The sequence below is a fragment of the Cervus canadensis genome, chromosome 3 (genome assembly GCF_019320065.1).
Source record: "Cervus canadensis isolate Bull #8, Minnesota chromosome 3, ASM1932006v1, whole genome shotgun sequence".
Classification (NCBI taxonomy): Eukaryota; Metazoa; Chordata; class Mammalia; order Artiodactyla; family Cervidae; genus Cervus; species Cervus canadensis.
In genome coordinates this window covers 72,286,005-72,424,938 of record NC_057388.1, presented here as the reverse complement: position 1 = coordinate 72,424,938, position 138,934 = coordinate 72,286,005, and the positions used below count along the sequence as shown (strand labels likewise).

At 50.9% G+C, this 138,934-nt stretch overlaps 4 protein-coding genes, 1 long non-coding RNA gene and 5 other non-coding genes across 20 annotated transcripts; 3 read left to right on the top strand and 7 right to left on the bottom strand.

The window, feature by feature from the left end:
- Positions 1–19,273: 19,273 nt before the first annotated feature.
- MYO1G (myosin IG) lies at positions 19,274–35,162 on the bottom strand. Its single transcript, XM_043463450.1, has 22 exons — positions 34,936–35,162; positions 33,260–33,468; positions 32,992–33,085; positions 32,027–32,192; positions 31,700–31,753; positions 30,976–31,071; positions 30,606–30,725; positions 29,252–29,476; positions 29,011–29,156; positions 28,200–28,314; positions 27,865–28,035; positions 27,596–27,666; positions 26,139–26,213; positions 25,821–25,953; positions 24,881–25,047; positions 24,265–24,472; positions 22,510–22,733; positions 21,789–21,933; positions 20,995–21,099; positions 20,677–20,790; positions 19,590–19,744; positions 19,274–19,508 (listed from the first exon to the last, which is right to left on the bottom strand). The coding sequence occupies exons 1-22, from the start codon at positions 35,028–35,030 to the stop codon at positions 19,352–19,354; spliced, it is 3,045 nt and encodes a 1,014-aa protein (XP_043319385.1). The 5' UTR covers positions 35,031–35,162; the 3' UTR covers positions 19,274–19,351.
- A 2,370-nt stretch (positions 35,163–37,532) lies between these two features.
- Positions 37,533–37,612, top strand: LOC122439012. The gene has a single exon (XR_006268753.1). It is a non-coding gene; the product is annotated as a small nucleolar RNA U2-19 (small nucleolar RNA).
- Positions 37,613–37,753: 141 nt separating this feature from the next.
- LOC122439011 lies at positions 37,754–37,825 on the top strand. Its single transcript, XR_006268752.1, has one exon. It is a non-coding gene; the product is annotated as a small nucleolar RNA U2-30 (small nucleolar RNA).
- Positions 37,826–38,226: 401 nt separating this feature from the next.
- On the bottom strand, positions 38,227–41,321 carry LOC122438520. 2 transcript variants are annotated; one of them, XR_006268582.1, is made up of 4 exons: positions 41,185–41,321; positions 39,259–39,348; positions 38,731–38,853; positions 38,227–38,417 (listed from the first exon to the last, which is right to left on the bottom strand). It is a non-coding gene; the product is annotated as an uncharacterized LOC122438520 (long non-coding RNA). The 2 variants fall into 2 exon arrangements; XR_006268581.1 differs by having other exon boundaries at positions 38,731–38,850.
- On the bottom strand, positions 40,259–40,390 carry LOC122439008. Its single transcript, XR_006268749.1, has one exon. It is a non-coding gene; the product is annotated as a small nucleolar RNA SNORA9 (small nucleolar RNA).
- A 7,700-nt stretch (positions 41,322–49,021) lies between the features above and the next one.
- CCM2 (CCM2 scaffold protein) lies at positions 49,022–100,490 on the top strand. Of its 8 annotated transcripts, XM_043463444.1 has the most exons (15): positions 49,076–49,212; positions 49,699–49,791; positions 50,332–50,388; positions 50,480–50,567; positions 51,616–51,679; positions 65,036–65,191; positions 70,938–71,111; positions 90,742–90,825; positions 91,318–91,501; positions 95,350–95,486; positions 96,332–96,467; positions 97,752–97,809; positions 98,134–98,272; positions 98,946–99,084; positions 99,977–100,490. In XM_043463444.1, the coding sequence occupies exons 6-15, from the start codon at positions 65,093–65,095 to the stop codon at positions 100,255–100,257; spliced, it is 1,431 nt and encodes a 476-aa protein (XP_043319379.1). In that variant the 5' UTR covers positions 49,076–49,212; positions 49,699–49,791; positions 50,332–50,388; positions 50,480–50,567; positions 51,616–51,679; positions 65,036–65,092; the 3' UTR covers positions 100,258–100,490. The 8 variants fall into 8 exon arrangements, with proteins under 8 accessions (XP_043319382.1, XP_043319384.1, XP_043319376.1 ...); XM_043463443.1 differs by lacking the exon at positions 50,480–50,567; XM_043463445.1 differs by lacking the exons at positions 50,332–50,388; positions 50,480–50,567.
- NACAD (NAC alpha domain containing) lies at positions 100,454–112,872 on the bottom strand. Of its 3 annotated transcripts, none has more exons than XM_043463439.1 (8): positions 111,968–112,872; positions 103,505–109,870; positions 103,248–103,372; positions 103,104–103,178; positions 102,557–102,703; positions 102,333–102,479; positions 102,101–102,223; positions 100,454–102,012 (listed from the first exon to the last, which is right to left on the bottom strand). In XM_043463439.1, exons 1-8 carry the CDS (start codon positions 112,032–112,034, stop codon positions 101,998–102,000), a joined length of 7,065 nt encoding a protein of 2,354 aa, XP_043319374.1. In that variant the 5' UTR covers positions 112,035–112,872; the 3' UTR covers positions 100,454–101,997. The 3 variants fall into 3 exon arrangements, with proteins under 3 accessions (XP_043319374.1, XP_043319373.1, XP_043319375.1); XM_043463438.1 differs by having other exon boundaries at positions 102,330–102,479; positions 111,968–112,871; XM_043463440.1 differs by having other exon boundaries at positions 102,330–102,479; positions 103,260–103,372; positions 111,968–112,871.
- A 2,549-nt stretch (positions 112,873–115,421) lies between these two features.
- TBRG4 (transforming growth factor beta regulator 4) lies at positions 115,422–126,590 on the bottom strand. The gene is made up of 11 exons (XM_043463437.1): positions 126,440–126,590; positions 124,438–124,902; positions 122,332–122,655; positions 121,555–121,726; positions 121,120–121,277; positions 120,410–120,520; positions 119,304–119,448; positions 118,700–118,948; positions 118,442–118,553; positions 118,213–118,327; positions 115,422–117,606 (listed from the first exon to the last, which is right to left on the bottom strand). The coding sequence occupies exons 2-11, from the start codon at positions 124,849–124,851 to the stop codon at positions 117,505–117,507; spliced, it is 1,902 nt and encodes a 633-aa protein (XP_043319372.1). The 5' UTR covers positions 124,852–124,902; positions 126,440–126,590; the 3' UTR covers positions 115,422–117,504.
- On the bottom strand, positions 121,372–121,506 carry LOC122439005. The gene has a single exon (XR_006268746.1). It is a non-coding gene; the product is annotated as a small nucleolar RNA SNORA5 (small nucleolar RNA).
- LOC122439006 lies at positions 121,894–122,029 on the bottom strand. Its single transcript, XR_006268747.1, has one exon. It is a non-coding gene; the product is annotated as a small nucleolar RNA SNORA5 (small nucleolar RNA).
- Positions 126,591–138,934: the final 12,344 nt, after the last annotated feature.

Sequence of the window (138,934 nt, the reverse complement as noted above, 5' to 3'; positions counted from 1 at the left end):
TGGAATCTTCCCAAACCAGGGATTGAACCTGTGTCTCCTGCATTGGCAGGTAGATTCTTCACTGTCTGAGCCACCAGGGAAAGTCCTTATTCAAGGGAACCCAAGTTTTTTTTTCTTAAGGCCTTCAACTGATTGGATGAGGCCAACCACATTATGGATAGTGATCTGCTTTATTCAAAGTTGACTATGTAAACATCAATCTCGCCTACACAATATCATCACAGAATCAAGACTGGTATTTGGCTCAGTGCTAAAGAATCTGCCTGCCAATGCAAGAGACATGGGTTCAATCCCTGGGTTGGAAAGATTGCCTGGAGAAGGAAATGGCAACCCACTCCAGTATCCTTGCCTGGGAAGTCCCATGGCCAGAGGAGCCTGACGGGCTACAGTCCATGAGGTGATAGAGTCAGACACAACTTAGCAACTAAAAAACAACAACAAATTTAACCAGGTATCTGGGTATTGTGCCCTGGCTAAGTTGACACATAAAATTAGCCATCACCTAAGTAGCCTCCTGGACTTCATCTTTTCCATAACACATCATGTTATAAAGATCTTTTGTTTTTTAAGCTGGTGTTGATTCATGTTCACTGCTAGAAAATGCCCCTACCCTGTTTCACCTTCTGCTGGTGGGCATCAGGATCATGGCTGCTGTCACAAATAGACTGGAGAACTCTCTGGAACTTGTTTCCTGGGGTAGGTGTTCAGGGCTTTGTCTTGGGTAATACACCAAGGGGCAGTTTCCTTTACAAGGAAAATCCAGGTGGTTGTTAACACTGGTTTGACTCTCCTTGGCTGTGTTTAAGAGGCTGCTGGTCCACAGTCTCTCTAGCTCTTGGCACTGTCAGATTCTTCATTTGTCATAGAGTGAATGAAAAATGCTTCTTTCTTGCTGCCTTGATTTATATTTCCCTGATTAACAAGGAGGCAAGCACTATGGAGAATAGTATGAAGGTTCCATAAGAAACTAAAAATAGAGCTACCATATGACCCTGCAATCCCATTCCTGGGCACCTACCCAGAGAAAAACATGATCTGAAAGGATACATGTACCCCAATGTTCATTGCAGCACTATTTGCAATGGCCAAGATGTGGAAGCAACTCCTTGATGTCCATCAACAGAGAAATGGATAAAAAAGATGTGGTACATATACACAATGAATATTACTCAGCCATTGAAAAGGATGAAATAATGCCATTTGCAGCAACATGGATGGACCTGGAGATTGTCAAACTGAGTGAAGTAAGTCAGACAGAGGAGAAATATCGTATGGCATCCCTTATATGTGGAATCTAAAAAGAAATGATACAAAGGAACTTACTTACAAAACAGAGACTCACAGACTTAGAGAACAAACTTAGGGTTGCCGGAGCAGGGGAAGGATGAGGAGGAGGGATAGTTAGGGAGTTTGGGATAGGTGTGTACTCACTGCTGTATTTAAAGTGGGTTACCAACAAGGACCTACTGTATAGCGCATGGAACTCTGCTCAATGTCATGTGGCAGCCTGGATGGGAGGGGAGTTTGGGGGAGAACGGATGCGTGTGTATGTGTGGCTGAGTCCCTTCTCTGTTCTCCTGAAACTGTCACAGCATTGTTAATCTGCTATATCCCAGTACAAAAGAAAAGTTTTAAAAACATACAAACAGCAACAACAGAAAAACAAGGAGGCCAGGCATCTCTTTTTGTGCTTGTTGGTGAGATGCCTGTTTGTGGTTTTTGTCTACATTTCCATTGGGCTAGGAGTTCTGTATACATTTTTAAAACAGTTATTTGTGCTCCTGCCCGGGTCACCTCCCACTGCCACCCCCCTGGGTCCCAGTGGCCCGTCACACCTTGTCCTTGAGTGCTGAGGGACTCTGAGCTCTCACTGCTTTCCAATGGGTCACGTCCTCACCAGAGCCCTTGACCTTCCGCCTGTGTTGGATTCTCTCACTCACTGGATAGAGCTGCCTGTCCTGCTTCCATCTCAGACTCTATGTGGCTGAGACCAACCCCTGTTTTTCTCTAGCCCTGGTCCTGGCTGTCCCCACTGTTGGAGCCTCTGCCTCACCATCTGCTCCCAAGCCACCGGCAGTAGCTGAATCTATCCCAAAATGGAACCTGACACCAAGAGGCAGAGCCATGGATCAGAGCCTTGAATGTGCTTTTATTTCCAAAGTCTGGCTTCTCCGGTCTTCAGAGTAAAAAAGGATAAACTTCAGGTCCAGGGAGGGGGTTATACTTTCTTTCTCTCTTTCCAAACAGTATTTTCCTGCCTGCTTTGTGGGTTTAGCAAATGAGACATCCCCCTTCTTATCCTTCTATTGAGTTGTTTCTTTGTTGAACACAAGCTTTAGTTCAGAGGATAAAAATATTTTTAAAGTGTCATCTATTAAAACTTTCATAAAACATTAAAGGAAGTTTAAAATGAAAACATTTTATACATAATCTTTCCTTTTAATTTTTCCAGTTCCCTTCTAGTTTCTATCAACATGCATATCTACTTTTATGTTGTAATTAGAGTGTGTAGTTATATATAGTATATTGATATGAATAGTTCCCCCCTTTACATAGCATATTTTTATTGTCACCATATTTTTATTGTTATTGTATGTGTGCGTGCGCTCATCACTCATTCGTGTCCACCTCTTTGTGATCCTGTGGACTGTGGCCCGCCAGGCTCCTCTGTCCATGGGATTTTCCAGGCAAGAATACTGGAGTGGGTTGCCATTTCTTCCTCCAGAGGATCTTCCCAACCCAGGGATCGAACCCTCATCTCCTGCATTGCAGGTGGATTCTTTACCCACTGAACCATCGGGGAAGCCCATTTAATGATCACCAATTTAAATGAGCTGGTAGCATTGAGTGTCTTGTGTCTGGGAATCCAGGTTGTTTCGTTTTGTGTTGGTTATAAACAATGCCCCAGTGCCCAGTTATTTTTACTTGGGAAATCTGCAGGCCTGGCCCACTGGGTCAGAGGTAGCGCTTGGACGTCTGCGTTTCCACCTCTGTGGCTCACAGTGTAGATTTATTTTCTTTTGTTTTAATTTGTGGGGTTTTTTTTGGGGGGCTGCACTTGGTCTTCACTGCTTTGCGCAAGCTTTTTCTAATTGTGGCTTGTGGGCTTACAGTGCAAGTGTTTTAGTAGTTTTGGCGCACGAACCTAGTTGCCCTGTGGCATGTGGAATCTTCCCAGACTAGGGATCGAACTGGGAATCTGCGTTGGCAAGCAGATTCTTATTCACTGTACCACCAGTAAAGTCCCAGTGTAGATTTCTAAGTCTGCTTCCCCACAGTCTGTTTTATCTTTTTCCCCTAAATGTGACTTTAAGAGATTGGAAACTAATAACTTTATGTGGGAAAACTTAAGATAAGTGCCCCGTGTCCCACATTCTGTGGCCAGGGAGTGTCCTCCACTTCTCCCAGGCTACTCCTCAATCCCCTAGATGGAACTTGAATCACCTCCTCCCTCTCGGCAGGATTACCCATGTCTGGTGGTTTAGGACCAGTCAGGACTTCCAGGAACATCAGTGCCTCTGAGAAACTGGGGTAGCAACTGGGGCTAGACACAAGTCAGAAGGCAGGGTCCACCTCCCATGGGAGTGTCAGGCAGTTTGAATGGAGGGTGGGCTGCTGGAAGTGTGTCTGCAGATCCCCAACCGTGGTACAAATGGGCTGATGTAGAACCTCTATCACAAGCTAGAAAGGGCAAAGAAGAGATGCATCCATGGATGCATGTGGGGGAAGGCAGAGGCCGCAGGGACCAGAGGGTGGCTGTGTGTTGGTCAACTCTGGTCACCATAACAAATACCACAGACTGGGGTAGGGAGGGGCGGGGTGGTGGGGTTAAACAACAGACTTTAATTGCCTCAGAATACTGAAGGCTGGGAGTCCAAGATCAAGGTGTCTACAGGACTGGTTTCTTCTGAGGCCTCTCGTTGGCATGGTGATAGAGGTCCTTGGTCTGTGTCCTCACAGTCATCCCTCTGTGCGAGTCTGTGTCCTCATCGCCTCTTCTGATGAGGACACTGGTCTTGTTGAATTAGGCCTCTTTTTACCTTCATCACCTCTTTGAAGACCCTATCTCCATATACTGTTAGGTTCTCAGGTCCTGGGGGTTAGGGCATCAACATGGGGATTTGGGGTCAGAGTTCAACTTACCAGCAGCTATAACTCTGGGAGCTCAGTACAGTTCTGAGTGTAGGCCCCCTAGGGCAGGGACTCCACTGGCTGCAGAACACACAAAGAAGCCTCCCACTAGCCAGGAGCTTCTGCCATTGGCTTTCACAGGTGGGGTGGTGGTTAGGGGCCTCCTCTGCCTATGTGTGTCCTAACTCACCTCTGCTTTGATCAGCCCCCCAAGCTCCCAGGTAGGATCACTGTTCCTTCCTTCACCTGGGAAGGCTCATCGTGGGTGAGACTCCCCACCCAGGGTTTCGGGGATGCGGGACAAGCCTCACCAAAGAGGTTTCCAACCAGGTTCCTGGGAAAAGCCAGGGCAGCACCTGCAGGAGTCTTGAAGTCATTGGAGCATGACTGCGTGGGGCTCACAGCAGTGACTTCCAGGATGCTCCAGTGGGTGGAAGGGTCGGCCTTCCCCTCTGCACACAACCCCCACCCCAGCCTTGGCCATGTTGGAGAGGAATGTTGGACCGGACACTCCACTTGTGTCCTGGAGTCACTCTGATTGGATTTAACCCCTATGGCCGGGCTGGCCTCTGTCCTCCAGGTACTGCTGACCTTCCAAGACAGAGCTCTGCTCTTCCTCTTGACAATCCTGCTCCAGAGCTCAATGTTTGACACACAGCAGCTTCTTAATAAATATTTGCTGAAGGAATGACTGAATGGGAGAAGTGGTGGTCTTGGTCGGGGGTAGCTAGTCTCTATGGGGGTAGCTCATCTCCCTTCCTGTCTCCCCAGGGTCCCCAGGAAGATAGATTCCCCATTTCCCTCAGCTGGGAAATGAGGGCATTCACTTTGAAGTTGGTTGAGAAGATTAGTTGAGTTGTGTGTTAAGTGCTTTGGAAATGTCAGAATAAGTGTCTTCAGTCTTGCCTTCCAGCCAGTTCTGCCCTTGTATTCAAATATTGACATTGAGCTTAACCTGGCAGATGTGAAAGAAAGAGTAGCCACCTGAATCTTTCCTTCACCCCACTAGAGCCTTGGATGACAATCATTCATTCATCCCATTTGGCCTCCCACTGAGCATGGCCTCCTGTTCAGTCAGTTCAGTTCAGTCAGTTCAGTTCAGTCATTCAGTCATGTCCGACTCTTTGCGACCCCATGAACTGCAGCATGCCAGACCTCCCTGTCCATCTCCCAGAGTTTAAACCAGCTCCCAGAATTTACCCAAACTCATGTCCATTGAGTCGGTGATACCATCCAACCATCTCATCCTCTGTCATCCCCTTCTCCTCCTGCCCTCAATCTTTCCCAGCATCAGGGTCTTTTCAAATGAGTCAGCTCTTCGCATCAGGTGGCCAAAGTATTGGAGTTTCAGCTTCAACATCAGTCCATCCAATGAACACTCAAGCCTTCTGTTAGGTTATGAGTATTTACCCACCACTTGCTGAGTGTGGCCTTCTGGAAAGGGCCTCAACTTTTAGAAGGGGAGTGCTGAGGGCGCAGACCACCTCCAAATCTCTGGGTGTTCTTTTTGGGTGAAGATGCTAGCAGGGTTTTTGCAAAAAATCCCCCCACCAGGGGCCAGAACGGATAGAGCAGAAACACGAGAAATCCGGCGGCCGCAGAGCGCCCGCGCCCCCTGCTGGCCATCGACTGCACCTCGCGCGGCGCTCCTCTTCCTGGACAAGATCCCTGGCGATTTAGCCTTGCTCTGGGTTCCTTGGTCCATTCACTGATTGGTCCTGAATGGTTTGCGGGCCTCCAGAGCTCTCCAGTTGTGTTGTGCGCTGGCAGCAACAGGGCTATGAACACTTGCAATCGGGCGAGTCCAAACTGAGATGTGCAGCCAGTGGAAAACACACACTGGGTGTCAAAGACAGTACCCCCCCCCCCAAAGTTAAATGTGGTATTAAATAATGTTTTATTGGTTCCAGGTTGAAATTATAATATTTTCAATAAATTGTGTTGAATAAAATATGATTAAAACGCAGCGTGGCTGCTAGAAAGCTTAACATTCCATATGTGGGCTGAATCCTATTTCTTTCCGTTGGATAGCGCTGTCTCTAGACCATCGATTCCCAGGCCCTGGGATTTCACGAATGAGCAAAAGTTCCCCATATGTAGCTACCAGTTTTCCACTTTGCCAAGTGACGATGTTTTAAAAAGTACTAACCTCGCTATTCCAGTGAGGATGGGCTTTCTGCTACCAGAGAGGCAGGATGCCAGGGTCAAGAGTAGAGAGCCCGCTGAACCACTCACTCAATGGCCCAAGGATTCTTTTTCTCACTGAACTGCGTCAGGCCCCGAATGCGGGGCAGCTCTCTAAAGGGCTTCGCTTGCCCTCTTCCTTCTCGGTGTCCCCACCAGTTGCAGCCCGATATCTGCAGGTGCCCCGTGAGGCTCTGGGACCCGGGAAAGCTGAGGAGGCAGGGAACCGCAGACCTTGGGTCTATGGATGTCACGTGGTCCTTGGAGCCACACCCATGGTGTGAAGCTGAGAGGAGATGGAGGCAGCTGTAATCCGTTCCCAGGAGAAAGGGCAGGCTCAGTCCCTAGACCCTAGGAATCCCATCACTGTCCCCTGATCCCTGCTGCCCACCCTGCTCTGCTCAGGGGTGGAGAGAAATATGCTAGGGAAGGCTGCATTCCAGACCCACATCCCCAGGCTCGCTGGCACAGTTCCTTGTCAAGGGTGTGATCTGGGCTCAGAATGTTTTTTTTTTTCTCTTACTGCCACATAAAATTTGTTCAGAGCATAAACTTCAGAGGATAGAGCTGAGTAAAAGGAAATAAAGACACAATGAGGTCATACAAAAGACAGCACCTTTAGCAGTAAGATCTCTTTCCTGTCCTGCCTCTTTAACACACAACCATATAATTTGCAAAACTGTGAGCTATAATTATTCTATACTTACTTATTTCATTTTGCTTAGGTTAACATCTTCCCATGTCATTAAATATTATTTCAACAGTCTTAATGGTAGCATTATGTTCCTTTCTATGCTCAACCACGGCTTACTGAACTCATTTTTGAACATTTACAAGTTTTCCAAGGTCTTAAGTTTAAATACAGTATTGACTTGATATTTCTGCTGTGTCAGTTTTGAAATGAATGTTGTCTTCCTAGACTACTTTTTAAGATGCATCCCTGCTTTTCATAAGCCACGTGAAAGTGTGAAAGTTGGTATCTCATGTTTTCATTCCCGTGTCTTACTCAGTTCAGTTCAGTTCAGTTCAGTTGCTCAGTCTTGTCTTATTACATTCAACATTTAATATTTTTTCATGAATTTATAGACCATTTGTATTTCTTCTCTATGCAAGTCCTATATGTGTACTTTTTTCAGTTTTCCGGAAGGCTGGCAATATTACAAGTGATTTTAAAAAAAATATTACAAGTGATTTGTAAGGACAATATATATGAATATAAAAACTTGACATATATGCTATGATTTTTTTATTTCATCATTTCTCATTTAATTTCATTTGTGGGTTTTTTTTTTCATTTGTGGGTTTTTTTGTGGATTAAAGAACTTTGCTTTTTACATGCTGCTGCTGCTGCTGCTGCTAAGTCGCTTCAGTCGTGTCTGACTCTGTTTGACCCCATAGACGGCAGCCCACCAGGCTCCCCCGTCCCTGGGATTCTCCAGGGAAGAACACTGGAGTGGGTTGCCATTTCCTTCTCCAATGCATGAAAGTGAAAAGTGAAAGTGGAGTCTCTCAGTCGTGTCCGACTCTTAGTGACCCCATGGACTGCAGCCTACCAGGCTCCTCCGTCCATGGGATTTTCCAGGCAAGAGTACTGGAGTGGGGCACCATTGCCTTCTCCATTGCTTTTCACATAGTTATATACATATATGCAACACATACATATGTGTATATATACACATATTTTGCTGTATTTTATGCCTTTATTTTTTAATATTTTATGTTTTGCTCTTATGTTTAAAAAGATTTCCCACTGCCAAGATAATATAAAATTTGATATATATTATTAATGGTTTTCTTTTACATTTAAAACTTTACTCAACCTATATTAATTTTAGAAAGCGATGATAAACCAAGACAGCATATTAAGAAGCAGAGATATCACTTTGCTCACAAAGGTCCATATAGTCGAAGCTATGTTTTTTCCAGTAGTTATGTACAGATGTGAGAGCTGAACCATAAAAAAGGCTGAGCGCCGAAGCATTGATGCTTTCGAACTGTGGTGTCGGAGAAGACTCTTGAGGGTCCCTTGGACTGGAAGGAGATCAAACCAGTCCATTCTAAAGGAAATCAACCCTGATTATTCATTGGAAAGACTGATACTGAAGCTGAAGCTCCAATACTTTGGCCACCTGATTTGAAGAGCCAACTCACTGGAAAAGACTCTGGTGCTGGGAAAGATGGAAGGCAAAAGGAGGAGATGGCAAAGGATGAGATAGATGGTTAGATAGTATCACCAACTCAATGGACATGAATCTGAGCAAACTCTGGGAGATGGTGGAGGCCAGAGGAGCCTGGTGTGCTGCAGTTCATGCGGTTGCAGAAAGTCAGACATGACTTAGCGACTGAACAACAAAAACATGTAGTGCAATAGAAACCATTTTCCAGATACCTAGCAGTTTTATCCTCAAAATGTTTATTAAGAAAGCAGCAATTCTTTGCAGCTGTATTTGTCATATTTCTTATCTTTATAATAGAATTCTGCTTTTGGACTTCCTAATTCATTTCATTGGTCTGTTCTTTATATTTGTCCTGGTGTCATGGAGCCTCAAAATTAGTACCAATATGTTAAAATTTGTAGGGTGTGTCCTCCTAATTTATCTTCTAACTTTGTACTTTTCTGGTTATTATCACATATTCATGCCTTCCAGATGAATTTAAAATATAATAATATAATTAATATAGTCAATATAATTCAAATAATATATGACAAGCCTCTCCATAGATACAGGACAGATAGTTGAACAAAATTCAACTGCATTGACAATTTAAAGTTACTCAATAGTGTAAGAAATGTTTTATTAATAACCTCAGGTCAAAGCCAAACCCACCATATGGCAGAACTATATAGGCATTCCCTTTAAATTCAAGGAGATAATGCCTTTTACTGCCTGCTTACTATTTAAGTTTTGTTTTCTACCACACTTTTCATGTTTCAGTGTTTGGTAGGGCTTGTGGCTTGTGATTTCCTGGCTATTGTATCCTGGTAATTTTTCCCTATAAACTTTCATATCAACTCATCCATGTTCACAAAAGATCTTGGTGTTTTTATGGGAATTGTGTTGAATTTATAAATTAACTTAGGGAAACTGACATCATAATAATATTGACTTGTTCTATCTAAGACTAAGAAATACATATCTTCCATTTATTCACATCTAGGCTTGTGTCTTACAGGAATGCTTTAATGTTTCCCTTCTACAGGTTTTGTACATTCCTTTTCAAGTTTCTTCCTAAGTAGTTTATTCTCTTTCGTGATATTGCATATCATTTGCTCTACCACTGTATATGAAGGCTGTTTGTGATTTGTGTATGTGAAGGCTATTATGCATTTCTCTGTGTTAATCTTATATCCTCTCACCATAGTGAATTCTTATATTGTCTCAGTTAAGATTTATCATTGCATCTCTAAACACAGTCTTGATCCTAAACTAACCTTAATTCTAATCCAACCTTCAACACTAAAACTCAATTTAACCCTAAATCTAACCTTAATTTTTTTAAAGGTACATTTTGTTGTTTTAAAAAATTTTTCTGTCTTTATTTATTTTAGCAGTGCTGGGTCTTTGCTGCTGCGCACTGGCTTTCTCTACCTATGGCAAACAGGGGCTACTCTTCACTGTGGTGCTCAGGGCACCTCTTGTTGCAGAGCACAAGCTCTAGGCACATGGGCTTCAGTGGTTTCATCACGCGGGCTTAGTAGCTGTGGCGCACAGGCTTAGTTGCTCCACAGCATATGGAATCTTCCCAGACCAGGGATCAAATCTGTGTCCCCTGCATTAGCAGGCAGATTCTTTTTTTTTTTTTTTTTTAGCAGGCAGATTCTTATCCACTTTACAACTAGGGAAGTCCTAACCTTAATTCTAAACCTAGCCCTAACCTGAAAGTGAAAGTCACTCAGTTGTGTCCGACTCTTTGCGACCCCAATGGACTATACAGTCTGTGGAATTCTCTAGGCCAGAATACTGGAGTGGGTAGCCTTTCCCTCCTCCAGGGTTTCTTCCCAACCCAGGGATCAAACCCAGGTCTCCCACATTGCAGGCGTATTCTTTACCAGCTGAGCCACAAGGGAAGCAACCTTAAACTTAACCCTAATGCTGAACCAAACTTCAACCCTAAACTTTTACCACCCTAGCACTAAGACTTACCCCGTACCTAATGGTAACTAGCATTAACCCAAAAGTTAAGGCTGTCATTAACTCTAAATTTCATTCCTACCCTTAATCATAAATCTAACTATAACTATGACCCTGATTCCAGCCTAATTTAACTCTGACTTGAACTCTAACCCTAATTCAGGCTTGGAACCTACCACTCACAGTAGATGAAACATTGCCTTCCTGGGACTTCCCTTTTCAATGAGGGCACATGAGTACTATCTCTGGTCAGAACTAAGATCCCACATGCTGCTGGGCCACTAAGCCTGTGGGCCACAACTAGAGAAAGCCCTCACTCTGCAACGAAGACCTAGGGCAGCCAAAAAAAAAGAGAAACATAACATTCCCTCAAACCGAGTCCTAATCCTAAAGCTCTCTCTAATCCCTGGCCTTAATAGGCCCTCCCCGCCCCTAAAATTACCTTAATCCTAACAGTAGCTTCCTCGCTCTTATGTGAGTCTAACATTACCTCTAGTACTGACCACAGCCCACCCCTAACCCTAACCCTAAGCAGTCAACCATTCCAAACCCTGAGACTAACTAAGGCTGAATGTTTGTGTGTCCCCCAAACCCACATGTTGAAGTGGCAGTTTCCACTGTGGCTGTATTTAGAGATGGGCCTTTACAAACGTAGTGAAGGTTAATAAAAGTAAAATGTTAGTCTTGTCTGACTCTTTGCGACCCCTTTAATTGTAGCCCACCAGGCTCCTCTGTCCATGGAATCCTCCAGTCAAGAATTCTGCAGTGGGTTGCCATGCCCTCCTCCAGGGGCTCTTCCTGACCCAGGGATCGAACCCATGCCCCCTGTATTGCAGGCAGATTCTTTACCGTCTGAGCCACCAGGGAAGCCCGAGGGTTAACAACGCTATAAATAAGTAAGTGTGGGCCCTGTTCCAGTAGAACTACAGCTAAAACAAACTCCAACCCTAAAGTTAAGTTAACCCCAAGCCCAGTGCCGCCTCTAGCACTAAATTTATCCTTAAACCTAATACTACTCCAACAGGAAACTTAACTCTTTTACTCTCAATTTTGATTTGAATAAATAATCCAACTCAAATCTCTGTCACTATGTTTATATTCCACTATGTCATAAGACGAAAAAACCATGCTGATAGGCACATTTCCCCCTAACCTTCTGTAAATGCTGAAATTCTAAGTAGAAGCCATGTGATGGTTTTCGGAGAGACTGGTGCTCCTTCCAGGAAGGCTCCCTGTCTGATACTCTGATCCCATTACCAGATCTTTGTGTGATCTTTCTTTGGAACCCCTGCCAGAGTGCACACAGAGGTGACTTGAGTTTTGGGGACTGATTCATACTAATAAAAATCTAACAGGTAAATGTATAAATCAAATCGCTGGCCTTTTAATTTACTAGGTTCCATTTTCCAGTGGGGTTGCCCATTTACTAGTGATTGGAATAGTCGTGGCTACCCTTCACGAGACCATTGCTAAAAAGTGTCTTTGGAAGACTGCTCTATGTGACCACTGCCCCACTGTTTTGATTCTTGTGTTCAGATGTCCCCTGGACTTGAGGCAAGGGTCCCCACAGCCGAGGAGATGCCGATTAGCACCAGCCAATGAGAGACTGAATATACAGACAATAGCCATGCTGTTTATAAAAACAGTCCTCTCACCCACAAGCCGCAGTGGTCAGCCAAGGGAGTCGGCTGCTGAGTCAGACTTGAAGGAAGCCAGCCTACTGTCTCTAGGGACAACCCAGGAAGCTAAACAATAACCCCTGTAATGATTGGCCCCAAATGGCCAGCACTTTGTCAATAACTGACAGCTTATTTCTGTCCCTATTTCCAACTCAGGACCAAGCAGAGAAAGCCAAGCATATGCCCCCTCCCCCAAACCAATCACATGAGATGTCCCCTTCCAGTGATGGTGCCTCTAGCTTCCCCAGGACCCCAGCTGCCACCGGGGCACACCTGCACCCCTTTCTCCCCCAGGAAGCGTGCCCACTCCCTTGCTGGCCCATGAGCCTCTGCCAGACCAAGTGATGAGGGCGACTTCCTCAGTACAGGCAGATCTGAACACACACCTCTGCCCTCCTCCTCTGGTTGGGCTTTGGGTATTTGCACCCCAATCAAGGTCTTGCCATCTTCCCAGCCAACAAGAGGCTCAGGCAATGGCACAAGCCCAGTCCCTGGCCAGGGGTTCCTGGGAGAGATTTTCTCCTTGACTAAAGGCTTCAGGGTGGGCACACCCTCACTCCCTGTGAGCACTGAGGCTTGAGTAATGCATCTTGGGGGCTGAATCAGACGCCCGTCAGACAGGCTGCCAGTACTGGGTTCTTGTTGCCGAAACTCTTCCAAGACTCTGGAAAGACTACGCCTCTCCTATGAACACTTACTTATTTCCAGACAAGACCTGAGTCACCCTGACGGCCTTGTGTCCCCAGGCCTCCGCTCCACTCTGGCCTCTAACTCCATCATCCTCTCTCCTGTCCCTTCCAGCCTGTGTTGCCCGTCACCAGCTTCAATCCCAACACTTATGGGGTTTTCAGATCCCTGAACTACTCCTTGCCCTGGCCTCTCCCCTCCATGTCCAGCCTGCCATTCAGACCAAGCCTCTCTCAGCTCTCTGGTCCCCTCGGTTCCACATGGGGTCATGACAGCCAGCTGGTGCGGCCCATGCTGCTTTGGGGAGGAATCCAGCCTGCCTGACTGCAGGGCGAGAGCAGGAGAGTGGAGGGTTTCTGTCCTGCTTTCTTCACTTGGGAACTGTATGGATTGCTTGATGGCATGTTTTTGACCCTGGGAAACTGAGGGCAGAGTGATGGGTGGAGTTGGGAAAGTGGGTTTGGGGCCGTGACTGCACAGTGCTGTGATGGGGACCTTTGCATCATGCCCTTTCTCCACCTGTAGCATCGTTCGACTGTTTGCTCAGCTCAGTGAAGATTTAAACAGAACAGATGGTCTGCTCGTTCAGATTTGGTTTCTGGAATATTCTGTCTTTTTGCAGGCCAGAAGGGTATTTTTCCCTCAAGCAAAAGTAAAAAGCATAGTCTGCCAACTAACCTTGGGGGAGAAAAGAACAGGGCACAGCTCTGGCAAACCAGACAGTGGAGTGCCTTCACATAGGGAGCTGCCCTCACCCCATCCTGCATCTCATCTCTGGGCTGCCTCCATCAAGACCCCGTGCTGAAACCCTGGGCATCTGCAAGAGGCTCTCAGGGAAGGTGTCAGGGGGTTGACAACACTGGCTTCGCTTCATGGATCTCATAGCAGCCTGCCCAGGGCCCTGCCAGTCAGGCCAGCTCAGGTTGGTGATATTTATTGTGGAAATCGGGAGAAAAATGAAAAGCACCTGCAAAAATAAGCTAGAAATCACCTATAATCCCAATAGCCAGACCCAAGCACCCTTAACGTTTTGGTATCTCCTCCCATCTTTTTCTACACAAGAGACACAAAGACAGCGCATATTATTCTATCATAACAAATGTGGACCACCCCCTCCCTGGCTCCGGCTCTACCATCTCTTACTATTCCTGATCCATCTCACTGGCCCAAGGCCTTGCCTGGGCTCCCGGGAGGGAAGCTGTGGGGGGTGCCTGCAGCGGCTGGAGGACTCTCAGAGATGGGATGGCAGACCTAGGAACACTAATCATCCTACCTGGGATCAAAACAGAGCTTCTAGAAGATACTGCTGCATTCTCAAGCATGGGGGCTGAGCACACTTCCTGGTGTGGGCAAAGTTTCATCCCTTCTGGGGCTCAGGAGGGGGCGGTAAGATCACCCATTACCTGTGCCCACCTGCAAGACCACATACACCTGCATGACCTACTGTCCAGACAGACCTCTGGGTTTCCACTCCACATGGCTGGCGAGGGGTCTTGGTGAACAGGGGCCAGACCCAGCTGCTCCTGGCTTGGAGAAGCACCGCAGTGACCACCAGGGAAGGGTCAACAGCCCACACATCATCTCACAGCACACACCTTTCTGAGATAAATGGTGCTCACATGAGTCCACCTCTCCCCGCAGACTCGTGAGGCAGAACACCAGCTCTCAATTTATTAGGGAAACACTCAGGTTAGGCATTCACCCAGAATCAGGATGAGGTTCATTGAATCAGATTGAGCTGAGAAGTTGGTCTCTCCTAGTACTTCAGACACACATTTGTTGATGTGCTCCCTCCCAATAGTCAGTGTAACTCTGGTTTTAGCCTATGCACAATATAAAACAGGGACTTGCCCAATGGCTCAGTGGGTAAAGAATCTGCCTGCAATGCAGGAGACACAGGAGACGTGGATTTGATCCCTGGGTCGGGAAGATCCCCTGGAGAAGAAAATGACAACCCACTCCAGTATTGTTGCCTGGAAAATCCCATAGACAGAGGAACCTGGTGGGTTATAGTCCATGAGGTTGCAAAGAGTCGGACATAACTGAGCACATAAACTCATTACTCATTAATATAAAACAATGAAACCTTATATTGTTGCTTATTTTAAAAGTGGCAGAGGGACTTCTCTGGTGGTACAGTGGATAAGAATCTGCCTGCCAATGCAGGGGGCACAGGTTTGATCCCTGGTCGAGGAAGATTCCACATGCCAAGGAACAACTAAGCCCATGTCCCACAACTACTGAGCCTGTGTGCTGCCACTGCTGAAGTCTGTGTCCACCAGAGCCCATGCTCTGCAACAAGAGAAGCCACCACAGTGAGAAACCTGTGCACCACAATGAACAGTAACTAGAGAAAGTCTGCATGCAACAACGAAGACCAATTAATTAATTTTTAAAAAGTAGCAGAGTATCTGGAATATATAAAGAACTCCTACAACTCAATAATCAAAGACAAGTAACTCAATTTAAAAATGGGCAAAAGGGACTTCCTGGTAGACCAGTAGTTAACACTGCACTCTTCTGCTGCAGGTGGTGCTGGTTTGATCCCTGTTAGGGGAACTACAATCCTGAATGTTATGTAGTACAGCCAAAAAAGAAAAGGACCAAAAACTTGAAGAAACATTTCTGCAAACAAAGTACACAAATGGCCATAAGCACATGAAAGTTGCCCGATATTATCAGTCACGAGGGAAATGCAAATGAAAACCTCAGTGAGACATCACTTCACACTCTTCATGATGGCTGTTAAACACAGAAAATAACAAATGTTGGGGTTTCCCTGGTGGTCCAGTGGTTAAGAATCTGCCTTGCAATGCAAGGGACACTGCTCTGGGTTTGATCACTGGTCTGGGAAGATCCCACATGCTGTGGGGCAACATGTGCGCATGTGCAACAACTAGTGAGTCTGCACTCTGAAGCCCTGAGCTGCAACTTCTGAGCCCACATGCCACAACTACTGAAGCCTATGTGCCTAGAGTCTGTACTCCACCAGAGAAACCACAGCAATGAGAGGCCCAAGCACTGCAACTAGAATAGCCCCGGCTCACCACAACTAGAGAAAGCCCGTGAGCAGCAAGATCTAAACACCAAAAATCAAATAAATGCATATTAAAAAAAAAATCTGGGACTTCCCTAGTGGTCCAGTGGCTAAGATTCTGAGCTCCCAATGCAGGGGACCCAGGTTTGACCCCTGGTCAGGAAACTAGATCCCACATGCAGCAACTAAGAACCAGTGCAGCCAAATAAATGAATAAATATTAAAAAAGAAAAATTCTCAAGTGTCTGAGCTACTTTGTTAAAAAAAAAAAAAAAGAAAATAACAGATGTTGACAAGGATGAGGAGAAACTAGAACCCTTATACTCATTGGTGGTGGGAATGTAAACTGGTGCAGTCACTTTGGAACCATTAGGGGTTCTTCAAGAATGTTAAACTTAGAGTTACTGTTTGACCCAGCAATCCCACGCCTAGGTACATATGAAGAGAACTGAAAACCTATATCCACACAAAAACTTGTGCACAATTACTCATAATAGACAACCAAATGTCCATCAACTGACTAACAGATGAACAAAATGCAGTATATACTAACAATAGAATATTATTTGTCTGTAAAAGAATAACGTACTGGAACTTCCCTGGTAGTCCAGTGGCTAAGACTTTGTGCTTCCAATATAGGGGGACTGGGTTCAATTCCTGGTCAGGGAAACAGATCCCACATGCAGCAGCTAAGACCCCATGCAGCCAAATAAATAAATATTTTTAATTAAAAAAAAAAAGAATGAAGTACTGACATGATACAATGTTACAATATGGCTGGATTTTGAAGACATTATGCTAAGTGAAAGAAACCAGACAAATGAGATTAGATATTGTACAATTCCACTTATGTGAACTGTCTAGAATAAACCAAATCTATAGACACAAAAAGTAGGTTAGTGGTTGCCAGAGGCTGGGGAGAAGGGAATGGGCATGACTGCTAGTGGGCGGCAGCTCCTGTTTGGCATGATGAGAAGTTCTAATATTAGATGACGGTGCTGGCTGGTTGCACAACCTTGTGAATATACTAAAAATCCCTGAATGCCCCAAATCAAAGTGGTGAGTTTTGTGGTGTGTGAATTATATGTCAATCGGAAAAAAAGTGGCAGAAGTGTATGCAAGGTTAATTGAAAGAATTAACTCTAAGCATTTTTTGAGGGGAGACCAATATAACTTCAAATTTTGAAAAAGAAAAGAAAAATGGCCACCTTAATGGTTCTGTTTCCTCGTCTGCCAAATGGAGATCACCTTTTCTGCTCCTGGGGTTGTGAAGGGGCCAGACACACTGAGGGAAGCCACTGATCGAGCCACGTACGAGATGTTCCTGTCCCTGCATCCGGATAAGGCTCACCCCTGCGTGCTGGGCATCTTCCCCACAGCCTCATGTAGTCCTCCAGACAACCTGAGAAGGAGGTTCTAGCAGACTCACTCTGATGACAGAAGATGTGAGGGCGGTATCCATGCCTGGGGAACACGATTCTAACAGAAAGAGCCGAACCTGATGCTGCTCTGTGGAACTTTGGGGTGGATGCTCCAGACCCTCACCTCAGCGTCTTCTCAGGGAATGGCCCTCAGAGCCAGCAGGTTTGTTTTGTGGGAACATGGCCCTTCTGGGCAACAAAACTCTTTTTCGTGAACATGTCCCATCCTCTGTGGGAAACCTCAGCAGGTCAAAACACAAAACTGCGAGAGCAGCCCCTTCTGTGGATGACGGCCCTCCTGAGACAGGAGGGGCTCAGGGGCTCTTGGGACTGACCCCCTCTTGGCAAACCCTCTCCAGACCCAAGCTTAGGTTTGTTTTCAATTTTTCACTGGTGGGGGCTTTCCCTGTCAGGATGCCACTCAGCAAACACCTCCTGTCGTTGGTCAGTGAGTGGTCCCTAAGTGCCCCACCATGACCAGCCCTGAGGACTGACTTGAGCAAACAACAATAAAACCAATGAAATGTTTGCAGGTGAGCGGGATGCTGCATGAGAGATGCACTGTGTGCATGACTATTTCATGACAAGGTGCTACGCAGAAGGGGGCCAAGGGGGTGGGGCAGGTGGGGTTCTCAAGGCATAGAGAACATGTAGGAGAGGACCTGAGGAATGAGGCTCAAGCAGGTGAAGAGAGGCAATGGGGACACTCTTCCCAGAGGTAAACGCATGTGCAAAGGTCCCAAGGAAGGAGGGGGCTGGGGTCCTGCTGCCTGAAAGGGCTTTGAGCTTGTGGTGGGGATAATTCTGGAAGTCCTATCTGATTAGGATTTGCCATCTTCCTAAGAGCAGTGAGAAGGGGGGCCTCAAACTAGGCAGCATTCTCCACAGACAGCTGGTGGCCACGGGGAATGAGACCACAGGTTAGAATTTGAGAGAAGGTGGAAGTCCAGGGTGATGGCTGATAAGTGTGCTGATCTCAATGTTACTTAAAGGTGGAGACAGTTCACCTTGATGGGGGCCCCAAATAATCAATGGAGGTGAAGGTAGGCTGCAGGTTTATGGTGTGAGCCTTGGGGCAGGTGCCTGCCCTAAGACAAGAATGCTGGAGGGAAGGAGCCAGCTTAGCCATCAGCACTGGGGAGAGACTCTGGAGTAGGCCATGTGGGGGCTTTGGGGGGCCTCAAGTCTGGGTTCCGAATCAAGCTGCTCTTCCAGGTCAGGAGCAGACAGACACAGACCTGCATGGCAGGGAGGTTACCCCACCCACCTCCAGGAGAGGAGAGGTGTGACAAGGGGAAGCCTTAGTAAGTTCTGAGCCCTTCCATGACACAGCCAGAGTCCACAGCAAACAGAGGTCAACCTCTGTCCACACCAGTGGATCACAATTAAACAAGGATGCCCCCCAAATCAGAGTGGCCCAGGAAGAGGAAGGGAGCAGCTGTGAGAGCAGAGAGGCCACCTATCGAGAGAGGAGAAGGTCTGGGGCTGGAGAAGGGCTGGAAGGGGAGGGGCTGGAGAACTGGGATGAAGGGCTGGGGGGCAGGAGGGTGGGGAGGACCCAAGGGGCTGGGGAGGGGATCTGCTGGTCAGAGCAGGTAGAGGTGTATCCACTCTAACCTTCCCTGGGTTGGCTTCCTGGAGAAGCCCGGGCACAGGGATGCCCTCCCAGACTCTGGAAGGTCCTGGCTCCCAGCATCCCAGATGTAGGGTTCTCAGGGCCTGGGATGGCCACACTCAGCACCGACACAGACAGCAGCTGGGACAGTGTGTTCTCTGCCCAAGCCCTGCCCCCAAGACAGCCCTGGGACCCTCAAGCTTCCCCAGTGGCCCAGTAGGAACAATGGGCCTACAGGAGTGGGGGAAAGAGAAAGAGACAAGGCTGTGGGGACAGTCAGAAACCCAAGAGGGGCAGCCTCAGATGTAGGGGTCAGCAGAGGACACGGGTGATATTTGCCACATTGGCGGCGGCTGGAGACTGTGTACCCATAGACACAAGCCATGCCCATCACAGACTCAGCATCCTTTATTGCACAGTGAGACTGCGATCTGTCACTGGTGTGGGCGCAGGTGGAGAACCTCTCAGCAACTCGGCCATAGGAGGGTGAAGGCACCACGGCTGCAGCGGAAATCCGGCTCTGGCTGCTCTGATCTGGGCTCCACAGAGACCAGGCGCCGGGCCCCGCGCTGGGTCAGGGGGATGCAATCGGACACACGGACCTCCAGGGCCCGTCCCTCCCTGAAGGAAGGAGGTCAGGGTCAGGATGGGCCAGGTTCCTCAGATAGGCAGCCACCGCCCTGCCCGTGCCCAGGGACTCACCCCTGGCAGTGCGCGGCCAGCACCCCCACCAGCTCCCCGATGCGGTTGTCCAGTGGCGGGTGGGAGCGGTGCAGACACACCACCAGATCATCATAGCCCCGCGCATGCAGCACCACCAGCTGGTCCCGCCCGCTGGTCACGCTCAGCCCAGTCACCTGAGGGGGGCAGGGTCTCAGGGTCAAGGGTGCGGCAGGCCCTCCACCCCAACCCTGCATTCTGGAGGGCCCAGCATCCCAGGAACACATGTCCGCCCTGGTGTCTTCCCCTGCCAGCACTCTGCTCTCTTCAGACAACCTCCTCTAGCTCCAGTCCTCCGTCCTCCCTGCAGACTCTACAGTCCTGCTGTAGAGTTGAGGTCCCCTTCCTCCCTTTCTGGTCCTGCCCATCAAGGAGAGGGTTGGGCAAGGTGCATCGCACAAGAGGACTTTTGCCGTGATGGAATATTCTAGATCTGCGAAGTCTAACATGGCACCATTGCTCACCTATAGCTTTCTAGCACCTGAATGTGCTGGTGCGACTAAGAAGCTAAACTTTCGGTTTTCTTTCCTTGTCAATTGCATTTAAATGATCACATTGGTAGTGGCCATGGTACTAGATGGTCCCTCACCTTGGGAGTTATAAAGACCTCCAGCCTCAATTTCTGCCCTGGGTTGTCCCTTGTCCTGAGGGAGTATGAGCTGTGACTCCAGGGAGTAGGTGGGCCATAGAGCTGGGCAGAGGGGTGAAGGGAAGGGACGGGGTCCCATGGGTGGAAGCCACACACTGCAGCCAGGACCATGTGGTCCAGGTAGGGAGGACCCCCAGGCAGGCTCAGGCGCAGACGTGGGGAAGTGGGGCCGTTTGGCTCTGCCCAAGAGTACAGTAGGAGGTGGGTGAGGAGGCTGAGCATGGAGTTTGAGGCCTTATACCCATGGGCAGGCTGTTCAGTGGCGGTTGAGGGGAAGCTGCCATCTTGAGCCGATGCTGAGTTCTAGATAGCTCTGGTCATCCCAGGGAGGCATGAGGGGAGGGGCCCAGCAGCAGTGCCCAGCGGGACACTGGGCCCGCTGGAGCCTGGCGAATGCCTCTGCCCTCCCACAGGGCTCACCGCATCCAGGGGCACGGCCCGCATCACCCGGTACTGCCGGCCTGGCTCCAGCTTGTAGAGGTGCCGATCTGTGAGCAACAGTGCCCGGTCCCGGCTTTTGTTGAAGCGATTCACCTGCAGGACAGGTGATTTCAGGGTCACTGCCTGGCCTGGGGGGCTCCCCAGTAGGTGTGGCTGGAGGTCTCCCCTCTGTGAAGCCATTCTCTCACTAACTGGGTTGGAGCTGAAGTTTTTGAAGTTCAAGAGTAGTTGTGAAACCTCTTAGCTGGGCCTGGCCCAGGGCTGTCATCAGCCAGCAGCCCTGAACCCACTGCTCACCTTTCGGACGTGGCTGGAGAAGAGCACGGCCCCAAAGCCGTCTTTCTCCCGAAGCGTCTTCAGTCGCTGAGCAAACAGGCCCGAGGCTGTGGGGTTGTCTGTGGCCTGGGGACAGTTGGGGGTTGCTTGGGGTGAGGTCGTGGAACCATGTGTGATTGACCGTGACTCCTGAAGAATCCGCACAGCTATCCTTGACCTCAGAAAACCTTATCAGGTCATGCACGATGACCCGGTGGGCCCAGCCACCACGCTGGGTTCCCTGAGGCCCGCCACACAGCCCTGCAGTCCTAAGGTTCTAGGCACACGTCTGAGTCCTTCACACCCACCCACCCACCTACTCAGGCCAGGCCTGGACGGACACTGAGATGTAAGGGGCTGGGCGGGAACTGGCTTCTTCATGCTACGCCATCCATTTAGGCCAACCTCACACCCCTGAGGCTTCAGTCCCTGCAGAACTGGGGTAGCGGGCCACTCACAGCGCCCGCGGTGGGCCAACGGGAGCCAGGGTGCCAGTCAGGGGGCTGTGCCTAACAAGGGGGCCTGTGCCTGAGAATGGGGGGCTGAGAACATAGGAAAGGGAGTGGGAGTAGGGTAGAGGAGGAGGCTCTCAGTAAAGCCTAGGTCAGCTTGTTCTGAGTGAAAACCCTTAAACTGTGGAGGGAAGGGGCAAGGACACGGGGACAGCCCACAGGACAGCCAGGCCCAGAGACAGGACAGCTAAGGTGGACACAGGCAAGGTCTCAGCCTGGAGCCCCTCCTTGGCAGCCAGCAGCCCCCGCAGCCCCAACACTTACGGAGGACAAGTAGTCCCGGGCCCAGGCCCGCCGGCAGCCCCAGTCCTGCCGTAGCTCCTGCAGGGACGCCATGGCAGCCACCTTGGCCTTGATCTGAGCCATGTCCGAAGGGGGGATGTTCTTCACCAGCTGCCGGGCCCGCCACCTGGAGAGGGCCAGGTAGTCAGATGGACCGCTGTGAAGGCCTTAACCCTGCCCACTCCTGGTTCTGCTCCCTTTCCTGAGAACACAGGTTAATGACTTTTCCCATCCTTTACACAATAGGAGAAGGCCAAGCCCCTCAGCCTGGCACTGGCTGCCCTCTGTGTCCCAGCCTCCCTGGTCTCAATGGAAGGTGGCCTCTCCTGCTCTGAGTACACTGGTTGCCCTTCACACCTTGTCCTAAAGAACTCCTACTCAGCCTTCAAAGCCTGGCTCAGTTGCAGAGTTTCCCCCATTTCTAGCTTCAACCCACCACCCACCCTGCAGGGCCCTAGGAAGGAGATAAAGGCCTGCAAGCCCTCTGGATGTCCAGAATGGTGCTGAAGACATTAGGAATCTTCTAGCGGTTGTGAGGTATAGGCTGTCAACTGATGCTCAAAGCCCTCTGTCTTCCTGTTTATCCAATGGGACTGTGTGTCTCTTGGTTGGCTCCGTGGGGTTCAGATGACCTGGTCCAGGTGTTCAATGGGCTCTAGCTGAGCGGAAAAGACCAACAGGGGTGGTGGCGGAGAGCAAGTACCTGGAGAAGAGGGCCTGGCAGATGTCCTGGAAAGGCTGCAGCACCGTGGGCGGTGGGGGCCAGACGAGGTCACGGCCATAGTGCGGGGGCTGCCGCGCGGCCTGGAATCGCCGCTGCAGCTCTGCCAGGTGAGCACGCACCTTGTGCCTCCGGAAGCAGCGCATGATGGTGTAGATGGCCCTGAGTCGCCGGCAGCGCCTCCTGGCCAGCGTGCCCCGCCATGCCTGGGGGGGCCAGTAGGGGGTGGTGCTCCGTTAGGCCGTGCCAGGCCCCTCCTCCCTCACACGTGCTGCTGCGCTCTGCTTAGTCTCCCAGTCGAGCCCCACTCTTTGCGACCCTACGGACCGTAGCCCTCCAAGCTCCTCTGTCCATGGGGATTCTCCAGGCAAGAATACTGGAGTGGGTTGCCGTGCCCTCCTCCAGGGGATCTTCCCAACCCAGGGATTAAACCCAGGTCTCCCACATTGCAGGTGGATTCTTTACTGTCTGAGCCACCAGGGAAGCCCCTCCCTCATATGGGGAGACCCCAAATTGGAGGAGTACCCTGAGAATGTGACCATCAAACCCAGACTGGAGACCCTACAAGGTAAGCAGCCCAATGAACTCACAGATTAAAACCTGACTCGAACAGACTGAGGACATGATTGGGGACATGTGGTTACTGACTGGACAGGACACAGGAAGTCAGTAGCAACTTTCTAAATCCTATTTCTGGGATGGTGTGGTATTGTGTCATGTTCTTAAAAATAACCCCTGTGTGTTAGAGGAGATATCAGAGGTAACAAAATGCAGTGTGTCATCATTCACTGGATTCTGGGTTTTTAAAAGACATAACGGGTCATAGTGGGACCCTTTCGGAAATTTGAATACGGCCTACATGTTAGATATTCAGCTATGTAGGTTATATTTTATCAGTGTTAGTTTTCTTGAATGGGCTAATGTCGGTGTGATTATAAAGGGGAATGTCCTTGTTCTCAGGATACACGCCTGATGAAGGATTTAGGGGTCATTACTTTATGTGGCTAGGGAAAAAATACAAATATATGGGTATCTTTATGTGGATGTGGAGAGAGATAAAGACAGACAGAGATGGGGTGGTGAGCAAGAACACATAACTGTAGCCATCCAGGTGAATGGTACATTGTACGAATCTTTCCAGTTTCTATAGGTTTGAAATGTTTAAAACGTTATGAGAAACAAACAAACAAAAAAAAAACGTTATGAGGAGAGGTGGGAGAGTCCTTATTCTTTGGAAAGGCATAATGAAATGATTATAAATGAAATGATTTGATTCAAAATAACAGGAATGAAGGTGAGGTGTCTACACAAAACCACAGGGGTCATGAGGCAGGGCAGTCAGAGTGTGGGAATTTAGTACACCATTCTGCCTGATTTTCTCCAGGTTTGAAATATTTCAGGATAAATGGAAGAAAGGAAGGGACAGGGAGGAAGTAAAGAAGCCAGATTCCTGATTCTCTTGTTCTGAGCACCTGGGCCTGAGGCTGGTGGCCACAGGACAGAGGTGACCTGAACACAAATCCAAACGTTTTGCTTGTCAGTTTCAATCTCCGTTTGTCACCTGTGAGCAGGGGACTTCTCTAGTACTTGGAACAGTGTCTGTGGTCCCCTCAGTGCACGCACCCCCCCCCCACCTCGGGTGGTGCACCCCCATCTCTCCCCTACCCCCAAGTAATGCTCAGAGCACTCTCCGGCCCCCCTCCACACCGGCCCTGGCGGGCGTTCAGCCGGCCGCACCTTCTGCAGCAGCAGCACGATGATGGGGATGAGACAGGCGCGGCTCTGCTCCAGCGTGACCAGCGTCCGGGGCGAACGGATGAAGAGCTTGCTGTGGCCAAAGGCCACGTCCCCCTGCAGACCGTGCTGCTCCAGGAGGGCGCCCACGGCCGCCTTATCGGAGCCCAGCAGGTGATTGGGCCACGTGTACTCACAGGTCATCTTGTACCTGTCGCGGCAGGACCGGGCTGTGGGCTCTGGGCCCTGGGGAGGGGCGTGGACCTAAACCCCAATCCTCCTCCCCTCTCCTCCCCCTGACCCTCTCCCCCTCCCCCCTCCTCCCTCCCACCCTTTCCCCCAAGCCACTCCCACTCCAACTCCTGCTCCCTGCCACGCCCACACCCTCAGTGCCACGCCCACATCCCTCCGTGCCACGCCCACATCAGTCCACCCTGCCCAGCCCCACCCCTTGTGTCATGCGAGGGGCCTCCAAGACTGGCAGTGTCCCTGCGCAGCAGCAGCGTGCAGGCTTCCGCACTGACGTCTGAAAAGCGCTCGTTGCTTTGGGCACCCCCTGCCGGCTGATGGAACTTCTCAAGGACCAGTCCCCCGCCACGGGAGAAGGGGCCGTCTGTACCTGAGCAGGAATCGAGGATAGGGCTGGCGCGAAGCGAAGCCTGCCCTGCGGACCCTCACGTTCTCCAGCAGCCCCAGGTATGCGACCTGGTGGCGACAGTGGCCCTCGTCCAGCTTCCCAGCCACCTTGTCCTCATTGGGCTTGATGCAGCGGACGTAGAAGGGCTCCTGTGGGGACAAAGGACGCTCGGAGAGGCCAGTGTCACAGCCCTACAGTTACCGGACAGAGGCAGCGAGGAGCTCAGGCCTGTCTCTGTCCCTCCCACGCTGCCATCCATAGAACAGAGGCTCTCTCAGGGGGACGGGGAGGCCAGGGGGCCAAGAGCAGGCAGAAGGGCAAGGCCAGCCAGGAGGAGAGTGGGGATGAGGGCATGGTGGGCAGAATGGGACCTGGGAGCTCCAGTGCTGGGTGTGGGCAGGGTGCTGGCCCACATTCAGGTTCTGACAGTGCAGCAGAGCCCCTCAGCCCTTCCTCTTGCCTTCCCAGAGGCCCTGCAGAGTCTCTGGACATTCCACTGTTAGGCTGGCCCTAGCATCCTCCCGCTGCCCTCTCTGACTTTGAGCCCCAATCTCTGCAAGATGTGAGTGCCACTTTCTCGTCTTGGTGGCTCCAGCTTCCAGAAAGCTAATCCTGACTCCAGGCATGACCAGAGCTGGGCCAACTCAAGTTCTGGGTGAGGTCTCCCCTGGCCCATCCCTGAGAAGCAATGGGGCCGGGGGAAGGCTACAAGCATCTTGTGTTTACTCAAGCCTTGGCTCAGCCCAGGGCATCTTAACCTGAGCAGTGGCAGGTCCCTTCCTGCTGGAGGAGGTATGGCTCACAGCAGACAGGAAAGGAACACCTCCTCATGATGCACGGATGCAGTGGGGGACCCAACGTGACATCCAGGCACAGACAGAAGGATCTGGAAGGATCCAGACTCAAGGTGGGGGGGACGTACCTTGGAGGCCAGGTTTTCCACCAGGGCCACCATGGAGTTCTTGAAGAGTGTGCCGGCTGTCAGGGGGCGCTTGGTCACCTCTGTGATGTCCTGCTGCCCATCTGGCCACATGGCCCGCAGGGTGGGATCCGTGCTGTGGACACAGGCCGCATGCCCAGATGCCCTCCAGGAGGATAGCCCCCACCCCAGCTCGTCCACGTGTAAACTTCATGACCTAGGGCTGTGAGGGTCAGACGGAGTGTCTGAAGGCCCTTCCAGCCAGAGTGCCTGGCCTTCACCGTCTGGCGCCCACACCCGTGCCCAGAGAGCCCCCCTCACCTGTTGTATAGCAGCCGCTTGAAGTCCTGAAAGAGGAAGTCTCTGTTCTTATCAATGAAGCCCTCCACAGAGTACCTGGGGGAGGGCCGGGGGAGGGCCAGTGAGGAGACCAGGGGCTTCTGACCCCCCTAGCCTGCCCCTCCCCCTCCCTCCACCTGGTCAGCCTCCCTTCCTTTCTCCTCATGTGCTCCTCTTCCTTCCCCTCTCCTGCCTGCTTTCCCTCTCGTCATATAAGACCTCTTCCCTCAGGAGTTTCTCTCTTGAAAGATGAGTTGCATTATGCCCACGGAGACAAATGTCACATCACTGAATCCTAGCTTTAGCACATACATGCTGTGTGACCTGGGACAAGTGACTTAAACTCTCTGTGCCTCAGTAGACATCACACCCTCAGAACAGTGCCTACTGAGTTTCCATAAATAAATGTCAGCGATTGCAGTTACAACCAGGAACTCCTGAGTCATTGGTCTGTTTGGCTCCTTGGCCTGGAGAACCTCAGATTCATCATTCTAGCCTTTGCTAGAAAGCTCAGTGCCAAAATCTTGGCTTCATTTGCAGTTCCTAGAAAGTCTCAGGGCCATAGGATCTGACTTCTGGCAGCTTTGTCTTTTCGATTCTATTTCTTCTCCTCATGAAGGATACGTGGGACACTTGTGCCTCTCTCTGTGAGTTACCTCAGATCCAATTCCGGGTGAGGTGTGTGACAGGGGAATTAATAAAAATCATGGTCACTTCTGGAAGACACTAGGGACTTTGGTGCTCAGTGTGTGGCCTGAGGACTGGCCATGTCCACCTGGCCTGGGAGCTCATTAGAAACACATCATCTGGCCTCTCTGCTCCTCCTCGCTGACAAAGGGTGACAAGAAATGGCCCCAGGGCTTCCCTGATGGCTCAGTGATAAAGAATCTGCCTGCCAATGCAGGGGACATCGGTTTAGTCCCTGGTCTGGGAAGATCCCACACGCCGCAGAGCAACTAAATCTGTGCTGCACAACTGTTGAGCCTGGGAGCCGCAGCTACTGAAGCCTGTGAGCCCTAGAGCCTGTGCTCTGCAACAAGAGAAGCCACCACAATGAGAAGCCCATGCACCGAAACTAGAGAGTATCCCCCGCTCTCTGCAACTAGAGAAACGTCCACCAAGCAATGAAAATCCAGCACAGCCAATAAATAAAGAAATAAATAATTTTTTTTAAAATAAAAGAACTGGCACTGGGCTCAGAACACAGGTCCCACCCTAGCTGCACCTCGGAATCTCCAGCCCCTCTACCAGAAATTGGCTTTTTCTTTTTTAAAGCTGCCCAGAAGATTCTAGGATGCAGCCAGGGCTAAGAATCACTATCTTAAAAGCCCCACTTGACACTTCTCATTTGTGAATCTGGTGAAGAGCATATTTCCAGTGTCTTAAAAAGGGGAGGGGCGGTGGGGGGGAAAACCAGATGCCCAGTGGGGGGCCCTTACGTGACATCCCCTGCATAGTGCTTGATCCGGAAGTCTCGGCCAAACTCCATGGTCTTGTCTGTGGGGCAGAGCTATGGATGGGGACAGCCAAGGTCAAGACCTAGAAGGTGTGGGGGGGATCTGGGGGAGAAGGGGGAGACATCCCTGCAGAGGAGGCTGAGCCACCACCAAGACCCCCCGCCCACCCAAGACAGGCAGTGTGGCACTGTGGGCCGCCTGCCAGTGCCAGGACCAGCTGGAGGGGCACAGGGTGGGGGCCGCAGGGGCACCTGGCGGCTGGTATAGTGGGGGTGGTGGCGGTGGTGTGTGTCCAGCGTCTGCAGGAAGATCCGGTCGGTGATGGGGCCCGCGGTGCTGCAGGCCTCATCCAGCACGGCCAGGATGCCGCGGTGGGGCCGCTCCACCAGGTCCACGATGGTGGCGTTGTTGAAGTACTCCACCTGCGGCAGGCAAGCAGGGCAGCTCCCGAGCCCCGTCCGCCAGCCTCCTGCCCGTGTTCCTGCCCGGTGTCCACATCTTGCAGCCCTCCTCCGCACACCCGCCGGCCCAGCACCACCGCCCCCGACCCCGGGACCCGCGGGTGCAGGGAGGGCCGGGCACCCACGGTCTGCCAGGCGATGCCCTCCCGCTCGTATTCCTCCTGCTCCTGCTTCAGGATGAGCTGGATGAAGAGCTGCTGCAGCTTCTCATTACAGTAATTGATGCAGAACTGCTCGAAGCTGGGGGAGGGGTGGGTGGAAGGGCCGTTCAGAGTCACGCCTCGACCACCCACTCTAAGGCTCTGGCTCGGTGGAGAGTGAGTGCAACCAATAGCAGCTGTGCTGTGCTGTGCTTAGTCGCTCAGTCCTGTCTGACTCTTTGTGACCCCGTGGACTGTAGCCTGCCAGGCTCCTCTGTCCATGGTATTCTCCAGGCAAGAATATTGGAGTGGGTTGCTATGCTCTCCTCCAGGGGATATTCCCAACCTAGGGATCAAACCCAGGTCTTCCACATTGGAGGAGGATTCTTTACCATCTGAGCCACCAGGGAAGCCCAGTGAATAACAGGGTTCCCCCCAAATAGATGCCCTGAAGATTGCCTGAGGGGTCTGGAACCAGGCACCCCAAGTGGCCTCCCAGTAGGGGTGCATCTCCCACTCTGGGCTGCTCTTTTACCTGGTTGCTACCCCCCAGCCCACCCAGCACACACACCCTGAAGTGGATTGGGGAGTCCTGTGAGGGGAAGTAAGCCAAGGTCTTGCCATCCCAGGCACCAGTGGGTGGTGGCACAGCTGAAGCAGGCTTGAAGACATGAGCCTAGGGGCCAAGGACCAACCATGATGGACACTGGGCATCCTGTTCCTCTGCCCGAGCTCCCCAGGACTAACAGTTGTGGTGAGGGGTCAGAGTGTGGGATGTGGTGGAGTGGCTACCCACCTATTGACAGGGAACACCTCAAAGCCATAGATGTCCAGCACACCGATGACCGTGTCCTTGCCGTCACGCCGTGGGTCCCGGTCCCGGGGTTCCATGACACGATTGATCCGGTCCACCACCCACTCAAATAGTCGCTGGTACACTGCCTGGGGAGAGGCAAAGAGCCAGCTGCTTCTGATTGCCTCTGGCCTTGTCTTCTCCGGGAAGGCCTCCGGGGTTCCCCACCCACCCCCTAGAATACCTTGGCACAGGCATCCCGGGCATAGCTGGCCTCGGCCGCAGTGTGGCCCTTCTCAATGACCTCCCTGCCTCCGGAGGCCACAGTGCGAGCTAGTAGGCAGCGCAGCACTAGCTCCCGGGGTGTGGCCGTCAGCTCAGCCACGTGGTCCACCAGCACTTCCTCAGTCACCGCCAGGCGCCCCTGCTCCAGGCTGTCCTCCTCCAGCTCCACGAACTCAATGTTTCCCTGGTGATGGTAAACCATCAAGAGTCAGGCTCTGTGTCTCAGAGGAGCCTGTACACTCATGTCCAGGAAAGGGAAGGCAGGGGCATGGGGAGCGGCTCCTGGAGCACACCCGAGCCTTCCCCAAGGCTTCCCACTGGAAATGTCATGTGAGTGGTCCCACCGTGTCCTCCTGTAGCTGGTTATGTGCTGCCCATATCTCATGTTTCCTCAGAGAGAGCAGAGGCTCAGAGTCACTGAGTAACCTGCCCAAAGTCACTCAACTCTTAGGTGACAGAAGCAAGAGCCAGGTCTGCATGTTTGTTGTCGGTCGCTAAGTTGTGTCTGACTCTTTGCAACGCCATGGACTGCAGCATGCCAGGCTTCCCTGTCCTTCTCCATCTCCCAGAGTTTACTCAAACTCATGTCCATTGAGTCGATGATGCCATCCAACTATCTCATCCTCTATTGTCCCCTTCTCCTCCTGCCCTCAGTCTTTGCCAGCATCAGGATCTTTTCCAACGAGTTGGCTCTTTGCATCAAGTGGCCAAATTATTGGAGCTTCAGCTTCAACATTAGTGCTTCCAATGAAAATTCAGAGTTGATTTCCTTTAGGATTGATTGGTTTGATCTCCTTGCAGTCCAAGGCACTCTCAAGACCAGCAGTTCAGTTTGAAAGCATCAGTTTTTTTGGTGCTTAGCCTTCTTTATGGTTCAGCTTTCACATCTGTATGTGGCTACTGGAAAAACTATAGCTTTGACTAGATAGACCTTTGTCGGCAAAGTGGTATCTCTGCTTTTTAATATGCTGTCTAGGTTTGTCATAGCTTTTCTTTCAAGGAGCAAGCATCTTTTAATTTCATGGCTGTAGTCACTGTCTGCAGTAATTTTGGAGCTCAAGAAAATAAAAATCTGCCACTGTTTCCATTTTACTGAGCCCAAACTGCCCTTACCTGCTAAGTACAGGCTAATCTACCAGACATGGACCAGGCATATTATGGGAACCCATAATCGAAACAATCTGGGTTTCAGCAGAGGGCGGAGTGGGCCAGTTACGCCACTGGGTTGCTAGAGGTCAGTCTTCCCCTGCAGGGGAGGTGCCCAGTCAGGCACCACATGGGTAAATGGCCACAGTGCCCACAGGCAGGCTCACCAGGTGCAGTATAGCGGCCAGGATCCGGTGCACAGAGGCCACCTCCTCAGGACTGAAGCCGATCACCTGCATGGCCTCCGTCACCGCCTGGTGGTGGCTCTTCTCGTCGATGTCCAGGACCTGGGGGAGAAAGGGCTCAGCACACCACTGCCACGCTGAACCTCAACTCCTCTGCCCCAGTGCACTTGCTCGCCATTGCACCCCTTCCCCACGCTGAGCCCTGATTCCTCCAACTGAAAGCCTGCAGAATCAGGCCCCACCAGTCCCGCTGAGCCATTCACACCACCCTGGGCCCAGCTGAAGCCACTGTTCACCAGCCCCAGAGTCCTGGGACTGGGAGTGAGAGCCTGGGCTCCCTGCCCCCACTCACATTGAGCCCCGCCCCTTGGCGGGTGAAATTATACAGTGCAGGGTTTCTCTGCAGGTGCAGTTCTTGCAGCTCCTTGTCCTCACAGCCCCGTAGCACCTGGAGGACCCAGACATCCCTCTGTTAGGCTCCTGAGCTCCAAAAGACTCCCCCCGCATACACCCTACCTGCAAACAGATGGCGTCCTTCAACCACTGCTGACCCAACGAATGCATGACATGAGTCAGCATGGTGATGGTGTGGACAGTGCCTGAGCCCAGGGAGAACCCACTCCTAGGTCAGACATGTAGATCCTGAACAAGTCTGATGAGAACCCACTCGATGTGGTGTAGACACCACTAGAATCCAGGGAGATCCCATTTTGGTGTCAGACACTGTGTAGAAACTGCCTGTGTCCTGGGAGGACCTACTTCAGTGATCAGACATCTGTAGGTATGGCCAGTGTCTAGGCACCCACTTTGTTGAGTCAGAAATGATGTAGATACCACCTCCAAGTCCAAGGAGATCCCACCTCAGTGGGTCAGACATGGTGTTAACATCACCTGAGTTCTCAGTGGGTCTCACCCAGTGTAGACACTACCAGTGCCCAGAAACCACCTCAGTGTCAGACACAGTGTAGACACTGCCCTGCCCAGGTCCAGGGAGACCCCACGTCAGGGTCAGATGAGATACACACACTGCCATATCCAGAGAATTCCCAGCCCAGTAGGGGTGGGGGATGGCTCACCTGGTAGAAAGCGTGGAAGTTCCTTTCACCTACGTGCTGCTTAAGGACCCGAGACTGTGGAGAAAGGAACAGCTGGACTCATGCCTGGGACTGGCCCCATCCCAGGGACCTGTCCCAGAGCCCCCAGGACAGGGCAGGTAGGGGGTGGTGGTGGACCTGGCTATGGAGGAGCCCTGCCCTGTGAACCTGAGACATCAGAGAAGGTATGTTCCTGCCTCCAGGGCGCCAGGGCTGGGAGACTCAGCAGGGTGGGACAGCTCTGCCGGGTCCCCCTGAGGGAGGCCAGTGTGCAGCCCACCTGCCTGGGGTCTTGGTAGCAGGGCCCACCTTCTCCAGCAGGTAGCTGTGGATGTGTCCCCCCACGGGGTCTCCTTTGAAGTCAAAGTTGATGTCCATGTACTTGCCAAAGCGGCTAGAGTTGTGATTGCGGTTGGTGCGAGCATTGCCGAAGGCCTCCAGCACGCATGTGGACTTGAGCAGCACGTCCTTGACCCTGTGTGGGGTGGATAGGTGGAGGGGCCAGGACTATAACATGAAGACCTTGCACTCGGGACTGTGTCCCCGTCCAGGATCACTGCCTGAGGCTTCCCAATCACAGGAGGAGAGGGAGTCTGAGGGCCTGGTCTCACCCTGCGCTGCCCCTTGCAGGTGCTTGACTCTGAGATGCTGGGAAAGGCACCTGCCAGGCACTCACGCTGGGTCTCCTGTAAAGCCTTGAGCCTTGAAAGGCGTTGGCCCTGCCTTCCCAGACCAAAGCTGTAGCCCGGTGAGGAGCTGGATCTGGACACTTGGCGCTGCCAGGCACGTGTGCTTGGGAATTTCCATTGCTGTTGCCACCCCACTCCTACCCCGAACCCCACCTTACCCCACCTTAACAGGAAGAGGCAGGGCTCTCACACAGGAAGCTGCTCCCACAGATCCCTGTTGGTGAGCTGCTGGCAGGTAGATGGGTCCTGGTTTCTGGGTTTCTGGTCCAGCCCTGACACTGGCCTGGCATCCAGGGCTTTTCTTATGGGCAGCCAACCTCTCTGCTTCCGTTGGGTCCCCGTGAGGGGCCAGTACCTGTCTGTTGGCCCTCTACACCTCCTCCCTTTCCCGTCCCTAGGGGAAGGGCACCCCCATGCTGGGCCTCGCCTCTCCTAGGGTAGAGAGGTCCTAGATGAGGGTCACTTGGAGTCTTACTGACAGCCTCTGAACTTGGCCTCAGCTGGGCTCCACTGTGTTTCTTGTCCTCCATCAGGCACAAGACACAGGCCAGCTCTTCCCTACCACCCCCGCCTCACTGCCCTCACCTCTCCACCTCGGCCCTCTGGCTTGGGTTGGTAACGGCTGCGATGTATTGCATGATGTGCTTACTGGCTTCTGTCTTCCCTGCCCCACTCTCTCCTGCCAACAACAGATGGACAGTCAGAATTTTTGGCTGCTCCCCCTTAGCCAGCAACCTGTGCCCACCCGTACTCCCAGGCACTCCAACTACCACACCATCATTGACAAATGAAAACACTGGGACCCAGGAAGGCTGTGAGCCTGCACCTGGGCCCCCGAATGCTAGGCAGGTACCTGAAATAACAATGCAGGTGTCCCTGGACCGCCGCTTCATCGCCCTGTAGGCGGCATTGGCCACAGCGTACAGGTGGGGTGGCCTCTCATAGAGCTCGCGGCCCTGGTACCTGGCGATGGCTTCCGGCCCGTACAGGGGCAGCTCCTGGTAGGGGTTCACAGACACCAGCACCTCACCGATGTATGTGTAGATGCGGCCTTTTTCGAACCTGGCACAGGCAGGGCAGGGCCTCAGTGTTCAGGGCCAAGGGGACACACACCTAGGTCCCGGGGCATTGGGCCAAGGTGGGAAGCCTTGGGGCCCTGGCCCACCCCCAGGACTGAGGGCAGAGAAGCGCGTGGCGGGGAAGTGGTGGGGTTGACTTGAGTCTGCCGGTGCCGTCTTGCTGGGAGCCCCACCCACACACAAGGTAGTGTTGGGATCTAAGCTGCTCTCCATGGGGTGGAGTCACAGGAATCCTGACTCTCTGTTTTATCAAGGGACTGACTTGCCCAAGGCCACACTGGGCCAGGCAGAACCGGCAGCTTAGGCGATGGGGTTGAGCTTGGGGAGGGGATGGGGGTGGGAGGAGGAGGGAGGGAGTTGTTTCCGTCTCAAGACCTGGGCGGGGACGGAGAAGCAGAAGCAGGACCCGCCCAGCCCCACCCAGGCGGCAGGGACTGGGAGGCCCTGGGTGGGTGCCTGGGGCAGCAGTGCCGCCAGCCTCCCCCTGCACTTCCTCAGACCTCTCGACCCTCGACGTGAACCGAGTCACCCACGAGGGTGCCTGTGTCTCCTGACCCTTCTGCCCTGGGAGGAGCCCTAGCCCGCCTGCTCCCCGTGGTGTCTGGGACCCGCCCTGCCCCTGACTGCCGGTCCCGGGTTCCCCTTCCTCCACTGCTTCGGACACAGGAGTTCTCCGGCTTGGCTCCTTGCACACCCAGGACCTGCTGGAGACAGACTCTCCATCTGCAAGCTCTGCGGCCCTGGGTTCAGGGTCCCAGTGTTAATATGGTGATGGTAGTACCTATCTCAGAAGCTGGTTTGTAATCTGCTTAGTTCTGTGCCTCATACAACAGAGAAGCTCATTTCCGGTCTGACTCTCCATCCCACAGCCCTGGCCTTGACTCAGGGCTGGTGGTGTCTGACTTCAGCCATCTGGGCTCAGAGGGACCTGTCCCTAGGCTCTGCACAGGGGGTTACCATCAGCTCCTCGTGGCTGTCCAGGGATGAAGCCAGCTCCTGCTGCCATCCCTCGTCACCACCAGCTCCTCCCTGCCCTCTGCCGTCCGGCAAATAGGGCCCCGTGTCACCTCTGCCAGCCACACCCTGAAGCACCCCACATGTCCCCTTGAGAGTGTCATCTCAGTTTGCCCACCTGCACCCCAGGGAGCTACCTGACCACTTCCCTTTGAGCCCCCAGGGCTCAGCACAGCCTCACCAGGAAGATGCAGTGGCCACTCAGCCCAGACGCCTGGCACCTGCCTGCCCCTGCCAAGAGGAAGGCTCAGGAGATACCTGGGCTGTGTGGGGGGCGCGGGCCTGGGGAGCTTGCTCTAGCATTGGCTGACTGTCCTGGTCCTGAGGGGACAGTCCTCCCAGCCCCGCATCTCCCTGCGGTCACCCAGATGGTGGGCTGATGGAGACCAGTTGGGGATGGGGACGGGGAGAAGGGGAGCCCATGCCCTGGGTCTACCTGAGTTTCAGATTCTCCATGAAGTCTTCCATGGTCACCTGGTCCAAAAGCACAAAGTCGGGCTTGCCGCACTCAGGGCCTTCATCGTCCTCCATCCTGCCGGCGCGAGAAGCACCCAGGCCAGGTTGCCCCAACCTTCCTGTGCAGAGCGGCTGAGGGGAGGGGTGCTCTCGCACAGGCCCAGCCCTCCCTGCCCGCAGCCTCCCCGCCTGCCGCCCCAGCAGTGTGGTGAAGTAGGAAGTGGGTTCTTCTGGCTCCGGGAAGGGGTTGCCCTCCCCACTTGCTGTCCCCTCCCAAGGGGCTCTGACCCCTGCTTCCTGGTTCCCTCCCCTCCGGGCGTGCCTAACGGTTGAGGTTGAGGCGGTCAAGGAAACTCCGACCCTCTGTGATCTCACCCTCACCCCAAGCAGAGGAGCCTCTGCAGTCCCCGGCCCTGCTGGTCACTTGTGGGACCCTGAGGAGAGATTTCTTGATGTGGTCCTGGCTACAAAACTCTTGTGTGTCTGTCAACTCGGACCTCAACTCTAGATGGATTTTAGGGTAGGCACATTGTACCTTGAGAAAAAGCCAAAGAATGCTGTGATACCCAGGCCTTCAGGGCAGAAACCTAGGCAGTAATCCTTCAACTTGTTTGAGACCACACCAGGATAAATGACAAATGACAAATGACAAAGCCAGCTTCACGACATACCCCGCCACGACCAGGGGCCTGATGTTTTGGGTTCATCATGCTGATACTCAGTCTTCCAGGCTTCTGGATGCTTCCTGGGAGGGTCCTGTGTCCTTGAGGCCCACCTGCCTGTCCCTCTAGTAGTAAGGACAGGAACTGCTCCAGGCCCCCCGTCCCACCTCGGTCCTCACCTCACAGAGGTGTGGCCTCACTTTGCTCTATAGACCACGCAGCACCTTTAGAAGTGGCCAGACTGGCCAGCTCAGATTTTGACCACATGGCGTCTGGATTAGGGTTGGGGAGGGGACAGTTCTCATCTCTCCCCTCACACGGGGAGGACGTTTCCCAAATTTCAGTCATCTCTCTACTACCTTTGGGATTCTGTACTCAAAGAACTAGTTTATTTTGAAATATTGCTTGATATGTAAGGCTTTTTTCTCTTCAAATACCTTAAAATGACTCAATAGATGTGAGTTTGAGTAGACTCCAGGAGATAGTGAAGGACAGGGAAGCCTGGTATGCTGCAGTCCATGGGGTCGCACAGTCAGACATGACTTAGTGACTGAATTAACAACATCAAAATTGTAAAGTGCTAATTTTCAAATGCCTGAAAAAACCAAGCCTCGCATTATTACACACCACTGTTCTGAGGGACCCTTCTGTTAGGATCAGGCTTTGATTCCACCCTGTGCCAGGCCTGGAGCTTCTTTTGAGCAAAGTCTCCTCAGGTTTTATCCTCCCAGTCTCTTAAAAACACCCTCTTCATCCCCTGCCTCTTGGGCTGGTGCTTTTGAAGGGTTTTCCAAACCGAAGTTCAGGAGTATCTGGGGAGTTCTCACAGAGCCTCAAGGTTTCACTTCCCCAAGTTTTGGGCCTCCCCAACCTCCTGGGCCAGGGTTTACATTAAATTAACACGCATAAAAAATGATATGGTTGTTCCAGTGAAACTCGAGACACTGAAACCTGAACTTGATAAAATTTTCATGTCACAGAATAGTTTTCCCATGTAAAGATGTCAAGATTGTTCTTAGGTTGGGGATTGGCCTGTGGGTGGAGCTTGCCAGATCCTACTGCTGTGACCCTGAACTGCAATCATGATTACTGTCTCCACTCTGACAACTCACAACCCACTCAGTAACTCGTTTATCTCACGAGGCTAATGACAGCACACCAAAACTCCTTTCCCCTCCTGAATCTGGCTGGACCTCCGGGTCTGCTGGCCCCTGCCTCTTCTCAGGCAGGGAAAGTGGCAGCCCTATTTGCCACTTCCCAGGGGAAGGGTGTGACAAGCTGGGGCAGTTGACTAGGTAACAGGTGGGTGAGGAAGGACAGCTGGGAGGGGCTCCTGGGGGCTGAGGGTTAACAGTTTCACTGGTTATCTAGGTCAATTTCAGGATGCCGCCCTCTATCCAGTCCCTTCAATGACCCCCACTCTGGCTCCCCTTACTGGTGCCATTGACCTATGTAGCAGGACTCCAGTTCCTGTTTCTTAGCTCTCCTACACAGCTGTACCCATTTTAGGATTTGCTTTTACTTTTGCCTTGTCTCAGAGCACACTAGTTTTGAGTTAGTTGCAGGGAAAGGTCCATCCAAGGGCCCTGGAACCGCCCACATCCGCAAAGGCCACATGACCCAGCCTGAGGGTGCTTGTGAGGAGTTGCTACCTCTCACCAGGGAGGATGTCAGCAGGGTTTCCCCTGGTATGCGGTTCTGAGGTGTGAGGCTTTCTGCCTCTGCCCTCCTCAGGCTGTAGCTGCAGTGACTCAGGGTGAAGGAATCTTTGGGTACTTTTCCATTCATGACATCAGTAACAAACTGAACGTAAACGTGGCTTACTTAACTTTTTCTGGCTCAATCAGCCTTGGCCTAACCTGCTGACATTCCTTGAAGAGATCACCATTCTCTGAGATCTGCTCTTACTAAAGTGGATCAGTGATGAAAGTAGCCAAATCTGAGCATCAGACGACCACCCGGTGTACCTGATGTATGATCTCTGTAGTTCTGAGAAGCAAAATAATTTAAAATAAGGGGTGTGTGTGTGTGTGTGTGTTTGGGTGTGTGTGTGTAAAGGTGACTGGATAATTAAGGGGCTTATTGGTGGGTAAGTGAGGGTTGTGGGTGTACATGTATGAAAGGCTGATCAGTTCTGAGCAATGATGAAAAGTTTTTACTGCAGAACTTTATATAACTATGAAGGTTTCTACACTTGATCTGAGCTCAAAAAAAAAAAAAAAAAGAGATCACCAAAAACAAGCTAAACAGGCTTCCATTACAAAACAGTTTATGAGATGAAAAAGATCTTGAGGATGGAGCAACTCATCCTAAAAGTATCAATCCACATGCTGGGGTCTCAATACTTCGGTGTGTAACCAAGTCTGACCCACACTGGTGTAGAGAACAAGAGCCAGAGAACCCTATTAAGTCAGTGGAACCCACTCTGGGATCTCAAGGTACAGCTCTTGATGACAGGTCCTAGTGCTCTATCAATCACTCTGCAGTCTCAAAAGCAATGGGAATGAGAGACACCTCAGGGGCTCCTCAAATTTGGCTGAAACTCCTTCAGGAAGGGCAGGGCCCTCCTCTTTGTATCTAACACACAAAAAAGAAACAGAGGCTGGGCGGAATTACAAATTTTAAACTGTTTTATTAAACATCGCTTTTTATTCAGGAGATGTCAGAGCGGCCTGGGTCCCAATGTATAGTGAAGATCCTTGTTCTGGAAGCAGACAATATGGCATCCAAACCTGGGGTCAGAGGAGGTCAGTCAGATGTACACATGTCAGCTGGGCCAAGAACCAGAAATTCCTGACTCCTGGAAGGGGAACAAGTGAGGATTTAAACTTCTTCAGAAAACTGGTGCAAAGGCCTGGGTTCAAATTCTGCTGCACCTTCACCAGGTGCATCAATGTGGGCAAGCCACCACCTCAGTTCCCACTTTTTCAACTGTTAAAACAAGCTGGAAACAGCATGGAGGCCTATTGTAAAAATACCTGTTGTAAAAATAAAGTGATATAAGGATATGGCCAGGGATTATTGAATTAAGTGGATGGTTTTGAACCTCTTGGCAGGGAGACCTACAGCAAATGAACAGAAATGATCTGCTAGGACAGACCCGGCATACTTACCACTGCGGATTCCCTGGAAGAATCTATCATCCACAGAAGGAATAACCTCTCAAGTCTCTTCTAGTTCTCTCATCCTGGGATGTCTGCTGCTGAAGCTGGAGCAGGAACACAGTGCAGAGCCTGCTGGGTTGGGGGGCAGTGCCTGTCAGGAACTGTGAAGGATCTGATATACCCACAACCAAAGGCAGGTGACAAAGTAGCCTGTCAGTTACACGGATGCTGGTAGGAGTTGCTTATTCACCACAGCAACATCTAGAGCGTCGGTGTTCTCCAACCGGCCCCATTTCCCACAGGTGACACAGGGGAGCCAGGAGGCACCTGCACATGCAGTGGGCTGCATCACAGAACAGGCTCTCTGAGCACAGGAAAGCCAAATCCTTTACGTCGGACAGAAAGCGTGCCTGCTCTCTGCCCTGGAGGCACTACGTCAGATGTCCCAAGGCTGGCTGTTACCTGAGTATCTTTGAAAATAAAGTCAAAAGGCAGCTAGAATCTCACTCTTGAGGACTGCAGAGACATGAGACTCACCTAGAAGTGCCTCAGACAGCAACTTCAGGAGACGGGCGTGTTCAACGTTTGCACTGAAGAGACGGATCCAAATTTGCTAGAAGCTTTGACCTTCAGGGGAGAAGGTGTGGTGTGATCTCACTGTCCAGGAGCACAGGAGCTCTGCTATGACCATGCTGGCCGCTCTCTCCATCCTGGTGTATCTGTGCCTGGACCCTACAGCCCTCACACCAATGGCATTTCCCTCCAGTCCAAACTTCCTACCCATTTCTGGATTTCATTCCTCTCTCCCTGTCTGGAATTCTGGAAAAGAGCAGACTGTAGGATTGGAGAGGCCTGACTTGCCATTTTCTGGCTAGGAAAGCCGGGCACACAATTCTGACCATGACTCCTTCATCTGCATTGGACCTAAAGCTACCTTATGGTGGTCCTCAAAGATTTAAATAGGATTTACAATTAAGTTGGGCACAAAACATAGTTCAACCAACATTTGTGCCCTCCTAGCCCACGAGGTCTTCCTTTACAATCAATGCATACTGACCTCACCCTCTGTAAGTTCCATGGGCACCCAGCACTGTTGCAGAACTTAGCCTTTGGTTCTATCTTGTTTACCAGCTAATAGTAACACCCTGTATGTCAGTCCCTCAGGGCAGGGCCTATCCCCATTATTTCTTTCTACTCTATATTCCCTGCTGCTGGGCTAACTCCACCTTTAGCACTCCCTCTGAGCTTCATTTTCTTCTGTGAGAGTTTTGTTGGAAAGATAGAATAAAATTTTCAAAGAGCCTGGAACACACCTAACACCCAAAGTCCAAAACAATTTCTGCAAAGATATCAATGTTCTCTAATCTGCATGGTTCAATATAGTAGTCGCTTGCCAAATGTGGCTACTGAGCACCTAAAATATAGGTAGTGTGAAGGAAAAACTGAGTTTTAAATGTAACCATATGTGTCGAGTGGTCACATCAAACAGTACAGGTCTGTGCGCTGCCCAGAATGCCAGATAGGGAAAGGAACAAGCAACTGTCTGAAATTTCTATAACCTTGCTCTGGATGGAGCAGGGCAAGGCCTCAAACCGTTTCGAAATTTTCTTGCAAGCACTGTAGGAATGCACAGGGTCACCGCAGACCCAAGCACGCTGGAGGCTTGCGGCCCACATTCCTTCAAGTTCCTAAAGCTCTGGGCAGACAGCAGTACTTTCACTTAGCACCAGCCTGCACCAGAACCTGGAAGAGATCATGAGGTTGAATTAAGCCTACTTGGGTTTCTACGGACACAAATAGACCCACAGTAGGGAAGAACAGACGAGGGACAACAATCTTTTCTGGCTCAGAGAGTGAGGGAAACGGTCCTGGGGGAGGCAACCTGACAGAACAGGGTTAACTTTAACTTCATTTCTTACGAGCCTATAAATATCCTCACCATCACATCATTAAACAAAATAGCTCTGTCTTCCATATTCTCGGTATTTTTCTTTTTTTTCTTTTTTCACTATTCAGAGAATACTTAGGAACTGCAGACCAAAAACAGGGACCCACTTCTGGGAGCGGGGGGCTGGGCCGGGGTAGCGTCACTTACCAGCACATCTTAGAGGAGCTCCGCTGCGGAGCAGCCGAGGGTCGTCCACCTGGAGGGGGCACACGGTCAGCTAGAGGCAGGTCTCGTATCGCCTCCCTAGTTCTCGCCCCTTGGGAGGTCATACCCAAAACCTTATTCCTCCCGGCGCCGCCCGCCAAGCCCGCACGTATACTCCGAACAAGACTCGAAGATCGGTTAGAGTCCCCCTGCAAACGCGGGATCGAACCGCCAGGGCCGAACACCCGGAATGCGCACCGGACCGACGGGCCCAAGCGCGGGACAACTTGGGGAGAGCGCGCCAGCTCCCACTGAGTCCAGCGCCCGGCAAGTCACACCCTAGCAGGGCCTCCAGCCTCCACGATCCTCACCTGTACTTAGCAGGTCGCAGGCACCACCTGGGACCCTCGATGGCAGTGGATGGTAACAACATCCAGGAGCACCCTTACCACCGCAATCACACTTGGCTGCAGTAGCGCACATTCTACTTGCGTCACCACGCTTCCCGCCCGCAGTGGTAGGTGCATCACGTGACCCGCGGTCCTGCGCGGCGCCAGGAGATGACGTCACGAGAGCGCCGGAGCGAGGCGGGGTGTGCTTTAGCTGCTCCTTTCGGCTGAATTGAGAAGTGGATGGGAGGCTCACCGCCTTACTGCTACCTCGGGGCGGGGACTGAGGGAAGCGGACTTCGTAAAGGAACAGGAGTACCAGAGCCGGCGGGGAGAGGGGCGCGGGCAGGCTGGTGCAGGCCAAAGGCAGCACACAACTCAAGATTATGTTTCAAAGGACCTGGGAACCCTCTTTCTGAAATATTGTCAAGGGACTGAAACTCTGATCTCCTTGTGTCTTGGAAGGTTAAGAGCCCACTTGTCGCCTGACTTCAAATTGCATAACCTGCCTAGGGTAACGGGTTATGTGCTGTTAGCTATATAGAAGAGTAGGATTTCTATGTTTGCATTTTTCTTCATTGTGATGCGCATCACATTCTGGTTTAATACTTACCCGATAATAAAATTGTTTTCTTTCTCTTCTAACTTTGTGGAGAGGTTCTCTGAGTTGAGAGGAAATTTTGTTTTTTGTGTGTGTATTTTTTGACTGTACTGCGCAGCTTGTGGGATCCTAGTTCCTCCACCAGGGACTGAACCCCGGCCCACAGCAGTGAAAGCACATGAGTCCTAACCACTGGACTGCTGGAGAATTCAGCAAGTATTTCTGCCACACTGGCTGAGAAAAGCACATTGGAAATTACTGAGACTAGCAAGGGCGTGGCTTGTTGGAGATACAGTAAGTACTAATGGGGTTTTAAGAGTCTTCTACATAAGGAGATGCATGAGAACTACATACTCAAGTCTTGAACATTAGGCTAGGAAAGCAAGAACTTGGTTCTGTAAAGAAAAGCAAGCAATACTGAAAACTCATATTTTATGTATGTCTGCATGCTAAGTAGATTCAGTTATGTCTGGCTTTTTTCGACCCCATGGACTGCAGCCCACCAGGCTCCTCTGTCCATGGGATTCTCCAGGCAAGAGTACTGGAGTGGGTTGCCATGCCTACCTCCAGGGGATCCTCCCAACGCAGGGTTCAAACCAGTGTCTCTTACAGCCCCTGCATTGGCAGGAGGGTTTGGGGGAGTGGGGGGGTGGGGTGAATCTTTACTGCTAAAGTTACCTGGGAAGCCCTTTTTTATGTCTAGTACCTAGTAAATATATTCAATTTGACTTGGAGAATTTTGAGCATTACTTTGCTAGCGTGTGAAATGAGTGCAATTGTGCGGTAGTTTGAGCATTCTTTGACATTGCCTTTCTTTGGGATTGGAATGAAAACTGACCTTTTCCAGGCCTGTGGCCACTGCTGAGTTTTCCAAATTTTCTGGCACATTGAGTGCAGCTCTCACAGCATCATCTTTTAGGATTTGAAATAGCTCAACTGGAATTCCATCACCTCCACTAGCTTTGTTCATAGTGATGCTTCGTAAGGCCCACCTGACTTTCACATTCCAGGATGTCTGGCTCTAGGTGAGTGATCACACCATCGCGATCATCTGGGTCATGAGATCTTTTTTGTATAGTTCTTCTGTGTATTCTTGCCACCTCTCCTTAGTATCTTCTGCTTCTGTTAAGTCCATAACATTTCTGTCCTTTATTGTGGCCATCTTTGCATGAAATGTTCCCTTGGTATCTCTAATTTTCTTGAAGAGATCTCTAGTCTTTCTTTTCCTCTATTTCTTTGCATTGATCGCTGAGGAAGGCTTTCTTATCTCTCCTTGCTATTCTTTGGAACTCTGCATTCAAATAGGTTTATCTTTCCTTTTCTCCTTTGCCTTTAGCTTCTTTTCTCAGCTATTTGTAAGGCCTCTTCAGACAACCATTTTGCCTTTTTGCATTACTTTTTCTTGGGGATGGTCTTGATCACTGCCTCCTGTACAATGTCACAAACCTCCATCCATAGTTCTTTAGGCACTCTATTTATCAGATCTAAGCCCTTGAATCTATTTGACACATCCACATCCACTGTATAATCACAATGGATTTGATTTAGGTCATACCTGAATGGTCTAGTGCTTTTCCCCACTTTCTTCAATTTAAGTCTAAATTTGGCAATAAGGAGTTCCTGATCTGAGCCACAGTCATCTCCCGGTTTTGAGCAAATGCTCAAAATTCTCCAAGCCAGGCTTCAACAGTATGTGAACTGTGAACTTCCAGATGCTCAAGCTGGATTTAGAAAAGGCAGAGGAACCAGAGATCAAATTGCCAACATCTGTTGGATCATCAAAAAAGTAAGAGAGTTCCAGAAAAACATCTACTTCTGCTTTATTGATGACACCAAAGCCTTTGACTGTGTGGATCACAACAAACTGGAAAATTCTTAAAGAGATGGGAATTACAGACCACCTTACCTGCCTCCTGAGAAATCTGTATGCAGGTCAAGAAGCAACAGTTGGAACTGGACATGGAACAAAAGACTGGTTCCAAATGGGAAAGGAGTACTTCAAGGCTATATATTGTCACCCTGCTTATTTAATTTATATGCAGAGTACATCATGTGAAAAGCCAGGCTGGATGAAGCACAAGCTAGAATCAAGATTGCCAGAAGAAACAGTAATAACCTCAGATTCACAGATGACACCACCCTTATGTCAGAAAGTGAAGAAGAACTAAAGAGCATCTTAATGAAAGTGAAAGAGGAGACTGAAAAAGCTGGCTTAAAATTCCACATTCAGAAAACTAAGATCATGGCATCCGGTCCCATCACTTCATGGCAAATAGAAACAATGGAAAACAATAGAGAAACAATGGAGAAACAATGGAAAAAGTGAGAGATTTATTTTTGAGGGCTCCAGAATCATTGCAGATGGTGACTGCAGCCATGAAATTAAAAGATGCTTGCTCCTTGGATAAAAAGCTATGACCAGCCTAGACAGCATACTAAAGAGCAGAGACATTATTTTGCTAACAAAGGTCCATCTAGTAAAAGCTATGGTTTTTCCAGTAGTCATGTATGGATGTGAGAGTTGGACTATAAAGAAAGCTGAGTGCCAAAAAATTGATGCTTTTGAAGTGTGGTGTTGGAGAACACTCTTGAGAGTCCCTTGGACTGCAAGGAGATCAAACCAGTCCATCCTAAAGGAAAACAGTCGTGAATGTTAATTGGAAGGACTGATGTTGAAGCTGAAACTCCAATATTTTGGCCACCTGATGTGAAGAACTGACTTATTGGTAAAGACTGTGATGCTGGGAAAGATTGAAGGTGGGAGGAGAAGGCGATGACACAGGATGAGATGGTTGGATGGCATCATTGACTCGATGGACATGAGTTTGAGTAAGCTCCGGGAGTTGGTGATGGACAGGGAAGCCTGGCATGTTGCAGTCCATGGGGTTGCAAAGAGTAGGGCACGACTGAGCAACTAAACTGAACTGATGATATTCAGTTTATAGTATTCAAATCCCATTATTTCGTTAAATGTCATGTGACAGAGTAGGAACAGTCTGCTAACATGGAAAGTAAGTGTGAAAAATGTGTAAGCATTAGTTGCTCTGTCATGTCTGATTCTGCGACCCCATGGACTGTAGCCTGCTGGGCTCCTCTGTCTGTGGACTTCTCCAGGCAAGAATTATGGAGTTCGTAGCCATTCCGTTCTCCAGAGGATATTCCTGACCAGGTGAGATCCAGGTCTCCTGCACTGCAGGCTGATTCTTTACTGTCTGAGCCACCAGGGAAGCCCCAACATGGAAATTAACCTACAGAAGTTAAATGGCTTGCTGAAGATCTCACAGAAGGCTAGGGCTTGATACAGGTTGTTTAAGCTCAGAATTTACTGCTCTCCATTCTCTCATTAGCTCCATGTTACTCTGCCATGAGATAATCAAAGAGAACCAGGGAAGTAAATGGTTATGAAGGGTCAAAGTATGGATGTGAGAGTGGGTGTGTTTGTGTGTGTGTGTGTGTGTGTACGTGTGTGTGTATGACCAAAAATGGTGGACTTGCCAAGGACTGAAATAATTTTTTTTTCTGAAATGATAACCAACAAAAGTCACTAGAAAGGGCAAGATGCTCCAAGTAATAAAAAATGATACCAAAACATTAAAAACCACACAATCAAAGCTCAACTTCCTTATACAAGGAGGCTGCATGAGACTGGCTCAAAGAGAGACAGACCTATGAGCAATATCTTAACTACTTCAAATATTGAAAAGAACTTTTTCTAAAACCACATCTCCAGACTTTCCCAACGGTCCAGTGGTTAAGAATCTGCTCGCCAATTCAGGAGACAGAAATTTGATCCCTGGTCCTGGAAGATTCCACATGCAGTGGGGCAACTAAACCTAAGCTGCACAGCCACTAAGCACACACACGAGGGCCCATGAGCCACAACTACTGAAGCCTTTGTGCCTTAGAGCCTGTGTTCCCCAACAAGAGAAGTCACCACAGTGAGAAGCCCAATTGCTGCAACTAGAGAGTAGGCCACACTCACGGCAACTAGAGAATGCTGGCACACAGCAACTAAGACCCAGCACATCCAAAAACAAATAAAAATAAAACCACATTTCCGAATAGTAACTTCTTTATTCTTCCAAATCAATTGGGATGTATGCCTGGAAATAAAGTTAGTGATTTGGCTCTGAAAGAATATATAGAGAGTAACAACCACCTGGAGACTTCACTGGTGGTCCAGTAGTTGACTCCACGCTTCCACTGCAGGAGGCCTGGGTTTGATCCCTGCTCAGGGAACTAAATCCCACATGCTGCAACTAAGACCTGGCACAGCCAAACTAACAACCCTGAAAAAACAATAAGGAATCTGTCTTCCTGAGTTTTGTGAGCCATTCTAACATTATTTGCATTCAAGGAGTGGATCCTGGGAACCTCCAATTTATAGCTGGTTGGTCAGAAGTACAAGTAACAATATGGATTTTTAATTGTCATCTGAAGTGGGATGCAGGGCAGTCTTGTGGAACTGAGCCCTTTACCAGTGAGATCCAATGGTATCTACAGGTTGCTATATCAGAATTGATTTAATATAGGACAGATAGCTGGTGTCAAAAAATTGGTGTGGGAAAAAAGCCCACACATCTGGTGTCAGAAGTGTGAGTATGGTAGTGTGAAAGCAAGGGAGAAATATAGGAATTGAGTGAGATTTTCCTAACATTAGGTTAAGGGAAGTTTTAGTAGGGTTATTGACAGCATTATAGCAGGATGAGTATGCAAAGGTACATTAGTGGAAGATCTAAAATATCAGGCCTCTTTTCAGTGAATGGTGGGGGAATAACCACTGAATGCATTGCATTATTTGTGTCTGTGAATGTGGGAAGCTAAATTATTGCCGGAGGGAGATTGAAAAGTCATTTCCCACACTTCGGCTTTATGTGCCAAAGGGACTGGAATACCTAATACCTTTAGGGAGTACTAGAGACCACTCATTTCTTTGGTATCTTTATCAAATAGGGTTCAATCAGGAGATAGAAACAGTGTAGGAAACATTTACTATAAAGAATTATTAAGTATAACAGAAAATTAGGGTAACAAGGGAATCGGTATTAAGCGTGAAAAGAACTCTGAATACAAGAATAGTAGATACAAGGAGCAACTACTGTACTGAAGGCTACTGCAGGGAACACAGGCTCTTCCTTCCCCTGGGGCTGAGGTCCAGACTTTGTCAGAGATAGGATAGCTACAGCTCACCGAATGGCAGAGAGGTGCTGGCAAAGCTTGCTGAAGTGTACCCTCTACTGCAGTGGCCCCCAACCTTTTTGGCACAGCACCAAGGACCAACTTCGTGGAAGGCAATTTTTCCACGGGCATGGTAGCTGGGATGGTTCAGGCAGTACTGTGAGCAATGCGGAGCCATGGGGAAGGTAGATGAAGCTTGGCTTGCTGGCCCGCTGGTCACCCCCTGATGTGTGATGGCTTCGTTGCTAACAGGCCTCCCAGAGGATTGGGGACCCCTGCTCTAGAGTGCAGGGAAAACTGTTCTTGGAGGGGGTCTTGCTGACCACTCCGGATATAAAACTTCTCAAGATGAGTGCTGAAGGAATCTGCCGGCTGCTGGGTGTTGCTGGCAGGCCCCCACTGCAGAGTCAAGTGCTTGGGAGAACCCAGAATAGGAGAAACTACCCCTGATGTAGGAAGGTGCACGCTTCAGAGGCCTCTTTAAGCATGTGCCTGCCAAGAAAACTCACTGAATCTAGGTAACAAAGCCCCTTCCCTCTCACACTGCCTCCAAGCAGTTTCTCCTGGCAAAGCTTCATACTGGGTTACTTGGCAAAGGACTAATGCTCAAAAGGCCAAACTCCATCCTGCGATGAGAATTGAGAGTGAATGTGAAGCTGAGAGATAATCTACTGACCGCTGCCACAGGAGGCAATACTCATAAAAAAGATCAGTTGAGGCAATTAGCGGTTTGTTTCGTGTGAGTTTACATGCTACCTGTGCTGCAAGGTTCTTACTGGCAGCTTAGTCGTGGCAAAAGAGTGGGCCTGCTGCAGCTAACTCCAATTTGCAGTGTACTTTTTGGCCAAACCAATCCGTCCGGATCTCATTGTAAAAGTACTTCTAGGTGACTGGTTAAAGTTCGAAGAACTGTGGTGTTGGAGAAGACTCTTGAGAGTCCCTTGGACTGCAAGGAGATCCAATCAGTCCATCCTGAAGGAGATCAGTCCTGGGTGTTCATTGGAAGGACTGATGCTGAAGCTGAAACTCCAATACTTTGGCCACCTCATGCGAAGAGTTGACTCATTGTAAAAGACCTTGATGCTGGGAGGGATTGGGGGCAGGAGGAGAAGGGGACGACAGAGGATGAGATGGCTGGATGGCATCACCGACTCGATGGGCATGAGTTTGAGTAAACTCCGGGAGTTTGTGACGGACTGGGAGGCCTGGCGTGCTGCAGTTCATGGGGTCGCAAAGAGTCGGATACGACTGAGCGACTGGAATGAATTGAACTGAACTGAACTTCTAGGTGACTGGTTAAAGTTCGAAGTTTTATTCTGTAGGGCCCGGACGTGTTCTGTTGCATTGAAACTTTCCTGACGGGTTTGTATAGGAAGTCTGGAACATAGGAAGTCTTCCTAGTGCCTGCAGGAATGGCAAGTAAAGGGAGAAAAGAAAAGGGAGAGGTCCTGCGCCCCTCGCCCAGGCCCGGCTCCTCCAGCAGGCCCAGCTTTTGGCTTCCCGCCTTCCCCGTTCCGCAAGCCCCGCCCTTCTATCCCCACCGCCCTCTCCGCCGGTCCCGCCCCTTCGTCAGCTCCGCCTTCCCCTCCCACAGGCCCCCTCCCATGGCCCCACGCCCTACCTTCTTCCTGCGCTTTACCTTCCCCACAGGTCCCACCCATCCCGCCAGCCCCGCCCTCCGTTTCCTGTCGGCCCGAGCTCCCGCTCCCTGAGCGCGAGGCAGGCTGGGAAGTTGGCTGCCGTAAAGATGGCGGCAGACTTGAAAAGCTGGAGGCGCTCCCGTAGCTCTGAGGGGCAGGAGGACGGGCTGAAGGCGGGGCAGGCGCGCTCCGGCCCTCCCAGACGGGCGTGGGGGGGTGGTGGGTAGGGGCGCGACAGACGCGCTCCCGCGTCCTGAAGGGGCGGGGAGGGCAGGCTAGTTCTCGGCGGCTCTGAAGGGTTGGAGGCGGGGCGTGTGGGCCGAAGGGGCGTGCGCGCACGGGGCGGGGCGTATTCGCGGGGGCGGGGCCGCTCCCTAGGCCCGGAAGTGCGGGGTGTGGGGTGCAGGGCGCGGACGGCCCCTGGCGGCCACGGGCGGCGACTGCGGCCGGGCGAGCGGCGCAGGACCGGCGGTGGCCGCCGGGCCAGGGCGAGCATGTAGCGGCAGCGGGCGGCGCGGCGCTCCCGGGGCGGGCCAGGCCGCGGGGGCCGCTCGCGGAGACATGGAGGAAGAGGGCAAGAAGGGCAAGAAGGTGAGCCTTCAGAGCGCGTCCGCCCGAAGGCTGAGCCGGGGGCGTGCTGGACCCCAGACCTAGGCAGGCGGAAGGCTGAGGGGCTGGGGCTAGGCGGGGAAGGGCTCGGGGGACATGGGAGGGTCCCTCGGGGCTGCCCGTCGGTCGGCCGGTATGGGGCGTGGGAAAGTCTGACTTGGGAGGTCCGTGGAGGGGAGTTCTGATTTAGGTTCGGTGTGGGGAGGTCTAGGACGGGAGTCCGGCGTGGGAAGGCCCGGCACGGGGAAGTCCGAGGTGGGAGTCCGGCGTGGGGAGGCCCCAGGTTGGAAGTCCGGCGTTGGGAGGCCCGGAGGCTCACTCTGTTGGAGGTGAGCGTGGTGGGCACGCCCGGGCCCCCAGGTGAACGGCGCACGGTCGGGCCCGGGACAGGGTCGCTGGAGTCAGTCTCCGCGCTGGAGTAGGAGACGAGCCCCTGGACAATGGGTTTAGGTGGTCTTTTGCCTGCAGGGCGCGCGGGGGAGGAAGGAGCCACGCCTTTCCGCCCCTTCCGGTCAGTGACTCTCCCCCAAACCTAGGCTCTCCACATGGCCTTCCCGGCGGGTGAGTGACCAGGGGCTGCAGAGCAGCTGGCCCCGGTTATGGGCCAGAAAGTTTTCTAGGGTCAGTGTCTTTGAGAAAATGGGGTGTAAGGTTAACGTAGAGACATTTGCTGCTTAGTTGACTTCATTATTGGCGTATCAAGTAAAAACAAAAACTGCTTCATGATACAGCCCGTTCACGCTTCTGCCGGCGCGGGCTGAGTTTTGCTCTACCTGGTACCAGCTGAGCGATTTCAGTTACATTTGGCAGTTGGATTTAGGACATAGTTCAAGAGGCTCCTTAGTCTGTGTACTTTTTAAACTGTCTTTAATTACAGGCTCGAGTAATTGATAAAGAAACTCAACATTTCAAGGAGACAAATAACCACATGGGATAAGCTATCATTGAAATGAAAAGTGGATTTCAATGAAATGTATCTTTCTTAAGTACAGGCTTTATAATCCCAAGTGTCTTACTTGTTATTTTCATTTTTACGTATGTGCACTTTATGCACAAGTTTAAAACAGACCTTTATAAATCTTTTGATTTTCTGCTCTTCAGAGCCAGCTGTGTCCTTCAGTTGAGGATTACTCATCACAAGGGGCCCCATTTCAAAAGGTATTTCAAATGAAGTGCAGCCAGATGGTCTTTAGGAGATTGTGTTCTGCTTCTCTCACTTTATTTACTCATTGTTTTGTTACGTTTTTAGCACACCTGTCTAAATTGAAGTGCGGTATCAGTTGCAGTTACCCGCAAAGTTGGCTTAAGTCTGGAAAACAACCCAAGAAAGTGATTCTGTAAGCAATTGACCACAGAGGGATGCTGCCCACCAAAAAGGGAAAAATCTGAATTTAATGTTTCTACCAAAGCTGGTAGAAGGCTCCGTAAGAAGTGCAGTCAGTTGCATCCTTCCCTGTCACAGATAGGCAGGTGGGCCAGGACCCTATAGGAGAAGGCCTGTCACCAGCACTCTTGGCTGCCAGCATTCTATAGATTAGCTGGCTCAGTTCTAGAAGAGGACCAATCCTAGCCACATGGTATCTTCCACAGTCAGTCCAAACGGTGTCTGCTAAGGAGAATTATTCCTTTCAAGTGGGTACTAGCCTGTCTGTGACAGGGAAGGATGAGAATGACTGAATTTTTTCTAGAACTTTCTACCAGCTCTGGAAGAAATATTTGAATATTCAGCATATTGAGAGAGACAGAAGTGGTAAGACACTCCTGAGTTTTAGGAATAGAAGTAAAAAAACCAGTGAAACTCACGAATTTTATCATTGGAGGCAATGGAAAGATTTAAGCCTAGAGAAGATTAATACATTACATTGTTTATTAAAGGAGATAGTCTGTTATTACATAGTTGCCTAAGCCAGGAGTTTTGTGTTTTCTCTGTATTTTGCCACTGCCCTAGCCCATTTTCCCACAGGCAGACTAGACAGAAGGCTCTGAGGCATAGATTCCTATCCAGGCCACGACTTAGCACACTTTATCTCTTACTCTCAGCCAATTGCAAGCCACCAGAACCTTCCTGCTCTCTCTCCCATTCAGTGTGAGGTCACATACAACTCAGTTTGATGCTTAAGTTATTCTCATTATGCTAAGTTAACCAGAGCGCTCTATTTTAAAGCTTCAACACAAATTCAAGCTAAAGCAGCAAATAAAGACTTAATAGTTTTATGAAAGTAGCATTTGGACATTTAAATTCTCTTTGCACGTTAGCTTCCTCAAAAAGTGCAGATTTAAACCTTAAAAAATGTGCACTGTAGGCTTTTCAGGTCTTCAGATGCTTGTCTCGGTGTTCTGTCGAGCAGTTATTCAGGCTTGTTCTAACGTGGCCTATTTCCTCAGGACAGGACTCATCGAGCTGCCAGAGAACCAGTAGACCAGAGTGGATTTCATATAAAGTGTGCAGGTACAGCCCTGTCCTTTCTCAGGCTACCCTGGCACATATGATGAGGATGACTTGAGCCAGTAATGCCCGGTAGAAGGCGCTGGGTGATGGGGTGTGGGAGGAGCTGGTGGGGAGTTGGGGAGGCCTGAGGGATAAGCATGTGGATAGAGAGGTCCACCAGCTGCCAGAGGCCTGGGACCCGGGGAGTGGGAGTGACCACGGAAGTCCCTCTCCTGCCTAAATGTCCCCAGAGTGACTGGTACCTTTCAGACCACAAGTCCTGCTTGAGGGTTTGGAGAATAAGGCTGCCTCCTTATAGAACAGACCCAAGATCCATGAATTTTGATACTATTCTGTCAAGATGTAATTCTTTTTTGTAGGAAACTTGGGTGTACATCTGAGTTGTATTGTGGGCCTTTTAATAAAAACACTTGACTCAGATGAGGATCACAGCCCTTGGGAAGACATAGTTGTGGAAAGTCACTGTTGGCCCTCAGCCATGTTCAGGTCCTGGTTTCTGCTGCTTCTGCTGCTGTTGGGTCTGAGGTCCCATGATTTCAGCCTGAATGACGTTAAATCTTTTTCCATTTATCCATTTTATTTGTATTCTTTAAAAAAAAAATTATAAAGTACCCTAGAAATATAGGACTTGGTGTAAGTGATAATGAAGGTACTATTAACTTTGTCAGGTGTAATGTTTGTATTATGTTTTATCAAGTTCTGAACTGATAGACGCATACACTGAGATACTTATAGGTGAAATAAGATGAATTCTGAGATTTGCTTTGCTCAGACTAGAGAGAAAAGAGGGGAGATAGCTGAATGCTTTGGCAGTGGGTATTCATTATTTGTTATTCTGCCTACTTCTGTGAATTTTTGAAGTTTCCGTATAAGAAGTGGGGAGAAAAAATTCCTCTCTGTTGTGGGTCCCTAGTTATCAGCTCATGTACTTGCCAAGTCATCCCCTGGCTAATGTCTATGAGGAACTCTGAGCTTGCGCTAGACTAGCCCTCAGGCAGCCGTATGTTCTCCACAGGTATGTGTGGGTATGTGTAAGTGTTTGTATGGCTGAAATGAAAGTTTAAAGAAACAATTCTAACTATAAGCAGTGCACTCTCGCTTTTTTTTGAACTGCTGGTCATGGCCTAGTAAATTGCTTTTATAACTAAATTGATTCTATAGGTGTCCCAGTGATAATATGGGTTAACAGAGTGACTTTGGGCCTCTATACCATGTTTTGTTTTCTCTCGAATAGTTGCCACAGGGATTCTTGGGTGGCATTTTGGCGCCCTGGGCTGAGGAGGCCAGAAGACCACTGCAGGAGGTATCTGGTGGGGACCAGATGTCAGGCCATCAGTAGATGAGTCCAGAATAACTGGCAAACATGGGTCTCATTCCTTTTCCAGTTTGGATAATTAACATTTATATAGTATCATGTATTTATTATTTTTTTGCATTAGGAACTTAGATTCCCTGTTCTTCTTCAGTCAGATTGATAATCCACTGACCGTGATAGTTTAGACTCAGAAAGCTCATCAGAATCTTAGTAGTACTTTTCTGTTTCTGCTCTGATCATCATTTGAGAGGAAGATAGTAAAGGAAGACATTTCTGTGACAAGTCTACAAAGGAACTGCTTTGGAATGAGAAGGGATGTCAGTATTCTACCCTGTGTAGTCAAGGACAAGTGCCTTCTGTCCCCTATAGGTTTGGTCACTGCAGTTACTGTGGTCTTTTGTTTCTTCATTTCTGTCAGCAGTAATAACCCAGCTGCCCCATCTTCATCACCACCCGGGTGTGACTCAGTTAAGTACTATAGATTTAGCTGATCTGTGTGAAATCATCCTGTTTATATATTTGAGTGCCTGTTTCATGCTTAGTGCAGTGAGAAGGGCTGAAGACATTGCATTTTGTTTGCAGAGTAAGCTCTTCACACCACGTTAGAGAATGAGAGAGGGCCAGTGCCATTATATCAGGAGAGACACAGGCATCTGCTAATTCCCCTGGGGGACCATGTATGTGATATGCAGAAGCAGGAGAGGTGCTGGGAGGGCTTGGCGCCCAGGGCATGGGAGGGTGGAGTTTGGTTTTGGTCCTAGGTACAGCTGAAGCCATTGGGGGTTTTCATTCATTCCTTTAAGAACTGTTCATTGCCATTGACTTTGCGCTGGGTGCAGATGCTAAGGAGACACAGGAGCTCTGTGGCCACAGAGCTTGAAGGGAAGCTCAGTGGACAGACGGGGACGGATTTTAACGAGTGTGATTTGATAAGAGTGAATAAGGAAACATTTTTGTTATGAAGACATCAAGTACAAGTATAGAGAAAGTCTTCTAACAGAGCCCCTGTCCCTCAATGTCAAGTATCATCAGTGCATGGGCAGCTTGTTTCAGGTACACTTTTTCCTCATCCACCCCTGCCCCCGAGCTGTTAGGGGCTGAACTGTATCCCCCCCCCCGCCCCCCCAGTTCATGTGGTGAAGCCCTGACCCCCAGTACCTCAGAATGGGTATGCATTTAGAGAAGGGCTTTTAAAGAGGTAATTAAAGGTAAATGAGGTCACTAGGATGGACCCTAATCCCATGTGACTGATATCTTTGTAAGAAGCAGCAGTTTGGACACAGGGACACCAGGGATGTGCATTCAGTAGAAAGATGACCTGAGGATCAGGGAGAAGATGAGCATGTCCAAGCTGAGAAAGAGGCCCCAGGAGAAACCAGCCCTGCTGACACCTTGGTCTCGGACGCGCAGCCTCCAGAACTGGGAGAAATATCTGTTGTTGAAGCCACCAGGTCTGTGGTGCTTTGTTCAGGCAGACTAAGACAGTGGGCTATTTTGAAGCTGACCCTGAACATCAGGTTGATGTGCTGAGTCTGGTGTAGTCAGTCCTGTGCTAGGGTGGTTTTGGTGGGGCCCTGTGTCAATCTAGCCCGGAGGTTCTGGGGACCTGGTCTCCACTGTAATCTTAGACATGGACGAGCTGCTTTAAGAAGCGGGATCACATAAAACAAAACAAAACAAAAGAAGCGGGATCACCTGCATGTGCTCTGGGCCACAAACTGCCCACTCTGTGGTCATGTGGCCTTGGGTCTACAGCAGGGCGTGGGCCTGAACCATGTTGCCCAGCCTCCACGCCATCATCCTGACTGGTGATTTTTGTGGGCCCTCTCACTACTCCTTTTGCTCTTTCTTATCTCTCAGTCCTAGGCCAGTGGCTCTTCTGCAAATGAGGCGCTCAGTTTTAACAGTTACGCAGTTGAGAGAGAGTTTAGATTTGGATTTGTCAATTTAGCAGGAATAAAAAGGACATTTTTTTCTTAGGTCTGTGCCAGTGCCAAAAATGTTGCAGTTTTTCCTCCTAAGTGTGCCTGAACAGTAGCAGTTTTCTGCTGGATTGTGTTAAGAGTTAGGTGATTTGATCACAGGCATTAGATGTGTACAGTGCCATGAAAATAATCCTCTTTAGTGAGTGCAGTAGGAAGTTGGAGTTTGGGCTTTTGTTCGAGGCTTAGGATGGTGAACTGCAGTGTGTATCTTGTAACCCAGGAGGTGGAATGAATAGTTGAATTCTGAAAGTGAGAAAAATGGTCAGTCTGACCCTGTTGTGTTACTGTTCTTCGGTAAAGCCTGTTGTGGGAGTCACCTGCTCGGGCTGGGGTATGTTGTTTCACCTGTGTTGTTACCTGTGACTCTGAGAGGAAGAGAGACTTTTATTTGAATCTTTTATTCTTCATTCTATGGTTTGAAATTACACACACTATTTTCCCCAGATATATAATATGCTTCCATGTGTTGTTACAGTAACTCTACAGTCAGGTGTGGTTTGGAATATTTCATTTTCCTTTTGCTGTTTACACGGGGGGGATACAGTTTTGTTAATTAAATGCCTTGGACAGACCTGTATGTTAGGTATGTTATCCTCCTTGTCACATGTCAGGAAATGTTCTGGGACCGACTGTGTCTTAAGTGTTTTATTACAGCTGGTGGACATGTCACTCTTCAGTTTTGTTCTGAGATATGCACAGTGTCTGAAGCAGACCTGCCCATGGTAATCTGATGTCAGACCTTTTTCAGCTCTGTTCTGAGGCTCCTTTTCCCAAATAATCGTGCATCTTCAGTCCCATTTCTCAAAAGGGAGTATGCAGCCATAGTCTGCTTCCTCCCCATGCCCCCCCGAAACATTTTAAAGGGTTTAAATTTTTATTATGTATTTATTTATTTGGCTACACTGAATCTGAAATCTTCACTATGGCATGTGAGATCTAGTTCCTTGACTAGTGATTGAACCCAGGCCCCCTGCATTGGGAGCATGAAACCTTAGCCACAGAATCACCAGGGAAGTCTCTACCCAAGCATTTTATTATGAAAAGTTTTGAATACACCAAAGTTGCAAGAATTTTATAGCAAATACGCATATATACACTGCCTAGATTCTGCCATTAATGTTGGCTGTATTTGTTTTATTCCATATCTACCCATCTTTTCATCCTTCTACCCATCCATCAACCCATTTTCTTTTTCTGATGCATTTCAAAGTAAATTGCAGACATCAGTTCACTATGATCTAAACACTTCAGTGTACATATCGTTAGAGTTCAATATTTGTTTACAATTTTCTTTTGCTGTAGAATTTATGTATGGTGAAGTGTAGACATCTTAAATGTACATTAGCTAGGGACTTCCCTGGTGGTCCAGTGGTTAAGAATCTGCCTTCCAATGCATGGGATACGTCTACTTCTGCTTCATTAACTGCTAAAACCTTTGACTGTATGGATCACAACAAATTGTGGAAAATTCTTAAAGAGATGGGAATTGCAGACCACCTTACCTGCCTCCTGAGAAACCTGTGTTCAGGTCAAGAAGCAACAGTAGGAACTGGACATGGAACAACAGACTGGTTCCAAATTGGGAAAGGAGTACATCAAGGCTGTATATTGTCACCTTGCTTATTTAACTTATATGCAGAGTACATCATGTGAAAAGCCAGGCTGGATGAAGCACAAGCTGGAATCAAGATTGCCTGGGAAAAACATCAGTAACCTCAGATATGCAGATGACACCATCATTATGGCAGAAAGTGAAGAGAACTAAAGAGCCTCCTGGTGAAAGTGAAAGAGGAGAGCGAAAAAGCTGGCTTAAAACTCGACATTCAAAAAACAAAGATCATGGCATCCGGTCCCATCACTTCATGGCAGATGGATGGGGAAACAATGGAAACAGTGACAGAATTTATTTTCTTGGGCTCCAAAATCATTGCGGATGGTGACTGCAGACTTGAAATTAAAAGACTCTTGCTCCTTCGAAGGAAAGCTGTGACAAACCTAGACATCATGTTAAAAACAGAGACATCACTTTGCCAGTAAAGGTCCGTCTAGTCAGAGCTATGGTTTTTCCAGTAGTCAGGTATAGATGTGAGAACTGGACCATAAAGAAGGTTGAGCACCAAAAATTGATTCTTTGGAACTGTGATACTGAAGAAGACAATTGAGGGTCCCTTGGACTGCAAGGAGATCAAACCAGTCCATCCTGAAGGAAATCTGTCCTGAATATTCATTGGAATATTGAATGGAATGCTGAAGCTGAAGCTGAAGCTCCAATATTGTGGCCATCTGATAAGAGAAGCTAACTCACTGGAAAAGACACTATACTGAGAAAGATTGGAGGCAAGAGGAGAAGGGTGAGACAAAGGATGAGATGATTGAATGGCATCACTGACTCAGTGGACATGAGTTGGAGCAAACTTCGAGATAGTGAAGGACAGGGAAGCCTGGTGTGCTGCAGTTCATGGGAGTTGCAAAGAGTCAGACACAACTTAATGACTGAACAACAACATCAGTATTCTATTTTACATATATACCACAATTTGATTCCTGTCACCTTTGGTGGACATTTAGGTTCTTTTTGGTTTTGTATTATAATGAAAAGCTTCTATGAACATCTGTGAATGACTCATTGTGTGGACGTATGTTGTCATTTCTCTTCCCCAGATAGCTAATAATGGACTTGCCCAGTTATATGGGAACTATATGTTTAACTTTATAAAACACTGCCAAGCCATTTCCTACTGAATTTTTGTCTGCTAATTCTGTCAGTTGTTGAGAGAAAGGAGAGAGGGGGTGTTAAAATCTCCAGTTACTGTTTTAGATTTGCTTGTTTCTCCCTGTAGTTCTGTTTATTTTAGCTTTGTGTATTTTTGAAACTCTTCTTATGTATATGCATATATAGGATTACTGTGTCTTGAAATGGTTTTTTTTTTCGTTATGAAATGACCATCTTTATTTCTGGTAATCCTTTTTTTGAAATCTCTTTGGTCTGATACTAATATAGCCACACTGGCTGCATGTTTGCACTCTGTGTCTTTCTCTGTTTAAATTTTCGGCTGCTCTGGGTCTCCTTCGCGGTGCGTGGGCTTTTCTAGTTGTGGTGCACAGGCTTAGTTGCCCCAGGACATGTGGGATCTTAGTTCCCCAGCTAGGAATCAGCCCGTGTCCCCTGCATGGCAAAGTGGATTCTTTTTTTTTTTTGCAAAGTGGATTCTTAACCACTGAACCATCAGAGAAGTCCCCCAGAGCTGTGTTTTTATCATAATTACCAGAGGCAGAAAAACCCATTGCTGCACATTCTGTTGGTGGTATTTTATCACCTGGAATACTCTGGGTAGAAGACATTCCATAGCCATGAATTTCCCAGAGTACAAAACACCTGCTTGGGAAATCCTTATTTCCAGAGACTCCCCGGTGCCACATCCCTCTTGGGTCTGCCGCCTCTGTCTGCCTCATCTCGTTGAACGCCCACTTTCAGCAGTGGAGTGTTGTGTTCTTGCCTCTCTGTCTTTTTCTTTCCATTTTTGGATCTCAGATACAGAGGAATAAGTTAATCATACATATGGTTGGTTCCTGCCAGGCCTATCTGGTGCTTTCTCTTGGTTTTATTTCTTCCCTTATTTGCTCTTTTTCTTTGAAACCCAGTCCTCACTCCTCTTTCATACCCCTCCTTTATTGGCAACCATCCTTACCTATTTTACTCGGGTCCTTTTGTTTGTGTGTGCCCTTGTAAAATGTGTGCTGTTTTGATGTGTGTTGTTTAAGAATCTCTTTATTTTGACATAATTTCAGAACTAAGGAAAACTGCAGAACTCGCTTGGGAACTCCTGTGAACCCTTACAGAGTTAGTGCTGCGGTGGCGGCTGTCGGTGTGCTATGACTCCCACAAGAATGAAGCTCCGGCGTCATTCCGCATGTGCTGGCTTTGGGTGGCTGATGGAGAGTTCAGACAGTAAAGACCTACTGCTCACTTTGCCAGGTGCAGGCAGACTGACTTTTGTTTTCTTCCTAGAGGGCACAGCTTTCTTCTGGAAGGCCCTGGTAGTGTCCGAGGCGGGAGTCAGGGAGCTACCTATTGTAGCAACACGTTCAGGCCTGGTTGCCATGCTGGGTCAAGTGGGTGCAGTGACCCTGCTGTTTGAGAGCTCCATAAACCAGAGGCTTCTGTTACCCTGACTGGGTGGAGCCTTGAGCCCAGACTTGGGATCAGTAGTGTGTCTTGGTCCTTTAGGGCTGCTAGCCACTCTTGCCATGCAGGGTCACCTACACCAATCTCCAGGCCCTCACATCAGCTTCTCTCTCAGTTACGTGGGTCATTGAAAACAGCTAGTGCAGCTCAAACGGATAAACCACAGTCAGTGTTCAGTTCAGCAACACAGGAATGTGTAGGCCATGGGGGATCAGGCTCCTCAACCTTGTCCTCCTCCCCGACAGACCTCCCCGACTAGGTCCCACATCCCAGCCTGGGCTCTTGTATCAGTAGCCATCTCCTCCCACCCAGTTGCTCCACAGCCTCCCTAGCCAGCTTGGCTTTTCTCTTTGTTCTGTTGGAACTCCAGCCTATAATAGAATGTCCTATTTATGATGACAAATACATACTTTAGGGTTAAAATTAACAAAAACATCCAGGGAATTCCTTGGTGGTCCAGTGACTAAGACTTCAGGCTTTCACTGCCAAGGGCACAGGTTCAGTCCCTGGTAGGGGAACTAAGATCTCTATAAGAGAAACTCCTGAAACATACAAACATGACCTTAAAGGAGTGGAAGACACTTTGTATTTGGGTAAATAACGGCGTCCTGACTGTATCAGCTCTCCTTGAGTTAATTTTTAATGTGATCCCAATAAATATACCTTTGGACTCTTTAATGGAGGGACATCACTTGACTTAAAGCTCATTTGTGTTATGAACAGGCAAGAACGATCTCTGAAAAAGAAGAAAAGCAAGGGAACAACCCCAGATTGGGTCATGCTGTCATCCCTCTGATTAAAGCTGTGGGGTTGTCTTGGAATAAGCTGCAGGAAGTGGAGAAAATACAGAAACAGACCTCACTCCGTGGGGAACCTAAGAGCACAGTAAAATGTCATTTTGAAGTGGTGGGGATATTGACTGATGGGTGGTACTAGGGTAACTGGTTGTATGGAAAGGGATAAAAGCAGATCCATCCTTCCTACACTAGAGTGAACAAAGGTGGTTCAGAGATTTAAGTAAAAGCAAAAATGATTAAGCCATAAAGGTACTAGGCAAAAAGATGGGTGAATTCTTCAGTGATGTGGGAGCTGTGGGACCTTTCATTATTCAAAATTCAGAGCAGTGAGGGGAAAACGCAGATCTGATAACATAAGCATAAAGTAAAAATGCTTCCCAGGTGACTCAGTGGTAAATAATCTGCAGGCAATGCAGGCGACCCAGGTTCCATCCCAGGTTGGGAAGATCCCCTGGAAAAGGAAATAGTCAACTCCCTCCAGTACTCTTGCCAGGAAAATCCCATGGACAGAGGAGCCTGGCGGGCTATGGCCCATGGGGTTGCAAACAAGTTGAATGTGACTTAGCGACTAAACAACAAGCAAAGTAAAAAGACAACAAATTAAGAAAAATATTTGCAACTTACAAAACAAAAAGTAATTACTCCCTGTGTAAGGTGCTTCTAAAAATAGGGAAGACAAAAACAGGACCTGATAAGAAAAAACAAGTCGAGAGAATAAAGACTGAAAAAGGAATGTAAATGGCTTTTAAATGTGTGAAAAGGCAACTGAGACTCTTGCATAATGAGAGAAATGTAAATTAAGACCAAAGAAAACAAAGAATGAGCTACTCCTTTTCACCTTTCAGGCCAGCAGAAATCCCTGCTTGGTCACGCATGAGGAACTGACCAGCACAGCCCTGACACCTTGTAAGGGGCAATGCCTGGCTGAACTAAGGTGCCCTGAATGACCCAGCATCTCACTCCCAGAAACCTCGAAGGAAGCATTGGCAAAAACATGAAGCAGTTTGTGTACCAAGCTGTTCCTTTTGGCCACTTCCCACCCCTGGGATACAGGCTCACGAAACTGTTACATCCTCATTGCAGGGTGGGAGGCAGCGTGGAGCCTTGTGCTTGGGTGTGGATCTGAATGCTCTGCTGCTTAGATGGTTATCTAGTGGGGAGGGGTTGGTCTCTTAGCGTGGGCCTTGTGAGTTTGAAACCATGTTATGTTTTACAATATTACAAGTTGAATCCAAACATTTTAAAAAATAAAGTCACTTAAAAAAATCAAAAGCGAAGTATAAAAATAGCAAAACCAAACAAGACGGAACCCCACAGAGAGGAATTATTTCACTTAATTAAATGATAGAAATTTGACAGCAGGCCGGCAGTGGGACATGCACTAAGGACGTAAAAAGTCACAAATTGTTTTCAGTAATCATTTTATTAGTAATAGTGGTGGTGGTGGTTTAGTCACTAAGTTGTGTTCGACTCTTGAGACCCTAGGCCCTGTTGTCTGCCAGGCTTCTCTCTGCATGGGATTTTCCAGGCAAGAATACTGGAGTGGGTTGCCATTTCCTTCTCCAGGCAATCTTCCCGACCCAGGGATTGAACCCCAGTCTCCTGCACTGCAGGCAGATTCTTACCCACTAAGCTACCAGGGAAATATAATACTGATATTGTTATTTTGCAGCTCTTAACAATTGTGTTAGGATTTGTGGAACATAGTTACATTAGCAACATTATTCTCTGACTTTCATCCTAGGAGGATTGGGTAGGTGCAGAGAATACCAAGGAAGACAATCAATAACCCTATAATCCTAAATTTGAATTCTATAAACTCTGGAAGTTTTTCTCTTAAACACAAGATGCTTATTTCCTCGCTCTCTCTGGCACAGAGCCCCGGGAGGCAGCAGCACCTTCAGTGAGTGGTGGTGGGCCTGAGGTAGCTCTTTGCTCTGGGAGCAGCAGTGCCCATCGGAATAGTGGCAGATTCCACTATGCCACTCATAGTGGCGGGAGAGGTCGCCACTGGCCTGGGGTGTCCTGGAGCATCCATGAGAAGATGACGAAAAAAGTTGGCTTAAAACTCAACATTCAGAAAACTAAGATCATGGCTTTCATTCCCATCACTTCATGGCAAATAGATGGGGAAACAATGGAAACAGTGAGAGACTAATTTTCTGGGCTCCAAAATCACTGCAGATGGTGACTGCAGCTAAGAAATTAACAGATACTTGCTCCTTGGAAGAAAAGCTATGAGCAACCTAGACAGCATATTAAAAAGCAGAGACAATACTTTGCCAGCAAAGGTCGAGGTAGTCAAAGCTATGATTTTTCCAGTAGTCATGTATGGATGTGAGAGTTGGACTATAAAGAAAGCTGAGTACCGAAGAATTGATGCTTTTGAAGTGTGGTGTTGGAGAAGACTCTTGAGAGTCCCTTGGACTGCAAGGAGATCCAACCAGTCCATCCTAAAGGAAATCAGTCCCGAATATTCATTGGAAGGACTGATGCTGAAGCTGAAACTCCAATACTTTGGCCACCTGATGCGAAGAACTGACTTATTGGTAAAGACTGTGATGCTGGGAAAGATTGAAGGTGGGAGGAGAAGGGGATGACAGAGGATGAGATGGTTGGATGGCATCACCAACTCGATGGACATAGGTTTGAGCAGTCTCTGGGAGTTGGTGATGGACAGGGAAGCCTGGCGTGCTGCAGTCCATGGGGTTGCAAAGAGGCAGACACGACTGAGTAACTGAACTGAACATACCGTTCACCTTGGGTGGTTCCAGGGAACCAGCATTGCTGTGAAAGCTACGGCCAAAGAGAAAGGATGATGCATTTAACTTTTCTGAATGATTGGTACCTTGGGGTGACCAAAAAGTCAAGGAGGGAAAAGGCATCTTTATGTAAATATTTCTGCTAATAGAGGAAGAAGGAATGGCGGAATTAGACTGTTGAAAAATATCATATCCAAATATGAGGCAAAGGGGCCAGTCCATGGCCATCTGAGGCAGGTCACTGCCCCGTATCATGTGCCCTCTGATGGAAGCGTTCTTGCAAAAAACATCACACTTGAGTTAGATAGAGCCTCGCAGTTTGTAGGAAATGCCCCTCCCTCTCCCTCAGCTGCATTTATGAATGCTCTTCTCCTCAAATGCCTCTAAACCCTCTAGAATTTAAGCGCCTGTCCAGGCTCTCATTTGCCCTCTGTGCTCCCTGGCCTTTCTCTTCTGTGTTCACCCTGGTGATCATTGCATCTGTGAGAGCAGAACAGGTAGGCTTACATGTGCAGCTGGTTGGTTTCCTTTAGTTTCCTCTGTTTCCCTAGGTGGGGCAGCTTTGGGGCCTCAGAAGGGTTGTGTGTGCATGCAGGGGGACCTCTTGGGGAGCAGGCAGCGGACTCAGGCCCCACAGTTAGCCGAGATGAGGCATGGGGACTGCTCTGCATCCTGAGGTCTTTGTATATCACTCTTGATTCCCTTCCCCTCAGGACCACCTGGTCCTGCTTTGTGGGGACAGCTTTTAGAAAGAAGGAGAAATCGGAGCCCAGATGGTACCTGCAGTGCCCTGTGTCTCTAAAGAGTATAGTACCAGACAGTACCAGATGTTTGCTCAAACAAATCTAGAGCGGTACTGCTTTCCCGGTTTACTGTATTTTCTACATCTGCAGCATGTGTGGTAGTAATTAAGACATGAAATGACTCTTCTGAACCAGTCTTTTCAGAATCTAGATATATTAAACTTTGTTGCAGTTTAAATTGAACCATATGAAATAGTCATTTTTATGGGCAGAAAACTACTGAAAATTAGCACTTTGACTTGATCAAATCTAATTTGGCCACCTGATGTGAAGAACTGACTCATTTTGAAAAGACTCTGATGCTGGGAAAGATTGAAGGCCAGAGAAGACGGCAGAGGATGAGATGGTTGGATGGCATCACTGACTCAATCGACATGTGTTTGAGTCAACTCTGGGAGTTGGTGATGGACAGGGAGGCCTGGCGTGCTGCAGTCCATGGGGTCACAATGAGTTGGACACGACTGAGTGACTGAACTGAACTGAACTGAATCTAATGTTAATAAATCTAATATTAGTAAAATTGTATTACATTTGTTATGTTTTGAGTTGTGATTATATGTGGTCACTCTAATTAACCAGAATGGTTAATTAAGTAGCTGCTTCTCTTTGCAGCCATTTTGGACTATACAGTGAGTGTAAGAATCTTCACCATCGACAAACCCAGTTTCCCCTTTTCAGGATCAGATTTGACCCTGAAGAAGTTAAAGTGAGCTTGCTCAGGGACATATTCTTTAGTTTCAGTTGTATCTTAAACTCAAGAGTCCTGGAAGCAGGTAGAGGCTTTTGTAGGCTGAGGGTCATGGAGGTGTGCTCTGTGCAGGCCCTGTGGACTGCTCTGCCCCAAAGCAGATGCCAGCCGGCCTGAAACAGGCAAGTTGGCCGCTCTCGCTGCGTCAGGGACACTGCGTGGTCAGGAGGGGGAGCCCCAACAGTGCTCTCAGCTTGCTCGCTCATTCTTTCTAACTCTGGTTTGGTTTTGCAGAATGGTCAAACTTCCAAAATAATGTCCTTTAGCTGATTATACCATATTGGCTGGAAATATGGGGAGGCCACCCATGGGCTCTACATGCTAGAGATAGTAGGGAAGGTGTGCTGGTTTTAGAAAGATGTATTTGGTTTAGTAAGACGATGTGCTGGTTAATTTAGAAGATGTGCTGGTTTAGCAAGAAGATGTAATGGTTTACTTAGACGGACTGGTTTAGTAAGATGGACTGGTTAAATTAGAAAAATCCACTGGTTTAGTTAGAAGATGTTCTGGTTTAGTAAGAAGATGCACTGGTTTAGTTAGAAGATGTGGTTCAGTAAGAAGGTGTGCAGCACTGGTTTATATGAAGATGTGTGGGTTTTCTTCGCATCTTTTTGTGCACGCAGCCTGTTTGGATTTTGTCAGCAGTTTCAGGGTGTTGCCTGCCTCTTAAACTTTTTCAAAAAACTAAACAGCTTCAGTGGGGTTTGCAGAAGGAAGCTGTGGTTTCTGGTCTTCCTGTTCATTCACATGTTTTTTTCAGAGGGAGGGCGAACATCTGACCATAGTTTTCAACCAGATCAGAAGTGAACAGAGGAGAATGCACAGTAACTGTCGGCAGAGGGGGAGGAACCAGAATCCCCCCAGAGAAATTCCTCCTCAGACAGACTTTCCGACAGGGTGTCCCATGGAGAACGAGGTAGGTGCAAACCCAGTGTGGAAAGAGCTATCTAGAATGACTATTGGGTCCTGTGACCTTCACTTTGGGAGCATGGGGTGGAGGGTTCCTGCTGGCTTCCGGGTCTGAGAACCGGTGGCTGGTGAGCGAGATGAGGAGCTTTTTGTAGGTGGTTGGGTTTGTCCGTCTTCGCCTAAGGAGTAAAAGATTGTGGGTGTCAGGTCTGCTGTGGATTTATAGTCAGTCAGGACCCAAGATCTGAGTTCGAAAATGATTTAGGGAAAAGGTCAGGAAAGACTGCAGTCACAGTCATGGACTCGTGCCTGAGTTTCATTTGTGACACCCAAGGGAGGACGAAGGGGCTGTGTGCCCAGTCGAAGTGGTTTTGGCCGCCCTTGGAGGGTCAGACGCTGGGTGTCAGTGGAGCCAGCCACCACAGTGGAGGGCAGGTTCACGCCCAGCCCTGAGATGGGGAACTTGAGTCTGTAAGGAGGTCCTGGGGCACTGGCTGTGTCCTGTTCTTTATTTGGGACTCCGAGGCACCTAAGAAAAGCTCTTTTTCTGTTGGTAGGTGCTGAAGTACTTAACTTTTTAAATTTGTTGATTTGTATTACAGGGAGTGGTAGAAGGTGGTTGGAGTTAAGATAGGCAATGTTGCGATGCAGTTTTAAACAGTGGTACTTATAGGAGAGGATTTGTGGGGGTGCCTTGTGCACCTAGGCAGGTCTGAACCTGGGTGGAGTAGCCGCTGCCTTGCCCAGCTGAACAGAACTGTGGCTCTGCCCAGCCCACCCTCTGGCCTTGGTGTCACCCCTGGCCTTGTCCTGTAGCCCTGTGGAGCCGGAGCCCTGCCGAGCCGCTGTCTTCTCTCTCCCTTAGCAGAAGGGGCCCTGGGGTGGGGACAGGGGTCCTTCAAGGTATAGCCCAAGTGTTGGGCACAGGCTCGATGCCCATTAGACATATGCTGAATGCCCAACTGAAGGACCCCAGGGCCTTGCTTGTGAAGCCTCTGTTCGGGGCAGTTCTGTGTTATATACTAAAGGGGTAAATAAGGCTTCCTGAGCACTGTGCTGGGGCATTCGAGGTTCTCAGCACGGGTTTCCTTCCTTCACTGCCACACACTTTCTCCAGAATGTGCTGAGTTGTGAGTTGTGCCTGAAGAGCAAGTTGGTAGGTGTTTTCACCTTATCATTCCTTTCGGTCCCCAAGTATAGGCCGCTGTTCCAGGAGTGGTTGTGCTGCTTCCTCAGCACATGCATTTCTTACTGTAAGTTAATAAACAGACGCCCTGACAGAGAACGTAGCCTCTGAGGATTTGTTTAGGAGATGCAGATACTAGAGCCTCGTCACCTCAAGTGAGATTCTAGGCCAGGCTTTAATCTAACAATACCCAAAGCCAGCCTGACCCTGGAGCCCTCCTCTAGGAAAGTACTAAGTGGACCAGAGTCAGTTGTGTGTGTTTAACTAAAAGCTACATTTGAGATTTCCAAGTTCAAAAGTTGTTTCAAGCATAAGATGGAAAATACTGCAAGAAAAGTTTAAAAAAAAAAAAACCTTAAAAAAAAAAAAACCTGTTTGTTTATTTGGCTGTACCAGATCTTCGTTGCAGTGTGTGGGATCTAGTTCCCTGACAAGGGATCGAACCCGGGCCCCATGCATGGGGAGCGTGGAGTCTTAGCCCCTAACCCCCAGGGAAGTCTTTGCAAAGAGTATTGTAAGGCTCAGGGATCACTTGGGAGCTAGTTCTGGGAAGCAGCGTGTGTTGCACGTGTGAAGTTTGCATGAAGCCTACGTCCCCTCCCTGGCTCTGTGCCTTGGACCCTTAGCCAGTTCCTTTCAACACTCAGGGCCCTGTTTCTTCACAAGAGACTCGGACACAGATGCACTCTGGGTGGCATCAGTGCTGGGGCACCATTCACCAAGAGAAGCTGCGCTTCGTGTTGTGCTCATTCCAGGGGCTCTTTCTTCCATCTTTTGGGTCGAAGATTATAAGATCGTTTTGGTGATGATGAACATGAGTGCTCAATAAAAATACCTGTTGAATGAAGAGTAAACAATTGCACAGGCTAAAACCATTTTTTAAAACTATATTGATTTGGAGGCCATTCCAATGAATTAAAGAATCCACAGTCATTTAATGGAGTCCTGATTCTGTGTGTCAAGAGTATTTTTAATTGTTTGTCAGTGTATTCTTTTTTTAAGCAACTTATTGACCAGAGATGTGTTAATATGTCTTTTGTTACCTGAATGTTATTGACCAGAGACATCTCAGCTTTCACTTACATAACAAATCACTGGCCACAGGTGTTAGTTTCTGCAAAAATCTCGTGGTCAATAATGTATTAACTGGAGCTTTCTTTTACATTTCATGTTTAAAAGCACCGTTAGTTCCAAAACCCTGAGGTGCCGTCTTGTTCACTCTGTTTCTGGAAAAGCTGAGGGGTCCCCACCATGCCTGCCATACCCCAACTCCCAGCCGGTTGTACTTTCTAGCTCCTGCAGTGGGAGCTGGGCACGCATCTCCTGCGTCACATGCCTGCTCTCTTTGGGTGGAGCAGCTGCCCCCATTCTGCGCTGAAATGGGGCGAGGCAGCAGAGGAACACTGCAGGTTTGCTAGGGTGTCTTGCTTTACATAATGGTTACAACATTCCACTTTCTAGGAAGGCTCAGCCACCGGTGAAACTTCTTTGGGACACTAAGAAGAAGCACATGGTGCCTTGTGTATGCAAGGCTAAGGACTCAGTTCGGGAAGCTGTGTCTGATTGCCAGTCAGTTAGGCCACGTTCACGCTCGGCCAGGTGGTCTGGTGTGTGGCTCCCTTTGCTAGCCTCTGCTAGCCTGTGAGCAGTGGAGGTCTGGCACCACGCTCCATCACAGGGTATGCCTTGTTGCCAGGGTAGCTCCTTTAAATACAGGACATTTTGGCACTGAAGCACACCTTTGAGGCACCTGCCTAGCAGTTCTCATCGTGGGTTTAGTCCCTGTTCATCTGCTGTGGGCTTGGTGGTGACTGCCTTGAGGGTGGGAATTCTGTCTCATGCCTCCACAGCACCTTTCCGATGCCTGGCTGGCAGAGGCACCAGACCCCTTCCTTAACCAGTTTTATTGCTCCCCTGTGGGGTGCTGGGTCCCAAGAGGTAAAGGCAGAGGAAGGCGGAGTGGGGCTCAGCATAGGGAGAGCTGATCCTCGAGCAGCAGGGGGCATCTGCGGTGGGCCGTCCTGGTTTCTTCGGCCGGCAGAGTGTCTCCTTAAGGTGGGTTGCAGGTCTTGGGCTCTGGGTCCTTTCCAACACAGACTGTGACTTTATGACCTGTCCCTCATTGTTAAAACAGCAGTGTGGGTTGCGTGTGGTGTGTGGCCCTGGTGGTGTGGCTGACCTTGGCAGAACCTCTCACCTCCGAATTGGTTTCCTGTTGCTCCCAGATGTAGAGGAGTAGTAAGGTGGAACATCAGATAGATTGAACTGAGCTGTTTTCACTTACCGTCAGATTCAGGATCAACCACGTCTGTGTCCCCACTGGTTAGGACCTGAGAGAGTGACTTCTGTGAGGTTAGCAGGCAGAAATGGTGTAGGGACAGATGTTTACTCTGGCCAGTTTCGGACATAGGTCATCTCTGTAACGTTGTGTTACATGCCTTGGTATTTCCACAGCCCTAGGGCAGTGCCTTGTACATCATAGGAGCTGGGAGGCTGTCAGCACATACACAGTCAGGCAGAACAGGATTGAAGCGTCATCTGTGTGGGATGCCAGCCAGAGATGGAATCACAGTTCAGTATGGCCTGGCCTGGCCTGCCACAGTCACGCTGGTGAAATGTGATATTTACATTACTCCATTCCCAGCTTGCCTTTCAATGTAAAGTTTACTATCAGTGCTTGAGTGGGAAATTGTGGGTGACCGTTTCCCACCATTTCCATGTGAGCCCTGCATGGCAACAACCTGATCCAGACCCTGCCTCCCACCCCTGAATTTCACCTGAAGGGCCCCACCTTCTTCTCTTCCACTCTCCTAAGTTGTGCTGGGGCTGACAGTGCCTGTGGAAGGGAGGAAAAAGAAACCTGAGAGGACCAGGAGGGCGGTCTGTCTGAGAGCTGGGGTCAGCCATCATGGGCTCCTCCAAGGGGCACCCTCTGTCCACTCTGCAGTTCTGAGACGGTGGAGATGATCCTGTCCATGTGATGATGGTATTGATTATCTTGTCCATGGCTTAAGTGTAAGCAGCTGTAGATGAGAACTATATCCTTAAAATAACATTTTGAACGATTTCACATGTAAACAAAAAGTAAATGAAGGCCCACATGTACGTTGTCATGATCATTACTAGCCCCGTGGGCCTCATATCAGCATTATTTTACACCCACCCCATCCCACACCCAGCATGAAGCGCTGAGGGGCTGCACTGGGGTGTGGAGCAGCAACTAGGCGGATATCCGGCACAAGGAAGGGGTACTCCAGGATTACTCCTGTGGTGGATCAGAGGAGTAAAAGGCAGATATCCAGAGGTCAAGTACTCACGGGTAATGAGCACAGACCAAGGAGCAGAGGAGAAAAGCCAGACTGGCTAGAAGAAGAATGCTGGGGTTCACTTTTTAGAGGATGTCTTTTATGTGGGGTGGCCTTTGTAGCTGAGTGTCTCAGTGGGTGTGGGGCAGGCCCTGCAGGATCTCCCGGGAGGCCCCCAAGGCCTCACCTGCTTTAGTGGGGGGAGTCACTGCCCCTCTCCACCCTCCATCTGTGAGACTGTCGGGTTGACGAGGCACCTCACAGAATCATTGGCAATGTGGCATTCTTTTGGGTGGGATATGGCGGGTGGCTGGTTTTCCCATGCAGAGGAGAAACGGAAACAAGAGCTTTTAGTGCATGTTTGGTGACATGTACATTGGTCAGAGGTACCCCTGCTGTGGGTCCCGCCCAGGCAGGCAAGCTGCAGCATCGTAGACAGGACAACGAAAGGTGACTTCTCCATCTGGGATGGGTCACCAGCTCTGGGTTTTGCTCCTGTGTTCAGTGACATTTCCCTGCCAGGTCTGCACGCTGGTGTGTTGTCTCTGCTTTCATGTTCCTTTGGGTGACTGGAAGTGGTCACCTCCCAAGAGCCCTTCGGAACTGCTGGGAGGGGCTCCAGGCCTTTTTCTGGGCCCGCAGGCGAGGCTGACTTCATTCTACCTGACCTCCCTGGTTCTTGCTCTGCAGGTTTACTTTGATTGCAAGATTGGCCTCCAGGCCGGTCTAGACACTGACTTGGGGGTGAAGTTGCTCACCCAGGTGTTGGTCAGCGTCCTGAGCCCCCGAGGCCCGGGCAGAGGTGGGGGACAGTGGAGCACAGGCCACACTTTCACAGGAGAGCGTAGAGCTGGCCTTGTGACTGTTGACTGCATTTTCTGTTGATGCCGCAGCCCTGGGCACACCTCCCCACCTTCTCCGAAGACTGCAGTGAAATGACCCAGCAGAGCCGGGATGGGTGGAGCAATGCGACATTTTTTGTCTTGTGGGGGAATCTCCCCTTCCTGCCCTCTTTTCGTCTCCTGAGTTTACTCGCCTTGAGAACTGTCCTTTGAATCTTCTAAGAGTCTGTGAACAGGTGAGGGACAAGCCCCTCTGTACCTGAGGCAGCCCTCAGCCCGGCCCACCCTGGCAGCAATGGCCAGCCCTTGCCTGCTCGGGGACTGTGGCAGTGGCTTGGGCCACTTCTGCTTGTTAGCCGTGGGTACACCACCAAGCCTTTGTGAATAATGAACTCCAACCATTGCCGTTTCTGCCTGCAGCCTGGAATTGTGTCGCCGTTTAAACGAGTATTCCTAAAAGGTGAAAAGAGTAGAGATAAGAAAGCCCATGAGAAGGTGACAGAGAGGCGCCCTCTGCACACTGTGGTGCTGTCCCTGCCCGAGCGCGTCGAGCCCGACAGACTGCTGAGCGACTATATCGAGAAGGAGGTGAAGGTAAGTCCACGGCCGCAGGACACACCTTGCCTGTCGCCAGCAAAGGCTCTCAGTGCACCACGCGCTGCGGTCTGGGACCCGTCCCCACGTGCACCTTGGCTGACCCCCACGCGGGGGTGCACCTGTTGCAGTATGTCTGATACCTGGGTGCCCAATCCCCAGATTGCTGTTTTCTGGCCTCATTTCTGGTTTTCTTTCCGGGAGCAAGCCGCCTCCTTACTCGTAAAGCCTGGCCGTGTGTTTCAGTTCCTTGGTAAAGGCTGAGAGCTGTCCCACGTGTCATTGTCACAGCCTAGGACACAGGCTTCTGAATCCTGTCAGAGACTGTGCCTGCTTGTGGATTAACATGACATGCACTGCTGTATTTTTAGTGCTTCCCCTAAACAGTGGAGTGAGAAGAAATGAATAAAAAGGTATAAAACTATGCGGGCAGAGAGGATGGGAAAGGGTGCAGCAGTAACGAGCGAGTCCTGTAAACTTGCAGGAGCTGATGAAGGTGGGCTAGTGAGTTCACAGAGCCCTCGGAGCTGGACTCTCGTCCCTCAGATGCAGAGCCGTCCAGCTGGTCTCGGGGGTGTGTGGGGATGTGGGGAGGCACCGAGCATGTTGTGAACGTGCGGAGGGATCTGCTTTCACCTGGCATGGTGGGAAGTGGGAGGTCTCCCTGGTGGAGACATAGCACTAGAGGGACTTTAGACATGGGGGCACCTGGCCCAGAGGAGGGTGGGGAGAGACCCAGTGTGAAGACGAGCAGATTGAGTCAAAACCTGTGTCTGGAACGGTGAGAATCACCAACCCCGTTTCCCTCAAGCTTTCAGAAGGCCTGCAGCCTTCAGAAGGGTGCTTTTATGTGGAAGCCATGCAGCCCACAGAAGTGTTTGCTCAAATGACCCTGCTGTGACCACCCCGCCAGCCTGAAAGAAGCCGACGCTCTGCAGCTCTGCCCGTGCTCATGGCTTCTGTCATGGGCAGCCAAGGAGAAGTACATGTTTGAGGAAAACATGTAACCTAGGGACAGAGCCCAGCACAAACACAAGATGTAAACGTGAATGCAGTGGCAACAATGCAGAAACTGGAGGAAAAAGAAAAGTATGTGATATTGTCAGAAAGATAAGAAATACTGTTAACTGTGAGATAATAGGAAAACAGATGGAGATAAGAGCTTTTGGAATTAATATCTTAATTATATATCATAAACAGTTCTTTAGAGGGGTCAAAAGGTAAAGCAAATCATCCAGAAAGGATAATCAAAAGACAAAGTAAACAAAAATGAGAGAGAGAAAAAAAAAAATTATAGAATCTATCCAGGAGGTTTAGCAGCTGACTCATGAGAAGAAGGAATGGAGGAGAGTGGGAGGAAGTTGTTAAGACAGCAAGGGCATTTTGCAGAATTCACCAACAGACGTGACTCTCAGATTGAAAGGGTCCCTTTCTGGTCGTAATAGCTAGACAAATCAGCACTCTAGAACATGAGCCTGCAGAACCCGTTCTGACGAGGTTCCTGGGGGATGTACTGCCTTAGTGCACAAGGATGCACCAGGAGAATGGAGAACACAGGTCCAGAACTGGAGTTTAGGCACAGGGAGGAGCAGAAGGAATTCTCAGGACAGGAATCTGGGAAACAGACCAGAGCAGCTTTGGGAGAACAGAGCGTGGATGGTTTTATATATTGGGGTAGAAGCTGCTGACGAATTGGGAACACAGACTGTGCATTGGAAACAAAGCAAGTGAAAGGGTAGGTGTATATTACACCATGAAAATTTAAAGTTTGGGGGACTTCCCTGGTGGTCCAGTGGTTAAGAATCCACGTGCCAGTCCAGAGGATATGGATTTGAACCCTAGTCCGGGAGGATTCCATGTGCAATGGAGCAACTAAGCTGATGTGCCGCAACTGCTGAAGCCTGAACTCCAGCACCTGTGCTCTGCAACAAGAGGAACCACCACAGTGAGAAGCCCAGGCACTGCAATGAAGAGTAGCCCCTGCTGACTGCAACTGGAGAAAGCCCTTGCAGCAACAAAGACCCACTGCAGCCATAAATAAATAAGCAAAATAATTTTTTGGAAAATAAAGTTTGGGGACTTCTGCTTCCAGGAAGATGGAGTCAACATTTTCCCATTAAGTACAACTAAAAATCCTGGACGTTGTGTATGTAACAACTATAAGAAGACTGAAAGGTAGAGAGATGGCAGAGCAGACCTCAGGACCCAAGCTGTGACCCAGTGGTGAGTTCCCCAGTTCTGTTTTCCCTCAAACTTGGAGCTGAAGAAGCTGGCAAACAAGAACCAACAAAATTCACTCCCTCTGGCCAAAAGACCAAGAAAGGGATGGCTTAGCAGGATAGAAAATGTTTAACAGTACCTGCTCAGTTCCAACCAAAGGTGACTAAAAAAACCTATGGCCCCACCACTGCTTCTGCTTGGAAAGGCCAGGTGGGGACCAGAACCCACCCCAGAGGAGGCTGAGTAAGGAGCAGAGACTTTTATCCCTGATGAATGCCTAGTGGAACTGAGGTGTCTGTGGAGACGCAGGGAGCCTGGAATTCTGCCCTCAGACAGCAGTGACACACCCCGCCCCTCCTGTCAGTGGGGGCCACTTGGGGAGCTGGAATGCCAACTGTGTCCAGCAGGGAAGACGAGCCCCCCACTCAGGTGGTAGCAGGGGCCAGTGGGGAGGCAGCCCTGCCACCTGTGCTCCTTCCTGCTGTGGAACAGAACAGATTTTCTGACATTTGTGTCATCAGACTCCTGGAGGGAGAAGAGATGGCTGGCTGGGGTGGGGTGGGGAGAGCTGGAAAATGATAAAAATAGTCATGGTTGAAATTTCTCTGATTTGGTAAAGAGACAGACAGAGATTCAAGAAGTTGAGTGAACCAACAGAATAAACCCAAAGCAGTGCACACTAAGACATGTCATAGTGAAATTTCTGAAAAGTGATGACAGAGTCATGAAAGCAGTGAGAAGGAACACTTTACCCATGGGGAAGACAAAGACAGCAGACTTCTCACCAGGGCCAGAAGGAGGTGACTGCCATCCTTCAAATGCTCGGAGACAAAGGCTGATGAGAGGGCTCTAAAGACGACTCTCACCCTCAAACAGCAGCCAAGAGATGGGCTGGTTTCTTGAAGGGCACAGACTACCACAGGTCACTAGTAAATAGGTCACTTGAAGAGCCCTATAACTATTAAAGTAGTTTAATATCTAATTTGAAAACACCCGTAAAAAACTTCGCCAGGCTCAGGTGGTTTCTGGAAAATTGTGTCAAGCGTTTAAAGAGTTAACAGGCTGCACAATCTTCCAGAAAAACAAGAACAGAGGGAACACTTTTTAGCTTGTTTTCGAAGGTTAAATAAATTGCAGATATGAATACAGTTACTTAGGTATAAATCTAATGAAACATGTTAGAGTTCGTATGCTGGAAGCTACACAACACTGATGAAAGAATCAAAGATCTGAATAGATGGAGAGATAGACCATGTTCATGGTTTGGGAGATTCAGCCTAGTTAGCATGTCAGTTTTCCCCAAACTGATATATAGGTTTGATACAATTCCTATCAAAATTCCAACAAGATATTTTACAGATATGGACAAGAGTATTCTAAAATTTATATAGGAAGGTTTAGAAAAAGAAGAGAAAAATGAGAGCAGTCAGTTCACCTGATTTCAGGATGTACTTTAGAGCTTCAGCAATGAAGACTGTGTGGTAGCATCAGAGGGATCAGCACAGTAATCAGTGGAACAGTAGCATGAACCCAGAAACAGACCCTCACAAATACACCCAACTGATTGTTGACAGAGGTGCAAAGGCAAGTCCGTGGAGGAAGGGCTGTCTTCTTAGCAAATGGTGCTGGAGCCAATGGACCCCCATGGGCAGAAAAATGAACTACACTCTAAACCCCACATCTTACACAAAAATTAACTCAAAGTGAATAATGGAATTAAAGGTAAAATGTAAAGCTATAACACTTTTAGGGGAGAACACACGAGGAAATCTTCAGGACCCAGAGTAGGCAGAGTCCTTAGACTTGACACCAAAAAGGGAACAATTGGTAAACTGGACTTCATAAAATTTAAAAACTTGTGTTCTGCCAAAGGATCCATCAGGAGAGTGAAAAGACGAGCTAAACACTGGGAGAAGATATTTGCAAGCCGCTTATCAGCTAAAGGTCTTTTATCTAGAATATGTAGAGAACTCTCAAAGCCTAATAATAGAAAAGCAAATAATCTGATTAGAACACGGGCAAAAGTCATGAAGAGATGTTTCATACAAAAGAAGGTATTCAGATGGCAATAAGCACATGAAGATGTTCAGCATCACTAGCCATTAGGGAAGTGCAAATTAAGATACAGCGAGACATCATTGCATACCTACCAGAATCACTAAAGTTAAAACATTAGTGAGAATACCAAGTGCTGGTGAGGGTGGGGAGGATCACTTTTGCTTGGCTGGTGGGGTGTAAAATGGTGCAGCTGTACTGGAAAACAGTTGGGCAGGTTCTTAAAGACTAAACAACTGCCATGTGACCTGGCAGTTGCACTCTGAGTATTTCTTCCAGAGAAATGAAAATTTAAGTCGACACAAAACGTGTACATGAATATTAAAAGCCACTTTATTCATAATAGCCAGAAACTGGAAATACCCAGATGTCCTTCAATAAGTAGATGGTTAAACAAGTGATGGACAGCCATACTGTGGGACCCTACTCAGCTGTAAAAAGGTGAGAATTACTGATTCCTTCAACAGATTCCAGGAATCTGCAGAGAATTAAGCTCAGTGGAAAAAAAGCCAATCCCCAAAGTTATATACTGTATGATTTCCTTTTATAACATTCTTGGTATGACAGTTATTGAAATGGAGAACAGAGAGGACTTGGTAGGGTTTAAGGAGGAGACCAGGTGGGTGGGAAGTGGGTATGCCTGCAAAAGAGAAATGGGAGGGACCTGGTGATGGAATGTTCTGTAAGTTGACCGTGTAGTCAGTATCCCGGTTGTGGTCCTGTGTGATCACAGGATGTTTACCTTAGGGTGTGACAAGGTGTGGTGTACAGTGGATCTCTGTGTATTCTTTCTTAGAACTGCATGTGATTTATAATTATCTTAAAGGTTTAAAAAAATGAAAGGTTATGCATAAAGGTGTGATTTCAGTATGTCTTGGCACAGTCATGAAGTAGAATTATACATAACAGAATGATATAAGCGCCAGGTAATGTTAGGTAGTAGATAATCTAAACTGTGAGAGGAAAGGAAGACGTGGGAGTGGTGGTAGACAAGAGGTGACTCTTTCTTTGCCATAACTGGAAATCCACCAGCTTCTGTCTTAAATTGACGAATCAGGCAGTAGCAACGTAAAACCTTTATTTAGAAAGTTAGTCCTAGATCCAGAAGACCCAGAGTTGCTGCCCCTAGGCAGTAGTGTATAGAGTTGCCTGGATTGGGGCCAGATTGTTTGTTAATAAACACTTTGGGGGACTGTGTAACCTTTTTTTAAACTTTGTAAATGTATTACTTTGATAAAGTAAAAGCCTTGACAGCAACACAACCTGCTAGTGGTGAGGAAACTTTTTCTCCCACATACTGGAGTGTGGTTCCTTATGGAAAGTATTTTGTATTTAGAATGAACATTACTAACATGAAAGTGAGAGGCACATAGTAGTAGCTTTCTCTGTGTTGAATGCTTACTGTGTACAGCCACACTGTTTACCATTTTAACTCTTTTTCTGCTTGAATCCCTACCCTGCCTTTTTAAAGCAGAAGCATCCTTCCTCTAGTTGCCATCCCAAGCTGACATTTGTCCTGGAGGAACACAGTGCAGTGCAGGCTTGGGCCTTGTGAACTCACACTCTGGCTTTGAATTCTTGGGCCAGCAGCGGGTACTCACATGTGTGATACCAAACCCAAACCCAGGATGCTTCCCGCACCCCACCCCGGGATGCTTCTTGATGAAGCATCTGGAAGCATCATCAAACATCTTGATTTCTTAATATGTCTTACTTATTGTATTTTTAAAAGTTAAATATATAAGTTGTGGACGTGATGCAAAATTTAGATGGTGAGGAGATTCCTGGTGAAAAGAGGTTCCCTAGTTTCCACCCCCACCCCCACCTCACCAGAAGGAATTCCTGGCATCAGTTTCTTGTGTGCCCCTTCAAGGGGGATTTGTCCGTACACAAGATCACATGTGTGTGTGTCCCCAAATGATTACCTAGTGGGTACTTTGCACCTTGTTGTTTACAGGCAACAATATATTGTGACATACCTTGGAAGGTTGGGGCACATAAAGCTGCCTTGTCCATTTCGCTGGCTGTGTAGTATTCCATTATTTAGCTGAAGCATATTTTTGTGTAACCAGTGATCTGTTCATACATATTTGTCTGTGTTACACGCATTTTACTAACTCTCTAGGATAAATTCCAGAAGTAGAATTTCTGGGTGTAAAGCTTTCTTTCTATTTTGAGAGACATTTCGAGGTTGCCCTTCATGTAAGATTTAAGCTGGTAGACACTGTTGTCAGTCTGGGAGAAATGCCTGTTATCCACACTCTTAAGGAGCCACACAGTGTACATGAAGGCTTTTCGATCTTTGCCAATCTGGTGGTCTTAGTTTGTTTCATCACAGTTCATACTTACAAGTGAAGCTGTATATCTTTTCCCAAGTCAGATCTCGTAAGTGTCTTTCTACAGCTGTTTTCCTGTTGAGTGGTTTGTGGTTTTCCATACATTTTCCCCAGCACTCAGTGTGGTTGGTAAGTTCCCCCTATGCCATGAAGTCAGTTGTTATGTTTTCCCTGTTTGTCTCTCGTTGTTGTTCAGGGATGTCTGCGTTCTCTAAGAAGCAGAGCCTGAAACTGGAGATTGTGTTGGATGATTCAGGCCATGTTCTCAGGAGAAGGGCAGGGAAGGAAGCAAGATGGGACAGAGGAAAAAGATGTATCTGCCCACTTATGGGCATGTAAGGGGCACCTGAAGGCCACACAGGCACCTCTCTTTCCCCAGTATGCAGCAGCTTCCCTACCTCCTCATCATGACCTAGGCCAACCCTGCAGAACAATGCCGCCTTTCTCTGCTTGCTTGTCTGTGGTATCAGGAGGAGACTGCAGTTTTAAGTGTAGATCCCTTTTGTTTCCCTTCACAGGAGCATTTTATCAGTAGGGCCAGGCTCTCAGAACCTACAGAGCCAAAAGTTTTAGGGCTGCGGGCACACGTTCCTCAAGTGTGTCTCTTGGGTTGGTGGTGGCCAGAGCCACTTCCACTGCCCTACTTTGGGCCCCCAGACCCATGCGATTTGTACACCGGGGACCAAGCGTGGTCTAATGACTGTTGCATCCAGATGTGCCCTGCATCTCTGAAGAGATGGCGTCCTTTCAGATGTCCTTTCTGGATGTGCCCCCAACCCTGAAGAGGACCTTGCTGGCCACCTGGGCCTCTGAGTTTCAACACTGTCTCAGACCCTCTCTCCCACAAACCTTGAACAGATTTTCCTCGAAGTAAGTGATGGAATGGGGTGGTGGGCTGGGACGTCCCTGCAGTCTCAGTGTTGCCAACTCGCTCTCCGGGGGCTTGGTCTCTCCTGCGGGCACTTTCTGAGATGAGTCTGGCTCGGAGATTGCCCCTCTGCATTGGAGCAGTGCACTCAGTGGTGGTGTCCTTCTTTGTATACATCACGCGGGACCCCAGTTGGCTCCCAGCAGCTCTCTTGACACTGGGAACCCCTCTACTCTAGTTGTATCTCTGTAGGGCCTGCATACCAGCCCCGCCCCCCCATCCCCTGCCTTGCCATTTGACCATTTACAGTAAGTCACTGCCCACTGCGGTGAGCACACCTGCCCATGCTCCTGGTGAATAAGTGCTGCCCCCCTGGCTTCTGCTTTCCCAGGGTCGTGTTGTCCCCCTCGCTCCAGGAAAAGTGAAGTGAAAGTCGTGTCTGACTCTTTATGACCCCATGGACTCTACAGTCCATGGAATTCTCCAGGCCAGAGTACTGGAGTGGGTAGCCTTTCCCTTCTCCAGGGGATCTTCCCAACCTAGAGATTGAACCCAGGTCTCCCGCATTGCAGGTGGATTCTTTACCTCTGAGCCACAAGGGAAGCCCAAAGCCTGGTTCTAAAGCACCTCCTCGCTTCACCTCAGGGAACAGCCACCGCAGCACCTGGTGGTGCCAGCATCTCTGCCAGCCCGTTTGTTCCAGCTTGTCCTCGAGAATGGGGTATCTTCCTAGCCCTCCCAAGGAGCAGGGGCGGTCTTGGGGTTCTGTGTCTCACATGGTAGATCCCGTCCGACAGGCCTACCTCTCTGCATCTTTTGAAACCTTTATCCACAGTTCTGCCATCTCCACTGGGTTTAATATAGGCTTTGAGTTTGCTGAGCTAAGCTGTACTAGCAACGAGTGAGAGCTGTGTCCGGGCCCCTGACCGGGGTTAAGGTCTATGGGCAGAGCTCCATAGATGGTGCTTGTCTACATGGAGTGGTAGGGTTCCATCCCCCTCCACCTGGTACCTGCTGCTCCATCAGTGTTCAGACTTCTCCGTTTAGTAGGACCAGCAGGTCCCAGTCCTGCTATGCTGAAATTTGACTTCAGGAACTGGTCTTTTGCTGGGAAGGAAGAGGGCAGACCCCAAGGAGAAGTATTGTCAAGAAAGTTGCCCATCCTGGTGAGGGCTGTGTGTAGTTTGCAAGCAAGGCAGGTGTGTGTGTGTGTAGGTCTCAAGTGCATCTCCCTAGGTGTCCCCCATCCAAGTCTCAGAGGCCCTCCCTCCCATCAGCACCCATGCTCTGCCATAGGAAACTTGTAGGTCAAGGCCAAAGAGGTGGATGTTATGGGGAGGCTGACTTAGGCTTAAGGTACAAATGGACTTTTCTTGTATCTCATTAACAATTGTTTTTGGAAGTGCTTTCGGCTGTTTAGAGCTGAAGTGGTGAGCTCACCAGTATGCTCCTGAGTCAGCTACAGTCTCTATAAGGGCAGCAGAAAGAGCGGTGGGGATAACTGGTGCCCAAGACAGTCCACTTTTGATACCAGGGCTGATTGAGCTGATGTGAGTGCTCGTCAGATGTTCACTTGGTCTCTATTGTCCCATCACATTCATCCCTCTGTAGCAGAGTCCTTGACATTCTAGGATGAGTTCATTGGCACAGCATCTGACACCATGTTACCTCACAGCAGGTGTGGACTGGTCCCTGACGTTGGTGTAGGAGGCACTGCGTGTTGGTCATCACTGGCCAGGGAACTCCCCAGGGCAGTGTCAGATCTGTCCAGAAGGCCCACACTGTCCCATCTCGAGTTCTAGCCGGGATGAGAGCTGCTCATTTCCTTTTTGGTAACATTTGTTTTACTAATACATGTTGTACAGAGAAAAAATCTCAAATGAGTGAGGCCTCACCTCTGTGAAGACAGTAGACTCTTTTTTGGTGATTTGTCAGCCTGAATTTCAAGCATTGTGGCACTTTGAGAAAGATGAGACAGTGGTGGTGACACTGTCCCCCAGGCCATGTAAAGGCAGGGGTAGTTCTTGTGCAGCCCTGCAGACGTAATACCAGGGCATTTTTATATGACCCCAACTTAGTCAGTTTTTTTTTTTTTTATTAAACTATGTGGATTTAAACAAAACTAACAGTTTTGGATGATGCAAATCTAGAAGTGGTAACTAATATATAGTATAATATGGATTATATTTCAAAAAGCTTTTAGCAAATACAGTTATTGAGTAAAGCTAGGAAAAGATTTTTTCATTGTGGCAAAATATGCATCACATAAAATTAACCATGTTTAAGTGTATATCTTTTTTTTTTTTTAAGTGTATATTTCATTGGTAGTAAGTACATTCATATAGTTGTACAGTCATCACCATCTACTTCCAGATCTTTTTAATCTTCTCAAACTGAAACCCTTCCCATTAAACAATAACTTCCTATTCCCTCAGCTCCTGGCAACCACCATTCTGCTTTCTGTCTCTCTAAATTTGACTCTTCTAGGGATCTCATGTAAGTGGAATCATACAGTATTTGTCTTTTGTGATTGGCTTTAACTACATTTCGTATAATGTGCTCAAGTTTCATCCATGTTGTGGCATGTGTCAGAATTCTTTTTTTTTTGGACACTAAATGCTATTGCATTGTATATATATTCTCTTGAGCTATCAGTGGGCATTGGTTTGTTTCCACCTTTTGACTGTTCTGAATAATGCTACTGTGAACATGGGTATACAAATGTTTGTTCAGGTCTCTGCTTTAAATTTTTTTTCTTTTTCTAATTGTGTTAAAATATAGCATAAAACATACCATCATAAACATTTTGAAGTGTGCAGTTCAGTGGGATTAGATGCATGCACATGATTGTGCAGCATCACCACCACCTATCACCGTAACTCTTTTTATCTTGTAAATCCGAAACTATACCCATTAAATAAAAACTTCCCATTCTTTCTTCCCCACAGCCCCTGGCAACCATCTGTCTTTCTGTGTCTGTGAATTTGACTACTCTAGAAACCTCTTATTAGTGGAATCATATGCATTAGTGTTTCTGTGACTTGACTTATTTCACTTAGCATAATATTGTCAGTTTTTACCCATGTTGTAATGTGTTACAGAATTTCCTCCCTTTTTAAGGCTGGACAATATTCTAGTGTATGGATGCACCTCATTTTGCTTATCCATTCATCTGTCAGTGGACACTTGGGTTGCTCCCATGTTGTAGTTATTGTGAATAATGCTGCTATGAACATGGGGGTACAGAAGACTCTTTGAGACCGTGCTTTCAGTTCTTTTGGGGGGTGTGTGTGTGTGTGTGTGTGTGTGTGTGTGTGTGTGTGTAACACACACCCAGAAGTCTGTCAGTGGACACTTGGGTTGCTCCCATGTTGTAGTTATTGTGAATAATGCTGCTATGAACATGGGGGTACAGAAGACTCTTTGAGACCGTGCTTTCAGTTCTTTTGGGGTGTGTGTGTGTGTGTGTGTGTGTGTGTGTGTAACACACACCCAGAAGTGGGGTGTGTGTGTGTGTGTGTGTGTGTGTGTGTGTGTAACACACACCCAGAAGTGGAATTGCTGGGTCATATGGTAATTCTGTTTTCTAGTCCCATCAACAGTGCACAGGTGGTTCCACTGTCTCTACATCCTCACTAACAACTTGTTGTTTTCTGTGTGTGTGTGTGTTTTAATATTTATTTGGTTGTGCTGGGTCTTAGTTGAGGCACACGGGATCTTTGATTTAAGTTGTGGCCTGCGAACTCTTAGTTGTGGCATGTGGGATCTAGTTCCCCAATCAGGGATTGAACCCGGGCCCCCTACGTTGGAAGCTTGAAGTCTTTGCCACTGGACCAACAGGGAGGTCCTTTGTTTCTTTGTTTTTGTTTTTCACTAGCTATCCTAATGAGTGTAGGTACTATCTCATTGTTGCTTTGATTGTATGTATTTAGTGACTAGTGATCTTGAGCATTTTTTCATGTGCTCACTGGACATTTGTGTATCTTCTTTGTGGCTTCTCTGGGGGCTCAGTGGTAAAAGAATCTGTCTACCAGTGGAGGAGACATGGGTTTGGTCCCTGGGTCAGGAAGATCCCCTGAAGTAGGAAATGACAACCCACTCCAGTATTCTTGCCTGGAAAACTCCATGGACAGAGGAGCCTGGTGGTCTACAGTCCATGAGGTTGCAGAGTCAGACATAACTGAGTGATTGAGCATGCCCCACACACATATCTTCGTTGGAGAAAAGTCAGTTCAGGTCCTTTGCCCATTTGGCATCAGGTGTCCCTTGTTGAGTTTTAGGAGTTCTCTTGTCAGATAGATGATTTGCAGATATTTTCTTCCATTCTGTTGGTTGCTGTTTTACTCTGGATAGTGTCTCTCAATGTACAAAATTTCAAAGTCTGATTGAACTCCACAGTCTGTCTGTTTTTCCCTTTGTTGCCTGTGCCGTTGGTGTCATAACCAAGAAGTCATTGCCAAATCTAACATCACAAAGCTTTTGTCCTATGTTTTCTTCTAAGAGTTTAATGTGTGCTTGGAATTCTTTTACATGTATATCCAGAAGTGGACTTACTGGATCAAAGATTAATTCTATTTTTTATTAAGTTATGACCATACTGTTTTATTTATCGACTGAACCGTTTTATATTCCCACCAGCAATGTGCTAGGGTTCCAGTTTCTCCATGTCCTCATCATCGTATTATTTTCTGTTTTGAGAGTAGCCCTTCAGATGGGTGTGAAGTAATACCTCATTGTGGTTTTGATTTGCATTTTCCTAATTACTAGCAATACTGAGAATCCTTTCATGTGTTGGCCATCTGTGTATCTCCTTTGGAGAAATGCCTATTTAAGTCTGTTGCCTATTTTTAATCAGGTTGTTAGTTTTTTGTTGTAGAGTTACAGTTCTTTGTATATTCTGGGTATTAACTTCTTGCCAGATATCTGATTGCAATTATTTTCTCCCATTGGGTAGGTTGCCTTTGCACTCTGTTGATTGTGTCCTTTGATGTACAGAGTTTTAAATTTTGATGAAGTCTGGTTTATCATATTTTTTTTTTTTTTTACTGCCTATGCTTCCCCCCCACCCCATTAAAAGTTTTTTTAAATTGTGGTAAAATACACATAATGTAAAATTTACCATCTTAACCATTTTTAAGTGTAGAGTTGAATGGTTTTAACATTCACGTTGCTGTGCACCCTTTACCACTGTTCATGTTCAGAATTGTTTTCACCTTGCCACACTGACACTCTGAACCTGTTAAACAGTAACCCCATTTCTCTGTCCCTGCAGCGTCTGGCAACCACCGTTCTGCTTTCTGTCTCTGTGAACTTGACCACTCTAGATACCTCATATAAGAGGAATCATGTAGTGTGTGCCTTTTTGTGCCTGGGTTTATCAGTGTTGTTGGAACAACTGATGTTGAAGCTGAAACTCCAATACTTTGGCCACCTGATGCGAAGAGCTGACTCGTTTGAAAAGACCCTGATGCTGGGAAAGATTGAGGGCAGGAGGAGAAGGGGGCAGCAGAGGATGAGATGGTTGGATGTATCACCAAATCGATGGACATGAGTTTGGGCAAACTCCGGGAGTTGGTGATGGATAGGGAGGCCTGGCATGCTGTGGTTCATGGGGTCACAAAGAGTCAAGACACGACTGAGCAACTGAACTGAACTTATCCACGTTGTAGCATGTGTCAGAATTTCCTTTTTAACAATGAGTAATACCATTGTTTATAACACATTTGGTTTATCCATTCTTCTGTCACGAATTGAGGTGTTTCCATGTTTTGTAACTGCCTGTGCTTTTGGTATCATGGCCAATAAGTCATTGCCACACCTGATGCCGTGAAGCTGTGCTTCTCTTTGTGTTTTCTTCTAAGAGTCTTAGAGTTTTAGGTGTTTGATCCATTTGAGTTAATTTTTGTATATTGTATATAGGTATTAGGTGAGGGCCCAACTTTATTCTTTTGTTTATGGAATGTTGTTTTCTCAGTACTATTTGTTGAAAAGATTGTCGTTTTCCCATTGAATGGTCTTGGTACCTGTGTCAGAGGTCAACTGATACTGTGTGTGAAGGTTTATTTCTGACTCTCTGTTCTATTTCATTGCTCTGTATGTCTGTCTTTATGCCAGTTCCACACTATTGGTTATTGTGGCTTTGTAGTAAGATTTGAAATCAGGAAGTGTGAGGCTAGATATGCAAGGGTCTGCATGGAAAGACCTCTCTCTGCTAACTGTACATCTGTAGAAATGTTCTGGAATGTTCATTTGTGACAAGCTAAGTATGAGCCAGTAACTAGATGTGCTGCTTATTTATTTCTAAACTGCTCTGTCAGAGGGCTGGATTCTCAGCCCTGTAGAGTTGGGAAATAAATACACAGTTTGAAATGAAGTGAGGTGAAAGTTGCTCAGTCGTGTCTGACTCTTTGTGACCCCATGGACTGTACAGTCCATGGAATTCTCCAGGTCAGAATACTGGAATGGGTAGCCTTTCCCTTCTCCAGGGGATCTTCCCAACCCAGGGATCAAACCTAGGTATCCCGCATTGCAGGTGGATTCTTTACCAGTTGAGCCACAAAGGAATCCCAAGAATACTGGAGTGGGTAGCCTATCCCTTCTCCAGCGGATCTTCCCGACCCAGGAATCAAACTGGGGTCTCCGGCATTGCAGACGGATTCTTTACCAACTGAGCTATCATGGAAGCCCCAATACACAGTTTAGTTTTATTTTCTGTCCCTCACCCCCACCTTAGAAAGGATAAACTCTAAAACTTTTCAGAATAAGTATGCATTTTCTTATGGAGTCCCCCAGCACTCACTGAACAGCTTTTGGAAGCAGCTTTTCTGAAGTTTAGTAGAACTGGCTGTGCTTAGACTCAGCTTGTATCTGCCACTGTGCCCCGTGTCAGCTTCTGCTAGTTCCTCTCCTCTCTGTGCAGTTTTCTCTGCGTGGGCAGGTGGTTGCCAGGCACAGCAGGTGGTGAACCAACTCAAGCCTCTGTGTTTCCCTTCCTTGCATTTGATAATCCCCAGAGTGACCTGCCTGCTTGGTTCCCCAGTCAGAGAGGCCTCTGCAAACAAAGTTTGATTTCTTTCTTCCCAGTCAATACCTTTTATTTCCCTCTCTTGTCCTATTCCATTAGCTAGGACTTCCAATACTGTATTGAAAAGCAGTGGTGAAAGGGGACATCCTTTCCTTATTCTGATCTTAGGCCATCTTAGAACTTCTTGCCATTAAGTATTGATACTAACTGTAAGGATTTTGTATATGCTCCTTATCAGGTTGAGGAAATTCCCCTCTGTTTCTAGTTTGCTGAGTTTTTGTTATGAATGATTATTAGATGTCAATCAGATGCTTTTTCTTCATTTATTTGATATTATGATTTTTCTTCAGCCTGTTAATGTGATAGGTCACATTAAATGATTTTGAATGTAGAGTCAACTTTGCATATCTGGGATAAATACCACTTGCTTTTGGTGTATAACTCTTTTTAAACATTGTTTCGATTGGATTTGCCAATATTTTGTTGAGGATTTTTTTTTATCTCTTTATGAGAAATATTGATCTTTCCTTTCTTACAGTATCTTTGGTTTTGATACTAAGGTAATGCTGCCTCATAGAATGGGCTAGAAAGTATTTTCTCTGTTTTCATTTTCTGGAAGAGTATAGAGACTTGGTATAACTTCTTCCTTAAATATTAAGTCAAATTCATCAGGGAACCTGTCTGGGCCTGATACTTTCTGTTTTAGAAGTTATTATTGATTCAATTTCTTTAATAGCTCATACCTATTCACATTATCCATTTCTTCTTGTGTGAATTTTGGTAGATTGTGTCTTTGGAGGAATTCCACTGGGATCTGAGAATATACTTTATATGGTTTCTGTTCTCTTAAATTTATTTAGGTGTGCTTTATGGCCCAGAATATGTTCCATCTCGGTGAATGTTCATGTAAACTTGAAAAGAATGTGTATTCTTTTGAATGATGTTGGATAAAGTAGTCTGTTAATGTTAGTTATATCCAGTTGATTGAGAAGGTTGAGTTCACCTTCATCCTTAATCATTTTCTGCCTGCTGGATCTGTCTATTTGTGAGAGGAGATGGGCGTTGAAGTCTTTGATTGTGTTAGTTGATTCATCTGTTTCTCCCTGTAGTTCTCAGTTTTTGCCTCATGTGAATTTTAAGCTCTGTTATTAGGTGCATATACATTAAGGATTGTTATGTCTTAGTGACATGACTTCATTTTTATTTTATGTATATATTTAACACCTCTCTTTAAAGTAGGTTTGTGTAGGCAAAAGATAGTTGTATTTTGAATTTTTTTCCAGTCTGACAGTTTTTGTTTTTTAATTGGTATATTCAGACAGTTCACACTTAAAGTGATTGTTGATATCAGTGCATTAATATTTACCATATTTGTAATTGTTTCCTGTTTGTTGTTCTTGTTCTTTGTTTGGTCTTCCACCCCCTTTTTTTTCCTGGTTGCACTAGGTCTTTGTTGCTTTGTGCAGGCTTTCTCTGGTTGCAGTGAGCAGGGGCTACTCTGCACTGCACTGCTCCTGCTTCTCATTGCAGCAGTTTCTCTTGTTGTGGAGCACAGGCTCTAGGGCGTGCAGGCTTCAGTAGTTGCGGTGCACAGGCTTTAGTAGTTGCGGCTCATGGGCCTTACAGCGCAGGCTCAGTAGTTGTGGCACATGGGCTGAGTTGCTTTGCGGCATGTGGAATCTTCCCAGACCAGGGATTGAACCTGTGTCCCCTGCACTGGCAGGCAAATTTCTATCCACTGCACAACCAGGGAAGTCCCCTTTATATGATTTTATTTGAGCATTTTGTATGATTCCATTGTTTCTCCTTTCTTAGCATATCAGTTTTACTTCTTTATGAATATTTTTAGTCGTTGCCCAGGGGTTTGCAAAATACATTTATATCTAATTTAAATCCATTTTCAAATAACATTACCTTGCTTCACAGGTGGTGCAGGTACCTTATAACCAAATATTTCCAGTTCCTCCCTCTGTCCCATATAATGTATTATCATTCATTTCACTTCACCCTAAGCTATAATCACTGAATACATCTTACAATCTTTGTTTTGAACAAACTGTTATTTCTTAGGTCAATTACAATAAGAAAAGTAGAAGGTATTATTTTACCTTCATATATTTCTTCTTTTAGGTTTTTTCCTTGAAATAGATAAGTTGCTGACCAAATCATTTCCCTTCTCTCCGAATAAGTTCTCATTTCCTGCCAAGTAATCATGAAATCCCCCAATTTTTGTTTGTCTGAGAAAATCTTGATTTCCCCTTCACTTTTGAAGTTTCACCAGATACCGAGTGTAGGTTGGTGGGTTTTTCTTTCAGTGCTTTAGTATCTCACTCTTCTGTTGCTTGCATGTTTTCTGAGGACAAGTTTGATACAGTTGTTGCTATATTATTATTCCTGCTTCTTCCTAGGTAAGGTGCTCTTTGCTGGTTTCTTGTGGCTTCAGGGTTTTCTCTGTCTTTGATTTTTTTTTGCAGTTTGAATATGATATGCCTAGATGCAGTTTTTTGTTTTTGTTTTTCGTTTTGCTGTTTATCCTGCTTGATGTCCTCTGACCTTACTGGGTCTGTGGTTTTGGTGTTGAGGAAATTCTCACCCATTATTACTTGAGGTATTTCTTGTGTTTCTTTTTTTTTGGCTGTGCCATGCAACTTGTGGGATCTTAGTTCCTCAATCATGGATCAAACCTGGGCCTCCAACAGTAGAAGTGCAGAGTCCTAACCACTGGACCACCAGGGAAGTCCCTTCCTGTGTTTTTTTCCTCTCCTTTTTCTGGCAGTCCCATTGCACGTTTATTATACCTTTTGTAATTTTCTGTTTTTTGAATATTCTGTTCCTTTTTTGTTTGTTTTTTCCTTCTCCACCCCCCCATTTCCTTTTCAGTTTTGAGAGTTTTTACTGACATATCTCTGAGCTCATTGATTTTTCCCTTGTCTGTGTCCATCTGCTGATGAACCCATCCAAAGCATTCTTCATTTCTGTTGTAATGTTTTTGGTTTTTAACATTTCTCCTCGATTTTTTTTATAATTTCCATCTCTTTGTTTACATTGCCCATCAGCTCTTGGATGATGTTCACTTAATTATAACCCTTAGCATATTAATCGTGAAAGTATTAGTCACTCAGTCGTGTCTGACTCTTTGCAACCTCACTGTCTGTAGCCTGCCAAGCTCTTCTGTCCATGGAATTCTCCAGGAAAGAATATTGGAGTGGGTTGCCATTTCCTTCTCCAGGGAATCTTCCCAATCCAGGGATCGAACGTGAGTCTCCCGCGTTACAGGCAGATTTGTTACCATCTGAGCCACCAGGCTGAGTAATTAAGTGTTAATCACTCAGTTGTGTCCGACTCTTTGCGACCCCATGGACTGTAGCCTGCCACGCTTCTCTGTCCATAGAATTCTCCAGGCAAGAATACTGGAGTTATTAATCATAGATGTTTTAAATTCTTGGTCTGATCACTCCAAAACCTCTGCTGTATCTGAGTTTGATTCTGATGCTTGTCCTGTCTGTTCAGTGTGTTTTTTGCCTTAGCGTGCCTTGTAATTTTTTGTTGAAAGCTGGGTGTGGTGATTCAGGTGAGAGGAGCTGAGGTAAAGAAGTCTTCCGTAAGAGGCTATGTATTTATGTGGCCAGGAATTAGGCTGTGTTTACTGTTGGCTGCAGCTGTGTGCCATTAAAAGGGTCCGATACATGTTATCTCCTGTTGTACAGGCGCCCGTGGATGCAGTGGGGTTGCTGGGGAGGGGAGCGCACTAGCCCTCTGATGAGTAGGTCTCTGTCGTCCAGTGAGCTTGTGCCCCTGGGCTGTGACCGTCACACACACGTCTTATTTAGGAGGGACAGAACTGCTGGGGGGCTGGAGTTGGTATTTACCTTTCCCCAAGTGGGTCAGGCCCTGGTCAAATAGTTTTCCTTGAGAAAAGGCCCTTGTTGAAGAGAGCAAAGTACCAGTCACAGTTGGAAGTGCTTTCTTCCCCCCGCCCCACCAGAAGCTGAAGACAACTTCTGAGAATCCTGGCTAGGGGGGCCTCCTGGAGGTAGAGCTCAAGTAAGCCTGGGACCCGTATGACTGGCCCCAGAGTTGTGTCTTAAGCTCATCCATGCCCTTGGTCCAGCCCCCTTCTAGCCCTTGGTCAGCCCACGTCTAGCCCTTGGTCAGCCCCCTTCCGATACGCCTGCCCACCTGCAGCTAGTTTCTCTCTGTGGGCTGTGATTCTCTGTCCCGTGTTGCTCTCTCCAGTTTTGGGGGAAGCAGTTTGTGACCTTACTCTCTGATGGATATGAGAAGACATGTTCATTTGTTCAGCTCTTTTCTTGTGAGAACAGTAGTGACGACTTTACATGTGGAACCAGGTACACAAAGTTCATTGTCATTCTGTTAACAGCAACCTTAAAAATTAGAGTTAGAGGAGCAGAAGTGTCGAGTGTAAGAGATCTAGTCTTGGAGAGGAATCAGTGTAACCCATTAAAGCACATTTAACACCTGTGGTAGTTGGTGGTGATGTGAGCACAACTCACATTGCGTCCGCGCCACACTCAAGACCCTAGTCATTGAGGTTTGTTAGCCAAATGCTTCATGGCCTCCTGTCACTTCTTTTCTCTGTGCTCATCGCTCAGCTGCCTGGCCCTTGATGATTTAATACGTTTCCTTTTTAGCAGATTGTTCAGAGCTATTGTTTGCAGTTTCCAACTGTGATCTGGAAACACAAGCCATTATTGTCTTATCCTTTTATTTTTTATCTTTTGGCCGCACCATGTGGCTTGTAGGTTTGAACCAGGGTCCCTGCTGTGGAAGCCCAGAGTCCTAACCACTGGACTGCCAGGGAGTTCTCTTATCTGCCTTTTTAGTATACAAATTCCACCAAACTAGTTTTGAGGTGTCCTTTGCAGGACTTTGATGACAACATTGATGCAGTGTGGTGGGAAGTGTGGGAGTATTCTCCTCAGCCAGTAGAAATTTTACTAAAAATTTGGAGCACACTGCCTAGAGGAGGCCCCCACTGTGAGCTGGGACTGCGGCCAGCCAGCCTGTGGTGGGAATATACAAGGCTTTTGCGATGTTCTATGGCCTTTGATGGTGTTGGCTCACCTTCCCTTGCTCATGGCACTTCCTCTCTCCACTTTCTTGCAGTATTTAGGTCAGTTAACGTCCATACCAGGATACCTGAATCCTTCCAGTAGGACCGAAATCCTGCATTTCATAGACAATGCAAAGGTAACCCCATCTGCCTGACTCAGCCTGCTCTACCCCCATCCCTGACCTCTGACCCTCAGCCTGCTCCACCTCCTAACTCTGACCTCTGACCCTTGTTTTCTGATACCAATTCTCGGCCCTCTGACCCTGGGCCCTTATGGCCATGAGGGGTGACCCAATCCCATCATGTTAAGCGTGCACTTGGCCCCTGGCCTTACTTTTCCTCAGTCTGAACATTAACTTTTATTCTCCAGGCTTGCTCCTTGTGGTTTTGGATTGTTTTCAAAATTCACGTTTTCAAGATATCCAAACCACACCCCACAGGTCCAAATCTAAAGGCAGTTCCAGAAGAACCCTCCATGTGGTTTGAACACAGCAGTGTCCTGGGAGCAAGCATGGGAGTGGCGCCCTGCTTGTCAGCACTGGCTGTGTGGGTTGCATGCACCACACATGATGCAGGGTCCCAGGGCAGCCCGTGGCCCTGTGTTTCTGATGCCGTGTGGTTCCTTCCAGAGAGCCCACCAGCTCCCCGGACACCTGACCCAGGAGCATGACGCTGTCATCAGTCTGTCTGCCTACAACGTCAAGCTGGCCTGGAGGGACGGGGAGGACACCATCCTCAGGGTCCCCATCCATGACATTGCTGCCGTGTCCTACGTGCGAGATGACGCCTCACACCTGGTGGTCCTGAAGACAGGTATGACCGGGGGTGGGGCAGGAGAGTCCTTGCCAGAAGCAGCCCCCACCTCTGTCCTGAGGTGTGCGTTGTGGATTTCATGGCACTCTGGAGACAAGTTTCTACAATGTTGGGTCAGCCAACTGCTGCCTGCTGTGCCTGGGAACTAGCCCTCTCTCCAGAGAAGGGCAGTGACCCAGGAGGCTGTGGTCTCTGGGTCCTGAGCTCAACCACTGTCTCGGTGCAACCCCCTTGGGGGATGCTAGAGTGGCCTCTGGCACCCAGCCTGGTAGACACCCTGGGCGCAGGCGGCTCCAGAGGCTGAGGGTGGGGCCTTAGCTCAGCCTAACCAACATTCGGGCCTTCCTGTGGCCACACCGTCTTCCCAGTGCTGGCGGTGTGGGGAGGAGACCAGACCGGCAAGGAGCTCTCGATCTGTGAGACGCTCTGAGCGTGTCCTTGTAGGAGCACCCGAGAGCCGTCAGTCCTGTCACCCGGCCCACTCCCCTCACCTGACGAGGGTACAGTGCCACCTTACTTGGCACTTCCCGACAAGCTTCTGTCAGGGTCTAGAATCTCTGCCCCAGCGTAAGTCCCTGAGAAGTGAGGAGAGCAGTCACGGTTCACTCATTCCATGCCCTTCCCGGGTGGATTCTCAGGTTGTCACTGTAGCATGGACGCCATCCCTGGGCTCCTTTAGGCACTGGCAGTGGCTGGGTTGCCCCCTGGAGTCGTGCATTTTCAGGGGGCTGGTGGCGGTGTGTGAGGGTGGCCAGCTGGATCGGCCTGGGCCACATACTGTGCTTCAGGCAGTGCAAAGGGAAAGTTGTATTTCTGCTTGAGGTCGGTAGTCCACACGGATCTGAGGGCTTTTTAAGAGCCAGGGCCCTGAGGAGCTTTCTCATTACTGACCCCTTGAGCTTCAAGGAAGTTCATATTAAAGGGCCCGTGAATCTGGTGGGGATGCGGCAGGCCACCTGCACAGGTAATGGGAAGGGTGTGTGAAGGTGGCGGCCGGAGTGTATCATAGCCCCTTGACTTTGTATGGCTGTGGCTTAGTGTCCCCCCACCATCACACACATACACCACACATACTCGTAGCACCCACCCACATATACTCATTCACATGCACTCACACACTCAGGTCCCACACACACTCACAAATGCTCACTTGTTCTCACACACACACACACACACACACACACTCCTGTTCTGTCATACTGCACTTGTGAGCATGGTCCCCTCTGTGCTCTGCTTATTTTTCATTTCCCTTCATTGTGTTCAGTAGTGGTGGTGTTGCTCAATCGCTAAGTCATGTCCGACTCTTTGTGGCCACATGAACTGCAGCACGCCAGGCTTCTCTGTCCATCGCTATCTCCCTGAGTTTCCTCAAACTCATGTCCATTGAATCAGTGATGCCATTCAATCATCTCATCCTCTGTTGCCCCTTCTCCTCTTGCCTTCAGTTTTTCCCAGCATCACTGTCTTTTCCAATGAGTCAGCACTTCACATCAGGTGACTAAAGTATTGGAGCTTCACCCTCAGCATCAGTCCTTCCAGTGAATATTCAGGACTGATTTCCTTTAGGATGGACTGGTTGGATCTCCTTGCAGTCCAAGGGACTCTCAAGAGTCTTCTCCAACACCACAGTTCAAAAGCATCAATTTTTCAGCACTCGTCTTTCTTTATAGTCCAACTCTCACATGACTACTGGAAAAACCATAGCTTTGACTGTAGAGGCCTTTGTTGTCAAAGTGGTATCTCTACTTTTTAAAACACTGTCTAGGTTTGACATAGCTATTCTTCCAAGGAGCAAGTATCTTTTAATGACAGGCATTATTTTGAACAACACAAAGCTGCCAACTTTTAACCATTTTAATCTCAAAAAAAAAAAAATGCAATTTAATATGTCTCAAACTAGTAGAAAGCATGTGGCATGAATGATCTTATTTAGTCTCCACAAGAAACCTGTAAGGAGGATTCTGTTTCCTTCCACCTTCCGGTGGACTCACTGAGAGCAGGTGGGTTGGGTGACTTGGCAGGGTCCCCCGGTTGTTCGATGGTGGCTGATTGATTGAGGAACTGTGTAACTGCTTCCACCAGTGCTGCCCAGCACCATGGTGACTGCTGTTCCCTGCATGGGGACTGTCCCTGCAGGAGGCCCGTGGTATGGGGCCTCCCTGGGGACCAAACAGTGAGGCGAGTGCTTCTGGCTGGGGGCCACAGGCCTTAGGGCTGGTGGGAGGGGAGCTTAACCCTGGGTTTCTTGTGTCCAGAACATTTCTCAGTGTTAATTGTAGAACACATTGTCTGGAAAATGAGTAACCGATTTTCTAAGAGACAGAATGAGCACCACAGGAGAAGGTTTCCAAAAAGAGATGAAAACCAGGACCCCTCAGGGCTTTGAGAGCTTTCCAGTTAAAAGGAGAGTGAACTCCATTCTGTGTTCCGGAGGGACCTCCTCGTTCTAGCAGCTCTTCCTGAGGGAAGTCACCAGCCCCGGGGGCCTCTCAGTCTCTCAGAGGCACTTGTCACAGCAAGTGGCTGTGTCTGAGGTGATGCACGTGGCTGTCCTCAGCACTGGCACTGGCAGTGGTAGCTAACACTTACTGAGTGCCTCCTACACAGGGGCCTGTCTTTTATGCCTCCTCTGGCCTGGGCTGTGCTGGCATTGGGGACAATGTGGTGTCGGGGGTCGGGGTTAGGTCTGGCCGCAGGAGGCCCTGTGTGGCAATCACGGCTTGAGGACATGTCTCATTAAGGGGTGTTTCTGTGGACATGGGAAGGTGGGCAGTGGATCTGAACCGGGACCTGTGGGGACAGCCTGTGGGACTGGGGATGGATGCTGCTGGGCTTGCTGTGCGTGGGTTCGGAGCCACACACCTGATTCCTTGGGAGCAGCCACGGCTGTGAGCCATAAAGCTATTTAAAATGTCCCAGAATATCTTGCCAGCGTGGTCACTGTAGCAGTCACTAGTGAGCAATCTCACAGTATTCTTTGTCCTGACTCTCAGACCCTGTGGGTGCTTTTCATTGGGTCCCAGCTCAGCGCCTGTGGCCCATGGCCGTGGGATGGTACAGTCAGGGTCTGACAGTGGGATTCATGGGGCTCAGCCTCCACATGGGGTGCCACCAGCTCTGTTCTACAGAGCCCTGGTCTTTGCCAGCCCATGCACCCCAGAGTCTGGCTGTTCCTAGCTGGGGTCCTGTCTCAGCACTATCTGAGCTTTGGGTGGTCTCCCTGCTGGGCTGGGCTTGCCCTGAGATATCCTGGCACCAGGGGAGCTCCACCCTTCCCGGGCACTTCCTACTCTCGGGTGTGTCTCCATGGATCTGCCTGGAGCCCGCTTCTGCAGAAGCTTCCCTGGGCCACAGCCCCCACTTCCGGCCTCAGGGATCCCCCTCACGTCCTACGAGACCTTGTGTGTGTGGAGGCGGTGGTGTGTAGTGTTAACAAATAGGCGGGTGCTCTCATGGCTAGATCCCAACCTGGGCTCTGCCCCTCATGCACCCTCGGACGCAGCCCTCTGCCCGCTCTGCCTCAGTTTCCTCTTCTCCTGTCAGGATTGTGTCTTAAGCTTGTCACTAGAACTCTGTGAATACCTTCTTTTGTGTAGATCAGAAGCAGCTAAATATTGGCAGTTTCTGTCTGAGATATTCACTCTGTCTTTGGCAGAGAAGCTAGAAGGTCATGTTAAGGTGATGGCTTTGAGTGGGCAGTGGCAGGGGAGGGTGCTCTTGTGAAGGGAAGATGAGGGCGGGGGCTTGCCTGGCTCGGTCTGTCCCCACCTGAGTCAGGTAGGGGCTGCCCAGAGCCTGCCGTTGAGCTCCCACACCGGCCCTAACCTGCCATGGTGTTGACTTCCCAGCCCAGGACCCCGGCATCTCCCCCAGCCAGAGTTTGTGTGCAGAAAGTTCCCGAGGCCTCACCACAGGCTCCCTGTCGGAGAGCGGAGTGGGGCCTGTAGAGGCATGCTGCCTGGTGATCCTGGCTGCGGAGAGCAAGGTGAGCAGGGTTGGTACCTGGGACCCAGGCCCTTCCCAGCCCCACCCATATCCTGACTCAGCCCCACCCATAGCTTGCCCAGGCTCCACCCATTCCAGCCCCAGCCCCACCCACCACCTGACCCAGGTCCCACTGAGTCCCAGTCTGATACCTCCATGCTGGTTCCTTCTTCTCTTCTTCGTTGGCCCCACCTTTCCCTCCCCCATGTGGGGGCTGTGGTCTTCACACCAAGCTGTGCCATTGGGGAAGACTCTGGGGGAGTGGCTTGAGGCCCACCATAGAGCTGCCAGCCTCAGGGAGCCCCCTGATACCCTTCTGTTTAATTTTCACATCTTTAGTAAGACCAGAGCAGGGATGGTGGTCTTTGGCAGCCTCTGATGAGTCTCCCTCCTCCTCATCACTGCCCACCTTCCACCTGAGTAGTTCTTCCTTCTGGGGCCTCCTCCCTGGCTTGTCCCCACTGGGAGCTCCTCCAGATGTTGCCCCCTGTCTCGGGGGAAGAGCCTCCCCAGGTGGGACCCGCGTTGACAGCGCATGTGTGAAGGGTTGTGCGGTGTCAGGAATGCTGTCCATGTGCCCTGGCTCGGATGCTGTCCGCTCTCTGCCCTTTTCCTGAGGCTGTCACGGGTGCTGAGATGGCTGTGGGTGGGAGAGCAGTGCAGGAGGAGGGACAGAGGTGATGCTCCTGCGGGTCCAGAGAGCCTCCTGGGTGTGGGCTGGCATCCTTGTGGCCCTGGTGGGCAGTGGGAGACAGTGGGCCCTGTTTCTAGGTGTTCGTTCTGCATCTGAGGTGTCGGATGCCCAGGAAGCTGCCTGGAAGGCTCAGCCTTGTCCTCCATTGGCAGGTTGCCGCGGAAGAGCTGTGCTCCCTGCTTGGCCAGGTCTTCCAGATCGTGTACACGGAGTCCACCATCGACTTCCTGGACAGAGCCATATTTGATGGGGCCTCGACACCCACCCACCACCTATCCCTTCACAGTGGTACGTGAGCAACTGGGCTCCCTCTCCCCTTCCCACCAGGGCTCTGCTGCAAGCTCCTGCCAGAATAGCACTTTGGTGGCCACCGTCCAGGGCAGAGTTTGAGTCAGCACCCTTCATTCCCAGACTTCACTGTTCACGTGTTCTCCCCACTCCCTCCTTTAGGCCCTCTGGTGGCTTCCTGCATAACTCTGGGGGCCAAGAACACTTACTTTGGAACCACTGGTGGCTAAAGTCACTGTACCAAACTTAAAAGTGAGGGCTGGGAGGGGCTCCCTGCACCATGGGTGTGGGGCCCCTTCCAGGGTGCAGGCTGCCCAGGGCAGGGTGGGGGCGGCGGCTGGAAGAGCACAGAGCCCAAAGGTGGTGCAGGGGGACTGGCGCTCAGAGCACCAGGGAGTGTTTCTGGGAATTGTAAGCTCACAGCACGCTTCGTTTACATGTAGCCCACTGAAGCTCAGTCTTGTAAACACCAGGAGCATCGACTTTTCAAATAAATAGTTTATTGAGGATCCGTGGCTTCTGTCAGGGGAACAGGAAGAAAGATATTGGAGACAGCTCAGTGGTAGCCTCCAGGGCTGGAGGCCGCTGGTCTCTCTGTGGAGAGGAGTGCAGCCCCACACCCTCCAGTGCAGCTCACACATCCCCGTGAACAGCACAGAACCCTCTGCATGTAAACACGAATCTGCAGGGGTGCTTTGATGAAGGGCTGGTTCCCTGGCTGTGTCCTCATCTCGCTGTTTGTGCTGTAGCTGCTTGCAGCCCCACAAAGATAGCCTGGTGAGGCTGGTAGTCTGTCCTCATGGGCAGGTGGGAAGGTTGAGGCCCCAGTGGGCGGCAGGTGGTTTACTGAGCTATAGTTAAACATTCAGCTTTAGTGTGGTTGCTTTGGCCCTTGCATTTTTTTTAAAAAAATATACTGTTGTACTAAAAGATACACACAAATCGAAAGTATACAGCTGAATGAGTTTTCACGAAGTAGACAGGGATGTTCACTGTCTACTGATGAAGCGTCTCTTGTTCTGGCCACTGGGGAGCTTGCTTCAGCCCCGCCACTTGGCACATCTTCAGGGACCAGAGCATTGTCCTGGCTCCTGTCCCGACCCACGGCAGGTGGTGCATCTCAGGAGAAGCAGGTGTAGGTGCAGCCCAAAGGGTGCACCCCAGGGGCCTGGGTGGCTCCCCACCGCCAGGGCTCTGCCTCTTCTGCTTAGCACGTGGTTACTGGGCTCAGGGCCCCCTCCCCCACATAACCAGAAGCTTCTGTGTTCTATATTTCCTGCACAGATGACTCTTCCACAAAGGTGGACATGAAGGAGCCATATGAGACGGAAGCCAGCACTTTGTGAGTACCCCTACCTGGGTCTCAGTGCTGCCCATAAAGCTGCCCGGCCCCACCTCCCTTCCCCAGCTTCAGGAGTCTCCCAGTGCATCGGCTCCTTGGGTCACGCTAGTGCTGTCATCGCCCCACTGAGACCCTGCTAGGCTGCTGGCCCCTTCTGGGTCCTTCCCTGCACATGCCCTTCTCTGTCTTTCCCCGAGCACCTCCTCCGTGACAGGCCTCCTGTTTGTCTCAGCCCCTGGCTCTCACTGGGCCCCTGGGGGTGAGGGTGAGGCCCGGGGCAGGGCTCGGGGGCCGCCCACTCACATCCTGGCTTGTGCCTTGCAGCTCCTTCCCCGAGTGTGCACATGCAGGCGGCGTCTCGCCCTTGTCCTTCTGCATGCAGACAGCACCCCATGCCAAGACGGTTAGCGAGAGTGAGCTGAGCGCCACGGCTGCGGAGCTTCTGCAGGACTACATGCTCACGGTACGCCGCCTGCTACTTGCCCACCAAGGTCAGAAGATGCTGGCCCCGCCGGCAAGCCCGTGCGCAGTGCCTATGGGCTAGGAGCTCCCTGGAGGAGGTGGGAGGAAGGCTTGCTTCTCCGTGGGTGGAGCTGGGGGGAGCAGGGATGCCTTGCTTACAACTGGGCCTCAAAGTCTTTCCTACCAGGTCAGTTTTTGGAAAGAGCATGAGGTGACCAAGGCCTGAGTGTGGGGCTGCTCTGGCCTCTGGGGCTGAACCACAGACCTGTCTCTGGGTCTCCGGTGGGGAATGGTGGCATGGGTTGCAGGTCATTCCCTAGAAGGGCCAGATGGGCCTTATCGCTCAGCAGACTTTTCCCCTGTTCCTCGACTTCACGTCATTAAAAACTTGGTCAATACACCGAATATCACTCTGGGCTCTGTGTGCAGTTCTGTGGCTCCTGGCAGTGGTGTCAGACATGCGCCCTCCACCCACTGATGGCCAGCCAGGCCAGCCAGGTGGCAGGTTAAAGCAGCTGGCGTGGGCTGGTCTCGGAGGCACTGGTGTGGGGGCCTCGGTGCTGGTGTGGGGTTCCCCTCCCTCCTGCTGACCCTCCAGCAGGGGTCAAGCTGGGCGTGGGCAGGGTGGAGGCAGCGCCGGTCACCACCCTGCCGCGGGCCTGCTCTCTCGGCAGCTGCGCACCAAGCTGTCGTCACAGGAGATCCAGCAGTTCGCGGCGCTGCTGCACGAGTACCGGGACGGGGCCTCCGTGCACGAGTTCTGCATCAACCTGCGGCAGCTCTACGGGGACAGCCGCAAGTTCCTGCTGCTCGGTGAGCGACTCTGGGGACCCTGCCCCTGGGGAGCCAGACTCGGGGTGAGCTGGGCACTGCATGCCTGGCCAGGGCTGAGGGAGGCTCTTCAGAGGAAGTTGGTGCAGGGACAGGTTTGGGGGAGTAGGCAGGAGCTTGCTGGGCGGAGGAGTGATGACGCCATTCCCAGTGAAAAGCAGCCTTAGCTGAGGCCCCGAGAGGAGAGCCTGCAGAGTCAGCAGGGCGGGCGGGTACTCAGGGCCTGCCACAGACAGCCAGATGCAGCCCTGGATGTGTGTCCACATGCAGAAACACAGTGGAGCGACTGCTTTCCCTATGCCGATCCCAGAGAACCTGGCTGGTGGAGGCTCCCAGGTCCTGGGCTCTGCCCCCAACAATGCAAGGAGGGTGCTCTGCTGATGGGGTGGGGGTGGAGGTGAAGGGCTGAGGGCAGACCTGCATCCAGTCTGATCTCTTGCTGACTCCATAGGCCCCTTGGAGTCAGCCCAAGCCAAGCCTGGGGTCCAAGGCCTGTTTCATATTGTCCTCACATCAGAGTAGGTTTTCTCACACCTACTTTCCAGGAAGTAGGTGGTCACTTGGGAGCTGGGCAGTGGGGCCTGGTGCTTGGAGCCTGGTTTCAGCCTCCCCTGCGCCCTCTCCTCTCCTATGTTTGGAAACCTGTGAAGTGGGGCTTTCCTGAGGACCGAGGGGGGTGATATAAGAGTGTGGCTTCTGGCCTGCACCAGCCCTGTTGCCAAGGCAGGGCCAGTCCACAGCACTTGTCAGGATTGGGGCAGACACATGGGGCAGGTGGGGTGGGTTTATCCAGGCCGTGGGCCCCCTGGGACAGGCACACATGTGCTTTCAGCAAGAGGCTTGGCTTAGGGTCAGGTGGGCCATGTGTCTGCAGGTCTGCGGCCCTTCATCCCTGAGAAAGACAGCCAGCACTTCGAGAACTTCTTGGAGACCATTGGGGTGAAGGATGGCCGTGGAATCATCACAGACAGCTTCGGCAGGTACCGCCGGGCCACGAGCTCCACCTCCACCTCCACCTCCAATGGGAACAGGGCCGCAGGCAGCTCTGATGACCAGTCCGCGCCCTCGGAAGGGGATGAGTGGGACCGCATGATCTCGGACATCAGCAATGACATCGAGGCGCTGGGCTGCAGCATGGACCAGGACTCAGCCTGATGGCACCGGGGCCCTTGCCAGTCGCCCTCCTGGTCCCCGGACACAGGTGGCTCTACTGTGAAGGAGGCACCCCCATGCCGGGGCAGAAATTCAAGCTGCACCCACCTGCATGCCACCCTGCCTCGGGAGGGGTCCTGTCAGCCAGACCCTGGACAGCTGTCATTTTGCACACGACGTTTCTATTGAAACTCTCAGAGACCTTAAAAGAAGTTTACTGCAATGTGAATAATTTATCTCTGGTTGCCATTGTGTTTCTGCTCCAGTGGGATAAGAGCTGGGGACTCCTGTCTGGCCTCTGTCTCAGACCCACACGCCCTGGCGGGGCACGGTGGACTGAGCACTTGTGCCCGACACCTCCAGGGAGGGCCTGATTTGGGTGTGGACACAGGGTAGGGAGCAGGTGTCCTGACCACACGTGGACATGAGCACTGGGCTCTCGGAGGGGCTCGCTGTCCTGCAGCCCTTTATCCGTGCCCGTGACCCCAGGCCCATTCACCGTCATGGTGGTTCACAGCAAACCTGCACACCACGTCTTCACCAGAAGTGCCATCCTCACCCTGAGAGCATGGAGTCTTGGAGCCCAGGGTCCCTGGTTGTCAGGGAGGCCAGTGGGGGCCCGTCAAACCCCTTGGCCTTGGTCCCCCCTGGGCGGGGCCCCTCCTGTGCCCTTGGGACATGGGAAGGCCATGGGGGTGACCTCGGGGCCGTCAGCCTGGAGGCTGGGGCCTGGCACTGCAGTGCAGGTGCGGGGAGGCCCAGCTCTGGGACTCCCTCCTCACCCCCAAGATACCTCCACACCTTGAGGCTCCTGACTGCATATGCAAGAAGCCCTGGGCTCAGCAGGGTGGGTACTTGAGCCCCCGGGAGGGAGGACAGGGATGTGGGCTCGCTGTCCAGCCCTGTGGGAACCAGGCAGGGGTCTGCAGTCCCCTAGTCTCCCTACCGCTGACAAGGGGCAGGACTGGAGGAGGGATCTCAGACCTCATTCTGGCTCTGGCGGACCAGGTGCTGGCTGTGGGCCCAGGCTGGGCAGAGCTAAGGGAGACAGTTGGTAGATGCCGTCTCTAGGTGTGTGTGCAAATCAACCTGCCCTGGAAGCATCTGAACAGCTAAAGATAGCCACGTGGGCCAGGGGCCATCCCTTCCATAGCCCACCCTGTGCTTGTGAACAGTGGGGACCTTGTGTCCCATGAGCCTTCTGTGACGGTCGGGACTGCTGCTCTTCCCCAGGGGCTCCACCCACATGTGGTCCCTCACTCAGTGGTCTCCCTCTTTTGTCCTGGGACATCACCCCCACCCTGTGGGTCCCGGGACTTTGTAGGAGAGAGAGGACAGGGAGAGGATGGTGACTTTTAGAGTTGGGCCACAGGGAGGGGCCAGGAACTTCGGGAGATTGTGCTCTTCGCCTGAGCAGACACTACTTCCCGCAGCTCCCCCAGCTTGGGGGCCCCTGCATCTGGGGAGTTCCTTCCAGAAACTGTTATTCCCAGGCCCATGCCTTGGGCCACAGCCAAGTGACTGGACTGTCCACAATCCCTGGACAAGGTGGATTCCCTGGGACGCGGGGGAGGGACCACCACCCTCCTTAGGACCTGTGTGGCTTCAGGAAGTGTCTGCACACCTCCTGCAATCTGTTTAGCCAGAGCCTGTGCTGGAGGAGCAGAGAGGCGATGAAGGGACACCACTTTATTGAGCAGCAGAGCTAGGGGGCAGGGGTGGAGCCGGGTCTCTGGTCAGCAACTACATTGTCAGCTCCTGTGAGAATTGTAGAAAGAGAGGGTCATATTGGGGACAGGCCCTGGCAGACAGCAGCAGGGCATTTGTGAAGGGGCCAGCCACTCACCATGATGGCATTGACGATGTCACTCTGGTTGTCCCTCAGGGCCCGCACGGCCTTGGCCCTTGACACGTTGGCCTGCGCCATCACCAGCTCGATATCGCGCAACTCCAGTCCTGCCTCATCCACCTGGAGCGGGATGTGCAGGGAGGTGCTGCAGTGGCCTGCTCCCCCAGGGAGAGGACCCCAGGCCAAGCTGCCCCCTCCGCGAGGGGCCTGGGCCCCGAGGTCTCACCTCCTCCTCCTCCTCCTCCTCCTCCTCCTGCTCGCACTCAGGTCTCGCCCTCGGCCCAGGCGCTGACTCGGGCACCAGGGCAGAGGGCTCCGAGGGCACCTTGAACTTCTCGGCCGCAGCCCTGTGCACCTGCTGCGACAGGTCCTCGATCTGCAGCACAGAGGTCCGCTGTCAGCCAAGCCTGCGCCCCAGACGCCCACCCCGTGCCCCTGGCCAGCCGCTCAGACCTTGGCCTCGCCGAAGACCACGTAGGTGTCTGAGGCTGGGCTCTTAAAGACGTCAGGCTTGGCAATGACAAAGAGGATGTTCTTGGACTTCTGGATGGTGATCCTGGTGACCCCCTGGATCTGTCGTAAGCCCAGCTTGGACATCGCCTGGAAGCACAATGGTCTCAGACCTGGGCATGGGCCCCAAAGTTCCCAGACGGGGGTTGGGGGAGAGGAACAAGTCCTGGGGAGACGGTCCACTGCCAGGGGCACAAGGGCTCCACCACCCACCCTCTGTGGAGGCTCCCAGGTGGCTCCCTGTGTGAGCACGTAGGACGTCGGACTCAGGCTATGAGTCTGTTTCAACTGACAGCCCGGCCCCAGTCACTTCACCCAAGGCATCCAGTTATTCCCTTTATCCCAGGGCCCCCATCGGTGGGATTCATCAGCCATGGGGTGGGAAAGGGTCCTCTTACACTGCCAGCCCCACTCTCGGGGTGGCTGGGGTTGTCTGGTCAGCCTGGTCCCTCCTGGAGGGAGCAGGGTCCCAGACGTCTGCCCAGCCCACCTTTCGGGCCTTCTTCTCACTGCGACTCTGCTTGGCTTTGGCGACTGTCTCCTCGCTCCCGCTGCCGGCTGGGGCCTGGAGAAGAAAGGGGGTCTGAGCACCCGAGGGCAGGGCATGGAGCCCTCCCCTGGGCGCACAACCTGCCTTTTCGGGCACCTGGGCTGGGCACTGTGCGGTCTGCGGTCCTGGGAGGTCCTGCTCCTCCAGCTCGGCTGATGACTCCCCGTGGCTGTCCGAGTGCTGGCCGGAGCCCAGAGCGCGGGGCGAGTCTGAGGAAGGGGAGTGTGAGGATGGCCTGCCCTTCTTGCAGGCACGGGGCGAGCAGCGCTGGCATCCCTGCCCAGCCCTCTGCCCCCTGGGTCCCTGGCTCAGGACAGCACTGCCACCTGCATCCCACTCACCTTCCTCCAGACTGTCGCCGTCATCCTGCTCAGTGGCTGGGAGCGCTCGAGGGCCGGCTGGGCTCCGGGGCCCGGGGCCCGGAGGCACTTGGCGAGGGGGTGAGAGCCTCGAGGCCGGGTCTTTGGCATGGGTACCCCTCTTGGGGGCTGCCTTGGGGCTGAGGAGGGTGGGGTGGGGTGGGAGGCTGACCTGCCCAGCCCCAGGGGGGGTTGTGATCCCTGAGGAGGCAGCCACCGCCCGCTGGGCTCTTGGCCGAGGTGGTGGGTGGCCCGGAGAGCCCAGGGGCTCTGCGCCCTCCACCAAGTCTTCCCGGGGGCCCCGGCAAGGGCAGGGGGCAGGGGATGCCAGGGGGGTTGGGACTGCCTCCATGAGGGCACCAGGAGCAGGGGGCTCAGGGCTCTGGATCCTGTCTTGGGGTGTACTGGGCAGGCCCCCTATGGGGCTTTCTGGAGGCTGCAGTGGGGAGGGGCCAAGGACTCCAAGTGCTGCCTGGGCCTGCTCTCCCCTGCCTGGGCCCAGCACAGGCTTTGACTGCCTCAAGGGCAGTGGAGATGTTGGGGCAGGATCTTTGGCACAGTGCCCTCCCAGCCTGGGCACAGCTCTTGAAGGAGACTCTGAGCAGGAGCCCAGCCCAGCCTCTGAGCCCACAGCCATGGGAAGCCTGTGCCCAAGAGTGGCCCTTCCCTCCTCCACTGGGCTTGGGGGCCCCAACTGGCCAACCTCCAGGCTGGCAGTGGGACACACCCCTGGGCCATGAACCACTGGCTTTAGGGCTTCATGCCCCTGGTGCTCAGCCCCCAGGGCTTTCTTTGGGAGTGAACTAGACTCAGCTCCATCACCCCCATGTGCACAGACATCATGAAAGGCTTCCTGCTCAGGTGCCAAAATGCCCTTGGCTACTTCCTCCCCACTGGAGTCAGGCTTTGGGGGACCTTGGACAGCTGTGAAAGGCTCAGGTATGTCTGGGATCTCTGTGGCAGGCTTGGAGGGGCCTGCATCTCCCTCCAAGGGTGTCCGAGCATCTGCAGGTAGGTCTGGGCCACCCAGATGTATCTGATCCAAGGCCAGAGAGTCTGAGCCTCCAGTGTGGTCTGGGTCTCTTTGCTCAGGCGCTGGCCTTAGTCCCAGGGTCTTGCTTCCTTTCCTACGGGCTGCAGTGACTGTGGGTTCTGTCCCTTGGGTACAGCCTGCGTCAGTCATAAGGGCCTGAGGGCTGGCACTGGTGGCAGATACTTGACTGGAGGGGAGACCTGCATCCTGCAGGAGTGAGGATGCTGTCAGGTCTTCTTCTGACTGGGGCTCTGAGCTGGCCTCGGAGGCAGATCCCTGGACCAAGGGGAGACCGGCATCCTGCAGGGGTGAGGATGCTGTCAGGTCTTCTTCTGACTGGGGCTCTGAGCTGGCCTCAGAGGCAGATCCCTGGACCAAGGGGAGACCTGCGTCCTGCAGGGGCAGGGATGCTGTCAGATCCTCTTCTTCTGAGTGGGGCTCAGGGCTGGCCTCGGAGGCGGATCCCTGGACCAAGGGGAGACCTGCGTCCTGCAGGGGCAGGGATGCTGTCAGATCCTCTTCTTCTGACTGGGGCTCAGGGCTGGCCTCGGAGGCAGATCCCTGGACCAAGGGGAGACCTGCGTCCTCCAGGGGCAGGGATGCTGTCAGGTCCTCTTCTTCTGACTGGGACTCTGAGCTGGCCTCAGAGGCAGATCCCTGGACCAAGGGGAGACCTGCATCCTGCAGGGGTGAGGATGCTCTTAGGTCTTCTTCTGACTGGGGCTCTGAGCTGGCCTCGGAGGCAGATCCCTGGACCAAGGGGAGACCTGCACCCTGCAGGGGTGGAGAGGCTGTCAGATCCTCTTCTGACTGGGGCTCTGAGCTGGCCTCGGAGGCAGATCCCTGGACCAAGGGCAGATCTGCATCCTGCAGGGGCAGGGATGCTGTCAGGTCCTCTTCTTCTGACTGGTGCTCCAGGCTGGCCTCGGAGGCAGATCCCTGGACCAAGGGCACGCCTGCGTCCTGCAAGGGTGGGGATGCTGTCAGGTCCTCTTCTGACTGGTGCTCCAGGCTGGCCTCGGAGGCAGATCCCTGGACCAAGGGCACGCCTGCGTCCTGCAAGGGTGGGGATGCTGTCAGGTCCTCTTCTTCTGACTGGTGCTCCAGGCTGGCCTCGGAGGCAGATCCCTGGACCAAGGGCACGCCTGCGTCCTGCAAGGGTGGGGATGCTGTCAGGTCCTCTTCTTCTGACTGGTGCTCCAGGCTGGCCTCGGAGGCAGATCCCTGGACCAAGGGCAGGCCTGCGTCCTGCAGGGGTGGGGATGCTGTCAGGTCCTCTTCTTCTGACTGGTGCTCCAGGCTGGCCTTGGAGGCAGATCCCTGGACCAAGGGCAGGCCTGCGTCCTGCAGGGGTGGGGATGCTGTCAGGTCCTCTTCTTCTGACTGGTGCTCCAGGCTGGCCTCGGAGGCAGATCCCTGGACCAAGGACAGACCTGCGTCCTGCAGGGGCGGGGATACTGTCAGGTCCTCTTCTGACTGGGGCTCTGAGCTGGCCTCGGAGGCAGATCCCTGGGCCAAGGGCAGATCTGCATCCTGCAGGGGCAGGGATGTTGTCAGGTCCTCTTCTTCTGACTGGTGCTCCAGGCTGGCCTCAGAGGCAGATCCCTGGACCAAGGGCAGGCCTGCATCCTGCAGGGGCAGGGATGCTGTCAGGTCCTCTTCTTCTGACTGGGGCTCAGGGCTGACCTCAGAGGCAGATCCCTGGACCAAGGGGAGACCTGTGTCCTGCAGGGGCGGGGATACTGTCAGGTCCTCTTCTGACTGGGGCTCTGAGCTGGCCTCGGAGGCAGATCCCTGGACCAAGGGGAGACCAGTGTCCTGCAGAGGCGGGGATGCTGTCAGGTCCTCTTCTGACTGGGGCTCCAGGCTGGCCTCAGAGATAGATCCCTGGGCCAAGGGGACACCAGCATCCTGCAGGGGTGTGGATGCCCTTAGATCGTCTTCTTCTGATTGGGGCTCAGGGCTGGCTTCGGAGGCAGATCCCTGGACCAAGGGGAGACCTGTGTCCTGCAGGGGTGGGGACACTGTCACTTCTTCTTCTGACTGGGGCTCAGGGCTGGCTTCGGAGGCAGATCCCTGGACCAAGTGGAGACCCGCTTCCTGCAGGGGCGGGGATGCTGTCAGATCTTCTGACTGGGGCTCAGGGCTGACCTCAGATGCAGATCCCTGGGCCAAGGGGAGACCTGCATCCTGCAGGGGTGAGGATGCTGTCAGGTCCTCTTCTTCTGACTGGGGCTCAGGGCTGACCTCGGAGGCAGATCCCTGGGCCAAGGGGAGATCTGCATCCTGCAGGGGTAAGGATACTGTCAGATCTTCTTCTGTCTGGGGCTCAGGGCTGACCTCGGAGGCAGATCCCTGCACCAAGGGGAGACCAGCATCCTGCAGGGGTGGGGATGCTGTCAGGTCCTCTTCTTCTGACTGGGGCTCAGGGCTGGCCTCGGAGGCAGATCCATGGACCAAGTGGAGACCTGTGTCCTGCAGGGGTGGGGATACTGTCAGGTCCTCCTCGGACTGGGGTTCCAGGCTGGCCTCAGAGGAAAATTCCTGGACCAAGGGGAGATCTGCATCCTTCAGGGGTAAGGATACTCTCAGATCTTCTTCTGACTGGGGCTCAGGGCTGGCCTCAGAGGAAAATTCCTGGACCAAGGGGAGATCTGCATCCTTCAGGGGTAAGGATACTGTCAGGTCCTCTTCTTCTGACTGGGGCTCAGGGCTGGCCTCAGAGGCAGATCCCTGGACCAAGGGGAGACTTGCGTCCTGCAGGGGTGGGGAGGCTGTCAGGTCCTCTTCTTCTGACTCGGGCTCAGGGCTTGTCTCAGAGGCAGATTCGTGGACCAAGGGAAGTCCTGCCTCCTGTAGGGGTGAGGATGTTTTCAGATCTTCTTCTGACTGGTGCTCAGGGCTGGCCTCAGAAGCAGATCCTTGGACCAAGGGGAAACCTGCATCCTGCAGGGGTAGGGAGGCTGTGCGATCTTCTTCTTCTGACTGGGGCTCCAGGCTGGCCTCGGAGGCAGATCCCTGGACCAAGGGGAGACCTGCATCTTTCAGGGTTGAGGATGCTGTCATGTCCTCTTCTGACTGGGGCTCAGGGCTGACCTCAGAGACAGATCCCTGGACCAAGCAGAGACCTGCATCCTGCAGGGGTGAGGATGCTCTTAGATCTTCTTCTTCTGACTGGGGTTCAGGGCTGGCCTCAGAAGCAGATCCCTGGACCAAGGGGAGACCTGCATCCTGCAGGGGTGAGGATGCTGTTAGATTTTCTTCTTCTGACTGGGGCTCAGGGCTGGCCTTGGAGGCAGATCCCTGGACCAAGGGGAGACCTTCATCCTTCAGGGGTAAGGATGCTGTCAGATCTTCTGACTGGGGCTCAGGGATGGGCTCGGAGGCAGGTCCCTGGACTAAGGGGAGACCTGCATCCTGCAGGGGCACAGATGCTGTCAGGTCCTCTTCTTCTGATTGGGGCTCAGGGCTGACCTCAGGTACAGATCCCTGGACCAAGGGGAGACCTGCATCCTGCAGGGGTGAGGATGCTGTCAGATCTTCTCCTGACTGGGGCTCAGGGCTGACCTCAGAGGCAGATCCCTGGACCAAAGGGAGACCTGCATCCTGGAGGGGTGAGGATGCTGTCAGGTCCTCTTCTTCCAGATGGGGCTCAGGGCTGGTCTTGGAGGCAGATTCCTGGGCCAAGGGGAAACCTGCGTCCTGCAGATGTGGGAATGCTGCTGGATCCACTTCTGGCTGGGGTTCAGGGCTGGTTGCAGTGGCAAACTCCTGGCCTGTGTCTTCCTTCAGGGTTTGCAGAGAGTTGAGGTCTGCTTCTCCCTTCAAAATCCAGGGCTCTGGGCCTAAAGTAGCAGTGTCTCCCTCCTGCAGAGGCTGAGATGGGACTGGGGCAACAGGTACTGGTCCCATGGTGAAGCCTGGCTCTTCTCCCTGGGCCTGAGGGCTCACCCCAGTGAAGTCCAGAGATTCCTGTGGGATGTGAGGGGCCATAGCAGCAGAAGACACCTGGGCTGCAGCGGGACCCACCCTCATTATCTCGGAGATGGGTTCTTGACTCTTGGCAGCCTGGCCAGCCTCTCCCTCGGACACCCCAAGAGCAAGCTCTGGGCCCCAGGAGGCAGCCTCCCCAGGGCTGTCCTGGAGCAATGTGGTGGGCTGTGCGTGGGGCTCTCCGCTGTACAGCCTGTCATCATCAGCCCCTGTGTAGGAGGCCAAGTCGGGGTCAGAGGAGGCAGCTGAAGTGTCATCCCGGAAGGCGAAGGCCTCGTCCACGCCCTCGGTGATGGACAGGTCGGACAGCGACTGCAGAGAGGATGCAAATGTGCTATCATCCTCGCCCTCCCCGGCTAGGTCCCCTCTGGGGAGGGGGACCTCCTGCTCCTCTTCGTGCTCCTCCTCCTCCACTTCCTCCTCCTCGTGGGGCAGGGGTGTCACCTCCACCGCCTCCACCTGGAAAATCAGGCTGCCCTGGAAGGGCAGGAGGTAAGCAGGGATCATCGGGTCGTTGGCCAAGAAGTCCAGCTCGAAGAAGTGGCCCTCCTGACCCCAGGAAGAGCTGCTGTCTGCCGAGAGGCTGGACTCTGGGGATGAGCTGTCCGGGGTCCCGGCAGGGGGCAGCTCCCTCTCATCGACCACAGACCCAGGTGGAGAGAAGCCCCAGCCTGAGGGTACATCCAGCCCTTCGGCCAGGGCCTGCAGGCTCAGGGAGCAGGATGGGGATGAGGCCCAGCTGTCCCCGTCTGCTGTGATGTATGAGCCAGTAGGCGAGGCTGGCGGCGAGTCCCCTAGCTCAGCCTGGGCATCCTGGGCGTCCCTGTGGGGCCCGGGGCCAGGGAGCAGGGTGGAGGCTGTCTTGGTGGGGGTGGAGGGAGGCGTGAAGTAGGAATCGGGGTCTGGGGAAGGGAAAGGCACAGCAGGGTCACCCTGAGAACACAACTCGGGGGGTGGGTTCAGGTTAGCATGCCCACCCTCCCAGTCCCTGAGCTCCGGCACAGTTGCCCTGGGCAGTGGGGCTGCCTGGCGCGTCTCCTCGCCCATTACAATCCGGGGCTCCAGGGAGGCTGGGAGAGGACCTTCAGTAGTAGGCCGAACCTCGGCAGGCCCTGGGCTGGGGCCGCCCTCTGCCTGGACCGCCCAGGCTGAGGGGGCGCGGCCTGGCCCTGCATCCCAGCTGGCTCCCTCAGGTGGGGGCCGGGCACCAGGCTTGCCGTGCAGGAACGCGAGAGCCAGGGCGCTGGGCCCAGATGTCAGGGCACAGTGCTCCAGCCGGTCCCCCTTTGGGGTGGTAGCCGCAGCCGCATCACAGGACAGATCTGTGGAGACAGAAGGGCGTGAGAAGGGCAGGCATCTTCCCTGAGAGGCAGCTCCCTGGCTGCAGCTGCCCGTCCCTCAGGCAAGAGTTGAGCAGAGGACCGGGGGCCCACGAGGCTGGGTGTCTGCTGAAAAGCGAGGTCAGGAGAAGGAAAGGGTATTGCTGTGCCCGAGGGATGATTTCCAAGAGTTCTGACCATGGCGAGCAGCCTGGGGTCTGGCTTTCCTCCAAGATGCTCGTTAAAGATGAGACCAGCTCCTGTCTCTTAGGACACTAACTTGCTGACTCCAGGCACGTAATCTGTGCCGCCTCAGCCGGGCTTGCCAAGAAAGGTCTGCTCATGACCTCCTAGGTCGGTGGGCCCCCAGGGAGCAGGAAGTCTGCCCTCCACTCAGCTCTGGAACATTCCAGATCTCACACTTGCTGTGAAGTGGGAGTCTTGCTTCTCTGCCTTGTCTCTCTCCTTTCCCTGCTGCCTACACCTGAGGATGACCTGTCAGGGTCTCACTGGGCTCCGCTGCCCCACATCTATTTCCAGAGTTGGCACACGTGAGAGGGAAAGCAGGGGCCACGGTGTGCTGCCCTCAGGCAGGACATCCCAGCTCACTGCTGGCTCGGTGATGGCCAATTGTGGAGCACAGAGGGGCCCCGCCCTACCCCATAAGCAGCTCTGAGGGGCTGTGGGCTCTTGGGGCTCTGAGTGCATTCGGCTGAGTTGCCAGCAGCAGCCACCCCCACAAGGCTGAGGCTCATTTGTGTGGGTCCCATGGCAGCAGATAGGGACTGCCCAGCTCCGGCCATGTTCTCTGGAGGCTTCCACATTCATCCATGACCACCCACAAGTACATCTCCTGTGCTTCAGCTTTCTGTCTGCAGAGTGGAGGTGAAGCTTAGGGCAGCCCCCTCCCCAGGCTCTGCCCATCTGCTGCAGCGGTGGCAGAACCCTGGGCCCTTGGGCCACACTACTGGGGTGCTGGCGAGGCCAGAGGGTCCTGAGAAGAGAGTCCTTTGGGTCCACGGGAGTGTGATGAACACCTAAACCCTGGAGGTGGGTGTGGCCGGCGGGGCTGGGTGCTGGAGACCAGGCTCTTGGCACGGGCCTGGTAGGGTACCCCTGTGCACCCTCACTGGACTCCAGGACCCCGAGACAGGCTGAGGGTGGGGTTGGGCACCAAGAGGACAGAGGAAGGGAAGCCAAAGGTCAAAGATTTTTGTGCCTCATTCAAGGCTGTTAAACAGTCCAAGCAGAGACAGCCCCGACCCACTTTACTGGACCCAGAGGGAGGCCGGGCCCTTGGGCCCAGTATGGGTTTCATCACCAGGGGACTTCTCACCCACAGCAAGGTGCCCTTCGCCCTCCCAGAGCCACATATGGCTGACCTGCCCAGTGGCCATCCTGGCTGGTCTTCCCGGGCCTAAGGCAGATCCCCTCCAACACTTGCTCCCTAAGTCTCTCCAAGGATTTGGGCTTGCACTCAGGGCCTATGCTCCCCAAGCCTTGCTCCCCCAGGGCCTCCCACCTTCCAGCCCTCGGGCTTCCCCAGGGTCCAGCTCCAGCCCTGTCCCTCCCTCCAGAGCCAGAACCAGTCGCCTGCCCAGAGGCAGCTCTCAAGCATGGGGGGGGGGGGGGTGGAGGGGGATGGGGAGTGGGGAGGGCAGGCGCCCCGCGAATCCGCATCCCCAGTGGCTGGGGTGCAGGTGACAACCCACGCTGCAGGGGCCGTGAGGCCCATTCCCCCCCACCTCTCATACAATGGGGCGCGGCGGGGGACGCCGACCGGAGCTGGGAAGCTCACGCCTTCAAGTCGCTTTTGGCTCCAGGAGGACATCTAATCCACCCCGCCCTTCCCTGCGGTCCTGAGTAGGGGCCAGGGTTGGGCTACGTTGGGCTAGGACTGGGGACCAAGGAAAGGAACAGGGCGGGGATGGAGAAGGGACGGGAACGGAGAGAGGGCGGGGAGGGGGGCGCGAGGAGAAAATGGGACGGAGATGGTTGAGGGACAGGGTCGGAGAGGGAGAGGGGTAGAGACGGGAGGGACGAAGAGAGGGGCTGGCGGAGACACACGCAGGCGGGAGGGAGAGCGCGCCGCGGCCTCACCTGTGCGGGGTCCCGGCCCGCCCGCCTCCGGCAGCAGCAGCTCGGCGCGGGCAGCCTCCCCGGGCATGGCCTGGCCGTACGCCCGTCCTTCCGTCTCCTGTCTGTCCGTGAGTCCGTCCCGCGGAGCCTGCGCGGCCACCGCCCCTCGGCCGGGGGGTGAAAGGGGTCAGTGGATGACGTCAGCGCCGCCCCGCCCGCCCAGCGCCCCGAGTGAGCGAGTGAGCTTGCGCGGGCGCGCCAGGCACTGCGGTGTGCCGGGAGCGCAGGGGGTGGGACAGCCTCCCTCCCTCCCTCCCTCCCCATACCCCACCCCGACTGCACTCTCCTCCCGCGGTCCGCGGCCCCGCCTTTCCCGCAGCATCCCAGCCCTTGACCCCCCTCCTCTGCACTAACGGGAGAGGGGTTCAGGGCCAGTCGGAGGTATCACCCCTTAGTCGGGTCGGGAAGAGGCAGAAGATCGTCAGAATTCGGGGTGCGGGGCCGGGGAGGGTGTTGGGGATTCTGGGGGACCGGCGCTTTGGGGGTGGCGGCGCCATAGGCCCCCTGCTCGAACACCCGGCTCCCAGCTGCCTGGGCAGGGGTCCTCATCCTAGCCCGGTGCCTCCATCCAAGAGGTGAGCTGGCGCCGCAGCTCTTCGCTGATTGGTCGGTCCTCGCACGTCGGTCTCCGTGGCAACCGCCTCCTGGCTCTATGGCAACCAGAGCCGGCAGGCAGGAGCGCATCAGGGAAAGCAGCCCCAGCGGAGCCCCGGGTTGACTGGTCCCCGGGGTTCCCCGCAGCTCAGCGCTGTCCCATCCTTCAGCTCTTGGGCAATGGAAGGAAGACGGAGAAGCTTGCCTTCCTCCATTCTCAGCAGACGTCCCTGCCACACCCCCAAGGTTGCAAACCCTCCCTGAGCTTTCCGGAGATGTGCCCTTGCTTCCACACAGGCCCTCCTGCACTCAGATTCACCGAGCATCCGCCCCGTGCCAGGCTCTGGGAGACAGTTGAACATTGTCACCACCCCAGAGCTAGACGGGGGCGGGGGTAGGCAATCAGAACAGCCATTGTTGTGGGGGAGTCTCCTCCATCCTCAATCTTCTGTTGGCTCTACCGCGGAGCCCATGGAGCCAGCGGCTGCCTGCTGGGCATCTCCCCAACACACCAGGCACCAGACCCATCATGTTCCAATCTAAGACCTGCATCTTGCATCCCTCTCAGTCGCTGGCAATCTGTCCAGCTATCCACCGATAGGGAGCTCCTGTTCTTTGTCCCTTTTCTCCACACCCATCTTCATCCTCACCTCCTAAGAGTTTCTAAGTTGCCTCTTCCAGAGAATTCCCTAGTGGCCCAGTGATTAGGCCTCTTTTTTTTAAGCAGTGCTTTCACTGCTGGGGCCCGAGTTCAATCCCTTGTGGGGGAACTAAGATCTCACAAGCTGCATCACAGCCAACAACAAAAACACTTGCTTCTTCCTATGGCCTCTCTCTCATCGCCTTAGCCGAGTCCTTCGTAAGTCTTCAGTAAAGATGTAGGAAATTAGAGACCACCAGAACTAAACTAAGACAAAAAGAGAAAGGTGAGCTGGGGAGGGACCCCAGGATTGGAGGAACAGCAGAGCAGCCTACTCAACAGAAGGGGAGAGAGAGCCTGGCATTTCCTGTCATCACCAGCTACTACATACTGGGAGGAGGACCCTCATATGAACTGAAGCCTGTGACAACTCTAGGGAGTGTGGCAGAACTGATATTGAAGATCAAGGGGAAGCCTCCTAAGGGGCCAAGGGAAGCCATCCCTCCCCACCTCATGCACCCCCTCTCTGGCTCTTACCCCCCACCCGACTTTCTGGGGGCCACTGGCAAAGGAAATTGCACCACAGCAGGCTTTCAGCCCAGCAAGCTGGGTTCCCCCCACCCCCCACAAAGTCACAGGATGGTCCAGCCCAGAAAGTGCCTCAAACCCATTCAAGAGCACCAGCAGAGCTGTGGCAGGAGACCGACACAGTGCTGCGAGTCATGAGAACCACAGGCCACGTAGCCAAGGACTACCCAACAATAAGGAAAATTACAGAATAAGAAACACAGAACTGAAGTAAATGAAAATAAAAGTATTAAATTATGTGGTCTGCAGGTAGAAGTGCTGAGAGGGACATTTATAGCGCATTGGAAGAGAGGAAAGGTCTCAGTCAATCATCAAAGTTCCTACCTCAGGAAACTAGGAAAAGGACAAAATCAACTAAACTCAGCAGTAAGAAGGAAACAGAGCCAAGAGCAGAAATCAATGAAACAGAAAACAGGAAAACAGGGGAAGGAATCAATGAAACAAACAAAAAAAAAAACAATAGTTCTTTGAAAAATCAGTAAAATTGCAAATTGGGACAAAAATAGAGAAGACACAAATGACCAGTATGCCATGGGGGCTATGATGGTTAATTTTATGTGTTAGCTTGACTGGGCTTAGGGATGCCCAGATAGTGGATTAAATGCTATTTCTGGGTGTGTATGCAAGGACATCTCTGGAGATGAGCATGACTCAGTAGACTAGATTCGGCCTCACCAGTGCAGGGTGGGGATCAACCAATCAGTTGCTGGGGGGAGGGAGGGTAGGGGCAGAGAAAAACAAAAAGGCAAAGTGTGAATTCACTCTCTCGAGCTGGGATGTCCACCTCTGACCCTCGAACACTGGAGCTCCTGGTTCTCCAGCCTTTGGCCTCCAGGGCCACCAGTGACACCACAGCCCCACCTGCCACCCTTCCACATTCTCGGGTCTTTGTACTTGAACTGAATTTATACCAGTGGCTATGGCTTTCCTGGTTCTTCAGCTTGAGAACAGCCAATTGTGGAACTCCTTGGTCTCTGTAACTGCAGAGCCAATTCCTATAATAAATCTCTTATGTTTATCTCTCTCATATATTCTGTTGGTTGGTTCTCTGGAGAATGCTAATAACAGGGCTAACACTCTGGAGCCTGAAGACATTACAAGGACATCAAGGGAATGCTACAAACAACTTAATGCTCATAAATTCAACAACTTTGAAGAAATGGACAATTACTTGAAAATTAATATCTACCAAAAATTCAAACAAGATGAAATAGGTAACACGAATAGTCCTAAAACCATGAAAGAAACTGAATCTGTAACTTAAAAAAGCTTTTCCCAAGAAGGCTTCAGGTGCAGATAGTTTTATTTGAGTTCCATGAAGTATTTAAAGTAGTTCAGTTCAGTCAGTCATGTCTGACTCTTTGCGACCCCATGGACTGCAGCACGCCAGACTTCCCTGTCCATCACCAACTCCCAAAGCTTGCTCAAACTCATGTTTAAACGAGTAGTTAATTCAACTCATTTAAAGTAGAATTAACATCAATTTTGGACAATCTCTTTCACCCAAATTTGGAACTTTTGTTTCAAAGGACACCATCAAGAAAGTGGAAATACAGTCCACAAAATGGGAGAAAGTATTTGCAAGTCCTCTGATAAGAGATTTGTTTCTAAATATATAAAGAACTCCTACAACTCGGTAAGACAACCTAGTTAAAAACTGGACAAAGGGTTTGAACAGGTGTGTCTCCAAAAATTACATGTAAATAGGCCATAAGCACATGAAAAGACACCATTAGTCATAATGGAAAAATGAAAATCAAAGCCACAGTGAGATACCACCTTATACCCACCAAGATGACTAGAAGTCAGGTTAAGTGTTCCATATCCCTAGCCATTAGGCAAATGCAAGTAAAAAGATGACTCCACACCCATCGGAACTGCTCCGGCTTGAGAACGCCATAGGCTGGCAGGGACGTGAACTTCATGGCTTCCCACACTGTTGGTGGGAATGTAACGTGGTGCAGAACCTTTGGGAAACCCTGTGGCGGTTTCTTAAGAAGCATATAAATCCCTTATGACCCAGCAGCTGTACTCACAGGCACTTGTCCCAGAGAAATGAAAACTTGGGTTTACACAAACACCCACACATGGGACTGAACCACAGTCTAACAGCAATAACAAGGAAGGACCTACTGGATCAAACTCCAGAGAACTGTGCCTGTGAAGAAATCCAATTTCCAAACTTCATATACTACATTCCTGTACGGAACATTCTCCATATACTACATCATTCCTGTACGGAACATTCTCCAAGTAACAAAATAGAAATGGAGGACATGTTGGTAGCTACCGGTTGGCTCAAGGCCAAGGGGGTAGGTATGAACATAAAGGGCAACATGAGGTGTCCTGGTGGTGATGCAGGTGTCCTGCGCATGGACTTTTATTCTTGTCAGTCAGTATCCTGGTGTGATATGTGCCCATCACCTTTGAGGAAACTGGCAGAGGGCACAGGAAGCACTGTGTAGTTTCTCTCAGCTGCAGGCAATCTGAAAAAGTATCTCAACTACAAGCCACAGATCCCGAATGGTGAACATGAGCTTTCCTTTGTGGGTGCTCCCAGAGGTCCCCAAAACTGGCTCAGCACCCCTGATGCTTGTCCATCCTGGCCCTTCACTTTGGTACACTCTTCTCCACTCCCTCACTTTGTCTGGGCTCTGAGTCACCGGCTTCAAAAAGCCATCTTGGCTGTTTTGTTCTCTGGGCCAAGAACCTCAGCCAGCCTGTTCCGAGTGCCAAGCACCCACATCCTGTGAGCTAATAACCCAAAGCTTGTGTGACTTGCTTTCTGAGGGACCACTTTGGAGGGAGTGGGGATGAGTTGAAAGCGGGGCCCAGAGAAGCCAGATGGCCCTTCTCTGCTCAGCTCCACAGCAAAGTCTCTTATGACGGACTAGAAGCTAGAAAGTCTTTATTTTGGCTTTGGTACTTGGCTTGTGGGATCTTAGTTCCCCAACCAGGGATTGAACCTGGGCCCCCAGCAGTGGAAGCAAGGAGTCTTAAGCCCTACACTGCCGGGGAAGTCCTTGTAACGCTGCTGCTGATGTGGTGAAGGGGGCTCTGGGCTCCTTAGGCAGATGGTTACCACAGCGGCGGCACACCACCATGGCACTCTGGTCCAGGTGTAAGGACAGCAAGGGGTCTCTTCTGGCCCTGCAGTGTCAGTCAAGTACACTCCTTTCTTCTTCTCAGAGCCAGTGCCTCCTGAGGGACTGGCACTTATACCACATGGCAGCACAGGCCGCCAGGGTGCCCCACTCACCCAAGACCATCGGATGGGAGGGGACCTCCCAGGATGCCATGCACTGAAAACCCAACTGGCCTCCCCGGGAAGGTCCTCACATGCTGACGTTCAGAACTCCAGGACTCAGCCTGTACGGGGGCTGACTGCAGGCTTCCGAGCAACAGGCCAGCCGTGCACAAATGTATATGAGAGGGATCCTCTGTGGGTGGCAGAGAAGCCGGGATAGTTGGGCAGTTGATTAAGAATTTATTACTCATGAGAGAATGACCTGCTACTCAGAGATGCTGGCCACCGGCCCACTTCCCCACTTCCAAGGCCAAGGTCCTGCACTGAGGTCTGTCCTAGAGCATGCCACCTCTTGCCCACCCAGTGCCCATGGCTAGGCCTCTGGAGAAGTCCGGCCCCCTGGGCACACAGTCCTTGCTATGGGGCAGGTCATTTGGCCAGCTCCTCTGCCACGGCTTTGCGCATCTTGTCCTTGAGATAGGCGCTCTTCTGCCATTCAGACTTGAGTTCCATCCACTCATAGTATGGGACCTGGGGGAGGTAGTGGAAATGAGTCAGGGCAGGTGAGACCCCCGTCATGCCTCCCGCCCTGCGCATCACACCCCTGGCCCCCAAATCCTGAAGGAAGAAGCCTATGGAGCGAGAGCAGAATGGGTGGGCAAGAGACCCCCACTTGGTCAGTGCTCAGAGCTGCAGGGACCCATGAGTAAACGGGACCAAGAGCAGCTTCGAGATTTTAAAAGCTGTATCAAAGGCAAAAGAAAACACTCAATAATGAGCCACTTGTGCATTTTCTGGCCCCACATAGGACTGCCTGCTCTCTGGTGCAGATGTCTCCATGTTGAGAACCTGGGACCAGGCCCGGGGCTGGACCTTAGCACAGAGCCCCGCGTGAGGCACAGGTCAGCATGAGGCCCTGGGCACTGGGTTTGTCTTACCTCTTCCTCTCAGAAACCCTGGCTGTGGAGACGGGAACAGCAGCAGACACTTACAAGCTGTGTGATGTTGGGAAAAACCTAACACCCTTCTAAGTTCCTCTTTTCTCATGTGTGAAGGGGGAACCCCAACATGGGCGACCTCAAGAGCTGGGGTCCGACACTGGCTCCCATCAGCCAGCTGGGACTAGAAGATACTCACGTCGACCAGCAGGAAGCCAGCGGCCAGCAGGTGGCGCCGGGCCAGCACGAAGCGCCCCAGCAAGTCTTTGCTTCGGCTGTTGAAGTTGGGGAACTCCCAGCGAAGGAAGGCTAGCCTGGAAGGGGAGACGGGGTCCTGTGGATGCTGACAGCTCCCTCAGGCCTTTGGAGGGAAGAGGGAATGCCAGAACCAAATGCACACGGCCCCCAAGGGTGGTGTGGCCACCTACCTCTTGGCCCCAGGGGGGAGTGGCTGGCTGCCAGAGGAGGGGGCGAGATGGGGGGCCACAAAGTCCCTCAGGGGCAGGAGTTGGCTCTCGGTGTCGAGCAGTACCTCAGCATCTGAGGAGGGCACAGAATTAAAATGTGGTGGGGACCATCCCTCAGAGATCAATTGGGCTTATAGCCCCTGCCCTTACAAGGGATGAACTGACACCCTGGGGAGCAGACGGGATTTGCGGGGAGGCAAGGGGACGATGGGTCCTCACCCAGAACCCAGCCATACTGCGTGGCCACCATGAAGCTGCCCTTGTCGGCACTCCCCAGCAGCCCCTTCAACGTCTCCTGCAGCTCCTTCTGCAATGGGGTCATCTTCTGTTCAAGGGCCGAGCGACTGGGGACCAAGGCTGAGGTAGGCAGAAGGGGTCCTGTGTATTCAGGGTGCTGCTCCAGCTGGGCAGTGGCATTGATATGCAGCAGCTTCTGGAAGGTGCTTTGATCCTTTGAGGACTTGCCACCTAAGGGGAGATGATGGAGTGAGAAAAGAGGGCCAGGAGGACCGGGATGGAGGGACACAGGGGCCAGGTGGGAGAGTCGGCGGCACCCTCCCCCACACCCAAGTCTCACCCTGGACTCTGGGTCAGGAGCAGCAGAAAGAGGGTCTGCCGGTCACCCACTAGGAGTGGACAGAGAAGGAGCAGATGCTGGGTGCGCCCTGGCCTGCCCCATCTTCCCAATGCTGAGTGGAGCCCAAGGCTGACAACCAGGCAGCCATCCCAGCTGCAGTGGTCCCTGGGGTGAGGTGGGGGAGGGGGCACGCGCGGTGGGCTCGCCATCACTCAGGAGAGGGAGGGATGCCCCCCCACCGCTCACCTAGAAACTGGGCGTGAAATTCAGGGCGGAGCACAGCCTGCAGCTCGGCCTCCCGCACCTGCTGCAGCACACACAGGGCCCACACCACGTCCACCTGCAGGGCTGGCTCCAGGCCCACCAGCTCTGACCCCAGCTTCTCATGCACCTGGGCGAGGACAGCGCGGGGTGGGGAAAGCAGGTTTTGCTCAGTGGCCACAGGCATCCCTGGGCGGGCAGCAGCTGGAGCTGCCCTATGACCTGGACATGCTGAGGCCCAAGGGGGTGAGGCAGGTAACCTTGACCGAGGCACTCTTGGTCAGGATTGGGGGACCCCTGGTGGCAGGTACCAGAAATCCTCCTCATCCCTTAGTTCCAATCTGGACAGCAGCTGGGCTACCCCTACTGCCCCCTCCTCCCACCCACTAGCAAGAACCTATGCACAAAACCATGCCACCAGCACAGGGGAGGTGTTTCTGGCCCCAAGAGCTGGAGATTATGAAAGGGGAAGCAGCTGGCCGGCTGGGGGAACACCCACTATGGGGGCCCGGGGTCATACCCAGTTCACTCATTGGATGCTCTCACCCTGGCAACTGGATTGAGTCTCTGAGCCCCAACAGGGCATTAAGGGAACACCAGGAAGTAAGATAGCCCACAGCTTCCCTGGTGGCGCCAACAGTAAAGAATCTGATTGCAAGGTGGGAGACCCAGGTTTGATCACTAGGTCGGGAAGATTCCCTAGAGAAGGGCATGGCAACCCATTCTAGTACCAGAAACCCATTCTAGCCTGGAGAATTTCATGGACAGAGGAGCCTTGTGGGCTACAGTCAATGGGGTCACAAAGAGCTGGACATGACTGAGGGACTAACACACACACAGGAAGTAAGAACAGGGGTCCCCCAGCCTCACTACCAGTGAGCCACTGGATGCCTTCCTGGTTCTTGGCTGCCATGTCCCCAGACAACCCCTGGGGTGTATGGCTCCAGCCGGCTCCTTCCACACTCCCACCAGGCTTTCTTCCTTTCTGCCTCCCTACCTGGGACCCCGCAGTACAAATCCAGCCTCTTCCCTCCCTCCCCCTCAGCCCTACGCTGCTCCGAGCATAGCAGCAGAGGGTGCGAAGACCGTACCAGGCTGAAGAATGGATCCTCCCGCTCTGGACGGAAGTTCACACGGGCGAAAGCCAGCAGCATGTTGCACAGGTGTGGCAGAGTGATGCTCTGGGCTCTGTCCAAGACGTGCTGGGCCAATCAGGGAGGACAGAAAGGCAGGATGAGAGGGGCCTGGTGGTATGCAGACCTGGCCCTCCCCCAGAACCCATGCGCTTCCAGCCCAAAGTGGGTAATTTACACAGGGCAATGGGCAGAGGGCTAGTGCTGTCCTCCCCGAGGCAATCATACACACATAAAAGGTCCCTGACAACAGCTTCAGAAATACTCTTCAGCTTATAGACAACCTGCGGCACCTAAATCTCAATGCAAACATTCTCTTTCTTCACAACGCCATTTTGCAGCTGTTGGAAGTTTAGGGAGAGTTTTGAGTGGATTCTTGGCTTTCCTGTCTGCACTGCTCCCCGCAGTCACCCAAAGACACACACAGTCTGTCACCTACAAAGTTTCGTGAAATAATGAAGAAAGCCGTTTCAACTTCACTTTCTTTCACAACTGAGTCATACTGCTTCTCTCCAAAGAAACTGGAGTAAGGACTCCATATCTGCCACTAGGAAGTGTTCTGGACTGGCTGAGCCTCCCTGATGAAATGCCCAGGGAGCGTGTCTAAGCAGGGGGTCAGGCAAGGAGGGCCCTCAGAACCGAGGCCTGACGTCTGCACCCGAGCTCACCTGGACGAAGGCCTCAAACAGGGGCAGGTTGAGCCACTTAAGGAAGGCGAAGGACTTGGTGCAGCGGGCTACCTCGCTGGACGTCATGCTTGGCGTGTGGGGCAGCAAGTCGGCTGCCAGGCGCTGGAACACCTGGGTCTGGTGGAAGCCGAGTTTGCCTTGGGGACAGAGCCTGAGATTTAACTGGTAAGAAGTGGCAGGCTGCCCTCAGGCCCACCCTACCACCCACCCCGGTCTCAAGGAGTAAGAGCTTGGTGTCTGTAACCAAATTTATCCCTGAGGCCTAGCACAGAGGATCAGGGCCCATGAGTCACAGTGTTTCTGTAGCAGCCTTCTGGGCCACTGCCTGCCACGGGTGAGGTAGGCACCGAATTTGACACAGCTGCGGCCAGAACCCTCCCCCTCCCAGCCTCACCCCTCGTGCATAGGGCTCACCATAGGCATAGGCCAGGTCCAGGAGGATGCTTTTAGTCAAGGGGAATGGCTTCTGGACCAGGTGGTAAGAGATGGCCCGCAGCAAGGGCACCGATCTCCGGTTCTGAGCCGCCAAGGTCACCAGCACCTTCCGCAGCTCCTCAGGGCCAAACTGCTCCACCAGCTCCAGGCACTGTCAACCACAGCCGGCAGGGGTCAGCTTGATGGCCTGAGGGCCAGGGGTCCCATGCAGTGCAGGCCCTGCGAGACAGCAACTAGGCCTGAGCTTACTAAACACAAGCCCCATCAGTGCAGGGCCTGCCTCTGCTCCTACTCCAGGGAGTCCCCAGACCGGGGATGCCGTGTCCGTAGCCAAACTTATCCCCAGGTCCCAGGGCAGGGGACCCAGGGCCCATGAGCTGCGGAGCTTGCTGTGGCAGTCATCCGGGCCAGACCCTGCTACCACGGGAACAGGACTGAATTTGACTTGACTGCGGGGCTGAGGCAGGGGTAGAGCAGGGGGCGGCAGGTGTGATGTCTCTAGGAAGCATTAACCGAAGCTGAGCCAGTGGGGTGGCTGAGGCCACACTGCAGGAGCTACTGGCCATGCTGTTTCCAGGTCATGTGCCAGAGGCAATTCTGGAGGAACTACAATCTTGTTCAGGCTCTGCAACCCCCTGGATTCTTGAAGGAACCAGTGGGCACAAAGTGCTGCCTGTAGCCACCTAAAGTACCAGTCCTGCCAGTGCCATGCCCCAGACTATGGACAGAAGTCACAAGGCTCTTGTCCCTTAGTACCTTGTCTTCCAGGCGGTTCATCAGAGACTCCGAAAGATGCCCAGTTTTCATCATCATGGCCACCACCGTGCGTTTGTCTTCAATTTCTGCCCAGCGCCGCTCAAGGTGCACAAGCAGCTCAGCCAGCAGCTCCTGGGAGCCCTGCTCCTGCATGTAGGTGGCGCTGGACTCGGCCAGGAAGGCCAGATGCTTGTACCTGAGCCTGCGCATGCGCCAGCGGACCTCCTGCTCCACTGACCGCAGCTCCTTGGAGGTGGCGGGGAGCCCCAGTGCGTAGAGGCTCCGGAGCAGCTTCACAAGGGTCCCATGCCAGATTACAGTTATCTAGGTGGGGGCGCGGGGGGAGACACACACAGGCAAAGTCACACCTGGGACCTTATTGATCCTGTCATGGAGCAGGCCAAGGCTCTGAGCTGGAGCCTGCCTCCCGAGAACCAGTCATTTTAATGTAGGCATTTCTACTGGGCACACCAAGCTTCTCCTTAATAGCCTGTCTGGACCTGTTTTCTGCCCACAGCACTCCCTCCTCCTCCAGCTCCATTTCTGAACAAGGGTGACCCAGCCATTCCCTGCAGGGTCTGCTTCCAGGCCTCAGAGAAATATGAGCCCCACTCTGGCCCAGACCCCACCCTCACGGAAGGCAGTATGTGGTACATGAGAATGGCTCTGTTGTCGGTAAGGCTAAGGCTGTTAACACTGCCGTTCTTCAAGTCTCCAGACTCTTCTGTGAAATGGGGCTGCACTGCCAAGAAGGGGAACTGAAATCATACACATGAGGTGAGGGGCAAACAGAAAAGCAGTTGTGTGAAGGGCTGGGCAGAAGGACAAAAGTATGGGGGATTCCCTGGCAGGGCAGTGGTTAGGACTCCAGGCTTTTACTGCCAGGGTCCAGGGTTCAATCCCTGGTGGGGGATCAACAATCCCACAGCCATGGTGAGGGGGGAAAAAAGAAAAGTATGAATTTGATCTCAGCATCACATGAGCCTTCAGTGACTTCTGCTGTTTCTGCAGAATTCCCAGACAGTAGGAGGACTCTTAAAAGAAAGCTTGATCAGTTTCTATTTCTAAATGCTAGTTCATTACTGGCTTATCATTTTGCTACAATGTTTAGTCTGTCTCTAAAGCTTTTGTGTAAAAGGTTTAAAAAATAACGACTAGAATGATAGTCTTAGAACAAGAAGGGATCTAATTAAGATAATTTATATGAACTATATTCTCAGTAAGAAAAAAATCTGTACTGTGACCCCAACACATAGGCTCATAGTACAGATCTGTCTTGTAACTAAAGACAAAAACTTCCATGAAACAATACTTCCCTTACTATCTGTGAACTGTTTCCAATATTACTCTATTTCCACATCCACTATACTCTCATAACCTGCAGCTGAAAAAACTCATTTAACTCGACCCCTCCCTTGAGCCGTGAGTCTCTTCGTCACCCCTGACAAGCGGACATGGCCTTGCCTTTCCAGAGCAGCCAGGTTGAGGGTCTCTACCTCTTTTCTATGTCATAGGCCCTTCGGCTCCAGACCCCAGGGTGCCTGAAGTCCGCATGGAGTCCTTCTTCACACCGAACAGGAACTGGGTTGAGTTCTTCCTGCACCCACCCCTGGCACACACAAGTCCCTTCTCTCCATGTTCCTCCTCTAAGGATCTGACTGGCTGGGATAACACCCATGGTCAGTTCCAAGTTTCTGAGATCCTCTCCTAGTCACCCTTCATCTCCTCCAGTTTCAAGAGTGTGTCCCCTGTCAGCCAGACACAGAGGAGGGGCCACATCAGTCAAGACTGCGTGGTGAGGGGGAGGCCCCCGATGCACTGAGAAAAACCAGGCTCAATCCTTTTGTTTGTATTTACTGTGTCTGGGCTGCCTATAAGATGAGGACAGCAATATTCACCTAACAGAGCTGTCATGAGGCTTAACAGAAGTGAAAGCACATTAAAGTATTCTGGAAACTATAAAATGAAAAAATACCACAGGACGTGGATGGACTCGGCACACAGCAGAGTTTCTGTCTATACTGGGAGAGTGACTGGACGCTTTGGACTCCGTGGCCTCTGCTATATTCTGCTTGCTGAACCTGCAGAAAAGGCTCCAGAACCCACCTGGCTGTTGACAAGATGGAGAAGTTGCCAAAAGCGAGCATCCTGTATGAGTGTGGCTTTGTCTTTTGGCTTCTCAGAGAGTAGGCGAGAGAGCTGGATAAGCGCGAGGGCGGCGTGGTTCTGCTGCAGACAGTGACCACCCCCCAGAAGCTCCAGGAGCTCCTCGGGCTGGGTGGCCTTCTCGATGAGCTGCTCCACCTCCTGGCGCCCAGGATAGGGAGCAAACACCTGTTCCTTCTCCACAAGCTCTGACAAGGGACCTGGGAGGCGGGAGCTGGGCGAGGTAGCTGAGGAAGTCAGCGGCTTCTGGGTTCCCTGGGGGAGTCTCAGCTGGCTGACGGGGGACACAGCAGGGGCCAGGCGGGTGGCCTCCCTTAGGAGGCATGTGCATCGCCTCACCAGTCGAGCGGCCATGGTGGCCCGGGCGGCAGCGAGGGGAGCCTCCTAGCAAGTGACTCCAAAGCCCTGAAGAGGAAAAGAAGAAAGGGGTGGTACAGGGGCAGTTCCCGGTTCACAAACACAACAGAAGAACCCAACAAACGCAAGGGAGCCACAGCCACACTCTCCCTAGGCCAGCCCAAACTCCTCCTGACTGACCACCCACAGGCAAAGGCATGTTCTGAAGCAAAAGTCTCCGAGGGCTTTTGTTTCAGGGCAGAATGTAACCCAACCCTGAAACTCAGGAGCATTACAGTCTGGGTTGGAGGGCTTCTAGTCCTGGCTGTGGAATTACCTAGAAATGGTTCAACACTTCAGAACCCCAGGCCTGGTCCAAGACCTCTTGAGTAGGAGTTTCTGCAAGCAGGGTTTGAATAGCATTCCACCCGCTCCCCCCCACCCCCTCTCTCTTTTAAAAAGTTTTAAAAGTACCCAGGATTAAAAAATTATTGGCTTACAGAGAAAATGAGACAGAATATTTTAAATTAGATTACTCCTAGAAAATCCTGGACATATAATCCATATATACATCCCACAGCTTCTGTGGATGTATTTTTAATAACTTTATAGACATGTGAGTGAGCCTTCCCAAACCAACTCGCACTATTACATCACTAATCTACTAAACACACATACAACCCTTCTGAGAGCAAAATCCCTGAACCAATCATAAAAAGCAGTTCACAACATGGCACAGAATTATTTTCCCAGTTTTACCTTTTCTTCCCCTCTGGAGCACACTCCCTCATTCTCAACAGGCCTTGCACTTTCATTACATCTGGGCAGGGCAGGGCAGGGCAAGGCCTGCTGCCTCATTTTTTTTACCCGCCATCATAGGGCTCAGGAAATCAGCCTCCATCTTTCCGCACTCAGATAAAACGTTACCTCCTCCCAAAATGTTATACACCAGATGCTACTGCTTTTTAACAACTCTGCCTCGCGCACTAGCGTGATTAAACGACCTAGGTAAGACAGACCACCTGCACACGATAAAAGGTTAACCCGGGCTCCGTTCTGCCAAAGCAGAGAGCGTGTTTGACCTTAGACTTCCCAGAACTTGGTCAGGAACATTTTAACATGAACTGACTGTTGCAGCTGTAAAAAGTTTAGACTCACTGTACACAAAACAAGAGGCTCAGGGAGGAGAAATATTGGCCCAAGGGCAACATCCATATACATCCACAAAGCCCCAGCGGCGGGGAAGCACTGGAAACGATCCCTACTAAAGACAGTCCTACGAGCTAGTGAGGAATCGAGTTCAACTCAAAGGGACTTAAGGATCCTTAACACCAACCCGGAAGTTCGGCCCTCAGACGCAGAAAAGGGAATCACCTTTACAAAGAGCACGCAGCGACCGCGCCGAGGGTCAGTGCGGGGATCGTAGGCCGTCACGCGGGACCTCAGAAAAGGGGCGCGTGCGCACGAGCAGGCACTGCTTTAAACCGGACCCGGCCCCTGCCACCCACCCCGATCCACTGCGTCCCAGTGCGCCCTCCAGGTCTCCTCTCCCAGCCATGACCCCAGGTCTTCAGGACCCCATTTCCCCCCTGGTCCCGATACGTACGGCGCCACCGCCACCGCCGCTACCGCGAACTCCGCCGCTGACCTCCATGCGCCCCAGTACTGCCCTCGGTCCACGCTGCGCGGCGCGCTCGTTTACGTCACTCGGAGCGCCGCAGGAAGCGAGGCTCGCCGCCTGCCGCCCGGCCGGAAGTCGTTGCCGGTTCCTTTTTCCGGCCGGGTGCCATCTTTGCTGAGATCGGGAACTAGGTGGTGGGAAGTGAATTGAGATGTGTTGAGCGATTTAGGAAAAAATGGAAGGGGGAAAAACATAAAAGTGTCCAGAAACGGAGGCTGGGGGGCTTGATCGCCAGCCTCTGGTTAGTACCTAGCTTTCAAAAGGAGTATAGGAGGCGACCCTTTGTCGTCCGTCGGCTCCCATGTGTCTCTATAAAGAAGCCCCGGCTGTAGACTGTCCAGAAGTGGGCTGGGCTGCGACTCGCTGGGGAGGCCTCTCAGCCTAGGTCTGCGGAAATGTAGGACACCATTTAACCAGATCTTGCGGTTTTTCCAAAAAAGAATGTAGAGTTATGGAATTGTATGTGCAATCTCTTGGTTTTTAAGTGTTTCCCTTTAATTACAAAAGAAACTGCCGGGTAAGCCAAGCAAGATATATTTGAGGTCTGTGGACTTGATTAATTTTTTTCCTGCACAAATTTCTATTTCCATGGAATTAGGAACTGCTTTTTGGGGGTTTGATTAAGGTTTCATGTATTTATCACAAATTCTCCAAATCCGTCACAGCTTCAGAGTCTAAATCGCTCAAGATGTTCTGACACTTAAGATAGGTCACCAGGTTAATATTACCGAAGGAGTCTCTTTTTTGAGGCTTATGACCTCCAGTGTGGATTATCACCGCTATGCTCTCAGAGCAGGTGTCATCCTGGGTCTGTCTCCCTTTACCATGTGCTCGGTTCCTTTTGCTTCCCTTGATGCTTGCTTTCTTATTTCCTGTCCTTTACCTTATTTCTTGGTTTATGCCCTTGTTTGGGTGGAGCACATCCTCCAGTACTTCTACGAGAAATGATGCCAAGGAGGTTAGGTATTTAAAGGCCTAGCAGATCTAAAATGTATTTTTTGTATCCTGCTTGATGGTAGTTCTACTGGCTACTGTATTTTAGAAATCATTTCCTGGTTTTGAAAGCTTAGTCTGTGAGCCTCTAGCTTTCATGCTTCTGGTGTTTGTGAGGAGTCTAGAAGGTGTATATGAGATGTTTTGTTCACATGCCCTCCTTCCCTTCTTCCTTCCTATCCTTCCATCGTTTTTTGTTTTTCCAAATTTCTAAAAGTTTGTGTCTTCTCATTATGCGTAGGGTTATGATATTTCACAGTGATGTTACTTGGTGTGAGTCTATGTCTTATTGACTGAGCACAAGAAGAGCCTTCAATCTAAAAACTCATTTTCTCAGTCGTGAAACTTGTTATGTATTTTGTTGAATATTTCCTTTCCTCTGCTTTCTCTGGTTTCTCTTTCTGAAACACCTAGATTTGAATATTGGCTTTTCTGGGCTGATATCTGATTTTCTCTAGCTTTCCCATCTTACCTCTTCTACTCCTCATCTTTTTATATGTGTTTATGCTCTACTTTCTTGGAGATTTCCTCAAGTTGGCTTCCAGCTCTTCTGAAAATTTGATTTCTGCTATCATACTTTTACTTAGCAAAAGCTCCTTTTTGGCTGTTAAATGTTCCTTTTTTATGGTATCTTTTTTTGTTCTTTCGTGATTGCAGTATTTTATCTCTGAGGATTTTTGTGATAAGGATGTTTTCTCTAAGCTTTTCTTCTCTCTGTAGAGTTGCTGTTCTTTTTTCCTTTTGTTGGTATTCATATTTGGTTTTTATCCTCAGATATCTACTTATATTTAAATATAGTAAGAAGGAACTCTCATCCCTTGTTGGTGGGAGTGTAAAAAAGTACAGCTACTTTCAAAGACAGTTTAGTAGTTTCTTATAAAACAAAACATACTCTTACCGTGTTCAGTGAACTGAATGTTTATGTCCCCGCCTGCCCCACCCCACTTCCCCGGTTCATGTGTTGAAACCTATTGCCCATGGTGTTGGTATTAGGAGGTTGGGGCCTTTGGGAGGTGATTAGGTAATGAGAGTGGTGGCTTTGTATTGGGATTAAGTTCTGTTATGAAAGAGACCCCAGAGAGCTTCCTTGGTCCTTCCACCATGGAGAACATAGTGTGTGTGTGTGTGTGTGTGTGTGTGTGTGTGTGTGTGTGTGTGTGTGTGTGTGTGTGTGTGTGTGTGTGTGTGTGTGTGTGTGTGTGTGTGTGTGTGTGTGTGTGTGTGTGTGTACACACATACAGGTACTCAGTTATGTCTGACTCTTTGCAACCCTATGGACTGTAGCCCTCCAAGCTCCTCTGTCCGTGAGCCCTCCAAGCTCCTCTGTCCGTAAGCCCTCCAAGCTCCTCTGTCCGTGAGCCCTCCAAGCTCCTCTGTCCGTGAGATTTTCCAGGCAAGAAGGTTGTCATTTCCTCCTGAGGGGATCTTCCTGGCCTAGGGTCTGAACCCACTTCTCCCACATTGCCAGTGGATTCTTTACTGCTGAGCCATTGGGGAAGCCCAGGAGAACACAGTAAGTCTACAATACAGAAGAGAGCACTCACCCAACTGTGCTAATGCCTAATCTTGAACCTACAGCCTCCAGAACTATGAGAAACAAATTCTTGTTTTTGGGCCACAGAATGTATGGTATTTTTGTTTCAGTGGCCCTAATGGACTAATACAATCCAGCAACTGTGCTCCTTGTTATTTACCCGAAGGAGTTGAATACTTATATCTACACAAAACCTGCACATAGATGTTTATAGCAAATTTATTCATTATTGTCCAAACTTGGAAGCAGTCAAGATGTCCTTCAAGGACCTCTTTGGTGGTCCAGTGGCTAAGATTCTGCCTTCCCAATGCAGGCGGCCCCAGTTTGATCCCTGGTCACGGGACTATGTTGCACATGCTGCAACCAAGACCTGGTGCAAATAACTATTTTTAAAAAAATATATCCTAAATAAACTGATAAATTCAGACAGTGAATATTTTTCAGTGTTAAAAAGAAATGAGCTATTAAACCATGAAAAGAAATGGAGGAAACTTAACATGCAAGTTACTGAGTGAAAGAAGCCAATCTGAAAAGGCTGTGTACTGTATGATCCCAACTATAAGACATTCTGGGAAAGGCAGAATTATGGAGACAGTAAAAAGGTCAACGGTTGAGGGGAAGGAAGGATCACTAGGTGGAGCACAGATTTTTAGGGCCCTCCAAATTATATGATACAATAATGGTGGATACGTGTTACATACTTGCCTAACCCATAGAGTTCAACAATAAAAGTGACCCCTAATGTAAACCGTGGTCTTTGAATGATAATAATGTGTTGATGTAGATTCATTGATAATACATGTATCACTCAGGAGGGTATGTGTGTGTATGTGTTTGAGGGTTATATGGGAACTCCTGTACTTTTCACTCAATTTTGCTATGAAGTTAAAACTTCTTTAAAAAAAACAAAGAATACTAATTAGAAAAAAGAAATGAAAATCTGATTCACATAAGGACATACATGAATCTCAAATATGTCGAATCAAAAAACTCATAACAATAAAATGCAATAACCCAGTTTAAATATGGCCAAAAAATTTGAATTGACATTTCTCCAAAGAAAATACACGAGTATCCATAAACAAATGAAAAGATTAGGAAAATGCAAATGAAAATCACAGCTGCTTCATATCTATGTAGGATGGCTGAAGTTAAAAACCCAGAAAATAACAAGTTTTGGTGAAGGTATGGAGAAATTGGAATATGTATCCATTGTTGGTGGGTGTATAAGTGGTGCAGCTTTGGAAAACAGTTTGGCATTTCCTCAAAACAGAATTACTCTGTGACTCCTTAGTATGTAGGAAATGGAAAACGTCAACACCAAAACCTGTATGCAAATGTTCATGCAAGTATTACTCATAAAACCCAAAAAGTATAAACAGCCCATATGATGACCAAAGGATGAGTGAACAAAATATGGTATATTCATAAAATAGAATATTAGTCAGCCAAAATTAATGTAGATGAAACTTTAAAACATTATGTTATGTGAAAGAAGTGTGAATGAAGAATGTTCCCTGCTGTATCAGTGAACAAAGGATTCTGCAGCCATCAAGCCACTACAGCTGTGTGCCTCCCACCCCACCCCCCATGCTCAAGGAACTCAAGTTGGAGACAAATGGGCTGCCCTGGGCTGCCTGGCTCTCAGCTGCTATAGCCACCCCCCAATGATGCAATGAGGCCTAAGCGGACTCAAAATGGGAAAGACCGGGATACTGGCCCTAAATAATTAAGGTGCATATCAAAGAAGTGATTTCAATGAGCCCAGACTCTTGCATCTTCCCATACATAGAATCTAGCACTAAACTAATTAACTTGAGATGCCAGGTTTTTAATTAACAGTAACCTTTTGATGTTCTGACTAGATAGTTTTTGTTACAAAACTCCTATATTCCTGACTCCTCTTTTACCTCTTCAGAGTCATCCTCAGAGCAATCTGAGAGTCTGCTCCTCTAGTCTTGAAATCCTCAGAAAGTCCACCAAATAAAACAGAATTCTCATCTTTTAGGCTGTGCATTTTTTTTTTTCAGTCAACAGAAGCCAGTCAGATGAGACTATATATTATGTCTTCATTTATATGTAATGTCCTGAAGAGGCAAGTCCATAGACTCAAAAGTAGATGAATGATTTCCAGGGGTTGGGGAGATGGTGGAGGTGGTGATCTGGGTGGTGGTTGGGGAGTGGTGGTGATGTAAAAAGGGGAGTAATGGGTATGGGATTTCTTTTTGGAGTGGTGAAAATAATTTGGAATTGAATTAACTGGATATATAACAAGTCACTGAGTTCACATTAAAGAATGAATTTTATGTTAGGTGAATTATACCTCATTAAAGCTGTTATATTAAGAAAAAAAGAACAGTGGGCTGAAAAGAAGGAACTCTAGCACATGAGTAGAACAGATTGGAACAATAGTAGAATAACCTTGCCATCAGGCCATTTTGTTGGGTAACTACTGCTGCCATCTTTTTAGGTCTTCCCTCTTGGGCTGGTGAGGTTTTGCAGAGGCATTTCCAGAGTTGCCAACATTTTGGGAGCCTGGTTGAGGAGGACAGTAGGGTGATGAGCCTTCTGCCCTTGTGAATCCTGAGCACTGCCAGCTGCCATGGCCCCACACCCCATGGAATGACTTGTCCAACCTTCCCTTTTGCCCTTCCTTCCACCATGTTCATTCTACCTTTCCATCTCCCCCACCCCTTGCCCGTTTTCCCACCTCACACAGCCTTCCACCTTGTCCACCAGCAAGTCCTGAGAGCCCTCCCGGTGCGGGGTGGAGAGGTGCACAGTACAGTATGCAGCATGGAGTCTAGGGGTGGCCGCCCGTGGGCCAGGTGCCGAGCTGCACTAACAGGGCCCTTCTCACATTCTCTCCTGGCTTCCCCCTGGGCTCCTGCTCGGGGCTGTTGGCACTGAGGACCTGTGTAGCAGGGGACAGCCTCTCCAGGCAAGGTAGGGGTGGTGAAACTGTGGGAGGGCCAGGGGATCAGCCTAGTAGGGAGCTCTGGGGTGCGCTGCTGTGAGCAAACCTTGAGAGGTGGTGGATGGGGAGAGAATCCCCTCACAGCCTCTGGTTCCCTCTAGGAAGGATGTTCAACTCCCAAAGTGACTGTATTAAAATATAGTGTGTTAATAGAAAATCTGAGATGATTCCCAGTGAAGATAGTTTATTACAGTTCCCAAGAGAAGGAGATACATCACTCCATGAAGGACCACAGGGGGAAGTGAGGGTCTGCCAGGAGATGGGGGGTGGAGTCCAGGAGAGGGGAGAAATTGGCAGGAGCCTTTACTGTGGTTTCCTTGGGAGGAGCGGGAGAATCAGGATGAGCAGGCTTAGGACTGGCTTGTGTGAATAATGTCAGTGTGCACTGGGGTGTGGGGGCTGCCCCTAGTCATCTGGTCCCTGACGTTGCACTGGGAAAGTGACCTGGAGTATAAGACCTCCATAAAGGAGGTGGTGGTCTCTGGATTGGTTAATTTGCACACCCAAGGAGGGAGGTGGGGGAGGCAGGAGGGAGCCAGCATGTCATCGAGGTGTCCAGTATATGCCTGTAGGACAGGTGTTAAAGTATCAAGGTTATAGAAGCTGTGGTTAATGAAATGACTGGGGTGTGATGAGTGTTCTCTACAGGGGAGGAGTCCCCAGCATGGAGATGAGAGGCTGGTTTAATGTGGGAGACCTGGGTTTGATCCCTGGGTTGGGAAGATCCCCTGGAGAAGGGAAAGGCTACCCACTCCAGTATTCTAGCCTGGAGAATTCCATGAAGTATATGGTCCATGGGGGTCACAAAGACTCGGACATGACTGAGCGACTTTCACTTTCAGTCTAAACACAAGTCAGGGTGGACTAGGGACTGTCTAGGTTGGGCGCAGATCTGTCAGAGATCATTCAGGGCTTACCTCTCTTCTCAGAAGCTCTTCCAGCACCTGCCCAGCACAGGCAGGGGTGGGGGAGTGTGTGCCCCTGTCCTCCAGCTCCTGGACGGGGCTCCCAGGAGGCGTAGGTCACTGCATTGTGAGCCCCTTTGTGTGGCGGGCGTGGCTCCCCCAGGACCTGCAGACCCCTTTCTCACGTGGTGGAGTGGCCCTGTACCTGCCCAGCACTCAGGCCTCCCTCTGTGCATCCTCTTTACACCTCCTCAGAGAGGGTCTCCCCTCCTCTCCCGAGCTGTGCTCCTGGCTGTGCGTTACCCAACCCGGGACCTTCCAACGTGGCCTCCTGCGCAGTCCTCCCTGCACCTGGTCTCCAATGTGCCCCAGACTTGGGAAGACCAGACTTCTTTTTTACTTCCCCTGGGAGTGGAAACACAGAATTCCAGACTTCTGGAATTGGAGTCTGCATTTTGGTAAGATTCCTGGAAATCAGGAAGCCCTGCAGCCTCACCTCTTGACTTCCCGGAGCTGGTGGAAGGCCCCACTGGTCCTTCTGACCCAGTAGGTCTGGGTGGAGCTGTCCAACACCCCAGGTGACGGTGCTGCCTTTTTGGGACAGCACTTTGGGAACCGCCCTAAACTGGCTGTACTTTGAGCCACCTGAGGTGGCAAACTGGTCTAGGTATTTACTCTGGCTGGACAGACAGAAAGGGGCTCATGGGGAGGTGCCGAAAACTAGGCTGCACACGCAGAAACTAAATCTGGTCTTTGGCCCTGGCACACGGTTTCAAAAATTCTTCAAATTTCCTGAGTGAAAGAGATAGAAGTCTTTTGTTGTTTGTAAAGAGTCCCCTTTCTGTATCTGTGTGCGTGCATGCTCAGTCGTGTCCAACCTTTTGTGACCCCATGGACTGTAGCCTGCCAGGCTCCTCTGTCCATGGGATTGTCCAAGCAAGAATGCTGGAGTGGGTTGCCGTTTCCTCTTCCAGGGCATCTTCCCAACCCAGGGATTGAACCCAAGTCTCCTGTGTCTCCTTCATTGGCAGACGGATTCTTTACCACTGAGCCACTGGGGAAGCCCTTTTGTACCTGAGTTTACTCTAATGAGATGACTCTTGGCATGGGGGTGCCTAGGTAGCTTGGGAATGGGGCTGGTGGCCAGAGGAAACAACTGTGGGATTTGAGGACTGGGGATTGAGTTAATCACTGATTGCTGGTGATTTTCTCATAGTGTTTTTAATACACATTATGAGAATGAACATATTAAAAATAATAGACATTATTTTTAATAGAGGCTCCTGTACCTTCTCCCCTCCTCACCTTATGTGTCTCTTCCTTTCACTCACTGTTCCTGGTCTGTATCCTCTATAACAGAACTAAAACATAAGCACTTCAGAGTTCTGTGTGTCTTTCTAGCAATTTATTCTATACCTGAGTTTACTCTAATGAGGTGACTCTTGGCGTTCTAGCAATTTGTTCTGTGGGGGTGTGGGAATCCCTGAATTTACAGCCTTGTGGGATGAGCCCTTAATTGTGGGGCCTGACTTGAACCTTGGGTGGTTTTCCCTTTTTATTTTTGGCTGACCCGCACAGCTTCTGAGATTTTAGATCCCAGATCTGGGACGTTGGCAGTGAAACTGAGGAGTCCTAACCACTGGACTGCCAGTGAATTCCCCTCTGGGTGGGTTTGTCAGAACTGAAATGAATTACGGGCCCTCATCGGGTATGGAGTGTACACACTTCACTGGAGGTTCTAAAGCAGGCTGCCAGGGACTTCTCTGTAGTCCTGTGTTTAAGACTTCGTGCTCCCAGTGCAGTGGCCTGGGTTTGATACCTACTCAGGGAACTAAGATCCTGCATGCTGCAACCAAGGCTCAGTGCAGCCAAATGTATATATATATAAACTCCAAAAACCCAGGCTGCCTGGGGAATGGCCTGTAACCCTTTGCCCTCCATGTGCCCCCTGAGCAAGTCAAGGCTAGTGAAGTCTGGTGACCTCTACACCCCAAGTCCTCCGTGCAAGTTCTGTTCCTGTTCTCCAACCTGAGCCCAGAAACACTTCTGCAAGGGGTCAGACCAAGAGCCTGGTGGACAAGTCTCTCTCAGCCCAGAGCCCCAGCTCCCAGCTCCTGGCTCTACCTCCACACACACTCATCACCAGGTGGAACTGCCTGTTTCCAGGAGCTTCCAGTTCTGCTGGGGTGCTCCAGGAGGCAAGGCCTGTGTGCTTCCTCCCTCCCAGCAGGTGCCAAGGACAGACAGAGGACGGAGAGACATGAGGCCGAGTGTGGGTTTTATTAGCAGCAGGTAGGAGGCATCTTGTGCTGTCTGGGTCCAAGAGAGAAGGTTCCAGTTGAGTGGACTCGGACTGTCACTCCTGGCAGCCAGGGGCTCTCAGAGCTGTCCCTCACTGCGAAGGGTCCTCCGCAGGGGACATGGAGGCCTCAGAGGAGGAGGAACACGGCCACGGTGGGGGCAGGGGAGGGAAGGATGCTGTGGGCAATCCAGTGAGCCGTCCACACCCACCATCTCAGACCCTCACCATCACCCATGGGCAGGCAGGCAGCTCACAGCTGGTGGGACTGTTATTTGGGAACCATGTCTTTGGACTCCTAACTCAGAGCTCCTTCCCAGACTAAGTGGCATAGGCACAGACATTGCTGGCGGGCCTAGCTGGACCAAGTACCACCAGGCATGTCTCTCGGTGCCTCTGAGCCCCCTTGGCTGGTCTGAGACCCCCTGTGTGACCAGTGGCTTGAAGGATTTGCAGAAACCTGCCGCTGGTACAACCCTGGTCGTTGGCGTCTGAGCCTCTGCCCTCTTCTTCCTCCTCTTGGGGCCCTGTGGAGGCCCCCAGGTCAGGGGAGGCACAGGGAGAAGCCAAGTCCACCAGCTTCAGGGCGGTGTCCCAGGATGCTCACCCGTCGTGCGGACCATACAGCTCATGGCACACGAGCTGAAGCAGCACTTCAGGTTGTCCCTACACTGGTCGTCCCTGGAGCACTCACTTCTCTCCAAGCAGAGCTTTGGGTCAGTGGGGCCTGCACCTAGGGGCAGCGGCCAGCCTTCAGGACAGGTGCTGGCAGAGAGATGGGCCAGGAGTCACTGCTCACTGGCTCGCTGGGTCCGCCCAGCTGCTGGTCACCAGGATACACTCCCCACCCCCCGCCCCCCACCACCACACACTCCCTTGGTGGCCTGGAGCCTGCAGGGCCCAGGCTAGGAGGGAGACAGCACTCACTGGTACATCATACATCGCTGGGCAGGGCTCTGGTGATGCTGGGAGGAGGAGGGGGAACCTCAGCTGGGCCTCAGGTCAGTCCAGCTAGTGAAGCCCTGTTACGGCCGGGCTGAGTTCATGGGGCCACTGGGAGGTTCACTGAGAGAGGGCTTTGGAGTGCAGGGCTGAGGGGACCCTTGACAAAGCTGGGCCCTCCCTTCCTCCAGTTTATGGGGCTCCGCTGGGGCGCAGGGTTGGAGGCCTTACCCATGAGGGGGCCCACACAGGACCGGCTGCAGGGACTCCTGGCGCAGCACTTGGTTCCCTGGGGACAGCTCTCATCGTTGACACAGGAGGCAGTGAAGGAATCTTTCTCCGAGGAGCTGAGCTCTGGGCACACAGCCTGACCTGCACACAGAATGGGCCGGGGGTGAGGGTCGGGGTGAGGGTGGCTGGATCCCTCCTCCCACCTCCCCTCGGCTCCTCAGGGAAAACGCAAGGTGGGGCAAAGCAAAACCCACGGGGAGCCCAGTCCCCAGCATTCCAATGCTCTGCTTCTAGAGCAGGAAAAAAGGAAAAAACTGCCAGAAATGTGATCCGGCTGACAAAAGCATAAGTCAGCAGTGAAAATTAGGAAACAAGGCTGGAGGCCCACTGCAGGGGGTAGAGTTAAGCCTCTGAGGGGCCAGGACAGGCTCTCTCCAAGACCAGTTAAGTGCCCAGTCACATTTCACCCTGGGACATGGCCTCGGCCCTGCAGTTCTAGGCCTCCAGCTCACGGGCATTTCTGGGCAGCACCCTGTTTTTCCATCGTTACTGGCCCTCCCCAGGGTAGCCTTCCCCGTTCTTTCCTCTGGTCTCAGTCACCAAACTGCCAGATCTGGAAGTGTTTTGGGGCACACCTGCAGTGGAGGGAGAACAGGATGACCCTCCTGAGCCTACCTGGCAAGCTGAGGGCAGGGCCAGGGAGAGTAGTGTCAGAGCCAGGGCGGCAAGACACCGCGTGGTGGCAGGTGGCAGGTGGCGGCTCGTGGCCCTGGGGCACCTTTAAAGGATGTGGTGGGAGGAGGACCATGGCGGGGCTGGCGCTGGCCCAGTGGGGCCGAGGGGCTTCCGGTTTGGACAGACCTTAGACTGGGCAGTCACTGCCTTGGGCCACATTTGTAAATAAAAAAAGAATTCCTAATGTGGTGTACCATTTTTTTTTTTTCCACTTTGAAAGTAATGCATGCTTACTGTGAGAATTTTTTTTTTCATTTATTTGTATTAGTTGGAGGCTAATTACTTTACTGTGAGAATTAAGAAAATGAAGGGCAGAAGGAAGAAGAAATATCCACCATGACACAACACGGTGTTGTTTTCTGTGGTCACAGAGGGGCCCTTCAGGGACAGGGAGTGACCGGTCCAGTTCAACACATGGTCCACAGGTGATGGAGAAGGAGAAGGAACCCAGGGGCGGGGTTATCTGGGAGGGCGTTGTCTTTCTCCCATGGTGTCTTTTTGTCTTTTCCTGAATGTTTTACAGCAAGAAGGACAGACAGAAGGAAGAAATACGATCTTGTGTTTATAGGCTGCATGCTCTGTGAGGAGAAAGTTGGGGATCCAAGAAAGGGAGGGGCAAGTTCAGTGTCGGGGCTGTTTCCTCGCAGGGTGGACACTGGGAAGGCTCTTCCCAGAAGGGCCCCTCCTGGGCCCTGAGAGCGGGGCTGGGGTGGGGCAGGATGAACACCCAGGTGACGCGCCCCTCCTTCTCTGGGGAAACTTCCTGCATCCTTCTGCCTGAGGGCCTGGACAGGAAAGGTGGCCTTGGCGTGACCACACGTGCTGATGGTCAGTGCCCACCCCTGGTCCAGGCTGCACTCCTCTGCCTGGCCCATGGCCTCGTGACCTTTAACACAGAGCCCCTCAATGCTTCCTGGGTGCTCACATTTCCAGACGTTCTAGCCCAGGACACCCTGCCCCTTCGACAGGCAGCTCAGGTCCCCGTGGCTCTCCCTGCCCCAGGCCTTGTGTAACACTGTCTTGGCCACTACAACCCCTCAGCAGGGTTCTCGGACCTCCGCCCAGGCCCTTCCTGCGGTGACCAGTGCCAATCTTTGGGGATGGGGGTCTGAGGTCGTGGCCACTGGTGACTTGCTACCTCCTGGTGCCTCTCCACACTGGCAGCTCACAAAACGTTTCCCTTTCAGCTGTTTCCCTCCTGCAGCCTGAGGAGAATGCAGTGCACAGGCCAGAGGGGGCTCTGAGGTTCAGAGAAATGAGGGGTGGCCAGGCCAGGGCCACTCGCTGCCTGGCCCTGCTAGCCTTTCTCTCCCCGTTCTCTATCTCTCCCTCTGCACCACGGCTGGGAGGATTCACGCTCCTCCTTGCTCAGATACTGGGTCTGAGGCCAGGCTGATGACACCAGGAACTCAGGCCATGGGGCCGTGTCCTCACACTGCGTTGCCGGCCTCTGACTCCCTGGGACATAGTCTATGAGACCTGCAGTCACAGGTTTACAAGCCCTGGAGCCTTCTTCCCTGACCATAGGACTGGCCACATCCTGTGTGGGGTGCTTTGTTCAACAAGCAAGAAAAAATTGTTGGTAAGGATACTAAACATAAAGTGAAAGTTGCTTAGTCGTGTCTGACTCTTTGCGACTCCATGAACCGCAGCACACCAGGCCTCCCTGTCCATCACCAACTCCTGGAGTCCACCCAAACCCATGTCCATTGAGTCAGTGATGCCATCCAACCATCTCATCCTCTGTCATCTTCTTCTCCTCCTGCCCTCAATCTTTCCCAGCATCAAGGTTTTTTCAAATGAG

Bases quoted from the DNA above. Each gene is read 5' to 3' on its own strand.
- TBRG4 (XM_043463437.1), bottom strand. From the start codon at position 124,851: ATGGCCGCTCGACTGGTGAGGCGATGCACATGCCTCCTAAGGGAGGCC. The intron at 122,656-124,437 runs GTGGGTTCTGGA...GCCCCCACCTAG, and splicing joins TCCATCTTGTCAACAGCCAG to ATAACTGTAATCTGGCATGG. The intron at 117,607-118,212 runs GTGAGTATCTTC...TACCTCCCCCAG, and splicing joins CTGGCTTCCTGCTGGTCGAC to GTCCCATACTATGAGTGGAT.
- NACAD (XM_043463438.1), bottom strand. From the start codon at position 112,034: ATGCCCGGGGAGGCTGCCCGCGCCGAGCTGCTGCTGCCGGAGGCGGGC. The intron at 102,704-103,103 runs GTGGGCTGGGCA...TTGTGCTTCCAG, and splicing joins GTGAGAAGAAGGCCCGAAAG to GCGATGTCCAAGCTGGGCTT. The intron at 102,480-102,556 runs GTCTGAGCGGCT...TCTGTGCTGCAG, and splicing joins TGGTCTTCGGCGAGGCCAAG to ATCGAGGACCTGTCGCAGCA.
- MYO1G (XM_043463450.1), bottom strand. From the start codon at position 35,030: ATGGAGGACGATGAAGGCCCTGAGTGCGGCAAGCCCGACTTTGTGCTT. The intron at 33,086-33,259 runs GTACCTGCCTAG...TGTTGTTGGCAG, and splicing joins CACCTGCATTGTTATTTCAG to GAGAGAGTGGGGCAGGGAAG. The intron at 32,193-32,991 runs GTGAGGGCAGTG...CACCCCACACAG, and splicing joins CAGAGGGCCGAGGTGGAGAG to GGTCAAGGACGTGCTGCTCA.
- CCM2 (XM_043463441.1), top strand. From the start codon at position 49,183: ATGGAGGAAGAGGGCAAGAAGGGCAAGAAG. The intron at 65,192-70,937 runs GTAGGTGCAAAC...TTCTGCCTGCAG, and splicing joins GGTGTCCCATGGAGAACGAG to CCTGGAATTGTGTCGCCGTT. The intron at 90,826-91,317 runs GTAACCCCATCT...GGTTCCTTCCAG, and splicing joins ATTTCATAGACAATGCAAAG to AGAGCCCACCAGCTCCCCGG.